The sequence below is a fragment of the Falco peregrinus genome, chromosome 8 (genome assembly GCF_023634155.1).
Source record: "Falco peregrinus isolate bFalPer1 chromosome 8, bFalPer1.pri, whole genome shotgun sequence".
NCBI classification, from domain to species: domain Eukaryota; kingdom Metazoa; phylum Chordata; class Aves; order Falconiformes; family Falconidae; genus Falco; species Falco peregrinus.
This window is the reverse complement of record NC_073728.1, coordinates 20,069,048-20,213,226: the sequence shown is the minus strand read 5'-3', so window position 1 is coordinate 20,213,226 and position 144,179 is coordinate 20,069,048. Positions and strand designations below refer to the sequence as shown.

General features: G+C 39.0%; 1 protein-coding gene across 2 annotated transcripts; it reads right to left on the bottom strand.

Moving 5' to 3' along the window:
* Positions 1 to 30,046: 30,046 nt before the first annotated feature.
* Positions 30,047 to 133,785, bottom strand: OLA1 (Obg like ATPase 1). Of its 2 annotated transcripts, XM_055812067.1 has the most exons (11): positions 133,648 to 133,785; positions 133,270 to 133,370; positions 131,327 to 131,470; positions 121,458 to 121,585; positions 84,344 to 84,519; positions 71,218 to 71,298; positions 70,853 to 70,950; positions 37,562 to 37,702; positions 36,788 to 36,884; positions 34,583 to 34,705; positions 30,047 to 30,584 (listed from the first exon to the last, which is right to left on the bottom strand). In XM_055812067.1, the coding sequence occupies exons 2-11, from the start codon at positions 133,368 to 133,370 to the stop codon at positions 30,483 to 30,485; spliced, it is 1,191 nt and encodes a 396-aa protein (XP_055668042.1). In that variant the 5' UTR covers positions 133,648 to 133,785; the 3' UTR covers positions 30,047 to 30,482. The 2 variants fall into 2 exon arrangements, with proteins under 2 accessions (XP_055668042.1, XP_055668043.1); XM_055812068.1 differs by lacking the exons at positions 121,458 to 121,585; positions 133,648 to 133,785.
* Positions 133,786 to 144,179: the final 10,394 nt, after the last annotated feature.

Sequence of the window (144,179 nt, the reverse complement as noted above, 5' to 3'; positions counted from 1 at the left end):
AGGACCAGAATTTGTTCTTAAAGACTCGGTGGGGTATTCTCACCAGTATCCACATGCAGCACACCAGACAAAGAGAAAACAGCATCTTCAGGTTCTCAGACCCTGGAAACTGGAGAAAAACTCCATGTCCTGGCAGCCTGGACTTTGGTCTTGTTTTAAGTTAGCAAGAGCCAATGCTGTTAAAAAAGCCTTTCATCCCACTTCCTAACCTGTCACATCACTGATGTCCAAGGATCTTACCATTCTCAAAAGTTTGGTGAGGGACACACATCTTGGGTCTGTTGACTTCACTGATTGTTCAGGAATACAGGTGTGGTATCCATGCAGAAGACACAGCTGGAGGAAGGAGTAAGTCAGCCTTCTTGGTGCTGTTGCCCCTTGCTGGTGCATTGCAGGGTCCTCAGCTCTGCTGGTCTGCTACAGACACATATGCCAGTGCCACGTGTCTTTGGCATCACACTTGGATGTTAAAGGAAAAGTGAAAGAGAGAGAGTCCAAACCAGGTGCTGCATAATGTACCAATAAACACACCATCTTCAAGACACTTACCCGCTGCAGTGCTTGTCTGGGTCACATTTCCCTCCTTTTTCATAGCTCGGGTGTGTTTGACAAGGATTGTTTGCTTCACCCCAGGGTTGCATGTTCATCACCTGTCTGCCACACATCCAGGAACAAACTCTGGTACTCCAACATTCACAGCCCCCCCAGGTGGCTGCCTGCCTTTTTATGTCCTAGTCACAGTAACTCATCTTTTATCTGTACCTCTCTTCTGCACTGTACACTTCAGACCCCCCTTTGCTAGGCACGTTCACATCTCTGAAAATATAATCCAGGAACTTTCTATTCATGTTGTGTAGCAAGGAAACTTGGCTGTCAAGCGCAGCAATCTTGCTCATAGGTGCCGAGGCAATCAATGGACCTAGGCTGCCTTGGATGCCTGTAGCCATATCTAGCCGTGCTCTGATTCACAGTCCTTCATACCCCACACAAAGGAACAAGAGATAATGAAAGAATTCAGCAGCCAAATCCTGCTATTCCCCTCTTCTTCCCAAAAAGGTTAACGGAAAAACGGAAATGCCCATTCTTGTCACAGTGTGACAAAAGGATGTGTGTGGCATTATTATTATTATTGCTGCTACATGTGAGGTTAGCCTGAGATATTTTTAATATTTTTTTTTTTTTAAATCTTTCATTGCTAAGAGAATAATAATGACCAGGCACAGTAATAAGAATCTTCCAAGTCTTGGAGCAATAAAATCAAGTTACAGTCTTCTAAACTAGCTACATTTTGCACTTTTATGGGAAAAGAAATACCCATTCTCTTCAGTACATTATCCCAGTGTTTCCTACACTCATCTAAAGTTAGAGAAGCAGCCTTCTTTTTGTGCTCTGTCATTCATTACTGAAGGATATAGAGAAGTTAGAATAGCATGGTTGTCAAATAAGTAAGTATGTAACAGTCTGACTTCCACTTTAACAGCCTAAGGGAACAGTATCATAAAACCTTAGAAATTTGTCGGTACCCTTACCTTTTTTTATGTGACACTCAAGTTAGTCATTGGAGCAATTTTATTTCCTGGATGAATGATAATTCCCATAGTAGGACAATTCAACATAAGCATCTGCAATAAAACAGGTCAATTAAATCAGCAAGTTAATTCTAGGCCAGAGGAAAAAAGCTGTGTTATTCTTATTTACTGTTCCCTAGCAGTCAAGGCCCCAGGGCAGTGGGACTCTGCATGAACTAGAAGTTAACACATATGGCTCAATTTCTGAGTTTCTGGGACCCAGGCCCTCACAGTTCTGTAATTCCTGATAATGCTCCTAGTTGGAAGTGTTGTACTCGGAAAACATTTCCTTATTCCCATGATTTTCAGGCATCAAAGGAGGCAGGCTGGGAAGCAGGTTTCTGAAGGCCACAGAAAAAAGGGCACCCCACCAAAACACTTTTAGGGGTTTCCAAACGATCTGTGAAACTGTAATCTGCCTTTGGGCTTTCCATAAGGAGAAGAAAGTTATTGGTCAAAATCGGCATCAAAAGCCTCAATTTGGCTTCTGTAAAAAGCGTAAGTTAGGTATTACTTTTGTGGAATAGAAATCAATAGGAACAAAAGGATGTTAATGGTTTCCTACGGGGCAGGGAGGCAGCCACTCATGCATCAGAAGTGAGAGGCAGCTGACAACAGGAGCTGATGCTCCTTTCTCCCATTTCCCCATCAGTCTGCTGTTTACCCACATCTGATATGCAGGGCGTCAGTATGATGATTAAAAGGAGAAGGGTGACTTCACAGACAGCATAACCTGCTGTATCCTGTGCAAAATAGCCTCGACCTGCCCAGTATCATGTATAATGCAACTCCCTCTTCCAGTCTGTACCAGACCATTTGGGATGTATTAACAGACTCTGGGAACCTCCAACTACTGACTACACAAAGTATTTTCATTGCTGCAGCTAATCTACAAAGACAAATATTTTCATGTTTACACTGTGAGAAACAAAACATCCTTGTCTCCCAATATAAAACATTTGCTCTTTGTTGGATACCAACACACTTCAACTCCAAAACTGTTTGAAATCCTGGCTTGTTGCTAATCTAATTCAGTGATGCCTGTTACAGAAGGAAATCAGACAACTCCCTCCAATACCACTCTACCTCCCTGTCAGAGGACTCGGTCTGTTGAGGATGTTCTCCTCATAAAATCTCTTGATCATGGAAGAGATTATCCCCATTTCACAGACATGAATGCAGGAGTATCGAGAGCCTTGCCAGAGGTCACACATGAAGTCTTATGGCAGAACCAAGAAATAAACTCCCATTTTTTTAATCCCAAACCATCCTCCCTTTCACCATCTTTCCACCTCAAAGAAGAATAATGGAGCAACATTCTTCCTTGTCCTCTGCTTTGAGTAAGAGCCTAATTATTTGACTACTACTCCATTCTGTTCTTTGGAAAACATTTTTCCTTCCTGTTGTAGGTTTCCCACATACACATGCCTTCACAATTTGCAAAGTGCTGGCACACAGCATCAGCAAACGTCCCTGGCAAGCAGCAGGGGTTCTGCCTGCTCCGTGCACCTGTAGTTATGCAGAAGGAAAACAAGTCATTAATGGTGGGAGCGGCTCTGAATCCAGCAGGAACTTGGTCCTCTTGGGTGCTTTAGTGTCCAGGCAGGGAATCCTGCAAAGCCACACAGATCCTGCCGCCACCTGGCCGAGGCTCTCTGCTTTGGACCATTTCACACATGCCTGTGCGTAGAAAGCGTATCATTACAGGCCCTGGGCATTATAGCCAGTTTGACCTTTTCAGCCTGGATGTTAATAGAAGCCATTCCCAACATTTTGCCCATTAGCACTATCGCCAAGATACTGGCTGGAGATTAGTTAGATCTGGTTTTCCACTTTTTTTTTTTTTTTTTAAAAAAAAAAAGGTTGTGCTGTGCTGTCCTTAAAAAAAACCAAAACAAACAAACAAACAAAAAGAACCCTATTTTTCCAAGTCCACTTGTGCAGTATTAGTAACTGTTTTGTTGAGGGACAGTGCTCCTCTCTCTGTCACCTCTGTATGGTTTTCAAGCCTTGCCACCTGCCCATCTAAGTTGTTAATTCTCTCTGACATTTCCCCGTATCTTTCTTCCAGAGAAGAAAGGGGCCATTGAAGAATATCGTGCAGAGTCTCAAGCAGTTCCCGAATTGATCCCTCAAGGCTCAGGCTGGTGAGAGGGCAGCCCGGCTCAGAGGCAGAGCCCGGCAGAATTTGTTGAGGAACCTTTGAGCCAGCAGCATGCTGCTTGAAAAGCCTTTCTCCTTCAGACACATTCGTGCCTCGAATCATTACCAAATATAGAATGTATTCTTTAAAAGATACTACTTTCCCCACATGAGGTATCTAAAACTGTTGGAAAAAGCAAAGCTGAAAAATACAATGATACCCCTTGCCATATATGAGATGTGATTAAATCAAAATACCCCAACAGCCTGACCTGGTGGCCATAGGAACCTTCACTTTACTCACCCAGGCAGGTGAACAAGATACAACCAAACTCCTCCAGGGCCAGGGGGTATTTATTCTCACACACACACACAGAGACACATGTACACCACCAGCTATGTGACAGACTACGCTGGCGCTGGCACACCTGCGGTCAAGCAGCCTGTTTGCATGTAGGAAGGGGCATGCCGTAGGACCATTGTTAAGAACAGGAAGATACTAAAAGTAACCAAAACAAAGACATTAACATTCCCTTCTTCAGATGCACTGTGGGTCTCACAGTTGCTGCTTCTCTCTGTCATCGTATCTGATTGTCACAGAAATGGTCTGTCCCAAAATAGCATTACCAGCTCCTCCCCTCCCAGCAGGGCTCCAGACCTAGGCACCCAGTGTCCCTGCAGCCCCTTGCCTTTCTGCCCAGTTGCTCTCTGGCTGCTCTTGCAACGCCGAGCATTGCAGGGCAGTGGGTGAGGCAGCGGTACGTGCCTTAGGCACACACACTTGCCCAAGAAGCCCAGAAGGAGCCCAGAGCAGCACGTTTGTTTTTACGTTTGAAGTGAAATTGTGATACAAAAAAACAATTTGCATGGTTTACATGATAGAGCCTTCCACTGGGAAAAGTAGTTCCCAGGAAAAGGTTAAAGATGTTCAGAAGGATAAAGTCCTTCCTCCTGCTGCTTTTTAGCCGCCTTCTTGCTGTATGTCTCCCTTTTTCCATTCCAGGAAGCAGGCTTGCATTTTAGTGGCAGTTCTTGATCTAAAAAACATTCCAGTCTCTTTCACACAAACAAGAAAAAAGTGTTTCTGATGCAGTGCTTACACTGGACAGTTGTTTCAGTCCCAAAAACTGTGTGCAGCAGGACTAAGCAGTGATTGTCCCCATGTACTCTGCACCAGTGAGGCCACACCTCGAATCCTGGGGTCAGTTTTGGGCCCCTCACTGCAAGAGGGACATAGAGGTGCTGGAGCATGTCTAGAGAAGGACAATGAAGCTGGTGAAGGGTCTGGAGCACAAGTCTTATGAGGAGCAGCTGAGGGAACTGCTGGGGTTGTTTAGCCTGGAGAGGAGACTCGGGGGAGACCTTACCGCTCAATGCAGCTACCTGAAGGGAGGGTGCGGGCAGGTGGGGATCGGTCTCTTCTCCCAAGTAACAAGTGATAGGACAAGAAGAAATGGCCTCAGGTTGCGCCAGGGAGGTTTAGATTTGATGTTAGGAAAAATTTCCCCACCAAAAGGCTTGTCAAGCATTGGAACAGGCTGCCCAGGGAGGTGGTGGAGTCACCATCCCTGGAGGTATTTAATAGATGTATAGATGTGACACTTAGGGACACCGTTCAGTGATGGACTTGGCAGTGCTAGATTAGTGGCTGGACTCAATCTGAGATCTTTTCCAACCTAAGTAGTTTTATGATACTAAAAAAAGAGGGATAGCTCTCCCTCCCTTTGTCTCTTTTCCAGTTCTACCCAGTTTCTGGTCTGCTTCCGCTGTGGCTGATCTCTCCATGTTTTTCTCACCTATCTCCATGTTTTTCTCACCTTACTCACTCCATCCACCACCTGTGCATTTGACACAAGTCTGTTTTCAGCAGGCGTTTGTTTCCATGCTGAAGCCCTGAGCAAGCTCTGTTATGCAGCACAAACCAGCTGTGTATCGGTAGCCCGAAGCTGCAGTCACCCACCTTGTGTGCCAGCCCTGCTTAGACTTCTGTCTTTTCAGATGTGTGTCCTTGACGTCCTTCCCTACTCTTCAAGTAGGGGTACAGCTTCTCCTTCTAGTTCTTCTTCCAATTCTGCACAGTCTCCTCCAGGAGAGGAGTCGGGTGTTTTGAGCTGATGGAGGCTTTGCTGTGGGGGTCCAAACCCTTCAGAGCTGGTGGTCCCAGCTGGGCTCCTTTGCTTCTTCCCAACAAAGCTGCCCAGAATCCTGTTAAGGCTCAACATTCCCAGGAAACAGCAACCCTAGAGCAAATACCCTTTGCTGTTGCAACACAAGGTGTGTAAAGCACTGTATTTTGATGCACATTTGCTTGAACATTCAGAGGTCCCAGCTCATCTCAACAGTTCTCTGACTTGCCAATAACATTGCCTTGGCGTTTCTTTCCCTCGTGTGTAAAGACTAACCGTATTTAAGCCACTATTCAGGCCAAAACTGAAGGCTGCACAAGTAAATGGACAGTTCATCTGTTGCGTAATGTTTAACCACAGTATGAACTGAGCCCTAAGAAAACAGCAGCCGTTCACTGGGAGTAGCCCACTTAGGAATAGATTAGGAGTGTCATAATAACGAGATGCAATGTATATACCAGAAAAGCCTGTGCTCTGGGTTGTGTGCATCTGTGGCAAAATAGCACTTAAGTTCTGCAGCTCTGGGTGGTTATGCTGCTTGGTTGAATGAAGGAAAAAAATAGAGGGGAGGAGGGAAAGCAAACACTTACCGCTTCTGGGGTCGGAGCGCTGACAGTCTGCCCATGCTGCTGCTCTGCCTGAGTACCTGAACATTATTACGCTCGCGGTTCTGAGACACGAATACAAATACATCCCTTAGACGCTGGCCAGCTGATCGCTTCTGCCTTGCAACGTTTAGCATATTCATTTTGGTAGGTATCCTTTTATTAAAGAGTTGATAAATACAATCCGGACATTGAGGAAACAGGAAGACCCAGAATTCTTCCACATTGATACTGGGTTTCTAGAAGGTAAATCTAGTTAAGGCAAGTCCGACCCCCCTGCAGGAACTGAAAAAAAAAAAAAACCCACAAACAACCAAAACCCACATACTCCTAGTTTCCATCTTTGATCCACCAGCTTTACACATGGAGCACAGCATGTGTTCCATGGAATTTTGCTGAGGGCTATTTTCCCCTTGTGCTGCCAGTGAGACCCCAGGAGATGCAGTGTGTCTGTTACAGCTGCAGGACAACAGCTGGGGGTCAAGAAAATCAGAGGCCAAAGGGGCATCAAAACTATTTTCTGACTCATCACAAAAAGCAACAGAGGGAGAAAAAAAATCTTTTAAATCCCCTCAAGATGTTTTAATATTAAACGTTAAAAGTTATACAGATGTGATACAAATTGCTCCCAAATAAAGAAGAACTTTGCAAGTAGCTATTAGAACACTACACAGTTTGTAGTAACACTACTAAACCCCCATATTTATAGTCTTCCCTTCTAACCCAGGGGTGTGCCAAAATGCAAAAAAAATAATTCTGGTAACAAGAACATTTACAGACAAAATGGTCTTGCAACATTTCCCAAGCTGTGAATAGTGGAAGCGCATTGGGATCCCACTTGTTCACACACACCATTCGAGCAGCAAACATCAGGTTTAAATATCGGGTCTCACCATAGGAGAGACACTATACAGCACCTGCTGGCCATCTGGCAGCTTGGTTCCAAAGAACTTAAAAGAAGTGAGTGAAGCAACGTATCACACTACTTAGCTTCTTATTAATGAACTGTTTCTAGCTGATGACTGTTCCTAGCTGCTCTGAGTTGGAGGTCGCTGAGCATGAGTTGATCCTAGTCTTCTCAACTACAGTGATGCAAAGAAAACCAGTATCTGCACAAAGGTCAGAGAGGGTTTACTGCTGAACACAGTGCTAACAGATGAGCAGAAGGTAAAATCAATCCATTTACTGTTACAGTCAGCCCAAGTTTGGGATTCTGGGGGCAGCCTACGCAGGTCTTTCCCTTTCAACACAAGGCAAGGATCATCCAAGTATCTGCTAAGAGAACTGTGTCTCCTGGTGTTGTTTTCTTAACGGCTGCACTGGCTTAGCCACTAGGGACTGCAAAAGAAGGTGTCCCATTGTGTTCAAGCCCAGTCGAGCAGCACTGGCAGGACTACCAGAGTCATACCCAACTGGCCCTGCAGGGAAGGGCAGCTCAACGCGGTTGTGCCTAAGCCAGACAAACCGTGGATCATCCCGTGATGCCGTATCGTTTCTCATACCCTACCTCTGAAGTTCTTGCTTCACTTTCATGACCTACAATATCTTCTTTCTGTTCCCTTCATTCCTAGCTATGCTTCGTATTTGTAGAAGTTTTATACTTCTCTTTTTTTCAGCTTTGTCTATCCTGTTCTCTTGTTCTCAGTATTTCCACCCAAAGCTACATATTTTGTTCTCTCCTTTCAACATGCACATTTGGAACAAGCAGCATAACTGTGTGAGCTCTGTACTTGTCCCAGCACAAGCAAGGAGAGGAGGGGCACCAAGTAGAAATGAGAAAAAGAAATAGAGAAAGAGGTTGATGTCCTTGCAGCCGCCATGCTGCCCCTGAGCAAGGCTAGTCCTCCCAAGTAGCCTAGAGCCACCAACCCGCTTCATACCATAAGCAATGGCTTTAGCAACCCAAATGTCACAAGGCTTTGCCTCCTTCTGCCTGACATTCAGATATAGCAGAGGACGTAGTGGAACTCACCCATTAAAATGAGACCTTCGGTGGATCTCTCATGGACCTGCTGGAACGCCAAGCAGCTGCTGTGTTTCCAGCAGTCCAGGGCAGAATATACACACTCCCTGGGAGAAGTCACCTTTGTTCCCAGCTCTTCTATTTCTGAAGTCCGATGAGTCCCGGTGGCCTCAGCATTGCACCCAGCCCAAAGCACAGCTCCAGTCAGCGCTCTCCTACTGTGCTGTTGCACTGGGACCTGCTAGGAAAGCTCCCGTGTAAGGTCCCAGCTCCTCCACCGTGCTGGTGTGGGGGAAGTGGGTTGCTGCCTTTGGCCGGTGGCCTCCGTGTGCTCCTCAAAAGCCCCAGGGAGATGAACAGGCCTTGTGAACTCTTGCATACACCTACCTTGATACGATTATGGGGTTGTAGACTTCAGGGGAAAAGCAGACCAATTCCTCCTTTCTACCCCTTCAGTCAAAGTAGTCTTAGAAATTCCTTTTAATAACAGCAAGCAATTTTTAAGTGGCTGTCATCTTTCAAATACTGAGTGATATCATGTATTCAGAGAGTCACAGCAAGGTTTTTGTCTTGAAAAAGCTTAATTTCCTGAAACATATATCAAAATCCCACCCTGTGAATCCCTTCTGTGCAACAGAGCTTTCCTTGTTAAAATCCTGCACAAGCATATTTCCTCCCCACTCCCTCAGGTACCATTCTCTCTATGTACATTACAATAACAACTGCGCCTTTACTAAGATTGAACACAATAACCAGGTCTTTGTAGAGGATAATTAACAGCCAGCAGTGAATCTTCGCGTTTATTCAATGGGGTATGAATGAGTTATGAAAATTCTTTTTTGCTGGAGAGGTAATGGGATATTGTTATGCTTGCATATGCTTTGCCTCTTGCATGATAGCATATTTACGGTGTTCATAGTTTAAAGTCAGAAATATGTACACACAATATTTTGCATTTGTATTCAGGCGGTTATGCCTCAACATGTTTGCCTCTTTCTGTCATTAACGAAATCCCCACTCCATCTGCATCTAATCCAAATTCCTCATGTCCGTTCTGAGCAGAATGAGTAGACCTGAGCCTCTCCAGCTGTTCCTAGAGATGCAAAGGTTCATTTCTGGAATTGAATTTCCAGTCTTATGTAAACTATCTAGATTCATGCTCTCTCACAGGATACTTCACAGAGTACTTGGAGGTAAATACAATGACATTACACAGTTCTGAAAATACATGGAGCCCCTAAATTTGTGTGTGCTTTTCATTTTGTGATAGAAAACTATGACGTTGTTCCTTACTATTGAACAGCTAAGTATGTATGAAAAACAGCAGCTCCCATTTGCAGTAGCGTATGTATATCTGTAGGGTATACTTGTGTATGTGTGTACATTAAATATAAAAAATACAGAAATATCTCTCAACTCTAAGACTAAAAACCAATTGCAGCATAATTTAAATGAGAACATGGGCTTTTTAAAGTAGAAACACTAATGACCACTGCTCAAAAAGCAAAAAGAAGATGAAACGTCCAGATTCGGGACTATTCCCAAAGCCCACATTCAGTTGTCATCCATGCTGCCAGGAAATGACTAAGAGAAAAGGGGGCTCGGGCTGAGGAAACACGCACTTTCACTGCTGACTCCCAAAACACCTTTTCCCCACTTTTTTGCAGCCCAAGAAACGTTGGTGTTCCAGAAGCTACTGCAGAAAGTGCTCAGCTCTCAGCTGGCGGTGCCTGCATCACCAGGGCACATCGAGATGTGACAGCTTAGGTGCAAAAGCCAGGTCGGGCTGTGGCAAGCTTTGTCGCTGCTGTTACTTGGGTTTGCATTGCTAAGCACACACGAAAACTTGGGAATGCTGCCAGAAAGGGAGCTTTTTGATCTGACCTTGGGCCTGTGAAATGGCTGGAAAAGCAATAACGTGATCGCTGGCATGCCAATGAGCGTGCCAGGCAGTCCGGGCTGGTGTAGGAATCCCAGCTGTAAATGGGCCACGACGGGGAGTTTCCCATTGCTGGCCAGGGTCTGCTGAAGCTGGCAACATGGCTGTACACGGGCACTTCACTGCAGCGCTCCTGACAACAGGCTTCACACCATTTCTGTAATTGTAACTGAATAGGTGGTTTTTTTCTTCTCCCCTGCAACCTAAAAATCCCCTTTCAGTCCAGCGAGTTGTTCACACTGAAGGCATGTTTCCAAAACAGCAATCTTAAGAGAGGATGGGGAATAAAAACATTGCAGCCCTCGGCAGCAGCGCAGCAGCCCTCAAAGGTGACCTCCAACAGCAGCCCGCAAGCCTCTGACCTCCCCTGCCCTTTTATCATATTTTAAAGGAGTCTTGAAAATGTTTTTCTTTGAAAACTAGCGGGGATACATGAGACGTTCTGCATGATGGTTTGTTTATTTGTTTGTTTTCATTTCGAAATGTGGGTCCTGTCTCTCCTGAAGGGAGTTCTGGCTAACCAAGCAACTAATGAAACAATAATATTGCCTGAGATGAGGGAATGAAAGTCTAGAGGGGGAAATGCATTTTTATTTTTTTTTCTAATCTGACCGCTTAGCATTCCTTCTTCCTAGTTAACATCTACTGGAGTTCAGTCACCAACTGACATTTTGGAGAAACAAGCTTTTCTGCAATATATCCAAGAGCTCCACTCCTCCTAACAAAGCCTCTGTAGTTACCACACAGCCACCCGCCCACAGAACACTGTTTCAGGCGAGACCAACTTTAGTACTGTGCACATAGTAGGAGTTAAACAAAGCAAAAAAAGAGGATTTGTCCACTATCTTTTTAACCACCATGCAATAAGAAAACACAACGAAAGAAAATAAGAATTGCTCTGTCAGTCACCTGTGGACAGCAGACGTGATGACCTGGAGATACTTATTTCATTTGCAGGGATTTCTTCTATGCATCATAAAACATGTGCTCTGCAGTCCTCCGCTGACGTATCCTGCACCGTGGTATAAAGAAACACATAACATTTGAACTGCTGGCCAGAAGGCCACTTGGCAGTACTGCACTTGAAGTTATTCATTGCAAAGACGAGTCAGAAATGAGACTGCTTCTGCACAGGTACAGAAAAGCCACTCTTTGTAGGGGAGGGGGTTTTGACATTAAATCGGGTTCAGCAGGTGATGATGGAGATGCACATAATGAATTTGTAACTATGGGGAAGCAAAGCATCACTTTTGCCCCAGATAAGACCTGCAGCACTTTGCCATGTGCCCTGGCTCGCAGGAGGAGCCCTGCCCAGCTGCCCTGCCACCAGCTGCACTGCTCCCTGACTGGGCTGACAGCGCTCCAGCACCTTCCCCAGCTCCGCAGCCGCGTCACAGCGACAAACACAAACACGGATTACTACACTAAACACGTCAGGCTAAGTCAATAGTTTAATAACCACTATTAAGGCTTTTCCAAATCCATTTAACAACTGTAAATTATTCCAAAATAAAATAGCCTCAGCCAATCAGCTGTGTAGTCACTGACCCACAACTATGTGCTTATTTCTCAATTAAGCAAATCTCTGCATCCTGGTTGGCTTTAGCTGCTTTTGTGGGTTTGTACGTCGCAAGATCCAGTATATAAACCCCTGTCCCCTCCCCGAGAGCTGCAGCTGGCTGATCCTAACAGCAGGTACTGCAGCTTGGCCCTTGGTGGTGGTGATGCCGGTGCTGGGATAAACCTCTCCACCCTTGTCCCCTGCCATCCCCCTCCCGTCACATCCCCCAGCTGAAGCCATGCTGCTCAGCTGCCCCTGCCAGGGCGTGGGACCACCCTGAAGACCCTGTTTGCCTGCACAAGGGGAAGGGTCACTCACTGGCCGGCACTGTCCCTGAGCTCCCCAGGACAGAGCCGGGGCAGCTGCCCTCACCTCCTGGAGCAGCATCTGAACCCGTCGGGCTCAAGGGCTCGCTGGGGGCGCTTTGCTGGCACCGGGGAGACAAAGAGGCAGTGGCCACCCATGGGGAGGTGACGGGGTGGGGGAGGGCAGCGAGGCAGCGCCCTTAACCAGCCCGGGGCACCGCTCCGGAGAGTCTATGGTAGCCAATCCACCCGTCGTGGGGGGAGCAGGGAGAGCCTGTCAGGCACAGCAGGAATAATTGGGGGAGCTCCTAATTAATTTGATGATAACCCTACCCTATACTAACACACTCCACATGCAAAAATGGGTTAAAAATGCCAATTAGTGGTGGAAGTGAAAGGAAATGCAGGGGGGGGGATTTAGGGAGCATCACACCACGCAGAGGCCTGGTGGCCCGCAGGTGTGCCAGGCCCCCAGCCGCACTGGCCTCCTTGGGCACCGGGGCGACCCGCTCACGGCTTTCATAGCCTTGTATCTGCTGTTGCCTGCGTCTCCCACGGGATGAGTTAGTTTTCTTCTCAGTACTCGCATCCCTCAACCAGCTGTAGGTGGGCTCATATACATGTCAGGGGTGCTCTAAATTGTTTTCCTGATCAGTTTTTCAAGACCCAAGATCCCCACCCTCCTCTGACACATGGGAGCCCGTGGGACCTGCGTGCCTGCAAGCCGTGGAGGGAAGCACGGCTGGTGGAGCAGAGCCTCAGTTGCTTTGAAAGCAGAGCTGTAGCTGCATGGCCAAGCTGGGCATCAACAGACGCCTTAATCCTTCCACAGCTGTGTCATCAGTTTTCTTATTTTTCTCGCCACTTGTCCAACCCATTGGGAGGTTTGGGGCGCAGAGGGCAGAGCAGCCCTCCCCCAGCTCCCTGGCCACCCCTGGGGCAGTGCCCGCGGAGTTGGCCCGAGGAGGGCACCTGCAAAGCCCACAGAGAGCCAGGACCCTGCAGGGAACCTGCAGCTGCCCCTTGCTGCCCACAGCACTCGTCACAAGCTGCTGCTAGTCCACGAATCAGAATTAGGAATTAATTTCTAAATACTGGTGTTGGCCTGCCACCAGCATTTAAGATAGCCTTTTTTATTTTTCTTCTATTAGTCTGCATGGAGCTGTTCTGTATTTTCCCTCCTAAATTTTCTCAAAACACTCAGCACTCTGTATTACATCTAATCTCAGGGCCAAAACTGGCAACTAATGCAATATATTTTTCAGAAAATAGGCAGCTCTGATCTAATTATATGTTGTTAAAGTTTTACCAGGTATCTTGTACTTACCAGTTTTAAAGCTCCCATAAAGCATGCAGCTGTAATGAGCTCCAGCTTGCATTCTGGGCAAATATGAAAGAGAGTTTTTTTATTAATATTTGTGAGCATGGACAAAAATCCATGCTTTGTGGGTGCTATTGTGATGGCTGGAACAGACAGGTGGAGTTTTACTTATTTTCTAATTTGTGCCTTGCAAAGCAGAGAGCACGTGCAGGAATCTGTGTGTTCTGGTAGCCAAGTGGTTCACAAAGCCAGGAGCTGCAGGGAGCAGAAAGGCAGCGGCTGCCGGCTCCTGGCAGGGCCAAGGCAGGGAACGGGGACGCGAGTCCAACAGCCTGCCTTACAGCAGATCCACGTTCCCAGGGCCACGGGTGACTTCCAGCCACTCGGTAACCAGCCCTTGCTTTCGGGCACAGGATAAAGACAGCTGGGATGCAATGGGTGCTCCAAACAAGGCAGTGCCCCCCACCCCAGAATTGCCAGCCCTTGAGGACATCAGCCAGGGGATACAGGGGTGGGAAGGCAATTGTGGGACACTCTCACCTGGGTGGGGATGCCTGTGCCTGGTGCGCTGGCAGGGGCGAGCTGCTCCTCGGGACCCTTGGCACACCCGTGCACCCTCAGCTGGGCTGAAATCAGGTTTAAGCAAGCCTCGGAGGAACCCCAGCCCCTGAGGAGCCCCCCAGCCCCCCCTGAGCTGAGGTTCAGCAAAGGGAGTCCGAGGGCGCTGTGGGGGCAGCGGTGGGAAACAGGGTTTGCAGCGAAGCCAGGCAAGATTTCCCTCCTCACGTGGCAATGCCTTCAACATAGGGGCCAAATCTCGGGTTTAAAACAGTCAAAAAGGAAAACCCTCCCCCAACATGCATAAACCTCTTTAAAAAGCTTCAATTTAAAATGACAGACAAGCCTGGCACCTTGCCACAGGACTGCAGGCTTTTAACTGACCCTTTTAGGGTCTGTTAACTGACCTTTCAGCTTTTAACTGATAGATGAAGTCAACCCAAGCAAGCTGTTAAATACTTTAATCCAGCCCCCCGCCCTGGCCCACTAAACGCACCTTCCTCCTGTGAGCTCCGGAGCCAAGTCCCTGCAACGGCAAGCTTTACATCGGGAAACACTAACTGCCCTCCCAGCTCGTTAGAGAACAGAAGGATTCACTGGCACACAGTGAACAGCAAACCAAATGCCCCAGCCAGGGACAATCAGAGCGCGTCCCTCGCAGCACCACTTTGAGCCCACTCAGCTTTGCTACGTGATGGCCCGTCCAGTAAAACTGGGCCCAGCTCAGGCTCCCCACAGGTGACCTGTTCTTTTCTCAGGTAAAGCACTCACCTTTGGAAAGTGTTGTGGACTGTCAGTGGTAGCAGTTGGTCACGGCAGAGTCTGCCTTTTAATTAGACGACAGCACGAAGAGGATCTCCTTCGTACCACGTGCGACAGCGGCGGCGTTTGTTGCAGAAAGCTTCCCTGCCGCCGCTGTCAGCGCCCATCCCAGCACATTGCACAGGGGGGGTCTGCTTCTCCTTCCCCAGGAATCTGTTAATTTTAGACTGCATTGCAGTAGGGCAGATTCACCTCCCAGTAAAAACAAGAAATAAAACACACACTTTGAGCAAAGAGACCAAAACTGAAGCATGGGACATACTTAAAAAAACCCAGCACACAGAACTTTGATGTATTTGATGCAGGAAATGACATGGTTTCTGCAGCTACATTGCTATGAAAGCTTAAGTGAAAGATTGCTTCCAGCAGAACACTGATTAAATCTGAACAGATTTAAGAAAAAAATAAAGATTTCAAAGCCCAATTAATTTTCTGATTAAGAAGTCAAGAATGGTAAGGAACTGGAAGCATCAGCGGAGATGCGAGTCTTTCTCATTGATTATGTTCCTGTTTATTAATGAAGTTTTAAAAACCAAGGCACAGGAGAGTAAAAGGCTGACCTTTGATGTATGTGATATGCCATAAACTAGAACCAGTCCTCCAGATTTCTGCTTGTCAGCTTTGCATTTATGAAACAGAAGTTGCCTTTAAAGATAATTTAACATGATTACAGGTCTCTCTCCGTGACTGAAGTTCTCTCCTAAAGTAGCCTATGTACATTGCCCCTTCTTCCTTTACAGTGGGTTTTGGTTTTTGGTGTTGTTTTTTTTTAAAAAAAAAAAAAAAAGCCTGAAAGGTTTGAGAGCCCATGTTTCCTGCTTGCCTCTTTCTTGGCATCCCAAAGGCATACAAAATCTTGCCCTTCCTTGTTGTGCTAAGAAATTTGTAGACGATCTGGGCTTTTCCATGAGGAGTGAGGGCTTCCTTGCTCCTGTGGAAAAGTAGGAGAAAGGCAGTTCTTCACAAGAAGAGCTTTTCTTATAAATGTATTAGTGATAATCATAAAAATGAAAGCAGTCTAAATAAGAAACATTCTGGGTGCTAAACAAGGATATCAGGCGCTTGGCAGAAGTGAGCCTGTATCAGCCATTCTCCAACCAGCCCCAGAGCCTCACAGAACAGATGTGCCATTTCAGTGTTTAAAAACATACAACTGAAAACCAAAGCCCTTTCCAAGATCATCTTCACACACTAAAAATCAAGCAGCACGTTATTTTCAAGGAATAGTGACTGGTATAATTTCTGCAGGACCATGTTCCTAACAAAATCTAAACCTCCAACTTAAAGATTTTACTAAAAAGAGGGAAAACAGCCAAACTTTCCCATGTTGAGGAATTTGAGAGATTTCACGGTGCCCAAATCATCCACATACAAATGCTAGAACAAGACCTTACCTAAAAATGTGGGGTGGGGTTGGGGAGATGGAAAACACCCAGGAGTAAAGTCGACTATACTGAGATTCCAATGTACTGCAGGCAGTGAAAATTACCTAACCCCCTGAAGTTTGCAATCCTCGTCTAAAGTACTGTATACTCTGTAAGTAAAACCTCCTGCCCCAGAAATCCAAGGGAGGGTGAAAGAACTCACTTGAAGGTTTGCCTCTTTGAAAAAGACCTGAGGAAAGGAAAAAAAGGTCCATTTCAGGGCTCACAGAATAAGTGTATTTAGATACTCCTCCTTAAGAAAGGACCCAGATGCAAGCAAGGTTTGTGCCATAGTTTAAATCCAGGTTCCCAGGAAAACTTGCTTACAGAAAGATCAGAAGATCTGAGGATCATTACTGCAGAGGATTCAGAGAAATTATCTCCTAATACGCAGTTGAAGACAGAACTAGTCTTGGTCTCTCTTTGGCTTGAACCTCTACTGAAATTTAATGCTGACAAATCAAAAAGGGATATATCCAGAATCTGTAACCCTGATAAAAATGGGAAATCTGTATCATCTTAATCAAAGGATATGCCACCCTGAGCTGGATCTGTGTCTTGTCCCTTGGCCTCATATGACTCCTGTGTGCTAGAGGTTAAGGGTTTGTTAAAGAATATCGGTTTTGATTAAGTGTCACATATGGTGTAAAACATCCTCTTTATCACTGGAAGTGAAGGTTGGGGGCCAGACAGTGCCTTTTAGTGAGCTTCTAATATAAATTAGGTGTCTTAGGTAATGGGTGGTTTTCAGACAGGATTGATCTTTCTATGGTCCAGTGAAAGTAGGTGTGTTTGGCGAGATGTCACAAAAGCGAGCTTCCTGGCACCTATACTAATGGGCTGGTTACCCCTTTTGGAGTAGGACTTGAAAAATGTAGCACAGGAATCCCCCCTCCCCCTTCCTAACTTTTTCATTTTCTTGATGTAATGGGCAAAGGTCTATATATCCTTTACTCCTTTGGTATTTCAGTCCTTGTATTTGCAGTATCACTCAGTGAATCTTAAGCCACTCATCCTTTTAGTCACTTACAGCTCCCTAAACTTGCATGAACTTAAAGATGAAGCGGGTTTGAGTAGACTAGGTTACTTACTATTTTTATCAGTGTACAACCTTCAAAGAAAAATGTATCAAGTACACCATCACCACCACAACCAAATGATTTCTATTCCCCATTAAGTCCTCCTCGGAAACTTTGATTGCACAGAGACCTAGGAAGAACTGTAGAGATGTTAAACCCTAAGTTCCCCTGCCTTAAAAATAAGAGCAAACATGCATTTCTATAGACATCAAAACGTGTCTGTATTTTCCTCTTTATGAGGCAGAAATTCTCTCAGCTTTGTGCAAAGAGTGGCATGATCAAAAGCACAAACTAAGCACATGAGAGCCAGAAGCTCTAATGCAGAGTCTAACCATGGACCTCAGGTAAAGAGGGTATATACAAACTAAACCTTTGCTTTTATAGTTCATTGACACGTTGTAGTTAAAACTTTTCTGAAAAGTTTCCATGGATTTATGAAGAAGTGAAAGCACAAATGCACAGTCGGTATTGCAGGCTTATAAACCCAGCCAACGAACAAAATCCATAAATCTTTAACTATGCAAGAACATGTCACAAACTTTCTAATATTTCACTGCATTTCCCACATACCCGCTCATCATTTGAGCACTGGTAAATGGCAAAGTTGTTAAAAATAGTTAGACAATTAAGATACGTAAGTCTGTTCTGATTCTGACCCAGAAAAGCTTCCTCGGTCCCCAATTTAACTAACCAGGATAACCAAGATTTAGAGCGTGAATACCCTTAATTTGCTTATAAACAATGTATTTGTCTTTAGGCAAAGAATTAGGCGCATCTATAACTCTAAGCCCAGAATAGCTTCACTGCATACAGTGGGATTATTATGATTAAAGTTGCATTTGCCTGCAAACCATAACAGAACCAGCCTGAGACATTGCCTGCCTTTTCAGTTCTTTCAGAGATGAAGCATAAAACCTCCTCTGTTAGCGTGGAAGACCTAGACAACATTCTCTCTCTCTCTCCCCTATCTCAGGACCTTTCATGCTTATTTTTGCTTATTTGCTCACTATTATAATGAGGTAACTTTGCCAAGGTGCGTTTAAATGTCTTTCTTATCAGAGACATTTGCAAAAACTGATTAACCAGTTGAGGTTTGGGGGTTTTCAGTGGCGTTAAATGAAGGGCACTCATTCTCACACCCCACATTCCCAAACTGATTCCTACATCCAAAGGGGACACGTGGAACCAGTAGTGTGACAGACAGGTATTTCTGCTCCGAAGACTGCGTATGGAAATGAGAAACAAGACCGGTGTGTTTCAGGCGTGAGTGCTCGGTGGGGACAGCCAAGGGAACCGCCAGGCTTGCCAGGCATGGGGATCCTCAGCCAGGACCCCAGCAAGGCTCAGGCACCAAATGCCCTTGGGCTCATGGGCTGGTCTTTGGGCCCCAAAAAGAAATCAGCTGCCTTATTTTGAAGGTGCCCACCCTGACTGTCAGGGATACGGTACATCTTCATTTCTAATGTGTTTAAAGGTACTTCCTCCCAAGTAAAGGCATCAGATGGAATACAAATAACATGTATTTTTACTGATTGCTAGAAATAGTACAAGAATACTTCTAAGATGAGATTTGCCATAGTATTAAAATACAGTAGTCATGCAAATAGACCTCTGTTGCCTTTGAAAAAAGAACTATTAATTTCAGAGTGAACATACCAATCTCAGAGCTGCCACAATGCCAGTGCCCTTCCAAACCACTCTAGAAGCTCACTTCAGAAATAAACATACATTTATATATATAAATATACATATACGTGTATAAAAAATAATATACACATCTATATAAATATATAAATTAATATACATATATATAAGACAACATGAGGTTGTCTTATATGACACCTCACATTATTCCTCACGGAAGAACCAAAGAACCAAAGAGTTTACCCAAATAAGTCATTCAACCATCAGAAACGACCCTGATCCTGCAGGAACAACGGCCCAGCAGCAGAGTGCACGCAAGGCTGAGGGTCGCTTAGCTGTGCTCATTTGTTGCCACTAGCACCATACCATCAGGAGCACACAGGACGTTCCTGACCAGGTTTGGAGCAGCTGATGCCGGGTGCAGGGGAGGGATGCAGCGCCAGCGCAGCGGGAGCACCCTGCAGCGCCCTGAGCCCCGGCCAGGGCTGCCTCTGAGGCTCTGCCTCTGCGGTTGCTTCCTCCAACTCCCACCACTGTCCTGACTTATTTTTAATTTTTTTTTTTTGATGGCTCAGACATAATTTCAAGGTGCCTCTGTCTCCTAAACCTAATGTTAAGTGTTAACACGGCCTGGTTTGTCACGGGTGTGCCCCCTCCTCACGGCAGAAGTACAAGGGGAGGTGGAAGGAGCGCAGTCGTGCCCTGCCCGCAGCTCCCTTCCCAGTCGTTGGGCTGGAGACCAGGGTGCAGCTACAAGAGGTTGCTGGTCAACACGCTTCCCCATCCTTTGCCAAATGCTCTTTCTCACAGTCTGGGAATTACTGAATAAGAGCGTTTCCACCAAGGACACTGGTCCATCCCCAGCTCACCCTGTGTGTCAGCAGGGCAGGAGTGAACAGCCTGTTTGCAGGACCAGGAGCAGCCTGGCAACTGCAGCAGCGTGGACCCGCCCGCAGCCCCATTTATCCCGCAGAGAGGGAAGTTTGCCTAGGGCTTACCTTTCAGAGCCGGGACAGCAGCAGCATCACAGCAGCACCTTCTGCCCTGCCCTGCCCTCCTCTGTTTCCCACGGACATGGTCAGTAGCCCAGACCTCCTGCGTGGGGTCACAAGGAGCACAAGACAGTTTTCAGCAACTGGCAGTTCATTTTCTCCATGCCACGGCAAAATTACTACAAAGACAGAAAACAGAGATATATCACCACTGCAAAGAAGCATTACAGAAATATTTGACTCTCCACCTAATTCCACATACAGAGATTCTGTGGACCCCCTGTATGTTCCAATTTGGCAGAGATAAGAAGGACTAGAAGGGTAACTTTGAACAGAAGTTGCCTGAAGGATCAGTTCTACTGTCTTTTCTTGTGCTGATAGGAATACAAATTAATAAAAGCTGTGACAAAAAGGTGACTGGATTTCTGGGATTTGCCCTTTTATCCTGTGGCCAGCAAATAGCGGGCAGATCACCCAGCGAGCTGACCACCCTCTCCTGAGGTGTGAGGAAGGGGAGGTCTGTTCTGTCCGGACAAGGCATGGACAGAGGGGAGGATTTAAGGCCCATTGCCACAGGGAGCTGATGGAGCCTTGCTGGTGGTCCTGATAAATGTACCACAGCCTGTGCTGCTTGAAAGGTGATGGCTGTGCGCAAACATTGCTGCAGGATACGTAGGAGGCAAACAAAGGCCTTTGGAAACGCAGGTCTACTATCAGAGCAATCTACTTAAAGGTGTTACATCGAAATCAAGAGAAAGTGGTTTCTGTTCTTCCTTACTCTTTAATGCCAACACAGCCCAGAAAAGAATGCATCTTAAACACAGTTTGGTACCCCATCCCTTCGGCGTACCCCTCCCCTTCGGCGTACCCCTCTGAAGGAGCTCTCCTGCAGACCTGACTGTGCAAAATTTCTCTGTACAGAAGTGACCCTTCAAGGTTTTGACAGCGTTCCACCTAAGGGTGGAGGAGAGGAAAAATAAGACCAAAACCCCTTGATCTTTGAAGAACATGCTCGTCAAATTCAAGGAAAAATTTTTATGAAATAGAGTATTAAATTGTTCGGTGCTTTCCCTAAGCACAAGGTCCCCAGTTACTATCCTGCACCTGCTTTGGTTTTATTAACTTCTATTAGTCTTCATTAGGTGGCAGAAGAGGGTGTTTCACGTGCTGCGGTAGGGACCCAGCGGTGCCACGGGCCAAAGGGAGGCCATCCCCGCGCCCAGGGAGCCCCGGCTGCCCAGCCTGCTCCCCAGCACCAAGTCCGGAGCGCTCTGCACACCCGGGGTCCTTCCGAGCTGCGTGTGCAGCATCTCCGCTCCCTTCAGGATGCGCGGTGCTTTGTGCCACCCCAGGCTGTGCTGGGCTGTGCCCGAGGCACCCCCAGCGGCTGGTGACAGATGAGCTTGACAGCCTGCGCTGCAAACAGGTGACTGCACATTAGCTCGCCTGTGAGTGCAGGCACTAAGTAAATCTCATTCCTAATCCAAATCGCTTTTGATAAGAACAAAAGCTGCGTGCAAATGAATATTTCCCTCTTATTTCAAATTCTAGGTTTCAACTGCAATATTAATGCTATTTTACAGTGTAATTTACTTGTAATAATATGTCATTATTGCCATTTTACAGTTTTCTCTTAAAGTAGTAAAGAAAATGTTTTAAAAGGCACAAATAGCTGCAGCACAAATCTTCATTCAGCCTAAGAATCTGTGCTCTCCCGTCAGAATGGCACGTAATTGAAAACAATAACATCCCCAATGGGCTAAACACTCCAGTCATTAACGCATTTTTATTTTGGAATAAAAGAGCACACTTACAGCTTTTTTCCTAAATAGTAAATATAAATCAAACATTTCTCTTCAGTTCCCAGAATGGCATCTGCCAGTGAAACCAGGGCTGACCTCAAACACTTGCCACAAGTGCATTTCAAACCAACACGCTGGGTTTAGACATGAACCTCCCCAAGGCAGAAGGTTTCCTGCAACACTGCACATAAACAGCAGCCTGCAACAGGAGAAGCGTCCTTACCTGGTGACAGGTTCTTGAGTGCCAGGTCACCGTACCACTGGGTTGGCAGAAATTGCAGAAAACTCGGGGAAGCCTTCAAATTCCAGGAGGCATGTGAAGGGATGAAGATATCACAAGAAGGCACTGCTTAATGGAGAAGATGTAAGTCATACATCATACGTGTAATTTACACCAGTTATGTTTCCATCTCTCCTATATATCTTTGGTTGAAAACTGATGCACCATTAGTCCTCCTGAGGAATGAGGGGACCAGCCTGTCCTGGGGAAGAGCTGACAGCTGAAGCCTTTGCTCTGTGAAAGAAACAAATATTAAGGGCAGGATCCCAGCGCTATTTATGAAAAATACATTAACAGTTGGACTTAAATAGCAGCCATCCCTTGTTAGGAACTTGAAAACCCTATTTATGCCTTGCACAGACTTCCAGCACCTTTCCACGTAACAAGCGCCCTCATGGCCCTGTCTCACCCCCCGCGTGTCCCAGTCTGCAGGAGGAGGGGCAGCAGCTGTGGTTGGCAGGAATGGAAATATGGACATTCCTCCTCCGGGGAAGAGTCCTTCCCAAGGTCTGCGCAGGACATCCCTGTGCAGTGACATGCTACTCGGGCACGAACCCACCCTCCAGGCAGCCCCGAACACACCGGCTCAGTAACCTGCCAGGGGACCACGAGCTGGACACGGCCACTCTGGAGATTTCACTGAAGCCTGATGAGCAAAGGAGACACCAGGGTTTGGCTGGCAGTCAGGAAGTAAAAACATCTTTGTTTAAACTTTTTCACCATAACATGATGAGTGAAGAAGGATTCAAAAATAATGCTTAATTTTGATTGTCTTTATCCTTGTTTACTTCATGGTGCACCTGTTTGCATGGCCAGACAATTGCAGCCATCTGGCTCGTCGGGGTGGATCCCAGAGCCGAGGGATGCGAGCTGGCTGTGTGGGAGTCTAAAGGCTGTCACAGACTCCCCATCCTTCTCTAGAAGGGTTCCCACCGCTCACGTGTGTGTGTCCCACTTCACTGACAGATGGGGTGAGGGCTAGTTGAGATCTGAGTGGTCAGGTGAGCTGTAGGTTGCACGTCAAAGTTGTCTCCTGAAGGCTGGGAGTTTATACCAGCAGCAACTGTTGCTGAGCAGCTGTGTGATTTACGCCACATTTCCGAAAAATATGATTTCTCAGTGTGATCCCTATCTGAATTTGGCAGAAAAATATTTAATGGCTGGCAAAACATTAGTAAATAAAAGCGGATCAAGATGATGTTGTTACAATAACAGATTACATTACTATTCCCTGTCCTTAGGAAAACCCTGATTAGACCAAGATCCTCACGGGGTCTTATGAATAAGTCAGGAAGGGGCTCTAATGACCTCGCACGAGAGCATACGAGCTGCAGCGCAGCCAGCGAGGTGCCAGGTGCCTCTTAGAAACAGGCACCAGCCTAGATGACTAACAGCAGTTAGCACAGGGCATTTGTTGATTTTCTGTAATAATTTGGGGTAGGTTTTCTGCTAGTATAAACTAGTACTGCTCTACTGGAGCCAAGAGAGTGCTGCTAATTTATATCAGCAAAAACTGACCCTTAATCTATTTTTAATGCCTTTATTCTTCATTATCTTATCGAAGAATTGTACCTCAGTCAGAACATCCCCTGCTACTTGTTCATCAATGTATGGGAAACTCCAGTAGCCGAAGTACCCTTCCACCTTTGCAAGCGCACCTAGCATTGATCGCTGATCTTAGATCTTGAATTGCATAATTACTGAACTAAGAGAAAATTACTTTTTGCTTGCGAGTGTCAGGACAGCTCTGAATCCATGAATGACTCACCCCCAGGCACTGGTGTTTAATTTATGAGCTATTTATCTCCTTGCACACACCCCAGCACAAACAATTATACTTAGTAATTTGTTGATCTTATCAAGGCTATTTGATGTTACTGTTGCTACCTCCAATAATGCTGTGCTTTGAAATTTAAACAGGATTTATAACGAAATTTGGATACTTTGCACAGGATTCAGATTTCAGGGAAGTTTAACTCTTTGGCAACTGAAAGGTTTTGCGTGTGATTTCCAACGGAGAGTGTATGTTGCATCTCTTGTGGACAAATTTGGCCAGGTGACCCTCAGTGGCATCGGAGCCCCCCTGGTGAGAGCTAGCTCTGTCCTTGCACGGTGCAGGTGAGCTTTCTTGGCAGAGGGCAAGAGAGGGGAGTGGGTCCCTGTGCTGGGCCAGGGCACCCGCACCACCTCCATCCCCTCCGCGCTCCGGGTGGGCAGCAGCGGCGGGCGCAGTTGAACCCTTGTGCTGCTCACTCGCCGGGGCCCCCTCAGAGCCTGTCCCGCTGCCCCGGCTCACTCCTGGCAGCCTTTTTATGTGGGCAACATCCTTCCTCATTTCTGAGCAAGGACGTTATTAACTTTTAAATTATTACGTGTTTGCCATAAATCAGACTTTACGAACCTCTTTGTGCAACCTAGCTCTCTTTGCTGTCAGGAGTTGGTACCAAACGTGGGGCCCCACGTGCTTACCGCCAGCTGTGCGCCGCTGCAGGCAGCTCCTCCGTGCGCCCGTGGCTGTGGGGTGGCGAAGGTCCTCACAAACGGGTTTCCCAAATCCCCCTCACAAAGTTTTCCTCCTCCTCACACACTGCTACAATCATTAGGCTCACCAAAATCCAGCAAGTCAACTCGGTGTGAGAAGTAGAAGCTGGGCTTTAACTCTGCACTTCCAAGTCCAGGCTTAACTCAACCGTAACTTCAGAGCCGGAGGCGCTGCTGCGGGCGAGTCGGGGGATGGCTGCGGTGGCAGTGGGGGTCCTGGGCAGCAGCCAGCACACCCACCCCCACTCCCACCACTCCCACCCGAGCCACAGGGTTTGCCTCACTGGGGGAAAAACCGTAAGTCACCACAGAGCAGTACTCCCTCCATCCCTACCCTCGCCGAAACAGCCCTTGGCATGTGGTTCACTGTGTGTGGACACACTCCCTGTACACGACCTCAGCCGTTCCAGTTCCCCCTGTTGTGCAGAGCCCCTGCCCGCGGGGCCCACCAGTGCTGAAGCCAGAGACCTTCCCCTCCCGTGACGGCAGGACCCCCCCGTGCTCCAGTTCAGCCAGCCCAGGTCTGCCAGCCCGCTTACTTTCCGAGACTTACTTTCCGAGGATTTTGCTAACTTACACATCACATGTGCTCTTGCGACAGCCACAGATTTTATTTTCTGTAGGGTATTTTTCTGTGCTGAGCACATACATTTTGCATGTAGAAAATAAAACGCTACAGGCACTCTGTAACCACGCAGAGCCGTAATGAGCTCCGATGAGCAGGCACCTACCAAATCATCAGTTTATGACAGCAAGCACACACGTGTAACTTATTTCACAATATGCAACACGCTACCATATGTGTCTGTTCCCATGGACTGCGAATGGGCACTACCTGTAGATAGAAGCCAAGAAATAACTGCTTCAAAGACAGCCTTAAAATGCAGAATTTACTTTGAAACTTTCAAAGCCCAGCCAGCACACCACTATTTAATCTGCTGGGATTCTGTGATGAATACCACTACTTTGATTATTACTTTTCTTTTTTTTTTTTCTCAAAGCCTCCGGTGGTTTTCCTGGTTTAATTGAAGTGAAATGGTGGATTAGCATAATCAAACATATGGAATTAGTATGGGGGGGAGTAAAAATTAAAACTAGAGATTATTAGTTTTAAACGATTACTAAGTTCTAATGATTTCCCCCCCCTTCACCCTCCGTGAGCTGAGTGTTAATGAGAGAAATGTTAAAATTTAGCTAAAATTTTTTTAAACTGAAAACCTTGCCACACACGTTGCTTCTTCAAAATGCAATTTCACGGCCCTACCCTGCACCTGGTAGAAGAAACACTCAGTGTTTAAACCACCCAACAGAACAGGGCACGTGGCATCACTGCCAACCGCCACGGTAAGGACTGACAGAGCTCAGTGAGGACACTTGGAACAAGCCTGGCAGCCACAGGAACATAAAAGGCTGCACTGAGAAAGCGTGTTCCTGATACACCATGAGGGTTATTCGCCAGCTCGCTGGCGCAGAGGCAGAGAGCCCTGTGCCGGGGGATGCTGCACTCGCTCAGCCCAGCTGCCCCTGCCCATGGCAGGCACCACTGGGGAAGCAGGAGCAGCCACTCCAGCTGGAAGCTTGTTCCGTGGGAGAGAAGAGAGTATGGCTTACGACGCAGCGTTTCCGAAGCAGGCACGCTGGCACACCGAGCCCGTGGCCAGCCAGGCCCCACGCCATCTGGGAAGACCCTCTGTGGTCAGGCTGACGTGGGTGAGGACAGGGAGAAGGCAGATGGAAACTTGCAGCAGGTAAGAAAGGATCCTTCAGGGAAGGTAAATAATTTACAACAATTACGATAATGCTACCACCTCTGCAGGGCCAAGCACAGTCAATGAAAGAGCAAATTAACATGAAATTAATTTATTTTTTTTTCTTTCAAATAAAGATTTTAATCAAAATGCAGAACTGGGAAAGCCATTAAAGAGATCAAGCTCTTTACTGGCATTTGGGGACAGGCTTTGAAGAAAAGCTGCTTGAGGAGGCAGGAAGGGTGGTACTGGGTCAGATGCACAGACTGGGCCAGCTGCCTTGGGTCACAGGCCCATCCAGGCTGGCATCCTGGATTCTGACAGCGGCCAACAGATGCCTGACAGAGACAAGGTATACATACCAGTTTTTCTCCCAGCCTCCAGCAATTTGTGACTTAAGGACACTCCAAGTGCAGAGGCGGCATCTTCATTTTTAACAGGGTTTCTTTTTCCCCAATCGGCCCCTTTTTCCTTCCCCCGGGGCTTTGGCCAAGCATTTCTGAACCTTTGCCAGCCTTCAGCACCCACATCATCCTGTGGCCAGAAGTGCGCAGCTGAAACAATGTAAAGTAAGTGTTTGTTGTAGTATTTGTTTTAGCCTACCACCTACACTAGCCTGAGCACTGGCTCTATGAAGATGTGAAAATCCTTCAGTTCCTCTGCGCAATGTGCTGACCCCAAGGATGCTCAAACGGCAGCCGAGATGGCCAGCTGCACCTTTGTGACTGCAATCCTACTAAAATGTTTACTTGGATTTTGAAATAGCTGGATGAACACGCCCGAGTTTCAGGCAGTTAGGCAGCCATTTCTAGTTCATCGCTGACCGCTGAGCATACCCACAACCCATTTTACTTTAAGTAATGTACTATGGAAACAATATGATGCTTTATCTGATACATTAATCCATACAGAAAGCCCAAGCCTGGTCCCCTTGTGCTGTTCTGGGAAACACCAATTAGGACAGAAAATATATCCTACATGGGAGGTATCTGCGGGTACAAATAGTCTTCAAAAGCTAAATTTCTGTGCTTCTCAATGGTCTGAAGTGCCAACCGCTTTGCTCTCCCGATCCACCCCTACAGAGCCACCCCAGTGCCAGTGCAGGCACCGCTGCTTTCACCGACACCTCCACACCACCTGCAGGCCCTCTCTTGTGGTCAGTTTGGAGGCAGGTAGCAGCAATCTTCCCATCCCACTAGCACTTTGTTTAATCCCAGAAACATGCCATCAACGCCATGGCTACTGGGCACTCAGGAATGCAAGTTAAGAGGAAGGGTCAGTAGTTCTCCTCCTTTGCAAAATTCCCTACTTCCTGTATTTTGAAAGAGCAGTGCCTACAGTGTTTTCTCACCCTTCTCCAGCTGGAGAAACAAAGTATGTCCTACTCACTGTCACCATCACTACCACCAGTGAGTACAGGTCACACAGTGAAAAGCATGCAGGCAGGCTTCACTTTTTTTTCTTAAAATAGCAAACATGAGTAGGATGGATGCGTTGCATTTGGAGTCACCTGCACAGGTGGAAATGCATAAATAACGTGTGCTTGGCTTAAGTTAAATCACAATTCTATTAAAAACAGGGTGCTTGAAACTTGCTACCTATCTACAAGTTTTTAGGAGTTTTAAATCTTAAATGCACAGACCCACTGAGAAGAAACACAGGCTGCACAGATTTAATGTGGCCATTGCCACCAGTCACCAGTGATAGGAGTAACAGAGCTTATCAGATTATTCTTTCTTTTAATAAAACTTGTTTTTATTCTGGAATAATTGATTAGCTTCAGTAGTTAAAAGAACATTAGTTAAAACAGCTGTAAAGATAAACTATTCAGGCAAGTTAATAAGATGAAACAAAACATTATAGAATATGTATTTTTAAAGATGTGGCAAATTTTAAGTTCATTTTCTATTTTCAGAATATTGTAACAACTGTAAAAACCCCTGTCTATTATGAACAAATTGGTTCAATTTTTAATTATTTTTCTTTTTAGAACAGGGGGTTATTGTGAAGCACACACATTCAAATCTAAAGAAATATGGTTTATTAAATCTAAACTAAGAGATGCAAAAACACAAAGCAATCCATTAATTGTGCTGTCCTTTCTAACAACTTCCTTGCTGACATGAAATGATTAGGGACCACAGGAATATTTTGGAAACCATAACGAATTTCAGACAGGACACGTTTCAGCAGGTATTAGTGCAGTAAAGAGGTTACTTCTCTTTCACCAACACATACACTCCACTTCTCACTCACCTTTCATTGCGTCTAAAACCCAGCATGAGCCCTTCTCTGTTACTAGCACCTTGCTGACTTCCAAGAGAAACAGGCAGGCTCCGTTTTCTTTCGGGTTTGACTTTTTAACACAAGATTTGGTGGTCCTAATCTTTTCTCAATTATGTAACATCAAAATAACGCCACGAACAAATACCAGCTGCACCGGGGAGACGATACAAAAGAGAATTTCAAGGGTTCCAAAACATCTGAAGCCCTAATTTCCCTGCTTTGCAATGTTGTCCCCCCTCCTGCCACCATGAAAAAAGGAGACACTCTTTAAAACAAAATCAACAACTACGTATTGAAGTCATCTGCCCTCCCTCTTTCTTCTCCGTGCAATTAAAGGCATGATGCCAACTTTTCAACAATGAGCCTCGTGGCTCTGGCTGACCCACGTCTTACTCTTTCAGAAATGAGCAACGAAGCTCAAAGACAGCATCTCAAGGGAAGCCTTGGAGCAGGACCTGACCAGCGCTCCCAATACCTTAAACACAGAGGGGAGGCTAGCCAGTGATGAGTTGCTTTTTCACAGTTTATAGCAAGCAAATATGTCACAGCGACACAAGAGGTCTGGCACACCAACAAGGCACAGGTAACAGCATTTCACCCAGCCCTGACCCCACTGAATCTGTAGCTGAAACCGCAGGCACACGGGCACTTCAGAAAAAGTCAGGCTGTTTGAAATACATTAAACATACTGCAAATAGGGGCAATTCTACAGCTTGCATTAAAAGTACAAACTTGGCAGCATTTTTGCCAACAATTTGTTTTTCTGTGTTACTCAAAGAGAATAGCCCTCCCTCATGGTCAAAGGGGTAAAAAAGTACTCAAAGCTGCGACCTTATTTCAGCAGAACAACTCACCTATCCAGCACAGCGCGATCTCTTCCTTCACAACACTATCTGCTGTCACACTCCGCTGGCCTGAAGACCAGACCTGAGAGGACAGCACACAACATCAGGCACGGCTGCTCAAGGCAAGAGTGAAATACTTTTTCAAAATTATTTGAGCAAAAAAGCTTCAGTCTCAAAGATAACATGATTTTTCTACATAATTTTGTTTTCTCTGGTAAAAATAATTTACACTGCATCGTTCTTATTATCCTTACTATCATCTTTCAGTGAATGTCCATCTACAAATTCATTAACTTTTTTGAGACAAATCATTGGCATCCTAATCTTCTGATTCCCATGAAAGACTCACTTCCGAGATACAATTGCAGCTGCCCCACACTGCCAGTTACTGTATCATACACGTCTTAAAATTCCGTAATCAGCATCCACCAGGTGCCGTATCGCATTCAGCACACCACAGTCAGTCAATACAGACATCCCCAAACACACCAAGGCTGGTTTTGTCAAATGTTTTATTGAGTGTAGACATCTGGAGTACTGTAAAACATGCATTATCTGTAGATTCAAAAAGGAGCAAGCCACATTGTCCTCACTGTCAAACGTGTCAGGCTTGGCATACATGATGGAGATTAATGAAGTATCATGAGAGTAATATGGTTCCTGAAAAGCTTCTACAATTTGGAGTAGGGTCTTAATCGTTTGAAATGCAAAGCTGTTCACATTTAGTGAACTTGCATGTTTGCTGGAGGTGCCATATTTTAATTCAAAACAAACAAGAATGATTTCACGGGGGGGGGGGGGGGGGGGGGGGGGAGGTTCCCTAGGTAGAAACTGTATGCTTTTTGTTTCCAGATATTCCATCCTAAATGAAAAATCATATGCTTTTTGAAGCAGCACAGTTTATTTCTGAGCAATGAACAACATCTGATATTCATTTCTTCTTGGGTTGTTGAGGTGTATTAAATTTAAAGAAGATAATATCTCCATCCTCCACTATGTAATTTCTGCCTTGTTGTCTGTATTTTCCAGCAGCCTGTAAATAGAACAGACAAAAGGAAAATGGGTTATTTCATTAGACATTTTGTAGTATTTTCAAATTGTAATTATTTAACTACATTCTGCTAAAGAAAGGTACTACTTCAGCTTCAGAGTTTGACAGCCGCAATACTAGTCAGTTTAACATAATTTGGTTCTAAACACATATAAAATAGAAACAAAAATAATTTAACCTCCTCTGAATTGGTGGTGCTTAAATGCCATCTGAATTGCACAGTGCTAAATCTGTAAACCCTAGCCAGTCTTAAGATAAAGGACACTAAAAGAATTCCCCCCCCCCAAGCTTTCTGGCTTTTTCTTCATCTAAAAAACCTGCAGATGGCAAACACTGGCAACAGGAATCCGAAACAGGATTGCTGGAAAGGGCAATCGGCAACAGTTTGCCTCGTGGCTGCTTGGCTATTAAAACAGCGTATGAACTACTTCTGAGCGGCTGGACAAATGTCTACTGTCAAAACTAGAGATGGGAACCCTATGCAAAAGTCACAACTGTACACGCCTCATGCTTCGAGGGGGGCTCTCTCGTCTGCTTGTGCCCAGATAAGGAGGACCGAAGAGCACAAAATACAGGCTTGGTTTTTCTGTCAGAAATTCCCTTTAAAAGGAATTTGCTTCAGACTGACAGAGAGAAGAGCAGATAGGCTGTGAACCCACGATACAGAAGAAGGCGTGTAGACCAAAGACATGAAAAGGAAATTTGTTATGAAAATGCTGTACTTGAGGAGAACAGAAAATAGGCAAGGAATCTATTAAATATCAGTACTCTCTGCATTAAAATTTATATTTTTCTGTCTTTATGTCATCATAATTAAACCTAGTATTACAGAGGCTACAGAGAAGCTGTGGCATTAGGACTGACAGACTGGGTGGGAGGTGGTCTGCAGAAGCATTTATCTTGAAAAGTGATCTAAAACATGGAAAAGTTGAGAGCTTCTGCTTTAGTTCAATAACCATTCCTGTTTTGAAGTTTCCTCTTGCAGGAGAAAGTGCTTCCATGCAAGACCTCACTGTGCCATTATTCTCAATGACACTATCACAGTGGTGGCATGCTAAGATCCCATTACAGGAAAGCTGTTAACTAATGACCTTAGTTGCAGTAGAACAGATCAGATTAATGGTACATAGTTAACTTGGACACCTTTCTTTCACAAAACCTGCTCTATAAAGCAACGTATTTCCCCATATTACTGTCTAGAAATTTAGAGGCTCAATAACCTTGTTGCTGTCATTCTTTATTTAAATATGGTCACCAGTGATGCTGGTGCCTGGAGTCTACAGAAAACTGCAGAGAAAATAGCCTCGACAATAAATATACAGTGCAAAAGTAACTGACCTTATCCCATATGACACTATCGATAAATAATAAATAGTACTTTGGAAATGTTTTTATATTCGTCCCCCCCATCCCTGGAAATCTGTTTAGACTATAAAAGGTTTACTTTCAAGTAGACTTAGTAGTTCTTGCCTTTGAAGATTCTAATAATGCCCAAAGTCAAGTGTAATCAGACTAATTGATGGCATAAACACTAATAAAACAGTGCTGTAAAAATCGTCAGCAAGCATAAGCTGCAGGCACAGGTACAGAGATATTTTACAGTCAAATACATTTATAACTCACAAATATTTGTTGAAAAAACTGACCTCCACAAAGTAACAATGCAGATATTTTTTTTTTTAGCACACTACTGCACGCTGTTGAAGTGGCATAGACTTCTTTAATTAAATACATTTTGACACACTAATGCAAGTTTATGTATTTTTGTTACCAGTTTATAGTTAATTAAAAGTGACAGTGTTCCTTTAAATTCTCTAGAGACCATTTAATCCATTTCCATCACTATCAGAAACACTGGTTGAAAAAATCAATACCCATTTGTGAATCTTGAGTATGTATTAAACAAGACACGTCTAACCAGTTCATTTGCACTTGAAAGCAGCCATCTGTAGAAGCCAGCTTTGCCTAAGCAGATATGATTGCTAATAATGTGATATCCCTGTAGACTACAAAGCCCACACAGAGCTATTCAGTGTATAGTTCACAGCACTGGCATCAAATTAGTTATGCTGTACTGGTGTTAAACACACACAAAATCAAACTTAAAAATCGATCAACTTGATAACATACAAAGCAAGCAACTCCCATTGCCACTGTTATTTCAGTTGACTCCTAAAAGCTCCCAAAATTAATTTTGAAATTTACCAGCAATATAAAAGTAATTAGTATTGTGTATGGCACGAAACACTGTATTAAATGCAAATTGGAAAAAAGCAATATAACACATTTTTCTAAGAGCAAGAGTTTTTTTGTAACCTTGATTAAAAAAATGAGTAACAAATGTAAATATGCTTGCTTTACAGATACTTCAAAACAGTAAAAATGTAATCATTAAATATAATTTGAACATGGAAGCTTGATGTCTAGAATCTCACACTGAAAAGCAAATAAAAATACACAAACAAAATATAGATTAATTTAGTAGGTACTAACTGATGCAGCTTCCCAGGGTAAACGCTCAGATTTGACCATCAAAAACTGTTGCTGGCAAAATTTGAATCTTGGTTACATAAAGTGGTTTCTGACTGCGCAATATTAGATTTATTTATAGCTGTGGTTTCGCTTTACAACTACAACTCTACTTCCCTTTTCATAAGGCAGTTCACATGCCGCAACGAACCAATTATACTGGGATTTTTTTCCCTCACTTCCTGGGGTTCAAACAAACCTATTAAAGTCCTGCTGCTCGGTATGATCTTCCTTAGTGATACCACTGAGGAAAAGCTGAATTTGAAATCAAGAGTTTTGCATACCTTTCAAGCTATCAAATAGCAAACAATAAAGCTGAACCTTTTAAATTCTTTAACACATTCTAGTGTGTAGGAACCTTCAAATACTGAGAGTAATTAAATCAAACCAATGTGCTTGTAATTGCAGTTTTATAATATACAAATCTTAATAAAACATTGAAAATGCCAAATGAGAAATCAATGTGTATGAAATAAAGGGAAGTTTCTCTGCTTAATGAAGGTGGAAATAATGCAGTAGCAATGCAAAGAACACTTTTTCTTAGGACATTTATTTGCCATGTACAAGTTCATTTCATATTTAATAACTTCAAATCAGATATAATTTGTCAGCTATAAGAAGGGCACAACTTTAGGCACCCAATCAGTCTCTGCCCTCTAGTGTCGAGAAAGCAGATAAAGCTCTTTTTAACAGAAGTATCACTACAAAGAAACGTGAGCTCAAGAAAAAAGTTTTTCATTAAATATCTTCACTGCCTATTCAGTAGACAGCAACTAGGAAACTTCACAATGTAATATATTTTCGTGGACTACTGACAACCATTACTGGCACCCTGAACAATCAAAGTAAGGCATGGCATTTTTGAGTAAGACATCAAAGGGCAATTGAATTAAATACTGATATGGTAAATTTTAAGGTTCTAATTATGCCTATCAGAGCCTAGGACTGGAATCCACTAATCCATGTGTGTGTAAAGTACATTTTCATAACATAATATTTTCTTAACCATTTGCATCTGACATTTGTAAGATCTTCACTGCAAACTCAAAAAAAGATGACATTATTAGAAGATTTTCTGTGTTTGTGTTTCCTTTAAGAGGTGATTAAAAAATCTGCTATCTCATCTTAAAAATCCAATTTTTCAAAACAAAGTTCATTTTAAAGCTTATTAAATTCTGAACACTAGCATGCAAAGAGAGAAAAAAAAATTAGCATAGCATTTGGTCTTGGTGTTGACATAAACTGTCATATCTTAGATACTGAAATAGTTGCATTCCTGTTCAGTAAGTTGGTGCATTTGAACTCTTTCTTAAATAAAAGATGAAAACAGATTTTGGTCTATTGCTAGAGGTGACTTAAGAATCACTTAGCATCAAGAACTTCTTCCCATGGAAAGAATGGAAAAATGGCACATAATGGAGGAAGGGAGGAGAAAAAGATGGGGAGCTCACCTTGACAGCAGCTTCTGAACCTCCTTCTTTAAAATCTTCATATTTCATTACTTCAGCCATAATGAATCCCTTCTCAAAATCTGTGTGAATCTTCCCTGCTGCCTGAGGAGCCTTCGTCCCTTTCTGTCAAAGGAAAGACCGGAAGAAAATTAATTGCATTTAAGAAGACTGATTGCAGGGAAGAGGTTTCTCCTTTTTGATATCCTTTCAGGATGTGCTAAAACTTTGTTTTGTAGCAGTTAAAATGTTACGCATCCAAAATTCAATTCTCAGTACTGGGACAGACAGGCGCCTTCGCCACAGATAAACCAATGGATATTAAAGGGCAGCTTTGTTTTTCCTGATAGGTATCAACAGCAGTATTGATTTTAGAAGCTATGATTGTGTTTTGTTGTGAGATTCACTTCGATCCCTAGCTCCTGACACAGACAGAAAGTGAGGAAAATAAAGATTTTTAAGTAACTTAAAAATCTGAATTATGACTTTTACTTACATCCAAATAATTTCAATTAAATGATAACATTCATTGGTGATCCATATTTATAATCAAAAATTATTTATGGAGCTCAAACCCTACATATTTGCTTATTTTTATTTCAGTCTAATATAGAACAAAATGAGTATTCTTACCAAAATGTCAACAGCTGAATCACTAAAAAATAAAAAAAATCACAGGCAACTATTATAAGATAATTTAAGTTTATGCAATAGGGGAGAATGCATTATAACTGCGTGCTTTAAATTACAAGGACATACATTCTGTGCACATACAACCATGGAGAGAAATTTGAGAAATAATGGTGACCTAAAGGCTGCTTAATAAAGCATGTTAAAGTGCTAAGGAGTCTGACACTGTAAAGCACAGTTTTTACAATAAAAGATGTATTGGGTTAATATGGCTACTCACTGATGCTTACCTGACTAAATATCTTTGCACATTAAATCACAGATAGTCACAATCAGTCTTAAGACAAACCAGCTTTCAAATTTTCTAATAAAGAGCAAGCATTTCTCCTACTGAAAACAGTGGAGTTCAGAATGTGCTTTTAAAAACTGTGGCAAGAATCAGAACAACTTCTGCCTTTGTATTATTTTGGTAGCTATTTCAGGGACTTCTGCTAGCAGTTACCATATAAAACGAAATGAGATAAAAAGGCTAAAAAAATAAACGTGCTTTTAGGAAAATGAGTTTAACATCCTAAACCATACACAAACATCTGTAGCAGTATTAATACAAATACGAGTTTACTAGAAATTATGTTGATTAATGAAAACAAATGAATTCCATTGAATGAAAGTAAATACAGCACTGAGATTCACTGCACAGCACTAAACACACTGATGCAAAAAATAAAAGCTCAGTGACAGATTTGCACCTCCAAAAGTTGACATTTCTGTAATTTTTAAGATAAGAGTTTATAACTACATGCATTTCAAATTGCAATTGCAATTCAAATTGCAAAAATTCAAAATATTTTTCAATGCTAATCTTTCTATTATAACATATTTACATTCAAAGGCAAACCACTACAGCTCAGCTCTTACTGTCCTCTGGGAATAAATTAGTAGATGTCTATGGCTATAATCATTCTGCATCAATATTTAAAATGCATAATATAATTTTAGGCATTACATAAGTTCCCAGATAAACATATAAAACTACCAAAATAAATGAGGTATAAATATTAAAGTCAGTAAAAGACCTGAATTACTGCACACTGATTTTAGGGTTTTGAGCCCAACTGTGTATCCATGAGGAATATAATGATGTTATATTGCTTTTATTGCTGAAAATGTAATCCGAGCAAAGCAAAGGAGGAATGAACCATCCGCAACCCAAACAAACTTAGTGAATACAAAATGAAAAGCAACATCAATTTCACTGCAGACAAACCCAGTCACACAGATTAAGCAAGCACAATACTGGTACGTCTTATCTCTGACCACAGGAGGAGGGTAGACAGATTCTACAGGATGAAGAAATTCAGACTATGTAATAGGCAGAATCAATTGTTACCTGCCTCAATCAATGCAGCTCCACTTTCACTGTTCAGCAGCTCACAAATAATTAAAGTTATCCTGGACAAAAACCTCATCTGTAATGACTAGCTAACCGCCACCATGACAAACTTCAAAGTCAGTGATATCAATCTGAATTCAATAGTGTGGAACTGGATATAGCTGATGAATAAGTATGAATCTTACCCTGATGGTCCATGCACGCACTTCATCTGGGCCTGCAGTGAAAAAGTATTCTAGTTGGAGTGCTGCATATCCAGCCTTAATGATCTTTGCTAAAGCACTGAAAAAAAAATGAATCCAATTCATTCAACATATACACATATAACAGCTAAATCCCCCAAGTAATCAATTTACACGAAAGACATCACGCATTTTGAAGACACCAGGTCTACTTTTAAACACAGCAATAATCACAGTAGCGTTTTTCTTTGAACTCTCTTCAGAAATACTTTTTTACTGCAGAATCATAAAGGCAGTATTTTGATTTGTTTATTTGGCAGGCTACAGAAATATGGGGTAAATTTAAATCACCCTATCAGGCAGCACTTTTGGTCTCATGTAATTTTCAGGACTCCAGGTCATGAAAGCATAACTGTTTGACTGAAATTTGATATTGAAACAATTTATTACAGTTCTTCAGAAAAATTATGGCAAAATTTTCTCCACCATCCCTATTCCCCATGGATGACGAAACAGTTTTGGTGATCATTCCTTCTCAAAAATATACATAACTAATACCTATGTTATAATTAAAACACTGTACAGAGATGACAGATGACAGTTAAAAACTTAATTTAAAATAAATCTTTTCACTCTGTCTCATGGTAAAGAAAGGAGAAGATTCTCTCTTTATAATGGTAATTACTCTGTCATTTATTATTCTATCAGCGCAAGCAATTAAATTACTGCAAGGAAATAGTTGATAATAAAGTGTAGGGAAAATGAATGCTAATTAACCTTTGTGTCATGTTCTCTTCCAGATACTTCTGTTTCTCCTCAGCACTCATATCTTGCAACTTGAGTTCCAAGGCCCCACTAAAAGGAATGACCAAAGCACCCGGGTCGTGCTTGTCCACCCACTCTTTAATTTTTATCAACCTGTAGACAACAAAGGGCACAACATTATCTTGTAGTGCATGCATGGCTGTACCACATTCATTATTATCAAGTAGCACATACATATTCATAAGAATTGTACGGATTTATGATGCCATCTTTTTGTGTATTGCTTTCCAAGGTCAAGGCATTAACAGGCAGCAATTGCTTCAGGTGTACTCCATTAACATTTCACTGTTTCTTGGTTTCTGTTTGGCATTTAATCTATCAGAAATAGGCATAATTTGAGACAATAACTAGGTTTTTGGTAGAGGTTAAATACTGGCAACCTAAAATACTAACTGAATAAAACTTTGTAGATCTGCGGATGTACATTTTCCTGAGACTTCCAAGAGTGGTATTTATCAAAAGCGGTAAAACGGAGGCTCTTCAGTTTTAACTGTGACTTTTTTTTTTTAAAAAGAAAAAAAACATTTCAGTGGCTACGGCAGCTATGAGCAGACAGTAAAGAACATTACACTCTACAAACTCCCAGACAGCAAGCAGCACCTTGTTTTTTCGAGCTACTGATCTTGGAGTGTGCCATAGCTAATGAATACAGGGCCGTGTTACTACTAGTTTCTCCCACCTTTCTACTATGTCCCCAGGACAAAGCTTCTAGATACTACACTACTATTATTTTAAAACAAATAATCAAATCTCCTATTCCTCTTAATCTTCAATAACTGGCAGTATCAATAACAGCTTGCTGTACTTCTAGTATTTTTTTTTTAGTTGAATGAAATACAAATTTAGAGTTACAGATTTATGGTGTTAGTTTTTGAATGTTCAATATCCTATTAAAATTAAGAAAATCTTTGCAGCAACAGCTGATGTTTAAACAATCTCTAAACACAGGCATCATATTCATGACTGCAAGTACTATTTATTTTAAATTTAAGGGAGACGTTCATACATTACTTGTAAGGAGCTGAATATTATTTATAGGGCACTCTTTCTGAACAGGTATGAATGGTAAGAACGACAACTCTGTACGCTCAGCAAGAAAACAAAAGAGGCATGGGAATACTTCCTGTATACTAAGAATCAAAGTACAAAATACAGTACGTTGGGTGCTGGATGTTTCAGACCTGAAGCACCCACCATACAGCACAGGGTTTTATGCTTGCTGAGTTCTTTTTCTTAGTCCTGCTAATCTCCAAGATTTAGACTAAGGTTTTAACTGCTATTATACTAAAGTGCTTTGAAACTGTGGCCTGCAAATCTTTAAATAATCAATGCAAATGTCACTTCAGAAAAAAATGAACTGAACCACAAGTTCATCAACACACATTTGTCAAAGAAAATAGCAGGGGATCAGAGCTATTATGAGATTAAGTGCATGGCCCACTGAGTAGGGTTTTAGATGGGACAAAGAATAAAAAGTTCACTCAACAGTTTTCACACGTTTGTTATATAAGGCTGGTCTTCTGTCATTTACTTATGTAAATACCCCATCAGTGGTTTTCAATCTTCATTATACTAATCTTTTTTTCCTTCAGCTATCCAATGAAAGTATAGTCTGGTATCCAGGACTGATATTGAAACAGTATTGCCTTCAGAAACATCTGAACTGAAAATCACAATTAAGGTGCATTTCTGAATATGACATGTGACATTTAACACCACTTCTAAAACTGACATTTGTAGTTAACTAATTTATTTTGGCTAACAAACTGGATATCGAAGTTCAGAGATTATAAATGCCAAACTTTTACAGAAAACATATCTAGAAATGGAATTGCTATTCGTAAGTGTACTTCCAACATCTGTGCATACATCTTTTTTATATTTTTTTAAAGAAAGTATCTAACACTGGTCTCTAGACTAATTAAATAACGTACCAGTGAAAGACAGAATGAAGCATGCAAACTTGAAAAAGTGAAACAAGCTAACGTCAAAAACTGGATTCAAATTCTGTTTGTAAATATGGTCATCATAACTAATAAACTAAGAACTATTGTGGAACAACAAGATAAGAAATAATTACTTTGGCTAAAACACCAATTCAGAATAATAATAGTCTTAGACTGTCATTTTAACAGCTTTTCTATTGAGTCCTTAGAGGGATTATTTGCATTCCTCAGGTATTCTATTGTACAATTCAGATGAATAAAGACTTACAAATCATTCCTCTACCGCCAGTGTGAGACTTTGATCCAGTGAATACACCATTGTACCTTAACTATAATTGGCAAAAAACCTGACAGTGTAGAGCATCACAAGCTTAATAACAAAGGAGAATATCTCAAAGTGTTGACAGATGATCTTCATAATGCAGGCGCAGAGCTGGTACATTTTAGCAATAAATGAGCACTGAGGTCTAAAGGTCTCTGAAGTGACTGACATCAGACCTGCTACAGCCTCACTAAAAGAATAAGGTACTGCATCCCACTCTGTACAGACAGTCGGGTTCTCTGCCCGAGTCTTTCACTTTTGCGACTTTCAATGTCACAGGAATTACTAAAAAGTACCAAGGAATTCCCCTAATGTTGATCAAAATAGGGAAAACAAACAAAAAAAAGTAAATACTCTAATATAAATACTGATATATTTCTAAATGAAATTTTCCCCAAAGGAAAAATGCTTGACTAATAATAAAGTAATAGTTCAAGTCTGCTTTCCTGTTAGGGGTAACCAAGCGTGCTAAACGGAACAAAATTCTCTTAACAAATGGCAACAATTAACACCAAAGTCTGGTTGATTTGAGCACATAATTTTTCCATGGAAATGTTGTACGTCTGTAAAAGGACAGCATTAGCACACTCATTTGGGCCTTTGTTAAGATAAGCAAATCCTGGAGTATGTCTCCATTATTTCATACTATACTTGGTGATGAATGATGAAGGGCATTGGGTGTTAGGCTGAGAGAAACAACTATTAATACTTAAGATGATCTCAATTAAAAAAACCCAACACACTAAAATGTAACAAAATTAAAAGTGAAAAAATCCCCAGTATTAGAACTGGAAGAACCAATGACCTTGATTAACAGCTGAAACTACTTTAAGAAACAAGAAAGTGCTCAAGATGAAAATCCTTCTTGACAACGTAAACTGGAAACTGTGTGAAAACAGTGTACACATTAAAAGCAATTCAAAATATCCTCCTTCCTAATCAGGTTTCTAAAAATGCCGTTATTAGTAGAATTAAAACTAAAAGCTGATTATAAAATGTAAAGCAGAAAGAAGACAGGTTTATTTTAGTACTGCTCAGTAATAACAGCGAGGGATGTCTCAGAGCACTTCTGGACATCCAACAGCCTTTTCCTATTGAGGTGGCTTGATTCTTCCCCCTGTGGAGAGGGGGGTGCCAACAGCAACTACAGAGGGTTCCTGAGCCGAAATTTGATTCTATTCGTCACAAATGGACAAAATATCCTTACTGGCAAAAAACGTAGACCCAAAGGACAGGAAGACAACTACTCATTCTGTGATGGCAAAAAGAAAATCTTAAGTAAAAACTGAATCAAAAACTCAATTAAAAAGTCAACTATGTAAAAACCTGACACAAGCCCAAACTCAAGACAAGAACAAAACCAGATCTGAACAATTTGTAAGTGAAGGCAGCACTCAAAAATCTGACCAGGGAAAACGGCCAAGAGGAATTAAGATGCTCACTTCCATCTAACACTTACTGTTGGCTTATAAGGAGATAATGAAGAACAACAGCATGTCAGCATATTTGCTACTAACTCCGAAAAAGCCAAGATGTTTCCTTGCCATTAGCAGATTCCAAAATTTGACAAAGGTGTCATTTAAGAGCATTACAGTCTTTAACTCTGCATCAGCCTGGCAAGGAAAAAGTAAATGAAAGAAGCCAATGACTTCAAGTGCAGAAAGATCAGGACAACTCCTGATACTAAATCAGGATGCAGAACAGATCTTGGAGAAAGGTTTAAAAATGATGGCACTCACTGAGAAGGCCAACAAGCAAAGCGCACCAGAAAGCGGAGCTGTGCAGAAGGTACTGCCTTCACTTTGAAATGCTGATGTTTCCTGAGGCAGAAGAAACCAAAGCCTGCAGACAATCCAATAAAGAAGTACAAAAGCTGCAAAATGTACATTAACTACAAATCAATATTTGACAGTGTTTTACATGACAGATCCAGCTGGGAACAGAGAGAGTTCAGATGGAAATCACAAGTAGTGATGGAAGAGAGAAGCTGCAGAGAGAACTTAGGCTCCGTGAACAACTGCAAGGCAAGATGATCTGAAAAACTGACCCCTGAGAAGGAAAGGTGATTAGTGAAAGTATGCTTTTGTACAAGCAATACAAAAAAAACCCCAAACCATCTAACTCACGGAAAGGCAACAATTGTTTTTCTGTTCTACACCTGAAATACGAGTAGAAATCAGCAGAAACAGAACAGGATGGCAAAGCAGAAGAAAACACCAGGCAGCACCGCAAGAAGTAACAAATGTAGATGATCAAGCTAAGTGATCAAAACATACAAAATTCTGAAAAAAAAATATCTACAGATAAGAGTGAGAACAAGAAGATCTAGCACTTCCAACAGGCTTTTCCTGTTGGCAGTTTTGAGCAATCCCAGGATTTTTAAAAACTTCCCTAAAACCAAACTTTGTTCCCAACTGTTGAAAAGTTTTTGGTATGTGTAGCCTAAGCCACTTTTATTTCAGTTTAAATGCATTAGTTTAACTGAGCCTATACGGACTGGGAATACACACTGCCTATTTGTTCACACTTAAAACCTGAGGTCTGTCTTTTTATTTTGAGTTTTCCTTGTAAGCCACATATTACTTCTAACTTTGAACCTTCTTCTGGACTATAACTGGTCTAAAAGTTCCTGGAAGCACACAGTACCTAATGCACTCCACGGAGCTTTCAATAATAATGTCTTATAAGCATTAAAAACAACTAGAGGATTAACTTACATATTTTTCAGATGATTCTCCTATTTATAAAACCCAGTATAGCATTTGTTTTTTGTGACAGCACTGCAACATTATCTCACGCTCAGTTTATAGCTTATTGTATGATCCTGCTTGACTAGCTATTCTTAATACTATATTTGCCTAGTGGATTATTTCTGCATAAAATCCTTCTCAGAAGTTGCACCCTAGCTCTTTTTTTCTTAATGATTTCTTCTATTTATTGAGATGCTCCTAAATTCTAATTTTGTTCTATATATACCTGGTCACTCCTAGTTTGGGGTCATCTAAAGATTTAACAAAAATGTTCATCATCCTGCTCATTAATGGAAATATTTAACAGTATTCAACCAGCAGCCGCTTCTGCAGATCTCATAATGAGATATTCTTCCAATCAGAAAGTGAACCACTGATAACTATGCTCTGTGTATTATCTTCCAACCAGTCTTGCACACTCAACTTCCAGTAGTTTCCATCTAGCTAATATTTCCTATCTCATTTATGAGAATGTTGAAAGGCATTGAAACCTTTAAAGGCTTAATAAAAGTCCCAATATGTAGTAAAGTATATTTTTCTACTATATGCAAGACCATTACATTTATCACAAAAAAAAATATTAATCTGACAACTTAGACAAGTAATAAATAGCTAACACGTATTTATGAAGACAACTGGGCTGCTTCTAGGTGATTAAAAACAATTGAATCTTTCCAACATTTTTCTTGAAATTAAAGGAAAATTCATTGACTTAAAAATTTTTTCTTCTTTATGGCTTTCTTTTGTCTTTTGAAGCATCACCCATTATCCACAAATTATCTAAAATGATGATGTTAGGCAACCTTTTTTTTTTTTTTTTTTTTTAATTTTTTTTGGGCCAGGTCCCAAAACATTCTAAGAGTACCACTAGGTTTAGTTGATTTGATGGGATGGGAGACGAAAATCTAATTTACCTAAGCACCAGCACTATGTGACACAGTTCACAGGTGACGTCCTTCCTTCCCTGCTGTTCTGTTAGCATGCACAGACTCCACAAAGATCAGGTACCACTGTTCTCAGTGTGGCACATATATATAGATGAATATGAATATGTAATCTTATATAAATAAGAAACATTCACAGCCTCAGTAAGCTATCATTCCAGATTTATACAATTGACAAAGAATGGAATGGTGAAAATGATGAAACCAATGTATATAATAATTTTCTACCAAAAACCACGTCTATGGAAGAAGTTAAGAATGGGAAGCAGAAAGCACAGGTACTCTGCTGTAACAGATTAACATGCTGTAACTCTTACTGCTACCTGCCTTTCTTAGGGTACCTCTTTCTTCTTGCGCTACATAAAGAGAAAGGAAGACTAAACAGGAAAACATTAAGGAATAAAGAGGTATTTTCTTCCCCACCATGACAGTTTGCATTTTATGAAGTCAGTAAATCTACAGAAGGTTTGGAACTACCTGTTACTGACCTAGTCAATCCAGTTTTAAATTGTCTGTGACATTTATGAATTGATTTCTTTATTCTCTGGTCCTGGATGGCCAGGAATAACACAGCGATCCTTAGATTTCAAAAAGCCCTCTCCCACCCCCTACCCCTCACCCCTCACCTGCAAGCACTTTCTAGTAACACTTCAGAACAAAAACACTCCCTCCACATGCTGGGCTGCTCCCTGGCCAGTAGCCTCCTCTCAGCCCCTCAGGAACTCAGAACTCCATTTATCCTGCGCATCCTGAATAAGTTCCTTGACAACCTTCCAATGTCCATATCCCCTCCAGTATTTAGTCACTGCATCCAGATGAAATCTTACAAGAGACCAACATGGAGAACCTATCTCACACATTAGATGTCACTCATCTCCCAACACAGATAGACTTGAGCCTTGAAACACACAGTGCAATAGTCCTTAACATTTTTTACCACAGTATTTTCAGGGGTTTGCAACATCTCAGGAATCTTATGACAAAATAAGTATATAAAGCATTTCACTCTACCAGATTTGGATTTCACACTTTTTAACTTCATTGTAAATTCAACTGATACTGTATCAAGAATAATAGAAGTTCCTGATCAACACTGTCATTTGCCATTTATTACAGATGAGTTTATAACTTTCCTCAACATTGTCCTTTGAAACGTAAGTAATCCCAGGCTCTCTGCCTTATGTGTGTCAAAACAAATTTTTGCAGGGCCTTGATCTTTACCACAGCCATCATCTTACATCCCCTATAATTCTGCAAAATCATCTACTAGATGGAGTGACCAGCATTGCACCTACTATTTTAGTTTACGTTGCCTCCCATATTCTAAAGGAACATTTTCATAATCTGGATGCGAGCTTCTCATCCCACTCCTCCATCTAGATGTTATGCTTGCTTTTCTGCTACCAGCTGCACATGGAGCAGGGACCCTTCCCACACCCCCCGCAGGCATTCTCAAGCTGTTCACCAACAAAAATAACCTGGCAAGAAAGCAGTTTTCAGAAGGAGGAAGTATTTTATTTCTTTCTTACCCTGCCTCCCCACCCCTTTTAAGCTGGACCAATTCACTTTTCTATGTATCCTTAAAACCACTTGTACCACTATAACTGAAGGGTGGTGCAGGAACAGTTAAGACTGGTCAAGCCAGGAGTGCCTTAAGTTAGCCTCCCACCCAAACAAGAGCAATGCCATGAAGCCAAGTTCAATCAAGAATTTTGGTGTTTATCATTGGAGAATACTTCTATATGGCATGACTCCTGAGTAAAGATTATCCCATATGAGATCAGTTAAAAATAGATTCTTCAAGGTAGAAAACAATATTAGTTGACGGGAGGGGAAAAGTCAAAGCAATATTCTGGAAATTCATAAGACTGCACTTATTATGCCCTCAAGACATAATTCTGTTAACAAATTGTCTAGCATAATATGGAAGTAGTATACAGTTCTCAGTTTATCTGGTCTAGAAAGCGAATGGCAGATATTTGTTGTTTAATGATATGTTAAAAATGTGTAAGGACATAACACTTCAATTACAACTTTATACTACTGACAATTTTTGAACATATTTCAAATAAAGGTTTGTCTTAACTGAAATGAAACTTGTTTAGCTGTTTTGGGTTTGCAAGATGTCAGAACTGTGAAAGAAATACTACTGGATAACATGATATTACCTGTAAATCAAGTACAGACAGTTAGTAGTTAATGGGCAAAATACTTCCATAACTAGGAGAAATAAAGCATGCAAATAGAAAAATCAAGATGATGACCTACAACCAAGTTTGAATTAAAGAATATCAAGATGGTAGAAAGACAGAGAGAAAGAGGTAAAATAATCCAGAATTACATTTTCTGCTAATGTATACAGAGCTCTTAGTAAGAAAAGACTTTTTCAGTACCTCATACAGCAAATTCCATCCAACAAAAGGTCAGTCAAGGTAACCCTATTTTAAACATTTCTAAGAAGCATCATTCATGAAGAATAAAGATCTTAAAAATTGATTTCTACAATATTCATTTCTGATATAATTTTCAAGACTTCAGTAATATCTCTACGCAAATCATGGTCCCCCCATTAAAGTGGTCAAAACCAATTATGACTTAAAACAATAATGAAAATGGTACTACACTGCTGCTTGTAGCACCTGCGGGTATGTGAAAGGCTTACAGTTTCTAGTTCTCCTTGGTCTGCCAATTCTAAAAATTAATTCTGTCTTAACTAACAAAAAAACAAAAAATCAACCCCCCAAAAAAAACAAACCAAAAAAGACATGGCTGTTGCTGTCAGCAGGGATCAAGCACAGTCAAGACCAAAATACTGATGAAACTGCATAACAATGCAGACTGCAACAAATCATGGACATTACATTTCACAGTTACAGGCATAACAGGCTCCACTGGCAGCACATATACTTTGGACAGAAAAGATGCCTTCAGAAAGTCGTATCTTTTTCGGTCTTTCTGCTATCATTTATAAAATGTGGAGTTTTGAAAGGTTATCTTGAAAACTGTAACAAAATAATTTAGCAAATACTGGCTCATAAATTATAGCAGGAGCAAATCTCAGTCACAAGACTTGGGTACAAAATGATGATGACTGAGAGACTACTACAGATCAGTGGAAAGAATTCCTATGCCATAGTCAGGTTTACATTACGGCATGATAGTTTTGACTTTTGTCTCTTGACAGGGCTTCTTATGCCACATTGAAAACTTAAGGGTTCTGTACCAAAAAAAAGTAGGACAATTCATATTAACACTATTTAGCAAAGTCTCACATATGTAATCCCATAAAAAAGTATAAACCATGCATAACAGAATATGTCATTAAAAAAACGTGATGCCTTAACAAGAGAAACTTTACATGAAGTGTGTGACAGGCAAAAACCATTTTAAATTTCTATTCTTTGATTCTTCCATGTACTGTGTGCACACAAGCAAACACAAGGCCATACTTACCCCCCAAAAATATGATCTACATAAAACTCCTGTGTAATGAAGTAAAACACATCCTAACAACACTTGAAATAAGACACTATAAAAAGTAATAGGGAATATACTCCACTAGTACTAATTAAAAATCCTGCAATGAGTAACAGAAATGCAGACTACAACATGTGTTAGTTTAGGCTTTTGCTAATGTCATACTACTGAATGAAACCTAAACAAACTGGGTCAGAATATTCCACACACCCCCCGTTCTCTTAATGAAATATCCTCTCCGACTCACACATGACAGAGGGAGATGCTTTCCTCGCTCCTCCAGAATTAGCCTGTGTGATCTTAATCGCAGAGCCTCTCTAGACCACAGAATTCACATGAATGCTCTCTTCCTCCCTACATCAGTTGTTAAAAACTACGTTAAGTATTAAAATTGCAAGAGTCAAATATTACTACAAGGGCACTAGATTTAAAATAATAAACCCTGTTTATTCTCCCCACTCCCTTGGACCATTACCAAGTGCGAAGTGTTATGTGATCACATGACACTACAAGCAACATTTTAAGAAACAATTTTAATGAGACTAGCAATAAGAATCGTAGAAGCTGGTGACACTGCACTATGTTGGTGGGGGGGAGGGCTGTTGATGAAGAAAAGATCAAACTTGTTATTAGGCTGGAATATGCTACTCAATAAATCAGAAATTAACTTTGATGTTCATCCAGAGAAAGAACATCATCTAAGCTCTCAGTATAACAATGGAAGAGTTATTTAGCTGAATGGTTAATATTCAGACTATAGCATCTCAAAGAACGCAAGGCTTAATTTCAGATACCTGATATAGATACCTAATCTCACTCTGCTCCCTATATAGTTAATAAAGGAAGAGGCTTTTCTGAAGGCAATTCAGAGCACTTAAATTAGGGCTTCTGTTCTCACTTTTTTCTTAAAGCACCGTACCATAGGCTGCTTTAGAAACTAACCCTGACCTTAAGTGCCTAAGATGCTTACGTAAAATTATGTGGTGTGCCTCAGTCTTACCTCCTGCTGATACATTTCCCCAAAATAGTGTCTAATAAATACAACAGCATACACTGTACTGTCATATGAATGTGTTCATGTCCAAGTAAAGCACTAAATGAGTCACAGATCTTCACAGTGTGCAGAGATGCCTTGTATGAAACACACTTCACTAATTTGAAAAGCTGTCACAAAAACGTTCAATTCTACAGACACAGTCTGTTTACCTGTCTAAACTATGGTGAAATGAAAAAAATTAATATCTGAATCACCTACTAAAGCATATTTCTCCTAGGGGAACACTAACTTTGATTTATATTTTTTTTTCAGAAGCAGGTATAAGTATCTGGATCAGTGTCTGAAATTACGCTCCATTTATCTGATGGACTGTGAAGGATCTGTTAGACATGAAGATTTTGATGGCTGAAAATGGAATGACAGAAGTAAATTTCTGTCAGAAATAAATACTCGCATTCTGTGGGTGGGTGTGTACAAAACAGTTTTATTTGCAAACAAAACTAAAATTTGATTTATTATAAAACTACTAGTTTACCTATCTTCATCTTCTTATGGATTATGGAATTAGGATGCACTCAATGCACCCAGCAATTTTAACAACAAAAAATTATTTGACTGAAAAGAAGTTCCACCTTGAAGTTACAGTGCTCTGTGCTTCATTTTACCCTTACAAACACTAGCACTAACAGCAATAGGATAAAAAAGCCAAACCTGAAATGCAAGCTACTGTAATTTCTATGACTTGGCCCAGAAACCATTTTTCAATTAAGTCGGAACATAAGCCCCAAAATATACTAATTCTTGTTCAGCCTCTTCTGAGTAAAGAAGAGGCTCCATGTGTGGTGGCATACCTGATAGTTGTCAACATAAATGAAAATGTTCATGAATAAAAAACAGGCTGTATAAAGAGCTAATTATAATATTACTATCAATTGCTAGCTTGCGCTTGCAAATCTTTCATATCATATAAATGCATTGTTTTTGACATTTCTCTGTAGCTAAACATCACATCATTTCACTTTTTTGAAGTAGTTCAAATATGCACAGGATATACTGTAAGGAATGTGGTCTGATCTACAGTTACGCTGAAAAAGGAAAAGCCTATGTCATAAACATGCATTGTCATTAAAAATTAATTTGAAACATTAATCAGCTCCCAAGTACAAAAAAACCCAAAACTAGACCTCTAACAGCCTCTATAAAATTATTTCTACTTTCTCTATATTCATCTGCACCATCCAAAGCCACAGTTGAACACGCTTCACCCAATCAAGCAAACGAAGACTAAAACAATACATATACCCAAAGCAAAGTGAAGTTGTGAATTACTCAACTTGCACCCAGATGCTTTCTCATCATTAGAAACACTGTTTATTTGCTTAACGCAATCACGCTCCTTTAGCACGAGTTGTAAGAGACGTTTCAGTAACAAATTAAAAGCACCATTCCTATTTTAATGCTCAAAGGGATTCTTCACCTGTTTTAGACATGCCATAGAATTTAAGTTTGGAAAAGGCTGGCTCAACAGGCAAGAGCTCTAGTAAGTAATATATGGTTAAAAGCAGGCCTAACCAAAGGAAAAATACGAAAAAAATCATGTTATTCTGGGACATGACAGTCTATCCATGATTCCACCGAAAAGTCTCTTAATCAACACTTACAATGCTACTTTAGACTTAAGTCCGGTTGAGCAATGGCACCGTCAAAGAAATGATCACAGAAAATATCCTTGATAAACACAAACAATTTTGTTTAAAGGAAAACAATAAAGCATGCCCTGATAAATTTATTCTTTCATTGATACGACATAGGATTTTCTATGCAGGAGAAATACATCTATAAAGTGTTTGATAGTGTGCCGTGAAGACTGCTTGTTCAGCTGGAGAAGAGGGGGAAGTGGATTCATACAGACCATGTACTAAGTAATGCACTAGATCTGTTAACATGAGAATAAATTGATTTTTAAGGATATTGTTAATCAATTTTCATAAGAATCAAACTTAGGACTGATCTTGTTTAAATACATTAATGACCTTGACATAAACATTGGTTGAACATAAAGTTTACATTCGATACAAGAGCAGGAGATGTTTTCCTCAAGGAAAGTAATCATCATCATCAATTGGATATGACACAGAAGGGGGGATGACGATTAGTCTTCTTGAAAGCAACCCTAAGCCACCAAGAAAATGCAACAAGGAAAAGGCAAATGTAGCCCACAGATGCTACTGGAAACGCTTTGCTTGTTTTAACAGGATGCACTACGTCTGCATATGTGGTGTTCATGAAAGCATGTGCAGTACTATGTGCAGCTCCGGTCAGCTAAATTCAGAACAGGTCTAAGATTACCAGAGGAATGGGAGCCTCATGTAAATGACCGAGACAGAGAGAAAATTGATAATGTCTGCTTTAAATAAGTACTAGAGGTAAACACCAATTAGATAAGATACTATATAATCTACAGGACAAAGCTGCAAGAAGCACCTGTGAAATAAATCAGACATGGAAAAATGTAGGCTGGGAAGTAGCAGAACATTTTCAACCCAAGGCAGCAGTGAGGTTCTGTGAACAGGCTCCCAATACCAAGCACAAAACAATCAGCTATGTTAAAAAATAAAACACAACAAAATTAGTTTATGAAAGTCATTATACTATGTAGCTACCAATAACTGGTTCTGTACTGAACGCAGAGGAGGGATTAGAGTAGTTTAGGGATTACCATATAGTTCACAAAATGTAGTGCTTCCTTGTTAATTCAGAAGTACATAAAGGCTATGCAGAAATGCAAAAGCAGGGCAAAAAGGTCTCAGTCTCATACAAATCAAGTCCCCACACATTTTGTAAAAACCCATGCCTCCACTGGGGAAAAGGCACAAAGTACTCAACCACCACATATTCGATTTGGCTGGAGCTAGCCAGCTGACCAGCAGAGGTAGGCTGGCAGGCTGATCACCATGCAAAAATTCCTCTTGTGCCACATAATATGATGCTGCCTGCTGTTCAGTGTACCATGTCACTGCTTTTTAAAGAATGAGCATAAATTAGGAATTGCTGTTGAAAGGAAACAAGAATCAAACTCTTGGAAAACTGACTTCATGAGTTCTGTTCTTCCAAAATGAAACGTAATAAAGTCAAAAGCAGCCCATAAATACCACACATGGTTAACAGCACCGTTCATGAAGACAGCACAGGCAAGGCAGAAGAGGTGGCTGCAGTACTTGCATCACAGCTTGGCAGCAAGTAATTTCAAAATTTGGGAAAGGTACACATTTTTAAAATAGCACTAATAAGAACCCTGGGCTTCATTATCCTAATGAAGATGTCAAATGAAGAAAATCAAGAACATGGTTATTCAAAAACATGTGAAGATTTTAATGGGATTTTCTTACTTGGCAACACAAACAGAAATCAAAGAGAGAAGTAAGATCCAGTCCTCCATCACCAAATCTCCAGGCATGTAAAATGCCTTTAAGATAAAGCCATCCCTTGACATCTTCCAGTTTGATATCAGTATCAAGTTTTGCTTCAGAGGATGGGAATCCCATCATCAGAAGTCTCCTGTCCTACCCAACCCAACCGCATCCTCAAGAGCAAGCTTGTCCTTTGCATGGAGCAAGACAAGCCTGACTGTAAAGGAAAGGGAGCCGTTTGGTGCAGCCATGAGCAGACCACCTTTTGGGGCAGGACACGGATTCTGAAATGCATTGGTAAGCTTCATTCCAACATTTTATGACTTCAAAGTGTTTCCCATTACAACATTAAGACACTTAACATAGCTGTACATGATTTCAATTTCTAAAAAGGCAACCAATAAACATTTTAAATTCTAAACTGAATGTACCTGTTACAAACCCATTACACAAACCAATCTTCGAGCTAATGGAGCTAGTGAGTATTTGCCCCTCAACAGACTAGAAGCTAGGAAGCAGTAAGGCGTTCTGCTGTGAGAGCTCACAGACACTTGCCAAGAGCAGAGAAACAAAACCACACAGTACCTCTGAATCTCATGCTGTGCTTTGTAAGGAGAAAAATCTAGCGAGTGCAGTCTCTACTGATCCTTCCTCCTAAAATATGGCCACTTTCCCCATCCCATCGGACAGTTCTTTGCATGCTGTTGCTCAGTCTGGTTTCTTTTCCCAGCGTCATCCTCCAGTCTTCAAAGCTTTCCATCCTGGTCCAAACAGCTCTTCAGTAAGAAGCTTCCAAATGCGACTCCCTCTTACCTTAAGAGAATTTATCACCTCTTCATTCAATCTGCACCACCCTTTCACCCTGGCTTTTGGTCACTCCCACACTCCTACTTCCTTTTATCTTATTTGTGGGTTTAACAGTTCTGGTCCTGGCCAGGGACCCACCTCCTACTTAGTCTTTGTTTTTCAACATACGGAGGTACATTTGGATCAGAGGCACTTCCAAACTCCTGTTAGGTCTGCTCAATTCTTCAGTTTAGTAAAACAGCTATTTCAAAGAAAGATCCTTAGCCGCTGTGTATCTCTCAGTATTTAGCATTAAGTATTTACCACTGTAATTTCTTACATTCTGTTTAAAAAATAAATCATACAAATACTGAAATTTTAAAATTTGTTCTGCATAAATCCAATGCCTTTTTAATGATTTTTCTCACCAGAGGACAAAGTAATGACATAATAGGCTGAAATAAACTAGACTCAGGAACAAAATACTAATTTAAAAAAGAAAGAAACAAACCAACCCTAATCCACTTTATAGTTACTTGAGTGCCAGATACGCAAAACCAATTCAATAAAGGTATCGTACCTTACCAGATACATACAGTAATATTTTTTTAAAAGAAATATTCAATAAAAGTTCTTCGGTAGAGTCTAGAAAAGCACAGAACATACAGTTGTACTTCTAGTGCCTCCGCTTATCAGATGAAATCTCTTTACCCAGCCAAAGGACAAAAAATGGGAACTTAAACAGAGCAGACTGAAACATGGCAAAGCTAACAAACATTGCGTCTTTCCTAGAAAGAGAACTTTCTCTTAGAAAAAGAGTTACTGTGTGTATGCTGTACTTTTGGTACTTATCTGTGGAGCACGTGGCAAGAAATGCCAAGAGCGCAGGGGACTTAATATTACTTAATATTCTAGTCATAGCTGCACATGTCCTCAATTTTGCTATTTACCACAAACAAACCACAACTATACATCACATATCAATCAGAAAAAGGATACCTTTTTTTAATGTTTTAATGAAAATAATCCAAAGTATGGAACTTGACAGTGATGAGATGCCTAAAACAGAAGTATTTCTCCAGCTCTGCAGCAGTTATAAAATACTATGTAATAGTCCTTTACAGAGAAAGCATTTACTGAATTTCTGCACAACTTATATGCTGCAATTTTCAGAAAAGCACCACACTACAAACGCATTCCATTCATTCAGAAGCAACCCAGACTCAGTACTATAGAAGCTGAAGGTACTGCTCAATGCAATGATTCATAGTTTCCCTAATAGAAAGATTCAGCAGTTTTCAGTCGAGACCTTTATTCCCTCTCTGAATAAATGATGCCTGAAATTTTTATTCTTGTTCTAATGGAATTTCAATGGCCTTCACTGCAAATCTACTGGAAATTTTCGCATATTAAGTGGAAAAAATTAAATGATGTTAACCACATTTTAATGTGATTAAGGCTGACAGGGTCATTATTTCTGCTAATCACTCAGTTTAAAAAGCTCAAACAAAACTTTGTAACAGCCAGCGTTTTTTCTGTTTTCCATACACCTACTGTAGTTGAGAATTAAAGCCACTACAGACTAGGAAGCACAGTATATATCATAAAAAGGGTATCTCAAGTGTTTTCGGCAATTTGTACATGGATTTAACTATAATTAATCTCAAGATTTAAAAAAGTGGGGGAAATCAATCTTAAATACATACCCCTTTACTTCTTTTGTCTTCCTCAATCAAAAGACAAAATAGAACAAGAGGACATGTATCTCTTTCTTTGTAGCTCCTCTTTGCTAGAGAAAAAGAGAAAATATTTCTGCATGTCTGTACCATGAACCAAAAGGTATGTGTAATCACTGAAAATAATTTCTTAGGAAGGACACGTTGGGCTCTGCAATACGGAGTTCTGCTTGTTACCATTTAGGTTGGCATAAGCTGGAAAACAGGCACAAAAAAGTGAAACAGAGGCAAGTAGCAATGATGAAGAGCAAACAGTACATCATCTTCAGTGCCTTGTGGTTTCCTCTCATGGAAGATCAATGATAAAACAGAAAATTACGGAGACTGCTGCTATGGTCACTGGCTCAGCTTGAGAGCACAGCCTTACAGCCAGCTCTGCCCGCTCTTGCTCAAAAGGTTTGCCACCACCAGCAGCACCGAAACCCAACGGAGCAACTCCCCAAGATCAGTAACAGAACACAGAAGCCTTGATGATCGAAGAGGGTGGAAGGACTGAAATTTTAAAAATAGACCTAAGTTTGTCTCATTTGCCCTACCAGAGGAAGGAAGATGTTGTTTCTGGGATTTATTTTTTTGTTTCTTTCTGGGTGGGAGGAGACTGCTCAGTTTTTATTTGGCTTCGATTTTAGGCTTTTTGCAGGATTAGCGTTTTCTGTAAAGACCACTACTGTAATGCTTATTGCCTGCTTAATAATTAATAACACTCTCTGTGGATCCTAATTTTTGGAGGAGCTGTACCTCTCACACAATCTTACCTCCCCCTCCTCACAAACCCAAATCTTATAGATGATTAAAAACAAGAAGGGGGGAGGGGAAGTATTTCAGCATCCAAATTCATTTTTCTATGCAAGTAACTGTGTTTATACTTAAGTTACTTTAGAAGAGAATGAAAGTGCAGACAGACTGATTCACATTGATCATTCCCATCTGGTTTAACAGATACATTTCAACCTTACTGAATCACTAAAAATAAAAACTGTATTATAGCAGCCTCTTGAATTACAAAAAACATTTTAAAAAATAGTAAACTAGATCATGAACTTCTTAACCTTACGGTACACGAAATTTATCCAAAAAATATTTTACTTCCTTCCCATTTCTTGGCAAAGTATCCGACCACATACACAGAGATTTTTATATCTGCTTCATGATTACAACAAAAAATGCTGAGAAAAAGATGGTAATTAATCATACACAAGTCTTTTCATATAAGACTTAACTTCGACCTTCATATCTAGTATGTACTGCTAACTCTGTACTTCTACGGCCAGCAGCCTTTTTCCTAAAGAACATTTACTTCCTGCCTGAATACTTTCCTTAACAAGAAAAAAAAAGTTCAATGATATTACATCATTTACTATCAAGGAACAAAGTATGTTAACATCAATATCATATTACAGCTGCAGTTTGTGATGTTCTCAAAAAGAAACATTATTGGTATTGTTGGACTTTCTAGTTTTAGTGTGAAGCCATGCACTAGTGCATCAACTAACAACCTCACTGAATTCTTGTGCTCATCTAAGAAGGGACCCTGCTGAATGTCCTAATGCATCTTATTGTGAATCTTCAGCAAATAAAACTTCATGTATGAGCTCATGATGTGCTTTGCTGCTGGAAAGTCACAGGCTCTGTGGGAAGCTTTTTATCTTCCCAGCAGTCAGTTCTCTGAGAACATCAGTGCAGCTACTGTAGTTACCTGTAGATTACTTGTATTTTCTCACATCTGTGTCCAGCAATCTAAACCATGATGATAAAGGGTCATTAGGTTTTGAGTGAGGAAGGGGATGGACTAGACAATTTGCTCTGATAAGCTCCTTGTTGTGAGCGCTGGTTTAGAATGTGAAATGCGAGGTTATGCACATTCTCAACCAAAAAACCAGTGCTCTCAGAGCACCAATTAAAAATCATACGCAGCCCATCTTAAACTACATGAACACGTCTTACCTGAAATTTTTACAATTAATAATATTGCAATAAAATAATTCTGTCATGGTAAGAAGGACATCAACTGTCTATTAGCTACAAAAGAATTCAGCTACAATTACTAAGATAACTGCTGTTTGGAGCACAGCAAAGCAATTTCCCACAGTGGGACTTACAGTTCAATTTACCAGTTGGGCAAATATTTTGTGCTCTGCAGTGGTCTACAGAGTTAACAGTTACCTGTAACATTTGAGCAGTGTTACACTTGGGAGAAAACTTTCTTCAACCTAAACAGGTGTTTCAGCTTTATGTATTCCCATGAATACACATTTTTTCCAACCCTGTTTGAAGAACTATTTTAGGGCTTTCCAATTAACATTAAATGCAAATTTATGAAAGAGCCAATGGCTCTATTTTCCCATTCCAAGCCATTCACAATGAGGTCTCATAAGTTATAGCCTACTTGGAAGAAGGATGAGAATAAGCACAATGTCACCTATAAAATCGTGTTAGTCCTTAAGTAACTTGATGAGGTGGTAACAGGCTATTTTTCCTTACAGGGTATTCTTAATCCAGTAAAATAATAAAAAAAGATCACATGAGTTAGACAATACTGACACAAATGGAGAGACATGTACCCACAATTGGAAGAAGGCTGCATTTTCATATGTAGCAAAACCAGATTATATCATGAATACAGTACAAACCAAGAATGTTCCACTGGCAAGGTCAGTGATAGAGCTGTAAAAATCCTTTAAAATATTTATAGTGAAATTTTGTATCAAACTCCAGAGAGTACCATGGTATTATGTTAGGCAATGGACAAATACATGGAAAGACAACGGAGCCACTGAATATTTCTTGGTCAACATACAAATTGTCACAAGAAATTTAGAGACTTAAAGAGTACAAGGAATGTAACTACTACACTTCCCTCTTCTCAAAATTAAAGATTAGAATAATTACATTCAAACACTAACTCATCAACTTAAGATAGTTGAAAATGGTTTTTCTCCATTGCCCTTGCAGAGATGATGATATCCTGCTATGTTGCTTTTGAGTCTTAATTTTAAGTCAGTGAAGAAAAACAGAAGACTGGTATTTTACACAAAAATTAGGTCTATTTCCAAAGTAGAAAAATAGTTACAACGCGTGCTCATTATGGCTTTTCCACCAAGATTTAAAGACAGCATTTGAAAAAGAGCTTTTTCATTTTGTCAGTTACTTTTATTTTATACATACCCATCTCCTGGTTCTGACCTCTGCAAGAGGACTAGCTATATACACCACACTTGTATATATATATATTTTTTTATTACTACATAGCCTTTAATGAAAATGCAACATTTTGAGAACTAACATTAACAGTCTGCATCATCAGAGAAAATGAATCCTTAATAATTATTCATACACCAAGTAACTGTAAACCTAAATCATTTCAGAAGACCTGAATGTGTCAAGAACTTTGACAATTATGACTGGAGCCAGGAAACTGTAGCACTGCAGAATTTCTTATGAATTTTTCTAGTTACTTTTTATAAATGCTGTCCCAGATGACAGCTTAATGTGTACCACATGCAATATTTATTCTTCTTCAGTGTCAGACTGTCTAGCCATCCAAGGGAATACAAAGAATGTCACTTATTAGGATAAAAGCACAAGGAAGGTAATCAAGGACATATGTAACATCAGCCAATCATGCCCTATTTCAACATCCTATTCCATTCATAACAGTTCAACAATTATTTGCTTACTGATCACTTGCTTTCAGGCTGTTTGTGTTCCCCGTAATGGTGGTTTGCATTTATTTTGCTCTTTAGAATTGGACACTTGCTGTGCCATGCATGTTTGTCAAAACTTTGTATCTTCTGTCAGAAACAGCTTTAGCGTATCTGTTTGTCAGAAATCACTAATAGAACAATCTAGTTACGTTCTATGTCAATACGATACTAATATAACTAGAAATCAGAAACAAAAGGCTATCACACAACCACACAATACTGCAAGACAGGCAACTAAAACCATGTTTCTGTTTAATATACTTCAAGCACGCTGCTGTATCTTTATGGAAAACCTCACACAGAAAACAGCCTTTGACCAGAATGGAAAAATATACTGTCTAAGCACAAAGTCATTAACCTTGTCTTTTAAGCTTGAATAACTGAATTCCTTACTAGTTCTCCATGTCTCTTCACCACATTTTTATTTATTTATTTACTTGCAGACATCTTATCTGCCGATTCCAACCTATCTGATGGACCAAGTTATAAAAAAGCATTAATTCATAAAGACAAGTAGAGACAGGCAGATAGAGGGAGCCAAAGACAAACATTTAGCCTCCATAAAGTTATTTTTAAATAATAATAATATTTTTTTAAATACTATGGGAAACTGAACATGCATGCACACATACGCACACTTCATTAATTTGAGTATCCCGGGACATAAAGATTTTATTAAATAAAAATAGGTATGGATTTAATGAGCCTCTGAAATAAAACAAGCTGGAAGAACCATCACATGTTTTAGATAGACCACATTGTGCAGGTTCTCGATGTATTAGGTGTAAGTTTTTTTTTTTTTTTAAATAAAAACCATTTGTTTAGATTTAAATATATTTTCACTTCAGAAGTGTAATACTGTGCCAGTGCATGAGAAAAAGAGTGAAACTGATATACAGTGAAACTGATAAACGCATTTTCATTGTTCAATTCCATGAAGTACAAAACTAGCACATGTAATTACTCACTTTCAAATATTTATCTTCTAAACATCTCTTCAGGCTTTAGAAACTATTGCCAGAGCACCGGAAATCCAAAACATTATTTTACTTAACTTCTCCCCAAATTAACAATAATTAAAGTCAAACATTGTAATAAAGGATAATAAGATACCCATACCAAATGTCTTGTTTGACAGTTCTTCCATGAAACATACATAACCTATGAACTTTCCTCTGCAATTTAAACATGAAGAAGCATCTATTCCTTCTTTCAAAACAAAGACACATAGTTCTATTAATTGTAAAACTACTGACTATCAGCATTTGAACATCTGGCATTAATATTAGTCATTAGAAGAAACTCAAGTTGAAAAATAAAACACTCTGCCAAAACTTGAGAAGGTGAGTAATCTTTCTTGGGAAAAACAAGCAGTTAAATGAAAATAGATTTCCATATACTCAATACTTAAAATTGAGCTGTAAATAACCATAACATTAAAATAAATAAAATGCAACAGATTTTCAATATAATTATCAATGAAAAATTTGTCTGTAAATTGTGAAACAAAGAATTTACCTCAAAGCAAAAGTAAACTTGAAAAATGCCTGCCAAAGTCACACAATATTTCCAATTGTATAAAGGAATCTTAATTCTTAAACATCATTTTCCTATTTATAATAAATTATTTTTCATTGGCTGATATTCCCATTTAGCCCCTATTTGTAGGAAACGGAACAGTCCATACAATATTCCCTCAGAGAACACATGCTGCAGGACTATTCATGAAGAACAATTTTAAGATGAGTATTGTTCCCAGACTCCATAAATATCCCAAATATCAACTGCAGTGAAATAAAGAATAGTAGGTGAAATAAAATTAACTTCAACTACGAGAACTTAGATTAACAGAACTCTGTAGCATGTGATAGCAAGAAATGATTCAAGACATGGTCCGGACAGAGAAATTCAGTAAGTAGAACTTTAGAGGTAAGTACATGTACTTGTTTGTGAATCAGATTCCTTTCATAATCTGCCAGTCAGTATTAGCGTAAGTTACTTATTAATTTGGACATTGTTTAAGAGATACTATTATAGTGATACTGATTTCAATGCTCCATCAAAATTTCCCCATACAGATGTTTTTGAAAAAGTAACACAAGTAATTGTCTTGTATTTTCAGAAAATGAAGACAGATTTTTAGAAGGTTTTTTGGCTTAAAAAAAATTCTAAAATGAAAGCTCACCTGCCAGTTATTACAACTGTTGATGTGTCTACCATCAGAACAAAAACCTGTTTTTCCTCTCAAAAACCACAGGTTACATGCAGCAAGGAGGTACTAGATCCTAACACAGAGAAGGAGCTACCTGCAGCTCCCACCACACTAAGTGAGATCACAGCCACCCATCTCTACTGCCATTCAACAGCCTTCCTCTCCATCTTCCAGATTCTCAATAGGACCCACATAGTAACAGCTGCTGATTTTTAAACACCATGTCAGATACAATAATAATGACCCAACACACACTAAAAGCCGGGGACTCTACCCACAGCATCTATTTTCCCCTCGTTTTGAAAGAGTAATTTATTTGCTTTATGAACTATGCACTACTTCTGTTTCTGTGTTGTCTAGTTGACAAAGATAGGCTAACAATGCTCATTCATTCTGAAAGTCACAGGGCTCAACACATTAATAATAATAATTAATAACAACTAAATTAATATACAATAATTAAGACTAAACAACAAGAATCAAGAATAATAACCTCTTGCATAATTCTCTATTAGCTGATTTTAAAGCAAATAAGGGCAAAACCCTTCTTTATTTAAAAAAATATAAATCCTGCTTTCTAGGATAAAACCTGCTTGTTAATGGGAAATATTCAAGTTATTCTTTGAGCTCATTAACTAAACCATGGCATATGTAGAGCACTCTCTACCTGTCTTTCCCTGTCAAAATTCTTGTGAAGTTCAAATAAGTAGAAAAAGTTAACTTGATTCAGCTACAGCATATTAGCAGATAGCATTTTAACTGCAACAAAAGAAGTGTAACTGGGCTTTTGTAACTTGCATCACAAAGGAGACATAAAATATTTTTATAAGTCAACAATAAACAGAAAAATGCAGCAGAACCAAGCTCATCTTCTCCAAGTAGGTTTGGACACTCACTTTCAATCAAAGAATAATCTTTACCCCTGAGAAATTTGAGTAGACTGTTTTACCTTCCTTCTCCTTCTCTCATCAATATTGCTACATGCAAAAATCACTGCAGCAAAGGTGGCTGTGCTTGTATGTGCATGACACAAAAGAATATGGAAACAAGAAGTGTTTTACTTCTACCTCAGTAATGATGTTTCTCATCAGGAACATGAAATGTGAAAGGGATTTTGACACAAACATCTACAGGCATATATGCACAGCCAAACTGCTTTACTCTAAAATTAGTAAGAGTGAAATCACTACCGAACTATTTACCATTGGAAGTCGGACTGCATCTGAGGTAACGATATTATTGAGAGATGACAGCACTGATAGAGTGGTTAGTACCCTGGTTGCCTCAAAAATCCTTGAAGACCTGTTGATGGGTTGCATTGAGGACGTGCAGACTAACAACCCTGGCCTGGAAGACACTGTAAATTACAGAATCTGGTCCTCAATATAAAAGCTGGGTTCTTAGGCTGCTTACCCTTCCCCTTTCTTCCATTCTGGTACAAAGGCAAGTGAGAAAAATACTGTTTCTCCTTTGCTTTTTCCATTTCAGCGTTTTAAGATTCCACTGGCTTGGAGTACTATGGAAGACAGATGTCTGTTCTCCTAAATAAAAGCTAGACTGAATCTAAAAACATTAGCCACAAAAAGCCAGATGAGACACTCTGAAGCTAAAAATCTCTCTTTAGAGTATCAAAAAAAGATATCAAGCTACTGAAAATTCCCAAACTCATTTAGCTGCCAGTAAAACTAATATTTTACACATTCTCAAAAGCTGTGCTCTAACCTACAATAAATAACAGGGAAGCGTTCTAAAGAAGAATTGATTCAAAAACCTAAAAATCTGCATTCAGGCAAGCAAGCAGTACATTGCTTACCCAGCTAAGTCTGTGACAGTAGCAGGCAGTGAAGGACCACAACTACATACAGTATACACATACATCACTCCAAGCACATTTGGAAAGCCTTTGAAAAAAAGGACTGACAGAACACATTATTTCTTTGCAGACATCATTCACGAGATAACCACTGATACAATTCCAGAAAAACATACAACTGCTAGACAGTATCAACATTTTTATTGGGTAACTTGATTTTAAAGTAGAGAATATTTCCCAAAAACATTTTGTCTATGATTTCACTAGCACCAACATTTTTAGGGAAGCGGTAAGGAAAACTGAAGCATAAAGCAAGCTTCCCAAACAGTGGAAACTAACTAGCAGAAAACTGGAGTAAGCTTTTACACACATACTGGAAACAAAGAGCAGTTAATTTATTAGTCTCTGCTCTTTCCATATCAACTCCACAGTAGCAAAATCTATTCTCAGACATATCACTGCATCTCAGGTTTGTTTCTGGGCAGTTTAAGCATTCTTCAGTTTTGAACAGACTGAAGTTGCATCCAGAGTCAGGAACATGTCACATTGCAATGATTTTGCAACAAAGTTTACATCACTGTCTTCGACAACATTTTTCTGTGCAAGTCCCTCTCTTCACTGCTTATGTTATTTATACACTGAATTAAGCAAAATAATAAATTTACTTGAAAACTAGTGCCCCATTATTTTCTCTCCGAGTCCTATCTTAAACAGCACGTGTTTATAAATGTAACAAAATCATTTTTTGAAAAGTCCCACTTCCAATGAAGATCAGGAAGAAACAGTTTCTAAAGTGTTCATACAGTATATCCTGAATAAAGAAACCCCTTCTTACCCTGCACAAGTTTGGATAACTTTCTAAGTTGTTAAGTTTTTGCTTGTTGAAAGCTAGCATCTATTGCTTCAGATTTTTGCCTATGAAAATCCAAGTGTTTGAATAAAATATCACACAAATTACTTGATTCTCCAAACTGTCACGGCAGATTTTTAAAAAAGTATTGTTAGCAGGTAGCAATTCCTAAGATTACACAACCCGACTACAAAATCAGTGAAGCATCCAAACTCAAAGCTGCGTTGTTCAACATTTAACTGCACCCACAAAACTGTGTACAAACAGCTCAGAAATTATGGTGATGATGGGGGAAAAACAACAACAAACAAACCAAAAAACCAACACTCAGAAGAGCATCTGGAGAGAGAAGAAAAGAATGAACAGAAGACGGGAAGCAAAGCTGAATTGTTCAAAAGGAGGTTTGGTATGACATGCAGCTGGTAAGACAGGGATCATACACACAGCAATGAAGTTGAAAAGTTACCTATAGCTGCTTTCACTTAGCACAGCCTTAGTGATATGAAGCCTTAAAACACATAGCTCCTTGGCATTACTCTGATAGTATAATCAGCTTGATGCACACGGATGCTTTCAGAAAATACAAGAGGCTCACTGGAGTACAGCTGTGTTGGGCTGGTGTTTGGGTGTTGTGTGCTGGGCCATCATCATGTATCACTTATAACACTGCAGAAATTGGTCTGCATTACCCTGGTTACCCTGTTCTCTAAGCCTGCAGCCTTTCAGGAGTTGCAAGAACAGCTTGAAGCTACCTTTATCTGCCCAGGACAGGTTTCCCAACAACCAAGAGGTTGCCCTCCATTACCACCTCCTCTTATTACCAGTTTCAAGGCTCAATATAGCCTAAGTAAATTACTGAGGCTTTATTTCCTGACTTGGCAACCTACACTTTAGCTATAAGTGCCATGTTGTAACCAGGTGGACTGAAATTTTTTAAAATAGCTTCACCATACAGCATTGCTGTTGTGGCTCAACCCCAGCCAGCAACCAAGTACCATGCAGCCGCTCACTTACTCCCCCAGGCTCCCCCCAAGGGATAGGGAAGAGATTCGGGAAAAAGGTAAAACTCATGGGTTGAGGTAAGAACTTAATAATTAAAATAAAATATAATCTTGTATGATAACAGTAATAACAACAACAACAATTGTAATGAGAAGAAGAGAGAGAGGAATAAAATCTAAAGGAAAAAAGAAAAAACACCAAGTGATGCACAATACAATTGTTCACCACCTGCTGACCGATGCCCAGCCAGTCCCTGAGCAGGGATCAGCCGGCCCTGGCTGAACCCCCCACCCCTGTTTCTATCCTCAGCATCTCATTCCATGGTATGGAATATCACTTTGGCCAGTTCAGGTCACCTGTCCTGGTTGTGTCCCCTCCCAATTTCTTGTGCCACTCCAGCCCTCTTGCTGGCAGGGCCTGACAAACTGAAAGGTGCTTGATTTAGTATAAACACTATTTAGCAACAACTGAAAACATCAGTGTGTTACCAACATTATTCTCATGCTAAATCCAAAACACAGCACTGCACCAGCTACTAAGAAGAAAATCAACTCTATCCCAGCCGAGACCAGGACAACTGCTCATTTTTAAATCATCCCAGAAACATTTTATTTGAAGTTTTACTGTCCTAACGCTTAGGAGCCAAGAGTTTACGTTTGGCACAGAGCAAACTCGGTATCAGAGATAAACCATCGCACTTGTACGAAAGTACGTCTAAATCAGAAATTCATGTCCTCTGTAGAAAAACTGCTCAAATTTAACACTGAAGAGTCTCCGTGATTTAATCTCCTTCTATAATCCACAGCACCTGCATGTAGGCAGAGCACTGGAATGAAGCTAGACTTTTCCTGGAAGGTGTTTGTGTGTCTGGGGTGAGGTTACACACTGGAGCTGAGAGCAGGGACCCATCTTCCCCATGCTTAAGAGACATGTCCCTAACACCTGCTGTTACCCAGCATTCACATTCAAACAGACTGGGGACTCCAGAGGGGGAGGTAAAGGAAAGCAAAGCAAAGCAGGAAGTCTGATGAAAGAAATCATCCAGGCCAAAGGACTGGACTGGAACTAAGCCAGCAAGAATGGGATGAAATCAGACAAGAGGGAGAGGCAACCTGGCAAAGCCCTATGGAGAATACATCAGCTAGGAAAAGGGTGAGTAAAAAAAGTTTGGGATAGAACAACTGAATGAAAAGTCACTGGAATTGGTAATCCAGAAGACTACAAGAAGTCAACTAGCAATGTCAGGCAAATGAGCTGGGAAGACAAGAGACTGCCATTAGGTTGATGGGTGATAAATTAATTTGTATTCATTAATTTGTATAAGACGTAATAAAGAATAACTGTTTATTAAGCAAACAGCACTATCCCTTAATACAGTATGTAAGTGTTCTATGGAAAACATGCCATCCTCTAGTTAAAACGACCTGAGCTGTGAGGTACTCTCTCTCTCAAACAGGCAGTAAAGGTGCAATAGGAAGCACAAATTCTGGATCTTGTTACCTGTGAGTATCAAAGTTGAGCTGTATTCACAACTTGTGTATGCAAATCTCCATTTACACACAGAACATACAAATACTCTGTAATACTTTTTAAAAGCATTTCAGTTGTAAGGCAGGGATAAGAAGTGCAACATATTTTAAAATGTAATTTTGCAAATCTGTCAGCATAGAAAACAGCCTTAAAAATCATTGAGCAGCTATGTCAAGAAAACATCTCAACACCATGATGGCATTACAACTTACAATTATGACTGAAAGAATTCTATATCAAATACATTCTCAAATATATTTACAAGAATAAAATTCATCTGCCTAAACATTCATGACTGTATGACCTATAATGTATTTAAATATTTGCTTAATGTAATTCAGAAAATAAATATCGTTCAGAAGCTGAAGATAGTGAAAACTGCATTCTGCTCTCACTCTGGTATCTTGCTATATGACTAATATCCTGGTATTTGCAAATAACTGTTTGCTTTAAGTGATGTAATTCTGTTTGCCTCTGCACTGCAGAGGTTCATTAACAGCAGCATCCCTCCTTTTGGAAGGCAAACGACTTTTAGGTATTTGGTCCAAATGGGGTAATTTTTTTTTGGTTTTCAGCAAAATTTGTGAAGTTCACCTATTTCAGACAGCACTTGAAAATGGTTGGAAACTTGGGACAGTGAAAAGAGATGGTGTTTCTGTGGGATGCTACAGTTCCATTGAGTCACCATATTTCTAGCTGTAAGAGATGGAGCTGGCCCACAGCTGTTCTTTCACTTAACTTTACATCCTGTGCATTTATTTACTAAGATTCTTATATATAACTTTACACTACTTGTTAAATCACATTTTGCTTCAAGGTGTGTTACATTAATATTACCATTTCCATTAATCTTTGCTTCTTTTGGTTTTTAAGATGTCATTTTGAAAAATCTCAAAACCAAAATGCACGTAAAATGCCAAGGACGATCTTTCACTCTTTTTTTTTTTTTTTTTTTAACATAGAGATCAAATATTTATTACTAACCAATTTAAGAAGAGCCTGTACAAAAACAGTATCTCCAGGACTTCCCTAAAATCAGACATTATTTTATGGGTGGCAGGGGAGGTTTGGGAGTATAGGGGTTTTTTTGCTGTTGAGTTTCTTTTAAGTTTTGCTTTCTTTTCTTGATTTTAACAGATGTACTGAAGCCATGAAAACCTTCTGGATAGCATTTCTTCTTCTGTCACCATCTTCTTGCTCTACCAGCACATGACACCACCTTGTTCTTTCGCTAAGAAAGTGAACACTTAACTTACTAGATCTATTCTGCCACTGGGCATGTACCCACAGAAATACAACCAAGAACATCAAGTCTCCTTTTCCAACCAGATAATAACTTTCTTTCCTAACTAGTATAAAGTGAAGACTGAGAGAATCAGATTAATTCATACTCAAGTCTATTGATTCTTCCTCGTACTTTACCCCAATATTTCTTTCTTCATGTCAGATTTCTCCACCCCGCTCCCTTTTTTTTAAAAAAAAAAAAATATTTGGAACATCTGAAACAATATGGAAAAGATGAATAGAAAAGGATTACTCACTCCCATACTACAAGACCTAAGGAGCATCAAATGAAATTACGACGTGGCAGATCCAAAACAAGCATAAGGAAGTATTTCTCCATATAGCACATAGTTAAACTGTGGAAGTCCCTGCTCCAGGATATTGGAATGCCAAAAGTATATATAGGTTCAAAAGGTCAATGGCTAAATTCACAGCATAAAAATCAGTCAAAAATTATTAACCACAAGTATATCATATCTGGCTTAGTCAGTTCTACAATAATAGATTGCAAGAAGCTGGACGCATACACTTTGTTCACTTAATGTGGTCCTGTAATCTTCCCTGGACATGTTAGTGGCCTGTCAGAAACATGATGCCAGAAAAGACAGACCTTTCATCTGACCTAATTATGCTTCTTCTAGCTTAAGAACATGAAAAATGCTAGAAAAACTAATGGGGAAAAGGTTATTTTTATGGCATATATGCCACCTTTCTAAATACACAGGAGTAAGATCAGTCAAGAGAGGTATCCTATCCAGGAACACCCAACTTATTTTTGTTAACAGAATATCTACCATAACATTTTGAGAGACAGCCCCTTGAAAATAACATTAACACACATTTGGACGCTCAACAAGTCTGGATTATATTAGAGAAAATGTTCAAATATCCTTATCAAGTCTCAGATGACTTAGTTATGATGCTATAGATAACAGAATTGTCAGCAGCGTAATCAACTCCTTAAATTAGTCTATGCACAGGATGAAAAATCACTTGGTTTAGACCTGAGAAGTCAAGTCAAAAGATCAGTCTACGCAACTTTGACACATGAGTATTCCTGGTGCTCACTGCAAAGAGTTAAGTCCAAAATACTGAACTGTACAATATGATAAACATGGTCCACTACATCTGCTCATTAATTAGCTCAATATATTTCATAATTGGAATCCATATTATGACCCGCTAAATGCATCCTCTTTAGCAAGACTAAAATGTAAACCTTTAATTAGGTGAAGGGCTGATAAATCTCGTGTCCTGGATTTATGTGACATCCTGGGACTCAGAAAGCAGTTTTAACAGAAAATTATTAGGCTTATTTAGAATACTTTCACGATAAAACTTGAATACATGTATACCATGTTAAGGTACTACAGCCATGTAAAAACCATTAGGAATTATTAAAAGAAGGGCTTAAGTATTCATTTAGAGAACAGCAATATGTAGAGTAGAGAATGGTTGCAGTGGATTCCCCCATACAGCATCATGATTACTGTCATCTGATCATAACACAAGTGCGACTAGCACAGCTGCCATGTCAGCTTCTCTTCAGGGGCTAGGTCTTAATCATAAATCAGCTGAATGACTAATTCAACATTGTTAAAACCAGCAAGTAACTGCTTGGAGCCATTCCAGTTTTTACATCTTTCAGAAGGTCAATACACCTACTCAAACACACAATAGTCCTATCTTTCACAGTGTTTTCTTCTTTTCTTGGATTGAAAAATAACATGTTAGCACTTAAATGTAAGTGTGTTTTAACTAACAATTAAAATGTTCATTAATTCTGAAAGAGTGACCCAGTAAAACAAAGACAATTTTAGTTTTCCTCTCTACCCACAATCAAAAAGCCTCTCCACTCCTTTGCTGTTTTAAACACTTTTATAGTTGCAAAAGTCTTATGAAAACATTTTACTGCTGAGCGTTTCCTGCATTAACCTTACTTTTGTTACAGTATTATTATGAATTAAGCTCAGAAATAAACTTTTTCAAGTTGAACGACTAGTCTAAATGTGGCTTGCATTTCAAATACAAACTTCTACCCCTCAAAATAATAACAAAAAAATTACAAAGTAAGTGGCATCTAACAGTAAAATATATTCTAATCATTTACATCTGTTTACACTACATAAATGACAAAAGCCTACCGTTAGCATCCTTCATAGAAAACATTTATTCTGCTCTTAAATATAAAAGCTATGTCGCATAAACAGAGGATTTAAAGCTGTGGCAGAGTGTCTGAATGAAAGAAAATGGCAATCTTTCTGGTTCTACTAGATGCCTTTCCCTATCACACAATGTTTCCCACTCATAAATACATGACAAATACTTCCTCAATCATTTTTTACGAGCAGGGATGCACAGGGGGTAGTCAATGGCTAGCTTGAGGGAAAATAGGAACAGCAGGAGGCAGAAACTGTACTGAAAATGGCTATGTGGTAAATTCTCTTCTGGAACATCACTCAGCTACCCAGGCTTTGATCTTTCAGCTACAATTACACTCACATCCATGAGATCTGGATATAGTTTTTAAAAACTAAATCATTAATAGTAATAGAAACAGTTAAACCATTTCATTATATGACTCCTCAACTCAAACATCTGATTTTTTACAAATTAAAAATTGCAATTTATACAAAGATTTGCTTTCAATTGGGTTTAACTATGTCATCATCACAACTAGTCTCACAAAAAACATGGGGTGACTGGCGACAGCTAAATCACAGACTGGCGTCTCCTAAATAGTCTGCCTACCATTAGGGTCTGGGAAATGGTATTTACTGTACAATTAGAGCCAGTGAGCTCTACCTGTAATCATACAGGTGCGAGGATCCTTTTTTGGACAGGGCAACCAACTCATCCATTTTCACAAACTTCTATGCCTATACTATAAGGTTATAGCAAACCTCAGGAAACCCAAACATTTGTACTTAAAAGAAATAATCACCTGACAATAGCATAGCAAATACTACTATCCTGATTTTAAAGACTTCCTTGGGTAGAATCACTTTTAATATTTAAATTGTCATACCCAAAAAAACATTCAAAGAAGGAACAAATTAATTCACAGTCATAAAATCTGGCAAACATGAAAAGCTTACATTATTACACCGGTTATCAAGTTTATTCCAAAGTCTGTGTTTTTGGCCAAGAGGGTTTGCTATTAAACAGGTTAAATTTTATTCTTTAACATTAACACAAAATGTCTTGGACTATCAAAAGGACAGTTTTAGCTGCTGTAATTTCACAGAATTTATTCTAATGATTTATTGGAGTTAACCATCTGACATTAATTATTGTTTTGGCTTCCAGTCTATGAATGTTTATTTTTCAGTTTAAAGCCTTCTCACTCTTTGATATCATATGGAAATGAGAATTTTTAATGGAAAATTGAAACCATGTGCATCTAAGTACTTAATGAAGTACAGGGAGAAACAGAGGGTGTACTTTAGGAGAATTCAGATATTCCGCTTTAGATACTTTTGATTTGTTTGGTTGAGTTACATGTGTGTATTTGTTCACAAACATACATTTATAAATTTTCAAAGTATCTCACAAGTACAGTGTTTAAAGATCTGAATACTGAGAAAAGGTTTGTTGTTTGGTGGTTTGTGTTTTTTTTAAACTAAATATACTGCTATAAACTTTTCTTCATCATACACTACTTAATCTGTTGCCTCCTCCTCAAACCAAATATTTACCCCATCTAGAGCTTCCAATGACATGCTAAAAGCTGTACTTCTCAACAGCGGATTCCCGCCATATGAGCTTCCAATGACATGCTAAAAGCTGTACTTCTCAACAGCGGATTCCCGCCATATGTCTGCTATGTTAGGACTGGATCTTAATCCAGTTCATTGAATGCCTGATAGATTGATTTCGTAACCATCATGCACTTAAGTCGTAATATTGATGTCAGGAATACTTGACTAAAACCTGTGCTGTTCATGGCATTAAAACCCATCAAAACAGGCCTGTAAACCATAAGCATAGGGCAAGCAGCAGCGAGGAAGCCAGGCACCCAACTGCAAACAGAAAAGTAGTGTTAAAATGTGCAATTCTGCCACAGTTTGAAAGATTTCCGTGCAACTCGCATAGGTTTAGCCCTCTGGCATTCAATTCATTCCTTTGGAATGAAAAAGATCTTGTTCAATCAGCATTATGTAACATGATAAAATATATGTTTATTTAAATCAGTGCTTCTAAATCAAATCTATTTTGTTCACAGTTAATGGATTCATGTAAAAATGTAAGGAAGGAAAGCACAGTCTTTTCTGTTCTGCAGTTTCATTCAGGCTTTCGCCATATGTATTGCACTCAAGCAGCGTATCAATGTGGGCATAACAAGTAACAAAGTGCAACATTAGTTTTTGTTTCTACTTTAACTAATATCCTTGGTGATCTTAATGCACAAGGAATTATTCACCACTGAAAAATGTGAAATAGAAACATAAATCTAGATATTTAACCTGAAAACACTTACCACTTGTTTTTCTTTCTAATGTAGTCTTTTTCAGAGAGGTTAACCAAGTAGATCATCGGTTTCGAAGTAAAAAACAAATGTTTGTTCAAAACATCAATCTAGAAATGAAAATACAGGAGGAGAATTTTAAAAACAAGTTATACCAACTTGAGTTAATTCTATGACCATTCTCCTGATGGCATGTCTGAGAAGGCAACAGAATTAAAGTGTAATATATAGATCACTGATAAACACAGAATTAGCTGATAAATTTAACATTCAATACACTATGAATATGAAATCTTACAAAAAAACACCTTTAAAAAAAGACAGTAACAGGTAGCAAAATTAGGAGTCAATTCATGTGATAATAATTTATAGCCTACCTCTTTATCATTCCAATCATGATAGAAGCGGACAGCTTTCTTTTCATCTATTACCCATGTCTTGATTTTGCACATTACGTCCTACACAAGATCAGGAAAAAACAAAGTCAAAAACTCAGCTGGATATCAGATCATTCTCTTCCATAAACAAGGCATGTATATATTAAGATTCAAAACATACAAACAAAAATTATATAATACCTTTTTTAAAAAAATTTTTACTCTCCCAGAAAAAGAAATTGCTTCCTTAAAAGTCACTAAGGAGCAATACTGATTATCAAAACAAAGCAAATCCCGTAATTAGGAAGTTAAATACACAATACTCAAGTATCATCTCTTGCCACCATGAAAATTAGCAGAGCTCATAAAATATATCTTAAGATCAGCACATTTTAGATTGCTTTTCAAACTCAGTAAGACACGACATTTCAGCATCCAGCAGGAGAGACCACGTACAATATAAACATGCCATTAAGAAAAGGGAATGGGTGGGAAAAAACACAGCAAATATCTTTTTTTTTTTTAAATTGTGAGCAAAAGAAATTGAGCCTATTATTGATGATCCACCCTTCAAGAAATTAATTCAAATGGCCAAAGCCCTTTTTATTCCACATTAATTTTTCGCCAACACCTTCTCCCTCCCCCCCAAAATGAAACCTGCCAAAGCCTCCATTACACAATGGCAAGAGCCTTGCACTGGTGACCTCCAACCAGCTGCATTCACTTTCAGAACATCTCTCTCGGCAGGAAATCTAAAGGCCTTTTAGTTAGCAAGCTAGTGTGCATTCAGAAGGAGTAACTGCAGGAAGAGCCCAATGTGCTTTGTTTCTCTGGCCTTTCTTCACAGAAAGATTAATCATCTGTGAAATGGAAACGGCAAACAGCAAGTGACACAAACTGAACCCTTCAAGCCTTTCCTCATCAGTTTTGTGGTCGTGAATCCGAAAGCTGCGTGTGGCACGGTTCTCCTTACAGGCAGGTGTTAATAAAAGGCTCTTGGGTCTGAAAGGTCAAACTCTGCTCTTCTAGGAGTAGTACATTTTAGAGTCGCCTATTTTTTGTTGTAGATAATTTATCATCATGCTTTAAATAATGCATTTTTAGGCTATAATTGACACCACTGAGAATTAAGATCTTTAAAATACAAGGAAACATTCTGTAAACCGTCAAGCACACAACATTTTTTGCTCTTAATGCTATGCAGTTGAAGTACATTTATAAACAACCATAAATAACATCAGTATTTACTACAGCCTTTTCTAGTCTTGCAGTTGCTTTAGTGAAGAAAAAAAAAAAAAAAAAAAAGAAAAAGCTCTTCTAAATCTTCAGATCCTGATTTGAAACCCTCCAGGAACAGGACTCCCCACAGATTTTAACAAGGAAGGGGCAAGCTAAAACTTTTAATGAAATCTAACATGTTCTGCCTAAGAATAATCACTTTTACTCTCCTCTAACTGAATTTCACTCATAAATGTTTAAAAGTGGCTAATATAACACCATTTCCTACAAGGAGAAGATCAAAGTGCTATATTACAAATGCATTATGATTAAAAAAGCACTGTGCAGCTTTGCTATTAACTGTTCTTTAAACCCTAAAAGGCTTCCCATAGATCTCACTTGGCACTGCATATACAACCTTTGACAAGTAATGTAGACCATTTTTATTCATTGCCTAAAATTGTAGGCAATTATGTGCGTCACACTGGCCACCTGCAAATTCTGAATGCCTGCTCCAGTTGTCAGAGCAAAAAACTAATGTCGGAGGGGATTAATCTAGGGGGAGAGAGTCCTCTTTAATGGCTCCAGCAGGTGAAATGGCCCAGCTGGTTACTATGATGAGTGGCCAGAACAGCTTATGTAGAGACATGCAACAAGATTACACATAAAGAAGAAAACAGTGGTACCATCTTATCTTTAACCCCATGTGCTTTTTATTTTTTAATTAAACAGTATAAACAAGATAAGGGAAGCAATTCTACCAATAGGTACTTTTCATTTAAGATCTTTATCCTCAGCTTTTGTTTAAATAGATATTTAAAAATCAACACAAACTCCCAAGATTCCTGTTCAGCAGTGAAGGAATTCCGATTACACACTATTTGGGGGTTTAAAATAATTCCATAGGCACCTCCCACATGGCTTTTGACATGACAGTTCCCCCTAACAGCAATGTGTTATTGCATATAAATTGGAGTCGATAAAAACCTGACAGAGAAAACATTATAGCACAAGTTATCAAAGCCAATCTTTTAGGCTTAAGCAGCAATGAAATGTTTTTTAATCACACTGTAAGGGTAGCTACATAATGCAGAACCTCCAGAAAATTTCAAGTATCAACACAGCAAATAAACTCTGTTCTTTCTAAAGCCCATCTAAGCACATAGTTGCCAATCAGAACTTCTCTTCCACATTCATCTGCTACCTACAGTGACACACCTAAACTCGTTTCGGCACAGACCTAATTTTTCAGAGTTCTCATTTAGGCACCTGATGATGCTGTTTGCAACTGTTGTTCTAAAAGAGTAATTACGTGGCTAACTTCCGCAGGGAAGGCTGACCAACAACTGAACATGCTGGCGAGAACTGACAGCTGTATACTTGCAATTTTATTTTGGTTTTACAGAGAAGCTGGCAAAGTATTGGAAAACTTTCTTTAGAAAGAAGGATGGAAACTTACAAGCAAATACAGCAATTATACCTGAAGCTGGTGAGGCAGTAAGACAAAGAATTTCTCTGAAGGACTATCTGGGCAGACACAGCACACAGAATGTAAGGCAGACAGTCCAGAAACAAAAACAAACAAAAAGATAGATGAACTCCTACTCCCCTGCATCAAGATGTTGTCCCATTTAAATGAGATTTAATATGACCCCCTCAAAAGAAATTATACTAATGACAATATGAAGAAAAGCAACTATTTCTGCATATTTCTTTTACACTCAGCTGCCCCAATACTCTAAGTACACACACAAAAAGCACGTTTTTATGTTATCTCTCATGTAGCACTGGTTTTAGTTTTATTAATCACTTCTGTTTAGGCCTGGTGAAAGAGTATGAACTGACCTTTTTATCTTCACTATCACTGTAACAGTCATTTAAACACATTTAATCACTCTTCGAGTTAACTGAGAGATGCTTAATAACAAAATACAGAGCAATGATCCACTTTACTTCATTAGATCTGGCCTCCCCAGTTGCACACTTCCAGGTCAATCTGTCACCTGCAGAATGATCCACTTCTCCTTGTTTGATGAAAGGGGTATTCCTGTTCTGTTTTTAAGCTAGCAACATTACAGCAAGCACCATTTAAAAAGCCACCAAAACCCCCTCCAAAATCCAATTTACTTACAGTTGTCAAGGCATATGAAATACAGCAAACTTCATGAATATCAAATACTGCTGTTTTAAACATCAGTTAATTTCTGACTATAACCTTGGCAACGTATTTAGTGCATGTGAATACTTAGTATATTTAGCCATATGCAATACCTTTATTTTAATTTATGTCCTGCTCTCGTTTTCCAAAGGTGGCAAGTAGTCAACCCACAAATGCTAAGCAGGACTTTTAACGGTAAGTCCCAACAGTATAAAACACTATAAAGGAATACATTTAAATCGCATTTAGGAGATTTATCATGACATGCTCATGAGACACTACTGTGTAGAAAAATGTGCATACATTAATAAACTCTCTGGATGGATGATAGTAATAATGTGTGCCAATGCCAAATTCTTCTTACAGCATGAGGGACTAAACTAAAGCTTGGAAAACTCACTTGCCTACTTGGCATCAGAGAATTGTGATTTTTTTGTTGTAAATTAGCAGGGCACGTAATTAACTTCCGCAAATTTAATAAAGAAGTAAGCAGTTGTAAGGATTATCACTTCACACTTCAAAGTGCAAGTGAATTCTCCGTGATCCTGCAGGCAGTGCAAAAGTCTTTGCTACTACAGGGAGTAACTGTGGTAGAGTAGGCTGGCTCCCCCCCACCCCAAGGGAGAAGTTTCTGGCAAGTATAGAGTGTTTCTCTGCACCTCAATCATTCCCTTCAAAACTTGCAAGATGTAATAATTGACAAGCCCCCATAAACACTTCAAAAGCAGCTAAATACTTTTTATTAAAATGTTCCAATTGTCCAGAATTCTATCATTTTCACTGCTCTGCTTCTCAGAAAAGCTCTAAGAGGTATCTAAAACATTACCCGCAGCTCTTAGTTAGCTCCTCTCATTTTCACAGAAGTCCAACAGCATAGCACATCAATAACAAAGGCAGTATTGGATAATTAATATAGTCAGAGCTCCCTAAGGAATCTGGTTCAGTGGCACAAGGTATTTAATTCAACAAACACTGCACACGCTAAATGGAGTCAACACCACCTAACCAGTAGGTCTCAGAATGTAACTGCAAATAGACAATCCAATGGCTGTGTTTCCAGTGGCACTCCAAACAAATTGCTTGCATTTCACTAGTTATCATCTTTCATCAACAGCCTAAAAAAAGAGCACATTAATGACACGGATTCTGAGAATAGTAAATTACTAACAACATAAATCATGTGTGTAGTGACCAGAACTGCTAGACAGATTTAGTGAAAGCAAACAATGTTTTTCAAAACAATAAATTCAAATTCATACACTTGCTGGGTGGGGGATAATGGAGGGGGGATACAGTATTTACCATGTAGGGGACTTCCCCTCCTTGCAAGAATGACAGAAGACTTTGAGGGTCACAAGCAAATGAACTGTACTGTAACTAAAAGACTAACATAATCTTTGTATATATAAATAGACTAATGGCCAATGTGAGTAATGCTACATTTATCTCTGTCGAAATAATGAAAATCTGGAGCAAAATATGGTTTTTAAAGTGCTTAAATCTTACTCTTTTATTCTCATTGCATTTCACATATATGTATCTAATAAAAAAACCTCACATGGTACAGGGTTTTTCACAATAGCATACAGAATCAAATGGCTGAAAGTTGATGCTTGACAAATACAGACTAAAGCTGCATCTTACTGCTAAACAGTAAAGATAATTAATCCCTGGCGCAGCTTATGCAAGTTACAGTAATTTCTCTCTAGCTAGAAAATATTTAAACATTAGGGTTTTTCCTCTGGGAGATACATTCCGCTTTAACCACAATTTTGAGGATTAAACTGGAATATGCAAGAGATCAAATTAGGGAATAATTAGTATTCCACCTAGCCTTCAATATAGCTCTGATGGTTTTTCAGATACTGATAGAGAACTATGCTATTTGAGGTAAAGAGTGCTCATAACTAGTTAAGCTGTGCTGCACCAAAAACAATTCACTGTGTGCGCACTTATTTCCCTGTTAATGCAAGGTGTACGGTGTGCACCATGCCCACAGTCCTTCCGTTCACAGCTTTCCTTGGAAATCTTTTCCAGTTCTATTTAGCATAGCCTCAGCACTCTGCTTTTCCTGGAAGTTTTCTGGCAATTCAAAAGAGCGAGGCTGAAGTGACAAAGTAAGACTTTATTGTGAAAACAATGGTTAGAAACCATGGTATTTTTAAAGGACATTTAAGACAAATCTTGCCATTTTGAGGAAAAAAAAGTTATATCATGTTTTTCAATTCTGTTAAAGTGCTTAAATAAGCTGTAGCAGCTGGGTGCAAGAAAGAGAACAAGTCAGGTACTGCATCAACTGGAGTCACAATGAACTCCTCTGTGGTACAAAACAATGTCTAATCTCTTACAATTCCCTTGCTCACTGACTTTAATAAAAATACAATGGAAGAAGTAATGGATTTAGGACAAGTGTATTATCTTTTCTTCTACTCAATACCTGCTAACAGAGCCAGTACAAGCTGCACATGATACAAGATTTACTCAGAGCTAGATGCCAATAATGTTTATGAGCCACAGCAAGTACTTTCACCCAAAACATCCTACAAGCATCAATAATCCCCAAATTCTCCTGTGTCGGTCATCTTTGTGGGTTCTAAGGCATTACACACAATTATATAGCCACTTGTAGCTTCTCAAAGAAAAAAGCAGGCAAGAATACAAAAAGCAGTCTATCTACAAATGATTTCTGGCAGTTCAAAAACTCAGAACAGGGAAATTGCACTGAAAAGTAAAATGAAACATCTTCTGCAGAGTTCCTCTAAACTTTTCTTACTGCATTAGTCTACCCACACATTTCCAAATATACCCAAGTGTGAATGCATTTGTTTTAGATGTGAATAAAAGCCAACTGAAGAAGTTGTCTTTTTCAGACTAGAACTATTCATATATGGAGTTATTGTGGTGTATGTATGTAGTATTTTAAAATTACACCATGGCTTGGATCTAGACATACCCAGAGATGTTATTTACAAAAGTAATCACTTTAAGCCACTGTTCAAATCTACATAGGAAAGATCAGCCTTGACAGAAAGTATGTAAGCATTGACTTCTCTTTGTCTACTGACAATACCAAAAGAAATCCAAATGTATATTTACACATTATGTACTTTTAAGTCAGGCTTTACTACTGATTAATTCACAAACATCTGCCATGAATATTTTCCTGTTACATTCAAAATGTTCTCCAGAATGAACTTTAATTTCCTCTAAATACCACATTAAACATAGTAAATGGTCCACTAAAGATTTTAGGCATAATTATATGCATTAAGAATATAAATATTTTCTCCATTCCCTATGATTTAACATTTAAGTTACTAATTATAACAGCCAAGGGCAGAAAGTATGTCAACAGCATACATGTACACTGCTGCTTTTCTCCAATCGCCAGTGGAACAAACTGGCTTCTCAAACTCTCCTCACGAAAGGAGACCAAAGAAACCGGGGGGAAGGGGGAGGACACAGACCCAAACAATTCATTGCTATATTTATCTTCAACTTGGAACAAAAGAAAGGTGAAAATTCCCAACTGACATCATCAGTTAGAGGAAATAAGAGTTCATCCATCCGTGAGAACTCTGGCAAGCACTTGCAGCACGAGGTCAGTGCATTCTGCTCAGCACCATCCCATTCATCAGAATATTGCAGGAAGAAAAGATTTTCACTGTTTTCACCTAGTATATATTGGTAATGAGAAGAACCTGAATCCACCAGCTTTCTGCTGTTTGCCAAGTATTTCCTACACCATTATCAGTAATTTTAAATGAACAAAAAGAATCTTTCAAACAGTTACTGTATCATTAGGACAGCAGCAAAATGTTAAATGGAAGGGAGGAAGAAGGAAGGGATTAAAGTTATTTAAAACATCATTAGGAAGATTTTGGTTTTTTCTTCAGAGTACATAAATGCCAACAGATACTTAAGACTCTATACCTATGGTCACTGTATCCATTTTTAGTACATCGCCCATGGCAGGAACAAAACAAAGCTTGATGCCTTTCATGTAAGTTATAAATGCACTAGATGGTTCTGGTACCATTACATTAAAAAGGAGCCTTTAAACTTTCTTTTCATAATTGCAATTACTTTTGCTCTTACAAAATTTTGAGCTGAAAAACTAGTCTTACTGTAAATTTGATGGATTTTAACAATGGAATTTAGATCTCTCACAGGACTTGTAAAAGCACCCCTTTCAGCTGAAAACTATAAGTTCAAATGCAGTGAACATTGATCCTGATCTACTGCAAATGATGACCTTCCAGTCTTCAATTGAAGCTCAAACACTGCGGACATTGAAGCTGACCCAAAGATTTTGTCTTTATATCACTAACATCAATAATCTGCGCGAACTCAACTATAAATAATATTCTTGTGTTCAGATATATAAATCACAATACCATTATCACTAAGATTTATTCTGTGCTGGAATTCAAGATTCAGTGCACTAACAAAGGGCTTAAGGAATAGCTATTTGCTGCAGAGGGTCAACCTCTAAGGACTAGAACTGAATCACACGGGAAGGATACTAGAAAAGAATTCTGCAATAATGTTCACTTAACTATATTATATTATATTAATTTGAAGACTTCTGTCTCCAGGACTGAAAAACACATAGATTAAGAAATATGTATCTTTAAAACAAATTTTAAAATATGTACATTCTCATCTAAAAATTTATGCATATTTTACTTCTACTTTGAAATCTATTGCTAGCCAAAATGACAGATGAATAATAAGCTAATAATAAAGTTTAACTCAGCATCTTTCTCATGTCTCTGCAGATACCAGCACCAGGCAGATTTAAAATATAAAATCAAAATTACTCTGATTACTTTCTGAAATTATATTTGCACTGGTTTAATACATGCAAATAGCAGGGGTATTTTTATTCTATAATATCTCTTTAGAAGGTTATAGCCAAAATAATATTTAAAGGTATACTGAGTCTGAAAGAATAATACCCTTAGGTAAAAGCAGACAGTCATTTCTAGGAAGGCAGTGAGAACACTTGCAAAACAGACAAAAATCACACATGTAAAGGAAGCTCTTCCAAGCCTATGTCAACATTACATGTTGCTCATCTTGGATTGAACCATATTGTGTCATTGATTTTTAAGTAGAACTTGAAAATTATTTCATTGATGGATCCTTAAGAGCAGTTGGCTATTCTATTTCTGCTGACAGGGGACTGGGAAATCAATTCTCTGAGAGACAGGACAAACAGTTAACACCGTATTCAACTGCAAAGCCAGGTCACTACACAAAGGTGAACTTACCAATTGAATGCAATGTGGGCTTACAGGAAGGAAAAATTGCAATTAACATGTTAGAACACAGGTGTGAGAAGGTGGGCAATCAAATACAAATCTCAGATTTAAGAACTGTTGACTGACGCAGACCAATCATTTTCTTCTCTTCTCCTAAACCTTTTGGAGATTTCAGGCTATCAAGTTACAGTTGTGGAGGCTTAGTGATATAGAGAATCCTCTAAAGATGACAATTCATATTTATAAATAAAAATGACTTCTACTTTCAATTATGTTCCATGAAATACACAGTGAAATCCCCTTTGATGGCAACAGTAAGTTTACACAGGTCACATGGTGATTACAACCCCTCTGAAATCAGTAACTTTTCCTTAGCTTTCATATTAAGGCTATTCATTATATTCAGCCAACTACCAAAGGAAAAACATACTTGACTAAGATCAATATTATTTCTTTTCTTTCCTCACCTTCTTCTTTCCCTAACCTTATATAGTGCTCTTCCTCAACGGATCTCAAAGTGCTCTCAAAAAAAGTACGAAGAAACGAAAAAATGCAATTCAAGTGCTAGATGTTTTTGTTCAGCAGGGGAAAGCAAGCCAGTGAAAGGTCTGAAAGCAATACAGGTAAGAAAGCTTGCAATATCTTCATCTGAATGAATGACAGAATTTTCATAATTCTCAACCAGTTAAAACTCCTAAGAAAGTCTCAAATGTCTTTACCTTAAATGACTCCCAAAAGGATGAGAAAGGGAAAACAATGAAAAAGAGAAACACTAAGATTTTAACATTGTGTCTTAAAAACGAAACAAAAACAAAACCCAAAATCCCTACAAATACCACATTTTTTTCCCTTGTAACCTCCTAGTTTTCCCCAAAGGGAAAATGACTGGGAACACTCAGAGCACAGACAAGAGATGTTTGTTGCACACCTCTGCTATGGCAAAGAACAGAATATTAGCATTATGATGACCCCCAGAGGTCCCTTCCAACCCTGACCATTCTGCGATTATGTATCCCACTGGTAAAGAGGCAAATTCTGGGTTCTCTCCCAGCCCCTCCCTCCTCTTGCCCTCCCCCTTTTTTTTTTTTCCAAGACAACCTGTTTGGAAAAAAAGTATAAATTCCAGTCTATACTGTCTCTAACTGCAAAATGCAACAGATTCAGGAAGTACAGCCTGTCCTGGTTTCAGCTGGGACAGAGTTAATTTTCTTCTTAGTAGCCGGTGCAGCACTGTGCTTTGAATTTGGTGTGAGAACAATGCCAGTAGCACGGTGATGGTTTTGGTTGTTGCTGGGTATACTCAGCCAAGGACACTTCAGCTTCTTGGGCCCTGCCAGCAAGAAAGCTATTGGGGCATAGGAAATTGGGAGGGGACACTGCCAGGACAGCTGACTCCAACTCACCAAAGGGACATTCCATACCATGGGATGTCATGCTCAGTATATAAGCTGGGGGAAGAAGGAGGAAGTGGGGGCCATCCAGTGTTACTGTTACGCATGATGGAGCCCAGCTTTCCTGGGGATGGCTGAACGCCTGCCTGCCCATGGGAAGCAGAGAACAAATTCCTTGTTGTGCTTTACTTGCATGTGTGGCTTTTGCTTTACTTATGGAATCGCTCTTATCTCAACCCTCAAGTTTTATATTCCTTTCCGATTCTCCTTCACGTCCCTCTGGGTGAGCAGGGAGTGAGCAAGCGGCTGTGTAGTACTTAGTTACCAGCCAGGGTTAAACCACAACACAGCCAAAATACACTCCTAACATTTGGTTACTGCTTTAGAGAGGCATAATCTTTAACTGTTTTTTTTTCACCAGTGCCATACGGTTTCTCTTCCAGACCAATAAATTGTTTACCACACAGCTAATCACAGAGTATATTACATAAACACAACCACAGGCCTTTTCTGCAACACAAAACGTTAAAGGAAAACTGGCAAAGCAAACCATACAGCAGTGCCTCACAACCTTCCAGCTGAACATCTAAATAAACCCATCTAGCGGCTAGAAAAGCCCAAGAATTCATTACAATATTACAACTACACAAATTGCTTGTAGAAACTGTGCAACTAGACATAAGGATTGATTTACCAGGAAAAGTAATCAGGCAAAGCTTCCTCAGGCTTTTACCATTTAAAAAGTCCATTTACTAAAGGTCTACTGTCTATGTTACAATTCAAGCATACAAGTCACAAAGGAAGACAAGCAAGAAGGTCCAATATCAGCTGGACTCACAGACGTGCCCCACAGCACTTCCCTGAAGAGATTCCCTAGTGACTGTAGTTCCTTCGTGCAGCCTTTGTCTCAAGGGGAACATTAATTTGTGCCTCTCCACTCTGTTCAGCCATCCCTTTCCGTGAGACAAAGGAATTTAATGCCTTTGAAACCTCTATTGTTGCTGACAAACTCAGCTGAGACTGGTCAAGTGTAACAGCTGTTACTGAGAACAGAACTGGCAGAGCAACACAACTTCAAGAATCTGGTGTTTTCTGTACCTTCCTTCAAAAAGAAAGGATAAAAAAACCCCAAGGAATCACAGCAAGTTACAAACACACTATGACAAAGTCATTTTGACAGGTGAACTACAGATGAAGTAACAGTTAAGAAACTGAAGGAAGAGACAAAGAGAAGGATGAGAAACTGAAGCTGGGTCACGACATTAAATAATACAGATTTTAAAGTTTTCTTTAATTAATTTAAATTGCTTTTCTAGATTTGAGGTTTTTATTTACTGTCTCCCTTGATTTAAGAATAAACTGACATTTTCTGTTTTCAAACACATACCAACTTCCTGTAGTTAAAAAATAAGAGCAGCTCTGTCATACAACAGTAACTGTACCTACCACCCATTAAGTTACATGATGACTATTCTGACTTTTATTTAAAACACACTTCAGTTATGTCTCATTGCAATCACAAAAGCGTTGACCTCTTCCTTAGCTCAGGAAGAACAGAGTATGATATGAAACCCTCAAAGGTTTCATACTTTGTATGAAGGCATACTCAAAAACTGGACAAGAATTTCTCCATCTAGAGTAGCCAAGCAAAGCTGTTTCCAAAGAGAGCTGCACAAGAAAGTAAGCAAGAGCAGCCAAGACTGGGGCATAACAGCATCGCAACACTCTTCATTTTCATCACCTCATACCAAAGTTCAGCCTGAGGCTAAATTTTACTTCGGATTCACTACAGACAGGATTTTTCCTTGCCTCTTTAAGATGAATTAAAAGGTGAAAGATTGTGTGGATGTTATTTGAAACTGTAGGCATAAGCTGCACTGTTCCTCTAAGCGGGTGCAACCTTTTGTAAAAGATAAAAATCACTGCCCACATGTACCCAGGGCTGAGCTGACCCATGTCAGGTAAGACCTTAAATGAAGTATAGCTCCTTCTCTCTCTCTCTCTCTGGGCTTACATGAAAGCCTTCAAATCATCCAGCAATAGCTATTTTTTCTGGCTTAGACCAATCACAGAATAAAATACTTTTCAAGCCAGACAAAGACTAATTCTTCACCAACAAGTGCTTTTTAACACTGCATCACGAACATTTTGGAGAGGGATGTCCACTTTCAGTTCCTATTTACTTCCAAGCGCTAGGTAGGGCCAACAAAATTAATTGCACTTCAGTGCTGATAAACTAAAACACCAGCACTGATATAACAATGTTTTTCTTACTACTTGCCATCCAAAAAGCCATGGGAGAAAAGAGTATTTTTTAGTACTTAATCGTTAAGCATAAATAGTCTACTTCCACACCGATACACTGCTGTAATAGAGAATGTACTTTGTATACCACCTGAAATATTTATAGAAGATTAATGAAAGAAAGAAAAATTAATAACTAGACTACTGGCAAAGTGTAGCAGACTCAAAAGTCAAGTGGCAGTAAAAAGATCATTTACAAAAATACACTTTGAAGTTTGTAATTATGGCACATTTCTAATTTACAAAGGAAGACCACTACTACCCTGGGATAACTGAGCTCATTTAAGCAGTTTTCCACAATATTCTAAAACTATTTCAACTAGCAGCCTTTACTTAACATGTGCTATAAGACACAAACTCCAATCATACCAAGAAAATATATTCACTTGGTGGCTACAGAAATACTAGTAGCAACAGACTAGAACTTAACAGCAAGAATAATTCCGAAATGACTGCTGGACTTGGAACTACAACTAAACACTGATGTAAGTTTGATGAAGCACTGGCAATTATATAAAGCTGTGTCAACAAGAAAATAACAAGTTAAATTAAAAAATTACAGTTAGCTTTATCAATGAAATCTTGCACTGTCAACACATCAAATAATTCATGCTAACAATTTTTCAACCCATAATAACAATTACTTTAAAAAATACATTAAAATAGTAGTAATGTTTCATATTATAGCTGTGGGAGATCAGTAACAAAACCCAACAATACAAGAACTTCAATTCAATACAGAGAGTAATTAATGACCAAACTTTTATAGATCATATACTTATACTTACATATTCAGGTTTCAATTTCTTGTCCCCTCCTCTTACAGCTACTTTTTCAAGCTTGTCTATACTCTGCAGGATCAGCTCCTCATCTTTAAGTCTAAGTTCCTCGTGTATTATTTCAATGTCACGAACAGGATCTACACTTCCTTCAACGTGAGTGATATCGTCGTCTTCAAATGCTCCTAAAACAGAAGAACATTTACATTACACATCAAGATAAAAGGACAAGAAATATATATTTACAAATACCATTAAGCATCACAAGAGTTTGAAATGAAAAAGTAAAGTCTGTCATACTACCCATTTACCAGTGTCAGCTGCAATATTTTATATCATACTGGTTTAGTCTGTTAATTTACCTATCAGTTCCAAATTCTAAAGCTTTACACAGATAAGTACAGAGCACAGCACCTTGCCATTTCAGGAGCACACTTCACACATCATTAAGAGTTTCTTCTAAATAGGAACAGGCTAGAGCACTTCCCTGAATATAGTTACCACTGTATCTAATCTAGCAGAAGCAAACATAGCTAAATTGAACTTCGCAGAATATTTTAATACATACAGTAATGACTAGAAGACTAATGGAAAGAAAACCTTACAAATCACCCTGGCAGCCCTCACTGGCTGACCAATTTTATGCATTAAGAAAAGAACAAGTACTAGACAAAGAATTGTGAAGTTCTGAACGACTCTTAGTGTTTCCAAGGGAAACAGGGCTTAGAAAAAAAGGCCTGAAATCATCTGGCAGACCTCGTCCCTGTTTCAATCTACTTTATCACTGTGGTTCTGACGGTGATTAGATAATGAACCACTCAGACACACAATTTACACAGCAGCTAATTTCATCGGCCTGATTTGAGGGTATGGTTTTTAGGGGGCCATCAAAGAAGCAGATGAAGGTGCATTTGTCATATATGAGTGACAACCATTCACACTATCTGAACAAAATGGTGCTGGCCCTTATTAGAAACACATGCTATTATCACATATTTAAAGTGCAGTTGAAGCCATAATTTCAAATTGCCAACTGGAAACATAAGGGTAAAACAACCAGATATTACTGAAGCATGTGTGCTGACTTCATGCCCTTCTGAAGACAATCTGGCAACATAATTCAGCTAGGATTTAAATTATCAGATAAGCAGCATCAGGGAAAGAAAAAAAAAAAAAAACCACAAAAAAGCCACCAAAAAAACCCCATCCACACACCCTCCCCAAATCAATAAATATTTTAAAAATTAAAATATTAACAATTAAAAAGTTTATTACTTATTCCTGGATCAATTTTTAGAGTATTTGCATGCTTACCCTGTAACATTAAAGATTTGCCTGAGAAATCAAGCATGAAAATAATTTTATTTTAGTATCATCAAAATAAAAATCAACTGATTTTTTACACAGAAGAAGAAAAAACCCAAGGTATTTCTTGTACTAAATATAAAATAGGAAACAAGGTAAACTACAAACAGTTCCTTAACAGACATACAGAATATCGGGAGTTTTTTGTTGTCATGAACGTCTTAAACTTCATCTTTTCTTTTAACTTACTGAAAACTGTGATTTTAGCAATAAAGATTTTGCATCAAAACACACGGTACACAGGTTTAAAATGTTGTTGACAGTTAAGTGTCAAAATAATTTTCATAAAAACCTATTTAATCTTTAAATTTTCTTCAAGTCTTTGAAACAGTGGTTACCAAACATTCCCCCCTCTCCCATCAGCTGTCTCTCTCCAAAGATCACCCATGAGCTCCCTTGGTACAAGGAAAATCACCCCAGCAACAGCCCCAACTCTGACGCCGGCTGTGCCGGGAGAATGGGCAGCTCTGTCAAATGGAAACTGACTACACTAAGCCACACCAATGCCAGGAAATTAAGGAAGAGATACCATAGCCTTTGCCTTCCATAAATCCGTGTCTGTGCACCTAAGCCAATCGGACATGGGCTGTTCAGACGAACAAATACTAGAAATAATGTAACAGTTCTGTTCTGATTCACATGGAAAATACTAAATTAAAAGGAGGAAAACAAAGTAGGAAGATGTCACCAGACAGACCAAATAAGTCTATCCACCCAGCATTCCCAATACATGATCAGTATTTATGCAACCAAAAAAGTTTATCTTTCCTTCTTGTCTGAAGAAAAAAAATGTCCATTACCATCCAAATAATACATCTGAAGTTGGTTTACATCTGCCTCCTGCATTTGGCGTCCATGAATTAAAAAACAACAAAACCCACACACACACTGTTCAAGACATGGAGAAGTCATGGAGAAAAGCTCCATGGCTACAAATATCTCACATTTACAATATACAAATAAAAAGTTGTAAGACCTTGTTTTGGTCTTTGGTAAGAATGAAGTTTTTCTGAAAAAGCAAGTGTAAGGTGAATTAATCAGTAATAACTAAACACAGCTCATATATATTTTGCCATTTGCTTGAACAACAGTAATACTTCTCCAGCAATTATCTTCACTTCTTCACATCTTCCCAATCCTTTTCACAAAAAAAAAAAAAAAGTTCTTTATTCATCCAAAAATCAATTAACTCAGTGTAATTTTCCACCCCTATAAAACCGAACCTCTGTTCTCTTCTCAGTCCACTAAACACTTCAACCCACAGACATGACACTTCAACATTCTGCCAGAGTCATCTTCAAGCCTCCTCCTCCCACCAGCTACCCTCATGCTGGCGTCAGCAGCCATCCTGCAGCTCATTTAGGTGACACTGAGGACGAGAGACCCATGTCTGGTAACAGCTGATGGTCAACTGGCCTGGTCAAGTAAGGAGTCCCTCTATTGAGCTGAAGACTCCTCATTTGAGGCAACCCCCTTCTCACTGGATTGCTTGACTCTTCCCATGGAAGAAATGAGCACTAGTTGTGTATTCCATTAAAACATTTGATTTTGAGCTTAAATTTTCAGTTCTACATTTAGAGGAAAAGTACGTTTTCCTAACTTGGAAAGGAGAAAACCTATCAACGGGTGTGCTGACATAGGTCATACAGTTCCCTCCTAAATAGACAGGAACTCCATTAAATCATGGCAAATTTTTTTTCCCCCTTATCAGGCACACTTAGAGGAGATAAATTTAATTCTCTTCCCATTGAGACAGCCACAGTTCATAAGGAAGCAGTAGGTATAAGATTTTGTATATGCAAAAGGCCAAACTGGCATTAATGTCTAGATTTTGGCATAAACTGAGAGACTCTTCTTGACAAGTAACAGGCATTGATTCAGCTTTATTTGTGAATCTCTTGCTCAGGGTTTGTCAATGCCAACTTCAGACATCAACCTAAAACAGATCAGCCTCTGACTGACAGCCTAGCCAGCAGTGAGACAAGGGGATACTCACAGAAGAAGAAAAGGAAAAGGGAGAGAGACTCCTTCTACGAGGAAAGAGCCTTAGTTATAACTTCATCTCAGTATCTGTGTGGGATGTATCTTGGGCAATCTGCTACACCAGCCTCAAGCCTACTTTGTAATGATGCTCTAGCACAAAATGCATTGTAGGGAATTCAGTTCTGGTCTGCAGAGCTGAATGCAGACTTAGCAAGCAAGAACTCTGTGCAAGAGATGAAATCTCTTGGAAAAAGTACAACTGTGAGAAATTAACAAAGTTAAACTATCAGAATAACATTTTGCCCAGTCCCTGGTTTAAACACCAGCTTACATAAAAATGTCAAGGAGTAATAAAAAAATAGAGTTGTAAAACTGATTCAAGAAATAGGACATACTAGCAATTGCATATATTATTTGCAGCTTACAAAGATTAAAACAATAACTATAATACTAATCTACAACTCTTACCTGATACAGATCGTTAACAGTATATTGCTATTTATTAATATGTCTCTCTGCCTTTGCTTTACTAGCAAGAGAAATTCCTGTCAAGCAAGGCCTTTAATTCTCTTTTCTTAGGAAGATATAACTCCTTCTGTCCAGCATACACAGCAACAAAATAGAAAGCTTAAAGGCTCTATCTTAAAATACAATGAATAGGTGACTAAGAATGATATCACTGTCCAAGTAAAGACAGTGTAACACCTGTATGACGAACAAGATGGACAAGGTGGACACAGGCCATGAACCCTGAATAACCAGTAGTGTAAGTAGTTGGTATCGAGCACTATGTAGAAACACAGGCTGCTGAAAATAAGGAACACTCACCAAAATATGCTGAATTTGAAGCAGCAGCATAAGACTTCAAGAAACTCCCCAAAGAAGCTGCTTCTTGTCAATAAACTAAGCTAAGCATACAGCAATACAGGAAAGTCAACTGGGAACCCCTAATCGGTAATTTCATTGTTTTTTAAAAAATTAATAATTCTCTGGTGTCTCACACATCCCACCAGTGGTAAAGTATATTTTTATCAGAAGTTAGTCAAAAGAAAGTTGGATTGAATCCATTCAACAACGTAAGTTTATATTTTAAGCATTCTAGCTACAAGCCTTTTTTCAAATAATCTCACAGAAAATGCCAATGCATTTGCACTCTAGCTTGAATGATACACCACTGCCACTCTCTTTAGTGTAAAAGAACAAAGAACTACAGAGTTAGAAATATCAAGCTTGCTGTAAGTAGCAAATCTGCTGTGGTAAATTCCCATAATGTTTCAGTGGCATGCAGGTACTGTTATTAAAACGACAGGAAAATAGTAAAGTCTAACACAGCATCAGAATTCATTTTTCCATCTAACAGCACCTAAAGTAATGACTTAATCTGAAGGTACTAGAAATGAGGAGTTTCAAAATGATCACTGTCACATCCAGCTCCTCCTTCTGCTGCCAGCAGGGCCAAACCTAAAGGATTCCTCAGTTTCTGGGAAGAACTTGTCTTCAGCTGAGCACTTTATCTGGGCTGATTGGGTCCAAGTGTGGTGAGCCCAAAAATATTTTAGAAGTAGCATTAAAGTAGTAACATGATGATAGATGGTTCCACACTTTGCTTTCAAGTGGTACTAGATAAAAAAGATCCAGAAAGCTGAATGACTTGGCTGGGAAGATGTGAAACCTGACTGTTTTTTCCCCAGAGGAAAAGCAGGGACCAACTGTCCATCTGTCAGGTCTTAATGGCAATCGGGACACATGGACTGCATCTTTTCTTCACAAGCAAAAGTAATAGCAGCTAAATATGTATACAGCACAGCAGTAACAAATGCCACATTTTAAATGGTATCATCTAATGGCATGCACATTTCTTGCCATTTCTTTCAAGAATCAGCTTCAAAATTCTCTGACAAAATTTACCTCTCAGCCTCCAGAGATTTTTGCATTGCTTATGTTATACCTGTCAAGATCTGATGACTGTATGTTATGTATTCATCTGAACAGAACCACTACACTTAGTTACAGGCTATCATCAACCAATTCATTCTCTTGCTAAAATCAAGTCATCCAATTACTCCTTGACTAATCAAGGCTGTTTTGGCTTTTTCTTTTTTCAAAAGGTACTCAACAGCATAAACAGTTCACTTACAAGAAATGGAAAGGGGCTAATCAGCAGAATTATTGTTTTGCTGCCACAATTTGCAGTATTTAAATGTAGTTGCTGATTGGGCTGAAAGTTTTATGATATAGCATATAAAACTAGTTTGACACAAAACCGAAGCTGCCTATAGCCTAAACTTTATTGTTTCTCGGTGGTCCAAGCTCCCACCAAGATGATAAAAACCGAATCAAAATACTACTACTAGATTTATTTTATTCTGCTCATAATTGCAATTATGGAAATTAATTAGCACCTTCAATATTAATTTATATTTGATATATCAGTCACTTCATTTCTTTAATAATCTTTATCCTTAAAGCAAAACGGAACAAAATACTTGGCTAACATTAAGCTCCACATAACAGCATTCCAGCATCTTGTATTCATTTACAAAAGCTAAGCAACTGCATTGGTATATGTTATGCTGTAATTAAGAGGGATATTTAAAATTTGATCAGAATCTGAACCGCAACACAAGCTGAAACTCCCATTGGTATTTAGGGTAATGACCAGCCTTTTTTTGTCAATAAGCTATAAGAGAATGTTTAATAACACCACCAAAAACCAGACCTAGAGAATAATTGATGCTTGCACTTCCTCTCCAGCATACATTCAATGACTATTATCAAAAAGAGCTGCTCGTCACAGATTGATATGGCACATCGCAATACACATACGTACCCTGTTATAAGCCCTGATATAAATGAGCAATAATATCTATCTGTCCACTTACTGGGGTGGGAATGGGGGGGAGAACAAAAAGAAATAAAATAGGGTAACTTGGGTAGGGGGGCTAGAAGCAGGGTATTTTTCTGAACTATCAAATGAAACAAGACCACAAGTGTCAAAAAACATTAAACCGTAAATAATATCTGTACTTAGACTGGCTTGACATGCTATCATCAGTATTATAAAGGTTTAAATGGTAAAAGATAACGCAATTTCTGACTGAAGTACAAGTACATTTAGCATTATATAGAATGTATTAAACTTTGATGATGGCACATTTTACTATGCATACTCATGATTAGAAGGGCAAAAATACTGTCAGAGTCAACATTTTACAGCTTCTTGAATGTAGCACGTGTTAACAAAGAACCAACAAATAAAGTAGGTTTAGCATGTTTTCCCTTGCAAGCTAATTTCAAGTGAAATTAATCACCTGTAACACAAACCTAATATTCTTTAAGCAGAGTAATTTTCAGTTGAAGAAGATGCACCTGCCTACATCTTCAACATAAGCAAAATCAAGTACAAAAAACATTAAATAAAATGCTGTAGTAAACCTTGACTTCAGAAGAAAGAATTTTTTCAGACATCTTTTGTGGCTTTGTTTTGTGCTACAGCCCTTTAAGTTTTGTCTTCATAAAGCCCTAACTAGTTGTAATCACTTGCAGTCTAATTGTGGACATTTATCTGCTTTTCTTATGCATAGAACATAGCTATTAAAGCTGAATGGTGATGGTGTGAAGTATAGGTTAAATTGGGTGAAATTAAAGCAAATTACTCTGGGATGTGGAACTCTGAAAATAGAAACCGCCAATGATTTGCAACCCTCTTGATGATCAGCTTCACAGAACCCTAAATGACAAGAAAACTTACATATTTTAAAGTTAACTAGATTTTTTTCTCAATAATATGTACAAATTTATTTAGAATGCAAGCAGTCACTGTGGCAATAATTATTTTTGTACCTGCATCGTAGAAATATAAGAAAAGGTTTTAATTCCCATTAAACGCACTTGTTTTTATTCTCAAGTTTTGCTGATTTTTAGCAACAGAAAAACAGTTCAGAATATTAGTTGCAGCATTAATTACCTTGAACACAACGTTACAGTTTATGCGTACCATATGGCTGTACAGACGCAGGACGGTAATAGCAGCTGCTTCGGGCTCTCTTGACTGGTGCAGTATTAGGACTCACATTCATTACTTACCTATATAAAAGATAAGCAGCTACATTTACCCACTGAGCCCTAATACTGCACCAGTCAAGAGAGCACAAATCAAGCACCCCTCCCCAAAAGTCTGAACCAGCAGCTGAATGGCAGTCCTTTCAGTATCAAATCTATTGGGAGTATTTGACAAAAAAGGGCAAGTCTATTTCTGCACCAGCACACACAATGAGAGCATGGAGCAGCAATACAGGATTCTAAATGACTGTAGCATCAACTTCTTGAGCATACAAAGAATTTATATTTGCATAAAAGTACTCGTCAAGCAAGTACCGCACAAGGTCAGAGATGAGAATTATAACCTCCCCACGAAACACAGAGGCAAAGCAATTCACTTTAAGACAGTAAGTCAGCAGAAGAAACCGCGATTCTCTTCCTGGTGGAAGCAGGTTTAACAGAGAAAAGTTGTTACCAAGACAGTCACTCCAATGAGCTCATCTGTAAAATCCTGTTCCAGAGCCCTTACCCTTGAGTCTGTCTGGCAAATATTAGTGATTTCTTTCAGATGTAAAATGTGTTTACTTGCTATTGCTCTTTCATCCTAGCACCACTGGGATGTAGTCAACACTCCGCAGGCAAAACCTTCTACCTGCTGAGATTTGCTATCAAGTTGGTCACACTGGGTAAAGGACATTATTTGACAGCTGAAAGAATAAATCTTTGAGCCCTTCATGCCTCCATTTGCAGAGGGTTCACTCTGACTGCCCTTGATCATACATTTGAAATACTATCACAGCCCTGCCCACCAAATAGTGCTTGGGACAAACTCCTTGGTTACTCTTCTCGCAACACACCACCCAGGATCACAGCACATGGTAATTTGCACGGACTCGCTATTAGAAGACACTAGGAAGGGCAGCACTTTATGTAGTACTTTTTGAGATGGCTGACACACCACAGAAATTGTTTAAAATACAAATTCCCTAAGAAAAACTAGCCTCTCTGTTCAGAATTTTCCTAAATACAGCTGTGGTAATTGGAAGAAGGGGCATTTGGAACCTAGCCAGAACCACTGCAAAACATCCAAAAGCCAAAAACACTGAAGAATGCGAACATTTGCCCTCATCAACCTGAGCTCAGCCACACTCTGCTTTATGTCACTTTCTGTTCTAATGACTGAAAACCTTCCCTTGTGAGTTTCAGTCGTGAAAAGTGAAGCAAACAGGAACAAGGGAAAGTCTCCACAGTATCATCCTCCCTGGTGAGCAGCCCCAAGGCAGCACTGCCTGCATAAAGGATATGCACTCAGGAAGGTCTCGCCACAAAGATCAGCAGATAACTTCTAACAGGCACGTACCACATACCCAGACTGTTCACCAAAGACAATGTTCCTACTCAAACTCAGACTGGAACGCATGCATTTGCAATCTGATGGCATCTACACTGTACAGAAACATGGTTCCTAAGCAGAATTCATTTGGGAAGTAGAAATATACCTGTATGTACAACTGTGTATTCATATTACTTCCAACATCACCATGATGCATTTCACCCTTTCTTTCTGAATGTCAGTCATCAAGGTCTTGTCTTCAGGAATACTCAGTGCCAAGCTCTATGGTGTCAGTCTTAACTGAACTCTCCAAAATTCACCATAACAAAATGTAATAACTAACAATAACTGTGTTTTTAAGACAATACATTTACACAGATCACTAACAGCAACTAGCAGCCATCAGCAGAAACCCAAAGGGCAATTCTACCTGGCCTTGACTGACCAGATATACAGGAAACATTTTAATTATTCACAAACCATTTATCTGGGTCACAGACTGACTACACCAAAGATGCAGAAATACACAAAAACTCCAACATTTGAACCCTGAAGTTTTTGTCACATCTGGCTTAGCACTGCATAGCAGTTACCACAAATGTACTCCTACCGAACCACTTTGGATACCTAATGCTGCAACAAAGTTCAAGCCATTAAACTTCCTGAGCCCAACTTGGCTCCTGTGCAGAGCCAGCTCAACTCTCTGTTCTGCATTCTTCAACACTTTGGAGGGTTACTAGTCTTTGTAAAATAATGTACAAAGAATGAACAGTTCAGTTCAGCATAGAATGCAAAACCACAGCCCTCCTAGAACCCACAGTGAAGGGTGTAAAATTGTTTCAGTAAGGCAACTTCTCTTCAAAAACATTTAAAGCAATGTCTTAAGCTATATAAATACCTAGACAAAACTCAGTAATAACAAGTTTTCAGCTACAAGAAATCAGTAGGTATCTAAGCAGCTCCCAAATATTCTGAAACTCAAAATTACATTGTTGTTCCAATAAAACAAGAGTGCTACAAGACTGTCAAACTTCTTGCAGTGCCTGACAAAAGTGTTATAAAAAAGGATCATAGAACTTTGCGGGGGGGAAGGGGGGGGGGGGGGGGGGGGAGGGGAAGTTATGTTTACAGATCAGTCACTGCTTACAAAAAGAGTAACCAAGTTTTTAGAAGAAGGTTATGTATAAGGACTTGTAAACTCGGCTCATCACATGTTAAGAACTTTATTCTCCATACCTGAATGTTTCTCCTTTGAGGACCTCTTTTACTGCACAATGGAGGTGAGGAGGAGTAAACATACTTGTAATGTTACTCAAGTAATATACTTCAGGAAAGACCAGTCAACATGTAACAAAAATGAGAGTTGATAAAGACTTTAATAAGAAAAAATTGTTTGATCTGTGCCCTTATGTATGCATATGCTCTACATAAGTTTGTAATGAATTGCTCTGTTGCTAAGTGAATAAAATATCCTTGAAAACAAAGGCAAAAAGCCTCTCAGTAAATACACCTTATAAAAAATATGCCTCATATACAACCTTCCTTTTGGACATTCTGGCCCACATTTATGACATAATACATGAAGTTAATGCAAAAGTAGCAATACAGTTCATCCAGATACATCATTTGCAAATCAATTCAAGATTTTTAAGTGCTGCCTATTGGTTACTATTAATAGAAATCCTGTTAATAATAATAATTAGCTGGTTAAGACACAGTTTGCTCTTCATACATGATTTTTCACATGCAAAGATTACTTTTCACCAAATTAAAGGTGATGTCACAGTTCTTCAGACTTCACATAATGGTACAGGCTTGGAATCACAGGAAGTATCAAATGACCTTTTTAGAACAGCACCTTAAATACTGAAAACAAAAGGTAATACATAATTTGCATCTTATTTGAGATGCTAGACATGATTATAAAAGTTTGCAATATTTCCTGTGCAAACCTTAATGTATCAATTAATCAGATAAAACTCAATACTAACATTTCACTTTGCATATCAGTCCCTTCCTCTTCCTTATAAATCTCAGAAAAGCATCACAGCATCCCAAAAGAAAACTAAGTATATTACTTGCTATAGATTGGCTGATCTTCACATGGGAAGTAAAGAACTCATTACTTCAGTAAAGTAACCCCTAACACTCAGGGATTTGCTTCCTTTCTACAAACGTTTTACTTCAATGGCAACTACATCATGGAACATGTCAGTTGTGTTCTGTAACTATCTGGCACCATCTAGTAGCCACTGCTGTCTTCTTTACTAAATCCCATTAACAGATTATGATGAGGGATTGTGACAAAGGTGATATACAAGATATGCAAGAAATAATAAAAAAAAACTTCTTTATCTGAATCTCATATGGTCAAGAAAATGTTTTATGTGGAATTAGGCACAAACTATAGACAGTAACTGCTTGCACGCTTAGCAAGTGCCTTCTGCCTTCCTTGAAAAAGTAAATAATCATATAAATTTTAATTAAATACTTGTATCTATGTTGAAGTTTCCAAGTAATTTAAGAATCTGCTGGCAAAATTTAGCAATAGTTGACAAAATACATTGCTTTATGCATGTATGCAAACATTTCCCATTTATTCCCTTTCCCCATCCTGAAAACATGCAAGTAAGTTAGAAACTAAGAAAGAAAACATCTGCTTTGATTAATTTGAATACTGAATATACAGAGTGGGGTTTTTCCATCACTGTCAAAGCAGTGTCTGGTAGGCCCTAAAACTGGGGAAGGGGGGCAGGGGCAGCAATATGAACATATTGAGGCTACTTCATTAAGTTCCCGAGGTGTGACTAGGTAGAAATCTTCATTTCCAAAAGTATTGTTCCTTTAGCCTGTGAGCAAATACAAATACACAGCCCCGCCATCCTGTTCCTTGCAAAATAAATATATAAATGTGATACTTTTGCAACATCTAACCACAGCTTTTTAAGCTGAAACAGTTCTTCTCCTTTTACTTTAGATGTCAAATCCATCACAGAAAAGAATTTTGTTTTTAAAAGACTTCCTCAATGAAGCAGTTCATTTCTCTGCCATTTAGCTCACTGTATTTTTACAAGCGCCAGGCTGAGCAAACTATGATTGAGAGAAGCCATCTTATGCACATTGCTGTTGTCCCACATCATTCAGAACAAACCTTTTTAGATCGTTAACTACCACAGGAGTGCTGATTACACAGGCACCAGCAATTTCCTAACCAATGACCACCTGAACAATGATGTGTTCAGCTTCTCAGACCCTGAAGCCTTTCAGAGGTGAATCATTTCACAGTTTGGAACTAGATCTCCATAGCAACTTCCCTTTGAGGGTTTTAGAATCACCATCCCGTAATTCTATGATCATCAAGCTCAACCATTCCCAATGGTTCTTTTCACAGCAGATGGAAAAGGAAGCCTTGAAATTTTACAGTCTATTTCAAGCAATTCATCTGGCAGCCTATTAGAATTCAAAATATTTCAACCTTCAATCACAAAGCATGTTATCTGAAGCTGTGGTGATCTCAAGTCAAGACAAGCAGACGTTTTAGTCTAATCATCCATGATGAGAAGAGACTGACAAAAACTCTTAATTCAACCACCATCAAAATGCTTATTTTAACTGCATGAAAGTCTTTCAACAGGCAATGAAAACACACCACGTACCATTTTATCACAACCTTCCATTCAAGGGAAATATGAATTCTGAATATTGGCATGGATCTTTGCACTCCCCGACTGCTTTTGAACAAATATCTGCTTCCTAAAAGTCAGTATAAATCCAATTCTACCACATTATTTTCAACAGCTGTCAAGAAAAATTATGTAAGCAAACTGCAATTAAACTTCTTGCGACTCAGTACAATAATGCTGTAAATGAGTTACTTATTGATGGATCCAGTTTGTTATAGGCATCTTCTAAGAAATCCAAATCAGTAATGTCTGAGAAAATAAACACTAATTAAACTACAAAAACATATCATTGGTTAAAATCTTGAAGCAAAACTCAGTTTCATGACAATCATAATCAGAGGGGGCTTAAACGTTTTTTTTCCCCTCTGTTGCCAATTCCCAACTCAACCTCCTCTGTTTAAAGAAACATTTTTCTTCTCTTAAATGTTTCAGTCAATCACTGAAATAATCCCGTCAGGGGCACAAAAAGCTTTAAATTTGAAAATCTTTTCACCTAAAGCACAGGTTGATTCATTAATATTTATCAACCTTAAATACAAGTTAAATTCAAATGTTTTTAAATTCTCAGTTATACACTGCCTACGCCTACGATACTAATAACTAATAGTGGTTCACCAAATTCCCACCCCTCAAAAAAAACCCAAAAACCAAAAAACCTCTTCCCCACCCCAAACAACTCTGTACAGTTAACTCTACAAATACTTTATTCTTGTTACTACATTTTCATCAAAGTACAAAGCATCAAAATGCAGTGATTAATCACAAACTACAAAAACACAAGTTACGTGGTGACTAAAGTATCCAGAAGACTTGTAGCTTTTGATATAAAATGCCACCAATTTTATTTAACAGAATCAGCAGCAAGTTCAGTAAAAAAAATAAATTACCATTTAGTGATACAACAGTAAGACTTTGCTACTTCAAACAACAAATGCTGTACAATGTATCAAGCTTAAAAGAAACAACAGAAGGACCCACCTGTATCAAAGACCAAGTATCTGCTAAGAATATGAAACAAGGGAAAATAACCAGTATGTTACATTTTATAATATTTGTAGAGGCAGGAACACTTAATTGTTTTATTTTCTTTGAATGAAAAAATGCATCTTCGGTGTCCCTAAGCAGTTATTTAACTGCAGGAGCAGCTACAATTGAGACCCTCTCTAAGCACTTAAAATGCCAGATTTTATTAGGCCACAGGAAAAAAACAGCCAGCCAACCCCCTCAGCTGACCTTATCTTTCTAGCTGTCAACAGTGTTGAGCCGTACTTTTACTCTACTTCAAAGAAAAACTCTTTAAAAAGAGAAACTTATTTTAAAAAAAATATAAAATATCATGAGTATACTGATTTATTGACTGGTGGCTTATTAAGAGTTAATATTTTTGGCAAAGTCATTTTGAGAACATTTCTGCAAAAGAAATTACAATGGAAATCTTGGGGTACAGGATTTATCTTTATATATTTTGCACCATTTGCAAAGTTAGGTCATGATCAGAGCTATACAGCTGCCTTACATTGAATTTCTCAAGGTTTTGAGGGGAAGTATGCGAACATAACCACAAAACTTAACTAGAGATGAAGGTAGAATTTAAGACATAGTAAAGCAAATGAAAAAGTTATGCATCAACTGAAAATGTAAACTGTTTATTTCTATGTACAATCGACCGAAACAAATACGGACTTTATACTAGCAATCTGAGAAAGAAACACCATGGAAAAAACCTCTTGAGTATTTAAAGCACCATCTCCTGCAAAGACCAGAGATTAAAGCAATTATATACGAACAATATTAAAATTCTTAGTGGTTTCCAGTGTTAGATCAGTTACATCAATAGCCAATAGAAAAACTACTGCAAATATCTTCCTAAAGGAGACAAAGAAGTTGCAGGATACATTTTAAAACACTTAATTTTGCTCAAAATTTTTTTCAACTTTTTTATTAGAATATGGAAGGTCATGAAATTATTTGTTATCAGAAGTTTTAAGTCATCTGTAAAGCTTAGCTTTTTTTTGTCTGTTGACCAAATATAACCATTAAGTACAATCTTTTATTTAGCACTGTTCTGTCTGAAACTGAATATGAAAGTGCCCATAAGCACCAAGTTATTTAAACATCTTGCTAATTAAAAAATACAATTGTCACTGCAGCAATACTTACCTACATGTGCAGACAGCACTATATATATGTAATTTATCTACTAGTAATGTAGCTATTACTAAATGTAATTTAACAGGAACATTTTTTTAATAAATTCTTAAGTGATAGTAAATAAGTATCTAAGTATCTTACATTGTACAATTAGACTGTCAGCAAAAGATGCCTGTTAGTAACACATACACAAATCAAAAGTTACACCTTTACAATCTGTTTTATGATTATGCAGAGTTATGATTCAAAGTATTTTCATGGTATTTTACCAGATATTACTCATAAATAATAATTTTAAAATCTAGGAGGTCATTCTTAAATTTGTCTTCACATACTAAGAATGACACTGCGTTTTTAGCTTCTCCTAATATTCCCACCATTGCATCTGAAAAACCTCATCTTAAGCACAGTAGTTATATATTAGCTCACCATTTAACAATCTAAAATAACCTTAAGTTTATTTCATAACATATAATCAAGCAACATACAGTAATTAAAGCACACTGAAAACAGCAGTTACTAGCTAATTAACATTACAGAAACACTGTTCTTAATGATAGAAAAAGACAAAGATGTTATAAAGTACCATACCATGAGGAACAGTTTGTTATAAACCTTTTTGTTTAAAACATAAAGAACCTCAACTTCTGAATTTGAAATTACAGTACTTCATGAATTAAAAACCTCAATGCAAGTTATGCACACTAAGGTAAGCTGTTTAGGGACTACCCCTTCACCATGTAGTTCATGTAGGGCAAGCACCATTAATACAAATTGTTGCACCCCTCAGGATGGCTCAGCATTTGCAAACACACCCAAACTCTGTATTATCCTCATTCGTGCAGACTTAAAGAACTAATACAGTTTCACTATTTTCATGGCAGTAAGATGCCTTGTGGCATGACCACAAGCACCTGAACTGCAGCTATGGACAAGAAGCAAAGAATGACTTGAGTTGTGACAATGGCACCCTGGGCTGGAGTTAGGGGACAGCTGCCAAGACAGCCGCTGTGTTCTTTTAAATGCACTGGTTTGCAAGATCAGTTCAGCAAAGTACTTTGTTAGATAATCGCTTTATGTTTTGCAATTAAACTACCACTTTAAAACAGTGGCAATATTTTACCTTGACATGCTATTTTTAAACTCATCTTCTACTTACTACATCATATTTTGTATTTCACATTTGTCTGTATTAACAGTAACACCTAAAAATGCTTGCTAGGTAAAACTGTGTGCACACACACAGTCCTAGCAAACAGTCTCTTTGGAGACCAACACTTTCATATGGAAGTATTCTGATATTTTTCCCCTACTATTTGTATCCCATCATTATTCACCAGCTTCTATATATGTTTATGTCTTATTACATTTTTCATTATCCAACATAATTTTTCAACATCAGGAATTATTTTGTGTCACACATCTTCCAAACACAGTTCATGTGAAGGTGAATTAGCTTTCCTCACAGTTTCTTGATTACTACATGGGCAAACCCAAGGATTACAGCTGCAAATTAGTTGTTCATTACTAATAAACAAGATCTGGCTTTTTGCAGTTTGGCACACAACCACAGTTAATTTTGTGCTCATATATAGCACAGGACAGTGCAGAAGTAAAAAACATGCAGCCAACACCACATGAATGGCAGACTGACCATCTCAGTGGTACTGCCTTAGTTTCCTAGTGACTTTAAACTGGCAATAATACGTATGCCTTTGCAGGGTTTTTTTAACTTCAAGATCCAGAAGAAGCGCTCACATAAAGGTATGCTCAAATTCTCAGAGTAAATATCCATACTTCTCTACACATTGAGTTGGTATGAACATTTGTGTCATGCAGCAAAAAAGTCAAGCAGGCCACCAGAAACTGCCTTCTTGCACAAGGAAACATGTATCTTAAAACATTCCCTCTCTGATTAAAAAAAAAAAAAAAGTCTTTGAAATCCAAACATTTCAGAATGAAAAATAATCGAAACTAATGTTATCATATTTCACTTGACCACTACCATTTTAAATATCACTGCTACAACTTTTTTAATAAGTTGTGATATAAACTATCAAACTCACGAGTAGTCAGAAAGAACTCTGAAAAAAGACAAGGTCATTTGCTAATTCCAGCATGCAGTATCTTATGTTCAAGGTCTCATTTGACATCAGTCTTATCTTCCTGATAAAATAAGATTAAAATAAAAAAATTAAAACTCATTCTTAGACAGAATGAAGATCCTCTCAATCTCAAAACACTCTGCTTTCAAGGAAACTCTCCAGAAAAAAAGGACCACATTGGACATCATGCTTCTGGCAATTTTTGACATCCCTGAAGAAAGTCCTTGTTCATCAGCACTTAAGTCTACTAAAAAAAAAAAAAAAAAAAAAAAAAAAAATCATCTTCATCCAATTACTGTAGAAAGGTTCCTTGCAATTTTTTCCCCAAAAGCTATCATGTAGCATTTGTCCTGGACCTTGTCTATTCTGAAGAGGCTATCAGTTTTACAAAAATATATGGAATTATATCAGGGTTTCTAAAACCAGTAGATTCTCGGTAGATGCTGAACCACAATACTTTTTCACATTATATGAGAGATAGACGACAAAAAAAAAAAAAACAAAAAAACAAAATTTCAAAAGACATGAAAAAGGTATATACAATATTTAAGCATTTACATAGACACCTCTAACACTACTGCTATAGATGGCTCTCCAGAACAGCAAGCCAAGCACCACCATCACTTCATGAAGTTTCACTTAATTGCACCCTGTTCGCCATTTGCCCACAGGAAAGAGGGCTGAAGGAAGCAAGCCAGAGGCCAGAACTGTCCTAGCAGACTTCACACCATCTACTAGTTAAAAGACGAGAATCTGACAGAAACGATCTCTTAAGAGTTACATCCTATTTTTCAGTAACCTTATGATTTCAAACCGGTTCAACTTTGTTAGGAAGACACAGTTCACTGCTCAACTTTTCCCTTTTTGTAACAACTCTGAAAAAGAGTACCTTTTTACATAATGAAATATGCTAACTTAAATTGGATCAGGGATAAAAAAATTCTGCTATCACATGCCACAGAAAGAAAATGTTACCTATCAAAGATTCTTTCCCTTTCATATGTCAGGAAAACCTTGATGTTCAGAGCTTATGAAAACATCATGCAGAAACTTCAAAAAGGTTAGAAACACACCACAAATCAACAAAAGACTCTTCTGCCACAAAAAAAATTTTGAAGAAAGCATAGCTGCTGCAATAGTATGAAAACAGGCCACATTTCATTATCAGCAAGCCAGTGTTTACACAAGGCTGATTTTTCAAACAATTTGCTTCTATTAAATAATTTTCTGAAGTTTTCTGAGATGTTATTGCAGAAGAAAGGAACTTCCAAAAAGCTATAAAGCTGTTAAGTTTCTGTTCTGTCATTTATTTAACGGTACATAAGACACATAAAATCTTTTTCTTTAAGTAAATGGGTAAGCAGTATAGCTAAGAAAAAACATGTTAAGTGAACAGAAGATGGATTACCTTTGACTAGGCTCTCGATTTCGGTGAAAAATCAGACCACTGATCACAAGATAATTTTCTTTGAGGTTTGCTGATTACTAACCTTAAAAATGTTCTCCAAGTCATTAACATCATCTGTTTTTTTACAATGTGCTTTCAGTTACTGGTTTTCAATTTTCGACACAACGTTGCTGATAATATTACAATACCCCCTCCTACTAAAAGAGGCCTTTGGAGCCTGTTTGCATTCCACTGGAAGACGCTGCTTTGCTCTCAGATGTGGCTCCATCTGCCTCCCTCTCACATGCGGCCATGCACAAGCCCAGCTTACCCACCTCGTACCTCCATCAAGATATTAAAACTGGTGGCATACCATACATATGAGACTGATTTATGCAAACTGCATCATACATGTAATCTTTTCCCTTACCAAAGATTTCCAAAAGGCTCTTTCTTTATAAACATGCTGAATATTTCATTCTAGTTATGTGGAAATATTTCTACGCAGTGCTTGTATAATACAAAGATAATGCACTTCTGCATAAGTATGCTTGTTCTGAAACAAAGAACAACTATTTGCTCACCAAGGCAAAATCTAAAACATAGGGTGGGGTTGGGGTGGGGGGTGGCAGGGGAGAAGTAACTTCACAGTAGTTTTATGGGTGAAACTTGAAATTTCTTTCTATTAACCTGGGGCTTAACCTACCAAATTCCACCAAATTAAACATTTAAATTTAAAATGATTTTTCTATAGCTGCAGCGGTCCCAAAGACATCTTTCTAGTAAAGAAGCTTTTAGCTCTCTGAGACTGCAAACAAATTATTGTTTCTCATATTTTCCCTGCTCTAGTACTATAAATTAACAACGTTCTAGTAAATAGCACTACTGACGTACAAAATCCTGTTAACCAATCTCACCCTGCTGTTACATAGCAAGAAAACAAAAAGCAGGAAAGCTAAAAAACCCCAAACCAGCAACTACCACGTGCAGAGTAATTCTGAAAAAAAAAAAAAAAAAATATTCCATAAACAGAAAGAGATGACAGAAAAGCACAACTTGAGGTTTTTAGCTGACAAAGGCAGGGTTTCTCTCCAGCAGGGAGGGAATTTGGATGTTGCTTATGAGAACCAGATGAAGGGACATGAAGAAGTACGGAATCCTTGTGTGACTACAACACACAAGCTGAAAACTATGGTGGTCTGCAACAACCTGTTGGTATGCAGGTGGCTCGGGTAGTCTGAAAGCACTTTCCAGGCAGGTAGCACCTGCCACCCCTGTGGGCTCCTGACATCCGCCTTCCTGGGAATCCCACACTCCCTCTCCCCCGAATACAGCCTGGCACGCTCCTGACACGCAACAACGAAGCAGAAATCAAGTAAGCCATCCAGCCTGCAGTAGCAAGGACCAAGCGCAAGGCGGACAAGAACAGGCTTGTACCCCACAATCTAATCACCCTTACTAAAGGGGAAACGGACACATCTGCACAGCACAAGTATGAGAGCCACAATTTACATATCCAGACCCCACTAGTATACATACACTGTGCTCCTGGACTTAATTGGTTCCCTTAGTTTATTTAACAACAAGATTAGGAAAAGCTTGAAATATTTGTATGAAACAGCAGCTGATTAGGAAGATCAGAAGTATGAATGTATGTACCTTTTGAAGTGTCTAGTCCACCCTATTATTCAACAACATCCAAATGAGGTAGTCAAAGTATCTTAATATGACAACATTACACTGACAGCACCAGAGGAAAATGAAAACATACTAACACCTAAAATAAAAAGTATAGGGTTTCATTAAAAATAAATTATTAAATAATTCTGACTGTTTCTTTCCTCCGTTAATAACTGAAACCTTGCTGAGGTTTAGTGAGCAAGACATCTGAAAAGTTGAGTAGCCGATTCAGCTGGCAGGTACCTTTGCTCTGCTAGGCACACTCACGCTGCACTCTCCAGTTCTAACAATGGCTCAGGCAAGTCCTGCAGTGACACTGTAACGCTTCTGCATAAAGAAAAATACATGCATGTAACAAAACTCCCTGATTATTTACTCAATGAGTACAACTGTATCCATTAATACTCAAAACCATTCACAGTGAAAGCACACAGAGAAGGGGGGAAAATGAATTTAAACATGTATGGGACAAATCAGCTACAAGGAAACGGTCTCTCTCTTTCCACACAAGAAGAATGTTTATTCGTAAATGATCAATTAACTCATACACTAAATCATTCGTTCTATGTGGCACAGACACATTAAATGTCAGTCTGCAAATGTAATCAATACAGACAGGGGAGGGTGTTAATTTTTGGTTTTTATAAATATATACTGATTAGTGTAGGTTCAGACCAAGCCATCTTTATTCACACTGAGTGGAACTTGACTGCAATTCATGGAATTTAAATCACAAACACAGTATGACTAAATAAAAGAACTGCGCCCTTGGAAAGGATATAGAAGTACTTTTAAAGGTCACTTTTGTTCTCTCTTCCTACTTGCTTACATACACATTCCAAGAAAAACAACAGAAATACATGTGAAAAGATGAAAGCAACAATCAGTTAATTTGCCAGTTAGCAGCTTAGAATGGTGTTAGAATAATAAAATCAAAAAATATCATGTTTGTAAAGTGATTGTTGTTAATAGTTTATCGGTTTAAACATTACTCTGAAATGCGAGCATTAAGATAAATCACGTTCTTAGCAAAGAAACTGCATGATAAACTAAACTATATGGATACGGCTGCATTTTTTAATACTGTTCTGCATGGTCTTTAGCTTGCTTTTATATACTTTTCATATCCCATCACTACAGGATTATTGTTGGAACACTGCTGTAATCATTATTTGATTGTAAGCCACTTTTAACTTTATTTCAAGCAACATCGTGATACCTGGTTTTAAGAAATTCAGTATCAAGTTTCAGTAATTTCTGTCCCAGTTGTAACCAGTACGATAACCATTGTAACAGTACCAGTAACCAGGGCCATACAAAGTGGCTGGAACACATGAGCAAAGCGAGTGGATTTTGCTTCACAATCAGCAGAAGGGAGAGGAAGTTTGAGGGGAAAAAAAAGATAATATCATGCTGCTAGGGCAAGCGGTCCCTAATTTGCAGTATTCCTCAGAAGGATAAGTTACTAGATCAACTTCATGTGAAAGAATACGAAAGTTGAGTTTATATGCTCCTGTCTCCGTTCTTCTGGCCCCGGCAGGAGGGGTGACCACTAAAGGCAGTCTTTAATGTTCCAGGACTAATACGTAGACACAAAGGTTTCATCACAGATTTTATTGCAGATTCAGCAGAGCCAGTAACTCCTGCATGCAAATTCCTATAGAATTACACAGTTGTCATGTATTCCCTACAAAAATAAAGCAATTTAGTATAAAAATTAGTTGTGATGTAGCTTTCTTACAGCCTAATTTCTTCAAATGAGAACTACGCCTCAGATAATTTTAGGTATATGGAAATTTTGAAGAGATGTTATTCCTTTCCTAAGGTTATGGGGAACAAGACAAGCTTACTGCATACTTAACACAACCAAGATACAAAAAAACTACACTAATTTTACCTAGTTTGTTGAAGTTTCCACAAATATCACCCCTTACTCAAGACTACAGAATTTGAGGAAGACACAGCAGTCTTTTCCATGAGTTTCTGTAGCACCGAGTATGTTTTAACAAAAGGAAAACAACTTAATACTAAGAAATCATAATCCAGACACATGTCAATTCTTCTCTTTCACTTTGAAGTGGAAAGACATGTAAATAAAAGAAAAATATAGCAATAACAAAGGAACAGAACATCACAGATTAGGTATTTCCAACAGAGAAAGCCATTCAGTACGTATCTGTACAGTCACTACTAGTTCAGTAGGGTCGTAATCAGAAAACCTGTGTGTGTTATCAAAACCAGGGTTTGCCTTTGGATTTTATTTTAAACCGTCCAAACTAAAACTATTCTGTTCATGTCAAAGTGTTCACATGGAACAAAACATCTCCTGCAGTCCAGCTCCCTTTACTGCAACGCCTTTTTCTCTGTTGCGATATCATCATGTGCCGTTAATTTGCTAGTTGAAAAAAAAATACTGAAGTCTTAACATGTATTTATATCTACTTGTTAAAAAAAGTACGAGAAAAGCCTTCCATAAAGGAGAAGGGAGGAGAAATGGAGGGGGTGGGAGACGAGAACAGGACACAAAAAAACACCTTTTCCAAAGACTGTTCAAGGCAAAAGGGACATGTCATGTTAAACAGTAGTCAATAGATGTATACAACCAGTAAACAAATTCAGCTCTATGAAAAAAGAACATCACCATTTAGTGGTTGCAATTTAGATTATTCTAGCGTGTAATACTTTAATTGTATAAAACAAAGCTGATGTCACAAACACAAAAGAACTTCTTGCAAAGCAAGCACCACAAGTAATTTTTATGCTGCCACTGATGTCTGACAAGTGATGAGCACTTTGTTCAAATTTATATACTTACGCATCTAAGGCAACAGGTGGCTTATAAAAAGAAAACACTGAGAGCTTTTTAACTCTTCGTTATCAAAATTTTTATAATATGTTTTCTCATAATGACTAAACAATCTCTACAAATAAAAGCTCAATACAGTAACTACAAAGATGAACTATGGCTCAGGGAAAATTACCTATTATTTTGATAAAAGCAGAAACTGAGGTACGGTTCTGGATCCCATTGACTTGAGCTCTGTCTACATTTACAATGTTTTGTAATCACACAAAGCACTCAATATTTTAACAATACCTTCTGATATATAAATTAAATCAACTGAAGACAAATTATATTTTCTTGCTGTCTTTTCTATATGCATATTAAACAACAGCTGAATATTGTACCACAGTTGGAAGGAAATTTTTACTTCCAGGTCTTTAAACCAACTGAGAGCGATGTGTTTCAGTTGTTGCTTGATGTAGTTTTGGGCCAAGAGTGGCATTATGAAAATGCATTGGATTTTTTTTAAATACTGCAGAGTCCAATGAACAGTTTCATACTCTTTAAGCATATGCAGTTATAAAAAAAAAAACAACAACTAAAACATCTACACTACACAGAATACAGGATAATACTTCATACTTGCATTTAAGTGCAAAAGACTTCCAGGCAAAATAAAAGACACCATAAACACACAGATAATTCAGATCAAAATTTTTTTAAAAAGGAATTTAGAGTGGTATTGACTGATACAGTTACATTTAAAAAAAAAAACTGGAAAAGTAGTTAAGAAGGCAAAAATGCAATAAGCATACCAAAACAATCTTTATATTCTGCCTTGTAATTAAACTATGAAATAACCATCTGCTTATGATTAAAACATGATTTTAGTGTTTGCTGTTATGGATAGATTAAACACACATACCAGTATTAGACGTTTTTCCTCTGCATGGCAATTTTACAATACCACCTCTAACAATTAAAAAACATGACACATCAATATTTTTGTCCTGTATGCTACACATATATATATACACACATGCACACAATTTTTATGGTGATGTTCACTGCATTAATCTTTCTGCTTTATGACACATCAGAGCAGTGCAGAGCAGCTCAGCCCTGAGTCTTGGGCTCCCTATCTTTCCGATTCCCTCTGCTTCTTTCCATATTTTCTCTAAAAGCAAGCAATCCCTCTCAGGTAGCCTACATTCTCGTAGCTATACATTTCCTCCCTTTTGCAACTCTTTCACACACTTGACTTCCCATTCCTACTGCTATTTAGTTTTGAGACATCAATTTTCACATCAAATTACCAAAGCTTGGTGCATAAAAATATTCAATAAGCCTCAAGAAACTGTTATCTCAGTAACAGCTATCTCAGTAAGTACTGAAATGCAAACCTATGCTCAGACATATTTTAAAAGTTTAACTAGTAAAGTGAGCTCAAGGTATGGAAGCTTATCTGCCATCATCATTATTGGGAGAAAAACCTGTATGACAGGGTGGAGGAGGGGGACAGAAGGAAGAAGGTAGAAAGGAGGAAGGAAGGAAGGTGTGTTGTTTGATTTTATAAAGAAAGCCTTTTAAACTAACTTTAACAGAAAAAAATAATCATGCAATACTTGAATACTCAGAAAATTAATTCGGTATCTAAGTATAAACACTGAGGTTCTGAAGAATCTTCTTGCTGTTGTATCCAACAACAGATGAAGCCACACTTTAACAGCAACACTCAAAACAAAAACTGAAAGTAGCATTTCTGAGGTATTCCACAAGAACAAATGGTTAGGTTGGAAATTAATGCATTTTGTTAATTTCCTCCAGGCATCGAGCCTTCAAGATGTCACTTGAGGCTAGAGACCTCTTGGCATCAATATTAAAACAACAGCTTTCAAAGCATCTCTAGTAACTACTGCTGACATAAACATCCAGCACTTAAATCCAGCCCAATGCTAATTCTTCCACACAAGATTTCGGGATGAAAATACATCCTGAAATACACTAAAAAATAGCTGGGAGAAACCTGAGAGTAGCAAATGCAAGACCGACAACCTCCAAACATTTAAAAAAACTCAAGACCATCAGAATTTCTGCTGAGAAGCTGTTGATAACCTGTAAATAAAAGCAGAAAAGTAAAACTTCATCCTTTAACCAGTGTGAAGCTGGGCTTGATCAGGATCGGAGAGAAGTTTTGGAAAGTATACTGGAAAAATACCGTCTGTCTTTGTTGAAGGCTCACCAAAAGAAATCAACAGATTTCCACATCAATTCCTTATCATTACAACAGCAGCATGACACATCTGCAACCAAACCCTGGCTCTCACTTACATGTCCAGCATATGTAACAGCCACCAAAAAGTCAGTTTTCCTCAGACTCCAGTGGACAACATGCAAAATTTAAAAGAAAACATCTCTTAAGCCTTGCAAACTTGGAAGACAAAAAGCAAATTAAAACACAGGATGCAATCTGCATTACGTATTTCCTATGGCTGCCTTTTTACCATTTTTTTTTTTAAAACATTTTTCAGCTTACCCTATCAGCTTAACACTCCCTCAGCTACAACAGCACAACTGTTTGCTGGATTATATCTTAAATCTGATTAAATAAATGACCTATTTTTAAAATAACCCAGCAAGAAGAATATGGTTATTTTAAAAAACCAAAAGCCCTTTTACTACATGGTTCCACAATCAGTTCCAACAGCACAGGAGAAAGTGGCAGCATACAGATGACAAAAGGTGTTGGAGTACAAGGCTGCTTCAGCTACCAAAAGACATACTTATCCAGCGTACAAGTTAGGCACCAAGTATGACTTGGGAAGGGACAGGCACCTATAGTTCTAGAAGTGGCGGTTTTGTCATTGTGGAAACCAGGACCGCTCCAATAAATAGCAATTCTGAAAGAAAACTGAATCAAAGATTTTTCTGTCAGTTTACTAAATAGTCTAGATTGAAAAAGGTTGCATCTGAACTGGATTACTGAACAGAGCTTTTGCTTGGGTGTGACTCCTAAAGCAGTTCCTTTGCTACAGGTAGATACACTCTTAGCTTTTTAACATGCAGTAACTGCTGCCAGCAACTTCTAAGCACCTGTGGGACTATGGGCAAAAAAAAGGAAGCACTCTGACACTCCAAGGATCTCAGACAGATTTCCCTGACAAACAAAATATAATCCCGTGTTTTGTAAGTCTTACAATTACATACCTCACGTAAGCTAGGAGCCTTGTTTAGTTTGTCCAGGATAAGTAAGTTATAGTCAAAATAAGAAACACAAAGCCAGCTTCCTCCTGGTCTTCATTTGCATTATTTACTCCCCTGTTCAGTACATAGCTGTATCATATACGTACATCATGGGAATATCAATACAAGAAATCCAGATGAATAGGGTGAATTTAATTCATACATTTTGAGGGCCAGAAGACCTAGCAGAGCCTAAGGTATATTCAAAATAACTTGCAAGCATAAAGTTTATAGTAAACGTAAATGTAATGAACATAGACCAAATGATGTGCACCCATTGTATGAACTGAACACAAGCCCATGACATGACAAAGTTATTTTTAATAAAATAAAGCCAGCACAAAAGGGCGCTCACAGTGCTCACCACTGCTCCTTTTCATGAGTGCTTCAAACATATTTTATCCTTTCTTCAACTAGATTACTGTCATTCCAGGTTTTTTATTTAAATCTTAGACTTTAGTTCCCGTTTAAAGAGAGGAAGAGAAATAGCCTCAGTGCAACTTGGTCTCTTGCCTCAAGGCACTTGTACTACTTGTACCTCTAGCAGAAACCAAAGTGTTGGTTCCCCTCATCTGGTGACCACCACTCCCACAGATGACACATCACAATCATTTTTGCAACTGCTCCTTGTCTATTTTAATATGAAGTCACTTTATTTCACATCAACCTCAGATATAATTACATCTGCTCATGTGATATTGACACACTTGCATGCTCGCCTGCCATACTCGACTCTGGAGCAATGAGGGACAGCAATCAAGAGCCCCTGAGACACAACAGTTAACTCCTACTGCTGTTTCCAAACCCAACACAAGTCTATGCCCTCAGCTGTTTTAGGTAGTATAGCCATTTATTGGCTATTAGGAAACACAGAAGTGCTTCTATGAGCCTATTTCAAAGTTTTAATGAAAACTCTGCATTAAAAAAAAAAAAACACCCACATCCAAAAAACCTAGCTCCCTCTTTTGAGGAAGCAACTTTCTAAAAGGGAAGCTATAATAGTCTCAGTTTACAGACCACTCACCTTTCTGATGCAAATACTACAGCTAATTAAAGTGATGCCAACAAAGTCAGCCACTTTCTTCTGTTCCCAAATTGTTGATTTTACCTTTTCTGCTGCAGCCTTCCTCCAACCAAAGTGAAACATGCTTTCACATTTCATGTTACCACCAGGACAAAAAAACCACAAAAACAAGCAACCCGAACTGCAGTATATTTCCCTTCAAGCTTTCAAGAAAGTCCATGGCACATAAAGAAGAAATTACTTACAAGGCATTAAACTACCCCTGTCTTAAAGCCAGGATACTCTACACCATGAGTAAAGACACCCACTCAAACAGGTAAACAAGTTTAAAAAACAGTCACCTGAACACCCTCTAACACTATCACATACTGAAAATTTCTTTAAAGTATCACAGAGAAAAACTTTAAGTCTCATCTGTATTGCCTAAATAGCAATTATACACTGCCATATGACACACAGAACTATAATAAAAGTAGTTGTAGGTCAAATAATAGCAACGACTCAGTAAAGATAACCTGCCTGGTCTTTATTCTCAGGGGAAGGGGGTTTACTGGTCAAGTACTTTATGACTCACAGTACAGTATATTAGAAATTTTCTATGTATTCTTTAGAATTGAGAGATTGCCCTTGTAGCTCAGTAGGTAGCTCTCCTGTTTCTGGCCTACGAGGTCATAGCTTTAAGTCCCTGCTGAGGAAACTTAACAAGTTCCATCTATAAATAGAATGGCATTAGATGCTGCTACTCTAGCAAGGGCGGTGGCCTTTAGACAAGAAATTTTTATGTTTTCATCTCTTCTGATAAGAAAAAGAAATTGAACATGGAGAGGCACAGGATATTAGGCTAAAGACGAATGACAAAGTGGGCTCCAAAATCCATTGTAACTTCAATTAGCATAAGACAATTCTAGCATTATCAAACTACAATAAAGGCTACAGTAGAATGCAAGAACAATAATCTTCCTTCTCAATGAGCCTAAGTAACTAACTAAATAAAATTACAGGATTTACATTTGAGACTGAAAAGAAACCTCCTAGCTAACTGTACAGTCAAAATTTGACTTGTGACATCAAGAGGCAACCTCAATGTAAAAAATACTTCGGAGTTTCTGATTAGTAACAAAAACTTTTGAACATCACAGCTCTCATCTACTCTTTCTGAAGAAGTATATCCTTGAGACACATCTATTTAATTATCAGGGATTAAAACAATACCATTCCACAACACATGAATTTTTGCTCCTCATACCCATATATTTGGGAAGATTTATTCAGCTCTCAGAATAACAATTACTTGAGACAAGCTGAAGAATAAAGCCTATTTAAACCCTTATCTGAGTTTATTTGTGCTTTAAACTGTAGTTACCTGGCCTTAGAGTAATATGGATTAAAGCTCAGGTATCACTTTCACTCAGCCTGGCGATGTAATTTACTGTTCAATAAAGACACAGGCTAACTCACTAGAGTGCTGACAATTTTGCAGCACCTTTGCACAATCTGCACCCACATACCCAGGAAAACAAATTTGCTCCTCTGTGGGAGGGAGACAAAGCTGCAAGCAGCTTACTGCAAACAGTTTTGAGGTACAAACCCGTGTGTTTTGTTCATATATGCACATCAAAAGGAAAGAAACACCGGCAATAAAACAGGAGATGAGGGTGACTACAACGTGACTTCCTGATCTCAGAGACACTAATATTATGCTCAAGTAAGAACAGTAACAGGTCTTGCAAAATTCTTCTGCAATAGTTTAGGAGGTCATTGTCCTTCCTGTATTCATCTTATCTGCCTAAGTGAAAAATCTGAGTAGTTAAGTTTTCCACAGCTGGCCAAATTAAGCTAACTGATCCTGCACTGGGGCTGACCTATTGAACAGGACATCTGTGTACAAAACGTCTCCCTTACAGGTTTAGGTTTAGTGGTAGCACTAGTTGAAGCTGCATGTCAGAAGATCACAAGAATCTCACCCTGGTCTTTTATGTTCACTGCCAACATTTTGGTCAATAATGTACTACTATCCAAAACACACACAAGGTTCTTTTCTGCTCAAGATACTTCTACAAAGTAGACTACATCAACAGACAACTGCTTTACAGCATCAGCCTTCATCCTAGAGCCTCTTGCTGTATCATGGTATTGAACAGTACACACATGAGTAAGGTAACAGCCATTGTACCAGACAACGGGATGCTGGTCTCACCCCTAGTTTACTCCCGATTTCACTTACATCCACTGTCTCCATTGCTGGATGTTGCACAAACACCTATACCAATCCTACATGGTTATTTCTCAGGAAAGTCTTCTCTGAGCAGATGTCTGTATGAAAAGTTTCTTCTCTTTACCATCACTCTTTCTGAGCAAAAAGACTGCTGTGCTTCCATGCTTGGATCCACAGAGAAAAATCCAGCAGCACTAGCTCTCCAAAATGGCTCAAGGCCAGTATATGACACTGACAACTGCATGTGTTTCCCTGCAACAAATCTTTTGTCAAGGCAGTACTTGTTGAAAAACCAGTCTTCCACGAGTCATTGCTTCTTCCAGTCTTTTTTATTGGGCACTTTGTGTTATTCTGGATTTATGGTTGTTTCTTGGTTTTGGTTGGGTTTTTGTTGTTTTGGGGGGGTTGGGTTTGGTTTTGGATGGGTTTTTTTGAGGGGGGGGGCAGCAGGGGAGGCATTCAGTGGTTTTTGTCTCAAACTGACTTCTGTGACAAAAAAAAGCTTTATTCAAACATGCTTTTTGGCTGTTTCACATTATTTAAAAGGGGAAGGAAGACATGTACATACAGAATTCCTCTGTACCATCATCTCATCATCTACACAAATAAAAGGTTTGAAGTAAAATAAAGCTAAACAGCCTCTGAAAAATCCTCTCCTGAAACAAAAACATTTTATTTTTATATGATGAAAAAGTAATGATACGCAAATCTGTATGCAGCTTCAGGAATATCTTTGTTAGTCTCCCTTCCCTTTCAAGGTGGTAGGCTTAGTATCTGAATGATGAGAGGAACAATTCAAAGACAGATAACATGTGGCCTAAGATTAATTACCACTGGGTTTGGGGTTTTTTGAGACCCGATATTCTGAAATTGCAATATACAATGCAAAAATAGTCTTGCTAAAAAATTATTTCAGTTTTGGTGACAATTGTGCTAAAAGGGATAGAGGAATACTATTTGCACAACTTTGCAATCAAAAAAAACCCCAATCTCCTATGCAAGGTCTTTTCCCAAAATCAAAACACTTTGCAGTATTTTACCAAAAAAAAAAAAACAACCCACACCCACACAAACAAAAAAAACCCCAAAAACAACCACTAAAAAGTCAAAAAGACCCAAGCATTAGGTTAATACAATTAAATGTGTCACACAGACGCAACTGCCACAGTTTGAAAGTTTTCACAATTTCTGGTTTTAACACAGAAAAGTCACTGAAAACTAACTTAAAGTTTAGCTTCACTGTGAACTATTCCCAGTATTTTATTAAATATCAATTTAATTACTCTAACAACAAATAAGGAAGATAAAACCTCAACAAGAACTATTATCTACTCAACAGCATACAGAAATACATCTTCATTGTGTAACACTAGCAAGTTTAATATATGCAAATACTTTTAAACTTTGGTAGCTTAGCAGTGGAAGGTTTGTATTTATAAACAAGGAATCCTAACTTTAACAGGTAGCACTTACGTTTACTAGCATAAAACAAAACCAAAGCATCTTCAAAAGACTGAACCAAAATATGTTGAAGACAATTTTGTAAGACAGCTACATTTTCATCATTTCAAGATGAATTTTGACACATTATAAAGATGAAAAATCAGCTTCAGATATTAGAAGTGACACAGCCAAGCTACAATTGCATAAACAGAGCCACTATGATGCCCAATACACAGCATAAAAACACTGAAGGAATCAGATGTGACCCATACTTTGTCCACCGAAATGTTAGTGGAGTGTGGCTAAGTGATATCATCATATGCCTCCTCCCTGTAGCATCAACTTCCAACAGCAGCAATCAGCAGGTATGATTTCTTAAAGAACACAGCGCGGGGGCGGGGGGAATGCATCATGTCTCAAGTATATAAAAGGTACAGAATGATTTGCATCTTTATACAGAAGATACACACATTTTCATAGAAAGTCAAAAAATGAAGTCAGAACAGAGGATACATCTTATTCAATTAAATAACTCTGTTATCACCACTTCGATTTTTACAAGCAAATCAAAACACTGGCAGTATTACTGTGAGTTCCCAATAAAACCTCATGATGATAAAAAATAAAGCTGAGTAAACTTGGTTGTAAATGCTGAGCACAAAAATCGGTACAAATATTGTCAAACTCAGTTTTGACTACTGCTTATCTCAAAAATACTTACACTCAGGTCACGTGATTCACCTCTAACCAATTTTTAAATGATGGCAAATTGGTTTAGAAGTTACCTAAAACCAGGCAGAACCAGTGGGTGTACTAAACTTCTCCAGTTGTACCAAGACATAAAAGTGGATTAAAAGCAATCAAAGCTTTTTAGGAACCAATTCACATTGGTCACACCAGTCACTTCTATAGGACCGCAGGGGATGTTTACCTAGCTTCATGGTTCTTTCACTCCTGTCACAAAGAATGATATTACACAGATTATCAGTTACCAAACTCCCCATCCTGCCCCTGAAAGGCAGCTAAAGCTCCTGTGCTGTGGAGTCAGAGCACTTCCAGGCAGAGGACCAAAGCAGGAGCACCCCACCCTACCTGCTGTACTACCCTAGCACCATGTCACCGCAGGTGGCTCACCCATTCCTCTGCAGGACTGGAAGACCAGGTGATGGCATGCAGGTGAGCCCTCAAGGTCTTCCACAAAAGCCAATGTTGCCTGCCCTATTTCAAACATTGGGCATCGAACCCTAAGTTTTTTCAATTAAAAAGGCGCATCTGATAGCAAAGTACTTTTACAGACAAATTTCCTTTCAATTTCTGTAACTCTGAAAAGAAAGACTAGATTTCATTAAAGAAACTAAAAATAATAGAAAAATGTGCAACATATTCTCTGGAAAACTAGGACTGCAGGATATCAGTGGGAAAAACTCAAAAACATGAAGAGCTCTGGCTGTTTTAACATCCAGTACATTCAAGAACACAACAGAGCTGTAGCAGGGACTAAACACTGACATCTAGCATTTTCTTCACCCAAGCATTATTTAGGAGTAATCTGTAAGTTTACACTTGGAACAAGGTTGCCATTTTTAGTCCACCATACAAAGAAAGTAATTTTCAACAAGTGCTTGTGACTGAAAAGTTGAAAGGTAGTTAAAGCCCTGCAACATGAGAAGAAACACTATTGCAATCTTCAAACAGCCTGCCTTCTGCCACCAGGAAAACTTTGCTGCCTTAGTTAAAACCCTAATACACCTGAAACATGGAAAATAGAAAGGTCAGAAATGTTTCAAATTGAACAGTGAAACTCAGAAGATGAACAAGCATGTGTCAGGTTACTATGGTACTAATGGCGTAGATGCCACTATCCAGGGTAGAAAATAGTTTTAAAATTAAATTCCCCACTCACTCTGCCAAATTTTTTTTTAAAGTGTATTAACATCAAATGGTTTATTATAGGTATCAGTAATTCATTTTCAGTTTGTGCACTTTAACAGAAAAAAATCTATAGGCAGTATCAAAACCCAAGAATGTATTGCTCTATTCTGTACAGGAAAACTTATTCACCTTGTTTGCTGAGCCAAGAGAATCTACTTCATACTGTTACTAAACATGTACAAAAATACAGTGGTGCTCAACACAACCTTACATCTCTTTTTATTTGTCCTATTACCCTACCATGTGCTGTTACCACATATTTCTGTTTCTTTACATATATTCAAATACACCTTGGACATAAAAACAGTTTTTTCATTGGTTTAATGAACATTGCGTCTCCCAAGGAAAGTAACAGTTTATCTAGGATATGGAAACTTGAAAGCTGAAAATCCATAAGCATTTCAAGGTGGGGGTGGGAACTTCCCTTTTTTAAATAAAGTAAGGTAAGTAGAGAATTAGCCAGGCAGAAATATATCTCATTCCTCTTCAGCTTTATGCCATGCAAGAAACAGTGTAAGTAAACACCACACAGAGCTTCCACAGTCCCAACAGAAATGTAATTACTTCGAGTGTACTACAGCTGCAGCTCATCGATGTGCCCTATGGTGGTGTACTGGGTCTACGAGCCCTATAGCAGCCCTCACAGTGCTGTGCTTTCTACTGGTAGCTAGAAAGATGGTGATAACACACCAGTGTTTTGGCTCCTGCTGAGCAGTGCTCCAACAGCATCAAAGCTGTCTCTCCAACCTTCCCCCATATCACCATCACCAGTAGGCTGGAGGTGGGCAGGATCCTGGGAGGGGACATAGCCAGGACAGCTGACCCAAACTGACCAAAGGGCTATTCCATACCGTATGACATTTGCTGAGATATAAAAGCTAAGGAAGAGGAAGGAGGGACATTTGTTATTATGACATTTGTCTTCTGGAGCAACTGCTACAAGTACTGAAGCCCTGCTTCCCAGGAAATGGCCAAACATCACTTACTGATGGCAAGTAGAGAATAACATCTTTTGTTTTCCTTCACTGCTCTGTGTACAACTTTTGCCATTGCTTCATTAAACTGTCTTTATCTTGACCCATAAGGTTTTTTAAAATCTTCTTTTCTCCCCCCATTCTGCTGAGGGATAATGGAGCAGCTTGCTGGACACCTGGCATCCAGCCAAATTCAACCAACAACAGGTGGATAAACCAACAGGCAACAACCTTCTTCAAAAAGCACTTCATAACACAAAGAGGTAACAACAGTGAGTTCTGTTATGGCAGCTAAAAAAAACCACACACAAATAAACCTTTTGTCCTAATGAAGACACAGTTCAACACTTTCTCAATGAATAAAGAAAACAGGATCAAAACCTTTAGCCTAGGACTATAAAATACCTTCAGTGAGATTCCCAAAGTTTGGCTCACAGTCCTCAACAAAAGCTCCCCATTCCTAGCTAGCCACTTCCTTGCCTATCCTTACCTTAACACAACTCGAGCGAGTTATGTCGAACTACTTTTTGCAAAAATACCAACAGAACCAAGCTAAGCCAAAGCCTAACAAGCCTTTCTTCAGTATACTCAGGCACGCAGACCTTGAAGTCTACAGCACAAACCGCACAGTGACCTTCTGCCTGGCATCAAGGAATAAGAAAAGACCAATTCTCTGAAGGGCTCCGCTTCACATGATTGCCATTAACATGGGCAGCAGTAGTGCATTACTACAACAGGATAAAGACAGGGAGCAACAGTTTCAGTGCTCAAAGGTGAACATTTGTTCCAGAGCAACTCAAAATCTTAGTCAAAACAAACACTGAATTTTTCATGCTTTGAAAAAGCGTGGTCCCTGGATCACTTCCTAGTGCATCTCTTCTTAAGAAGATTTTATCATTCTCATCTTCTCTTCATCTTCAGCAACACCTCCTTTCCAGCTCGCTGGCATACAAAGCCTCACCTTCCAGCCCACTGCCTATTCCCCTTTAATAGCAGCAACCTGTCTGGGTTCCTTTTATGTCAGCTTCTACACAGCTGCAGAGATTCAGTGCCTACCCGCCAGGCTGAAAACCAACAGACTGTCTCGGGGCACTGGCTCCTAAAGACACACAGTCTATTAAGAACTTGGACTAAATCCTGATAAAGGGCAACAAAGAAGCTTCATACTCCCAGGATCTGGAAAGTTTAAGGATTTACAAAAACAGTTTCAGTAGTTTATATAATATGATAGAAATAGTGCAAACTCCAGGTATGCCACAGACTCTGAAAAAGGGATTTTTAGATTGGAAATAATTTTGACAGGTGGGTAGTTGTAAAGACATTACAGCATATCAGACATCACAGCATATCAAAAAGGTTTATACATTTTAATAATGTAAGTTGGAATGTTATTTTGAAAACTTCAGTGAGTTATAGTTTCTGCTGTATATATATATATTATAGTAACCAACAGATTTTTTTTTGTTTGTTTTTTTAAATTTACTAGAGGGCTATTACTAGCTTTTAGTGCCAGATCTTCATTTTTATAGTACCGTGGGGAAAGTAGAACTAATATGCACTTCATGGGGAGGGGTGGGGAAGAGTACTTTTACATCTCTCAACCACAAAATTTTTCATTAGCTTTTTATTATTATCCCTAAGTAATATTTTTAAAGATCTTTGTGTTTATTGGGCAATCAACACACAGAATTTCTACCTCAGTTCATCACTAGTTTGCGTTCTAGATAAAACATCTAGCAAAAGCAGCATAAGAGGCAGGCTTAATAACTTTTTTCTTTTTAAAACCTATTTTTAAGTGATTCCATTATAATTTTGCTCCCAGAGAAAAACAGCAACAACCATTTCACAATCATTACATTTCAGAAGCCTCGAAAGAAACCGAAACATATAACAAGTAAATGCAAGACCAGAACAGAAGAAATAGATGTTAATACAAAGTAAGTATCCAAATAGTTTACACACCCACAATAATAGCCTCATTTCTCTATCAGTCCCCAAAGAAAAATACACATGGTGTTAACATGGTTAACAGCCACCTCAAACAAATGCTTAGGATTATTAAACATACAGATTAAAAAGCATCTTCTTAACTGACTATTATATCAATCTGTTCCTTCACAAGCATTTATGATACAAGTATCAAAACAGACCAATAAAAAGTTTATCATATGCTCTCAATTCACTCCAGGCAATACAGTTATTATAATCACAGGATACCAATGGATTTGGGAAAACTGATCCCCGCTTTTTTCTAGGGATACTGTAGCAATGGTTCTTGGGTAGCTACAAATATTTAAAATATACTAGTATATTAGTATATATATATTAGTACTGCCTTCACATATTGAACTAGTTCCTAAGACGATGCACAACTTTAAAAGACTTGCTTCACTATACCCAGGAAGGATCTGGCCTCACCTTTTCAAAATGTCTTAGTTTTAAATACTACTAACAACAGCCCACAGTTTTCTATTCTACTGAAAGTATGCATCAAGTGACTTTAACAGAAAATAGTGGATAGAATACTAGATACAAAACACAAATAAGGCCAGAGAAGCAGCAAAGCTCAACACATGCACAGTTATAGATGGCTTCCTGGTACTAGAAAACATTTAAAAAAGGCCAATGCTCCCAAAAGCATGTCCTGTTTTTCAACACATAAGCCTAAGAACATAATACCTTTCCCCACAAAGTCTCTCTCTCTCGATTGAAAACATAATACCAGCACTCTGCACCATATCAGCATCTAGGCATTCTTGATGCATAATAAGTTGCATTTGACTGAGGTAACAAACTTGCTAAGCATGCAGACTGTAGAGGCACATCAGTTCACTGCTCTGTATAAGTATACTTCAAAAAACAAGCTAATGGCAACAAGGGTTCTAAGCATCTAAATCAGTACTGTAAGATAGTACTACTCCATGCCTTTGGGTTTTGTTTTAGAAACACCTTATCCACAAAAAGGATTTTGCTGATCCAATGATGACCACATAAAATACATTTCTTTTATTTTGTTCTATTGTTTCATCACTCACTGTATAATAATGACCAACCAAAAGACACCAACAAAGGCATCCAGTTCCCTTAAATCTGCATAAACACTATTAAGCTCAACCTTTTCAGACCAGAAGCCTTTTTCAACACTCAAAATGTACTGCAAGCCAACACACACTTTCAACAAGCTTCTAAGTGTTTGTAAGTGTTGTTAATAGGACTCTGAAGGCCAGTTCTGTATTGCAGTAATAGGTGATGAAACAGTAGAATCAAAGCCCTCTGTTTAACTGAGACATGTTCAGAATTCACAGGGATGCAGGGTGGGGGGATATGTTCAAGGCTCAATACAAGTGACAACAAAAATCAGGAAAAGGAAAGAAGTGAGGCTTGTCCTGTGAGGAACAGAATCCCAGAGTCTACTACTAACTCCACATTTTCATCTTCTACTTTCATTTCAGCCTTTTATTATCACATTCCATTCCTCCTCCTTTACAAAACTAAAGAAATCAACTGCCATGCACTGCTGGCAAAAGAAAACAACAAACCATTACTGCAAACTTCCAAAAACCCAGCTCCTTTTTAAGTCTTCAGCGCAACACCAATGAATACGTACTCATTATAAACCAGAGGACAGGGATTTTCTTAGCTGCAAAACCCCAAAACCTGATGACTTTGAACTGAACAGTAGAAGTTTAAAATTGTAATAGATATTTGTTCCACAGCTCTTAAGAGTACAGAATGCTGTCCTTAAGCTATAGAGAGAACAGATAAATAAATTTACATACGCATCAGATGAAAGATCCCATCACAGGCGTTAATATGAGACAAGAAGGAATTTCCTAAGCCTTGGCCAGTGTGGGCTCCTTTCACAAGGCCAGCAATATCCACCACATTCAGAAAAGCTGGAATTTTGCTGAAATATAAAAGTTAAAAGTTTAATTACTGAAGCCTATTAACCAAACCTTTTGTCACAGAAATAAGTTCAGAACATGAAAATCCAACATTTCCTTTTTCTAGAAAAAAGTCACACATGACAGTAGCTTTCTTACTTACTTAACAAGCAACGTGTAAGAGACAAGATTCTCCCCTCCCATGCAAAAGAACAAGAATTCTTTAATTTCTCTGTCATTATTCACATAAAATGGAGTAAACTATTTTTTTATGTGTGGAATCATACTGACAACTATATGAAAAATCAATTGGGCCTGGAACACTGAGGCATGAAGTCAGTCACCTGTAATGAGCAGTCTTCATAGTACCAAAAGGATAAGACACATAAATGGCCATTATACTCTGCTATCTCCCACCTCCAAGGTTACCATTTAGTTCAGTAAGTTAAGCAACTTTCTTAGAAGGGCATTTTTTTAATACAGCAGTCATTAAAACTAGCAGCGATCAGGGTTATGCAAACAATTTCAAAGCAATAAGAAAACAAGTGAAGATGAGGCTGGCATTATAATATAAACAGCTGTGGTATTTTCCACCACAGTTAACAGCAACAGGTTAGCAGACATGTCCACAGAACATTTTATGTAGCAACAACAGAACAGTCATGAAGTTCAAATTAGCTTACAAAGAATGGAAAAAAGGCTTTTAGAGCTACAGGAAATGCATAAGGCAATTTATACACTGCAAGCCTTTTATCCTCTGCAGATTCTCAAATTGTTTTAAAATAAGCAAATAACTTAATGGGCATTAATATTTTCAGGTATATTCTAAACCAAATTACTTCTCAAAATTCAGCTGAGTCAGGGAAAAAATCAACCCCAAAACTAAAACTTTGTGGTAAGGTGTTGACTAAAAGCACTTTCACATGGTCTATGCAAATGACACCACCATCATAAACAGTGGCAGACAGAACCAGGATAAAATGCTGCAAATTCCTCACTTGCAGACCAGAAGCCACACACCATACCCATGAAGATCTCCAGTTTGATGGTTTCAACATAAATAAGTGGAACACTACTTGATTTCCATTAAACACTTCAAATTATCACCATTATAATTCATTAGCATTACACCAAGATTAACACAACAGTTCACTGTTCTACTGACAGTGAGTATAATAGAAAACAACCAAATCTATAGCTTTAATAACAATGATGAGAAGTGTATGACTTATGCTATGAAATCTGCATGAGCATACAGTGCAAATTTGTAAAGCAGTGCAAAGCTTTCTTTTATGGTGAGTGCTCTTCAACATGAGATTCAAATCTAAAAGATACAAATTCTGTGGTCTACCGTAAGATGTCTTTTCCAAAGACCTACCACTGCAGTGCTGCTCACAGATGGAGGCACCCACATAGGTGTGAATGAGTGCTAGGGATGACCTAGCCAGTGACCTCCTAGCCAACTCTATACAGAAACCTTCTCTGCACAGCATTACACTTCTGAAGTCTTTATTGTTCACAGCCCAAACTAAGCTGCTTTTTTTTTTTATTAGGTGTGACATGTTGCTGATAAATAAAATTGTTTTTTCAAATATTGAAATATTTGACAGCATGACTGCCATCAAATCTGTAACACGAGAAAACTCCACTACCATCAGGAAACCACCCTTCTGTCCTTACCCTGATGCCTGGCATGGCAGCTATGGCCCAGACAAAAAAATCTGTAGTTACGGAAATCTATGGATCACTGTCTCTTCTCAGAGCAATAGGCTCAAGTACAGCAAAACAAGTTTACAACTTTTGGGGGGTTTTTGTGCTATCCCGTTTCCATTTGACTGTAATACAACACAGTTTAGTATTAGCTGATGCACTGCCTCCCTTGAAATGAGCTCTCTAATTTGGGAAGAGATGAGCCATTAAAGTCTGTCTTAGCATGCAACATCAGTATTTCTGGAAGTGTGATGACCTAAAAGCAAACAATCTTATCCTGGTTTTCTTTTCAACTTTCTTCTAACACTTCCCAAGAAAAATTATTTATTTCACGAAAACTAACTTCACAATACAAGACCTAGACAAAATCTTTTTCTTCACCAAGGTGAAGTCCAAAGTATCACTAAACCTGTCAGGTGTAATAAATTAAAATTTTGATATGTTTCATGTCATTAATACCTTAGTAATGCACTTAGAAACAAGCATGAATAGAACCGAATACCCAAAAGGGTAAATTTAAAAAAAAAAAAAAAAAAACGTAAGAAAATATTTACTACATAGCATGAGTTACTTAAATTCAGGTACGTATTACATTGACTTTTAGCTTTAAACTTCACTAGGCCCATGAGAAGAACGGCCCATCCTTGGGAAGACAGATGTGTACTGCAAGTCAATGCTGTTGAATGCAGTAGAAAGAACAAGAATGTAAGTACACTCTGAAGCAAGCAAACCTTGAAATTGTCACATTTTTGTCCCACTAGTTTTCTTTGCAAACTTTCTTTTTTTACCTACCAGTACACAAACTCAAAGGGAAATAGGAAGTCCTCAAGTTTAACACACTTCCAGGAGTAACGCACACCTGAAGACAGACACCACTAAGTCTATTAACACATTAACCCAGTAACTCCTTTTGTCTGACAGAATTGCAGAGCTATTAGGTACCTCAGAAGAAACAGCAGCAATCTCCCATCAGAATTGTTCTAATTCCTTGCTTTTTGACACATAACCAAGTCAACAGAAAGGTAGAAAAATGCCACTTGTTAAAGCACTTCTCTATTATCATTTTAAACGTGTTTTAAGAAAAACAAAGGTGGTGTTAGAAATGTTCTCCTCCTATGCTCCCCTCTCACCACTCTGGTAGGATTAACTTCCTGGCCAGCCATCAGAAGAATTCACACTTTCACTATAAAGATGCTACATTAAACCAAGACAGGTGCCTTCATATGCAGATGGACCACTCTATCAACTGAATCAATCTCATTTGCTAGACAATGGAAAGAAAACCCCAGCACATTTCTTTCACAATTGACTAATGCAGCAAGAGACCTTTGAAGATGAGTATCTGGGTTTCCAGGATGTTTTCTCTCCTTCACCGTGGGTACCACAAAGCTAACGTTCCAAGCAAAATAATACCATCCCCGTTCTTGGCAACCCCTTTCCTAAGCATAAATCTGTACCTCATCATAGCAAGCTGAATACAGAGAAAAGCAGAAGGCACAAACTAGTCACACATGCCTATGCTCTGAAGGACAGAGTAAACGTTATGAAACTAAATAAGCAGAAAACACTGCAAAGACTGGGGGAAAAGTACCATATATCTCGAGTGTGTTTTAGTTCTTTGAAATGTAGAAGACTTAAGTGGATTGTTGTTTTTTTTTCTCCTACTCTAAACAGATTAATTTCCATTTCTTAAGATTCGTTAGTCGGCATTAGCATAATGTCACTGAGCCTCAAATGATCATCAGGAACAGGTGGCATCAACTGATCATTTGTACAAATCAGTGCAACACCAACATACCATACAGCATGCCACAGGAATTTATAATATGAAACAGATTACCAAATCCAGAAGTATTTCTATATTTTACACACAGGTATAATCCTTGAGCAAGGATTTTTTTTATTTCACTTAGAAATACAGCAACAGCAGTTTTGTGTTAGCATACTGCCTTCGCTGTATGAGCTGCTGTGCAACAAAGAGCACAAGACTTACTGGGCCAAAGAAAGTACAGTTTTGTGGTTAGGGCATTTACTCAGGGAATGAGAGATTTATATATCCATCAGGTTATGCATTTTGCAGGGGAGGAGGCCTACTTCTCACCAACTTTGTTTCAAACTTCTGTCCAAAACAGTTATTTAAACAGGCAAAAGGAGTTTCTTTACCTGACCTGTTTGTTCAGGACAGCAGTACTGAACAGTACAATGCAACCAGTTACCATTTTTTCTTTTAAAATGCCCATATACGTGGTATCTGCAATTTGATGTGCATATTTTTTTCCCAAAAAAATTTGAGGGGAAGAGATATACATTCATTTCTCAAGTTTCCACAAGTATTTGTTTAGTTGAGAAAACTTGCAGGTAGTATACACCTGAAGCTTTGACTTATGATTGAGACCAAATAATCATAACCAGAATGCTGTTTCTCTCCCTGAGATTTTATTGTTCCAGGTTTCCACAACCTCTCCTCTCCAAAGAAAATACCCCAATAACTTCTCTGCAGCATTTACTACAGTTTACTGAAATCTCACAACCACGAGGAGACCCTGGAAAATCATGACAGCTTCAACTAAATTCAAAAACGCAGCAATTTTCCAGTAAGCCTGGCTGATAATTTTCATAACATGCTTGCTTTTTATTCATTTCCTGAATAATTCAAGAAATTTCTCCCAACTTAAATTCTACCTGGATCCTAGGTCCCACATACCAAAAAGGCCAGATTCTTCAGTATTATGGTAAAATGTCCAGTTCTCCTTTTCTCTCTGGTAAAGCCAAAAGTGCTACTCATCTGGTTCCAGCACAGGCTCTTCTGTCTTTAAAAGCTGTTATTTGAAATCTGTTAGAAATGGGAAACTCTTCTTCCTTCCTGAAAATTCACAGGACTTAAACAGGACTCATCTGTTAAAGAGTTCACAAATGAGCTGAAGTAGAAGCAGCAATAGCAGAACGTGTATATTTTTACAACCTCTTAGAAAGCCGTTCCACTCAGTCTGTCCTCACAGCTATTTTTGGCTCATTACCAAACAGAACAGTTCACAGACCTTCCCTCTTCCAGGAGATTGACTGCAAAAGCTGTAATAGGGAGTACAATCTTGCAAGCAGTTTTGACCAGTGTAAGCAAAATACGTCAAAAGGTAATTAAAGGAATCTCTTTCTGAAGAACTAAGTACTGCAGATGAACCCTGGCCATTTCTAGGCAAGACCAATTTCACTAACAGCATTTTATCCATGGTGCTGACGAACAAGACTTGAACCTAACAGCACATGGAACCATAACTGAAAAATCTGCTAACAACGTGAATTAGAAAAAGGTCAAATATTCAGTGTGGACTGAAACATACTTGGTGCCTCACATCAAATGCCTGCATTCTCAAACTATTCAGCTACCTCAAACTATTCAGTTACTACACCAACAAAATACAACTAATTAAATTTTGCCTTCTCCCACCTGGCAGAAAAGATGGCTCAAGTCACCACTACTTAAGCTCTTTCATTCACTGCTGGGAAATCACTCATGTGCAATGCTAGAACAAGCATCACAGCCAATCTGATTTACACAGGCTCAGAACTAACTGCAGAGCCAGCAAACTCAGTAACACCAAAGACAGAGCACACTAACAACAGGACATACCAATTGAGTTGTTTTCTGTAAAAAAAATGGACTCTCTTACAGATGCTGGTATGCCAGAGTTACATCCAGCTAAATTATTTGTGTTTCACTGTGGAATTATACAGTGAATACAGGTGGTTTTCATTTACCTAAATGCTCTTTTTAAACCTAGAGTAAGTCCCACGTGATGTCATTCAAAAAGTCTCAGTGCTGACCTGTTTTCTAAATAGTACTTTCCACCAAATGATTACCTAATTTTCATTGCATAACTTTATAAAGTATCTGAGTATGCCATCCTACAGTAAGTTCAAGATAATTTTTGTTTCATATTGGACAGTGCTAGAGCTGAAGACTGTTACGTTACTTGACATATCCTCCTGTGGAATAACTGGACTGCTTTAAAATTTAAGTCTGAAAAGGCCACCCAAGATAGATAAAACGGTGTAAGTTAAATAGAAATATTTGTGGTTGCAATAACCATTGTGTTTTGTGAACATGTGTGCAAGGCAACACAATCACTTACAGGTGCAAACAAACAAGGAATTAAATGAATACTGATAACTTGAGAAAGGATCAACTAAACTACTTACATTTTACTCAATCCTGCCTGTAATCTCATTTGATTTTAGCCAGAGGAGGAAACAGAAACATAAGACTTCAAAATCACTTTTTTAATTAATGTTTTCACACAAGTTGATTACTATCAGCCAATACAGTCCTTCAGTTTTAACTATTTACAGTTAAAACACAGCTTAGGCTTACATTGCTTCTGCCTGAATTTTTTTTTTACTTTCGTTTAAAGTAAAGAAGAAAGAATGCAAACAATGGCAGTGAGGAGATTATCTGGGGCACAAAAGAGAAAATAGCAGTTTCCTCCACCCCCTCACTCAAAATCATTTTGAGGCTTGAATCAAATACCACCACTGAGACACATCTCCTGGTCAGGCACAGTACACTACACCTGTGGTAGTAGGTAGGACCATACAAGCTAAGTCTGGTAGGTATATATACTCAGATGCTTTCCAGATATTTGTGAGTTATGCCCCAAATCACTTGTCCAAATGACATCAGTAACATACACTAAAAAATATTTCTAGGCTTAAGGTGATTAAGCAGCATCTTAATGAAATTTAGAACAAAAAATGCATGAGAAGACCTTTACTAAAGCTTTTATTAAGCTACTAACATTTATTCAGATGTGCTGCACACACAATTCTTGTGTAAGAAACCCATCACTTCCAAACACAAAATGTTCCATTAAAATATTAACTGCAGTGAACAGATCAACTGTTTCTGGCTTGCAAGTTCCAACTTTCAAGGCAGGAGCTACCTGCTGAGATGAAGAACATCTCTTTTTCATTTTAGAATAAGCAGATCTCATCTTCTGCTACCTTCTTAAGATTCATAGATCAGGGAAGACAAAAAAAAAATAAGTATCTTTCTGCTCTAGTTCCTGCTGAAGTGAATCAGTCCAAAGAAAATACTCTTTCCAATTACTAAACTGGAACTAACTAAATCACTAGTCTGCCAAACCTTGCCTGAAAGTACTGGTGTTGGGGGAACAGGGGTAGGAAGACAACAAAATAAAAAGACAACAGGCTTTCCTTTCTGAAAAAGCTACATATGTTGGTACAATGTAACAAATACGAGCTTTCACTGAACATTATATATGATTTAAAATAAGTAGTTTAAACACATAAGTTAGTAACAGAACATAAATTAATACCTTAAAAATAAATCTGAATGCTTGTTATTTTAAGGTATTAAGGTCTCTTTTTAATATCCATCATTTCATTCACACCAGAAAGAGAGCAATAGGTAACATTAAAGCTCAAGGAAATTTGTTCATCTAATTCATTTGGCAGCAACATAGCAGTTTTTACTGGAAGTTCCTGGAGCCCACCTTCTGATCACTGAATTTATTGTAAACAGTCATATACATCTGCAGAAAGAAAAAAGCACAGTTTTTATGTTACGGCAGCGTACCTTAATCTATTAAGTACAGATTTGCCTTTATGTAATAAGTCTCTAAATTGTTGTCTATGTGATTGCATTTACAAACGTTTACATTTCCAATTAACTAACACCAGTCAGCTTTCAGCATAGGCTAGCAAGTCCCATTCAAGCTGGTGCTTTCTTCTTTTGGAGACAGGAATGGGTCTTCAAGCAACAAATGGTACCTTAACAGCCTAACTCTTCCTCCAACGGCAGAATGGCCGCAAACTCACACTAGCAATATTCTTCAGCAATAAAGTCCACCTCTCCATAGCAGCAGCAACTATCTCAGCCAAGTGTGACAGATAGCAACTGCCAGCCCAGCAGCCCCACTCTTTTCCCACCCACAGCAGGCATCAAGGCAAGATCACTTTGGCCTGCCACAGACTATTTTAGTTAAGACAAAGTCCCCTTTTCCCCTGCCCCCCCCCCTCCCAATAATGACTGCAGATATGTGATGACCAAGTGTAATATATGGGAAATAAAAACCTGAATGCTTTAGATTGAAGATTTTGAGATCTTGAGGCTAGACAAAAGTCTAATTTAAAGAGAACTCACTGTTTATAAAACATGCTGCATGCATAGATTGACTACATCTACCAATCCAAACAAGTAGAAAAATAACACACAGAACATATTACATAAAGATGAAGAACAAAATCAAGACTATACAAGAGAAATCAAGGAATTGAAATTACAATTCAGTTGTAGATCTTCATGAGCATAGCCTTCCTTTCCTGAGTTAGTCTCAGGCCGACAAGCGCAAATGGCCCAAGAAGAGTTACCTCAGTCGACTGTGCTACTGATTTACCACTGCTTTATTACTGTTATACTGAAATATTAAAATCATATAAGCAGCATATGTGAACTCAGGAGCTATAACTACATACTAATTCCCACAGGCATTGATTTTAAGTAACAAATACTCTTAAAAATTCAAGAGGCTATTCATATGAAAGCTGATTATCTTATTATCCTATTCAGTATATTTACTGAATCTGTATTCAGTAAATATACTATTTTCATTAATATTTAAGGGTCATTTTTTATTTTCCCAGAGACAGACAGAGTTTGCAAGTCAGAGAACACACATCCAGGCATTTACAATCTTAGCACTCTTTGTGAGGGTAGATGGCCAAAGGCAGGATGAGGGGAGAGGTAATAATCTCTTTGTCACTACTAATTATTAATTTAGAAGTAGCAAGTCATAGCTAAGTGAGAAGAAAAAGAGATTATTGAAGTGGCAAAAGCAGCAATAACACTACAATTTAGAACAAATTTGTCAACAAAACTTAAAAGCCACACCATTCCCTAATCCCTGCACAGCCAACGGCCAGAAAGTTCTATCTCAAATTCAGCAGAGTTTTGTTTTATGATCCATACAGTAACAAGTATGCTTAATACTCACTTGAGCAGGAAAAACAAGATAACGTTATAACCATCCACTTAAACAAACAACTCCATATTAACGCATTTTTCAGTATTTAAAAAGTGCACAGGAATTACAGGCAGAAGCAATGTGTTTGGACCTGAAAATTAAGTTAGCAAATGGATTTTTTGATCAACGACTAATAAATCTTTAATTGTGAGTGTGATCTGGCTCTAAAACTGAGACCCAAGCACTGAACAAAAGCACAGGCATGCACGGTGATTTGCCCTATGATTTATGTACACTCACTTCATTAAAGATACCTCTGCAAGTAACTGCAAACTGAGTTTCACAAGTTACAAGTGTCTCTTTTCTGAAAGCCCCTTTAGTTTTCCTGTTCAAGCAAAAAACTATTTCCCACACTGAACATAGAGCAGATTATGGAAATGGTCAACTGCAACAGCCATTGACATGATTAAATTAGTACACTCCTAGAGTAAGGGAACAAGTAGAAGAGACATATTGTAGGAATATCCCTGAATATACCAGGTAACAAGTAGCAGAGCCCATAAAAAGGAGGGAAAGAGTCAGGAGAAAAAAGGCGGCATGCCCATAAAGCTTACTGTCAGAAGACTGAGGATACAACTATGTTGACAGATATTTGTTTGGCCACCTACAGCATATACAATATTCTGGACGATACAAAACACAGGGTGGAAATTTTACAAATGAGCGGCCTCATGACACATTAGGTATGTCCACTACTGTTTTCGAAATCTCTTCAGAAGATCCTCCAAGTCACCTGGGAGCCACTACCTTCAAAAGACAGGAACACCAAGCATCAGACAGTGCTGAGCAATGACTAGCAAGCAGCTCCCAGATTTCTCATTCTCGTAGCACAAAGGTCATACTGGGGGCAGGGAGAAAGGTATAATCCAGGTACATATATAATTTCACATGCTGAAACAGATGTCAGTAAAAATTTAAAGACATAGTGGCACATTGAACTTCTATGAAAACATTGGGTTCAGTCATACTATTTCAGCTGCTTAACTGAAGAAAAATATTAAGAATTTGAGTTACCTTGGAGGTTTGTGATACTGGCATAGGAAGTCAAATCTGTCATCTGGTACAGGTACTCGACTCTCATTTGGATCAATGGTACAGAAAGGAAAATTTTCTGCTGCTGCTTGACTCTTTGTTAGTACATTGAAAAACGTTGATTTCCTATAAACAAAATACACACTTTCTTAAAGAAGTTCAAATTAGAAGCATTTAAAAGGGCTGGATAGAAACACATCTTATTCCAACCCAAAAGCAAAACTGAACTTAACCTTTACTTCAGTAACAGTGACCATTGCCCTGATTCTTCTAGTACAAGACACTTTTCAAATACACATACAGAGTGTCCCATTGAAACCCAATGTTCACCTCTCTTCCCTGTCCTTTAAAATTCCTTAAGTGACTATATTGCACATGTCAGCTAGCAAAGAAATTTTAAGCCAAAAGCAAAGCACAGCTCTACTGGCCACCACTTTCCAAAGTGAGGAACCAATAAGGATGCTCGAAACTTATTCTGAGTGAACTAATTTTGCCAAGACTCACCAGCTCTTTCCACAACTGTATTGTTTCCTCAGCTCTATTTCTGCATTAACAAAATTTCAGTGTCTAAGCAATAAAAGTCAACAATCAAAAGAGAAAGAGGGGCACAGAAAGCAAACCACATTGATTAATCAATTACAAGTAATCTTTTGTCATATAAAGATACAGTTCTACCCTACCAAAGATTTTTCATCCTTGTTAAATAGCAATAGAAAAAAACCTGCAAGTGGTATCAGGGCGGGGGGGGGGGGGGGGGGGGGGGGGGGTAGGGTGGGAAAGAACATTTTCACTTGCCAAGTAGCAGATCATTTTGTTAGTTGGCATTTATTAAACCAAAAAAGAGCAATTCATGAGTTATTGCTGAGAGAAAGTTCTTAACCCTTGAACCTTCTGCCATAAATATTCTGGAGGTTTTGGTGTTTGGGGTTTTTTTTCCGTTTGTTTTGGGTAACTTCTCAGCCACTAGAAAAAAAAAATCTGAAAGTTGCCCTGCATACAGCCAACATGCTCAAAAGTCAGCCAGTTTTCCTTGAAAGTTACATCATAAGGAAACTGCCATTTTCCCCACTGACACATTATACAATGTTACTGCTAATAATTTCCTTTCTGCTGTGCAATTTACCTACACACTGAAAAATAAATTTTAATAAAAAGTACTTATGGCTCTGAGACATGCTCAAACTTTTCCTCTCATTTGTTAAGTATTTAAAGTTTGAGAATGCTGAGAACTTCTTTTAGCAAATGCGATACACAAATTAACACCAATAGTTTCACACGGTTATTCTCCAGGTAATTCACTGTCCTTTTTAAGTGCTTTAAGTATAGCTCCTTTGAGAAGCTATAACTACTACCGATGAGAAGCGTAACAGAGAGCAATTCATCTTCCATTAACTCCCCAAACTGTAACTCACATAACTTTTTTCATTACAAACCCTGAAGTTTCAAGAACGGAACTCCTAATGCTACTAATGACACGGTACCATTAACTGCTTCCTGTGCATATCATCCTCCCCCAAAAAATAAAATATAAAAGGAATCTGTATGCACATATGTATTTGTATAAAAACATGTATTACACACACACAACAGTGGAAGTAAGGAAATGCAAATTACAAACCTCGGCAATCGCTAAGACTTTTGTTTAATTCTTTACTATTACCTTGTCCAGACTTGTACACACCAGCCTCACGCTACCCGAGTGTTTTAGATCGTTCCACCTATCGGTAGTTCAAGCTAAAGATTTGCCACTGAGCAAAACGATTCTAATCGTGTCTCTCTGCCCGTATACAGATAGGTGTAGGCACCTATCTTCACCCAGAAACCGTGTCAGCTCACTCTACCCACAGCAAAGGCAAACCGGGGAGCCCCCGGCCTGCCCCTCGCCCCACCGCCGCCCCCAGCCCCGCGCTCCCCTGACCACCTACCCAACGTTTGGCAGCCCGACGATCCCGATCTTCAGGGACGTCCCAAACCTTCCGATGATCGGGTGCGCTTTAACCCCGTCGCCTCCCTTTTTCGGGGGCATCTGAAAGCACAGAGCAGCGCACACTCAAGGCCCCGCGACAGCCGCGGCTCCGCCGCGCACCCCCAACCCCGTCCCCTCCCGGCGAGGCACGCTCCGGCCGAGCCGCCGCCTCCGCCTCAGGAAGGCCGAGGAGAAACCCCCGCCCCCGCCCCGCGCGGCGGCTCCCAGGCCCCGGCGGCTCCTCCACCGCACTCCCCCCAGCCCGGCCCGGCCCGGCGGTACGACGCGAGGCCTGCGGCGAGGAGAGGGCGGGCGGGCTCGGCGCGGCCCGGCTCACCTCAGCTCAGCTGCCGGAGCCGGGCTGCGCGGCCCCCCGCCTGAGAGGAAGAGGCGCGAGCGGCCCCTCGCACGCGGCCACGCCGGCGGAACAGGCGGGGACGAGGCCGCCCATTGGCGGGGAGCGGCGCGAGGGGAAAGGTCGCTGCGGAGGGCGGGGCTCCACGCGCCGCCGCGTCCCGCCAGCGCCGCCCGCGCGCCCCCGCCCCGGCACCCGCAGGCTGCGCGCGGCGTCCGGCGCCGTCGGAGACCGTCATCAGAAGAAGTGGACAAACGTGATTCAGATGAGTTACGCTCCGGCGCCTTTGCGTTTACTTCATAAATGGCAACGCGCGTAGGAGAGCAGCCCGCCTGCTACAGAAGCAACCTGCGGAAGTGCGGATACCAGTAAAACCTGTAAAACTGGGTAATAGCGTGCATGGATAGACAACAGACTGCTGCACGCTAGAAGATCTACACGTATCCTACTATTTAATTTCAACATTAATGTTCCCTTCATCAATAATAGATTACTGGTTTACCTTTCTGGCAAACATCCAAAAGCCCAGCTACAAAGGCCGGAGCAGGGTGGCGGGGGCTGACGCTGGTGGCTGCGGCTGTGACCGGAGACCCGAAGCCTTGGCCCTGCCGGCTCCTGCCCTGGCTCCCCGCCAGTGGCCGTGTGGTGCTGGGCTCGGGGCAAGACGAGCTCTGGCGACAGTGGGGCTGCTATCCCCTGCAGCCGCTGGGATGGCTGGTGGCTGCGGGCTGGTGGCTGCAACAGTGCACCCTCGGAGAGCACTGGCCACCCAGGGCGCCGTTTGCCTCAGAGAACAAGTGCAACTCCTCCGGGAAAGGCAATGGGGCAAAACCCCACCAAACTGGGGCTGCATGAAGGCAACACCAGTGTGAGTAGCCCAGGTGGAGAGGAGGCGCCCGCCCGGGGCCCCAGGCCCTCCCCTGCCCTAGCAGCATGACCAGGCCTTCCCTGGCCACCTCAGCTCCAGACTAGGGTAGCAAAACTCACCCAGGGCTGCTGCTGCGCGTAACCCTTTCTCCAGGGGAGGGATCCCTGCCATTCCCCGGCAGGCACACAGCTTGGGAGTAAGCCACAAACAGGACAGGCAGAACTCTGCAGCCCTGAGCGTGGGGCACAGTGAGCTGTCGGGGGGGGGTGGGGGGTGTTCCATAACTTGTACGGTATTTCTATTACAGCTTTCCCATAACCTTGTCAGATGTCCCTAGTTACCTGCTGTCAGGACTCCCAGCTGCTTCACAAAAGTGAATACTTGCATGCTTTGTATACAGAGAATTGGAATGCGAGATAAAGTCATTTAATTTCTCAGGCCCGGTTACTCAGAGCCAGAGTCGAGAGCAGAGCCCCAGGGACAGCTGCAGCAGATGGGGGCTCCAACCTCTTCCCCCAGACGAGGAGCGCTGAACCCTGCCGTGATTCCTCTGCCCAGCAGAACCCACCAAAACGGGCAGGAGGAAGTAAAAGGAGTCTGCAAGGGTTTACAATTATACTAGAAAAATTATCTCCACACAGGGGTTCCATTTAAACCTGTAAATAGGAATCTACCGTAATGAGCGATCATTATTATAATAGCCTGCATTTTTGCTGTTGCAGGAATGGCTCTACAAAATCAGTTTTGTTGTCCCTAAGAACAACACCACAGGAATGCAAAGCCCATTTATTCAGTCTTCAGATGCAAGGCTGGATTTGACCCTTGGGTCAGTTCTGGGAAGAACCGACCAGTTTCAGAAGTCAGTATTTCTAGGAGGTATTAGGTAACACAGCATGTAAATTTAGGGCTGCACTGAAAGTTCTCAGAATAAGGCTTTTTCTTCCATTTGCTGTTTCAAACAAACAAGTATATAATTTTAATCCATAAACAGAATGAAGAGAGTTAACCAGCTGTAAGGGTCATTAAGATCAACAATTCCTCTGCATAGCATTGTTTGGGTTATATAATTTGTACAGGAAAAAAAATTAATGAGTAATTATTACAACTTGTCTGCATTCTGTGTCTAGATCAATTTTTTTGTTCTGCCGTAAATCTGTGCTAATGTTATCTTCAGAAATTACCAGGAATATAAACACTTACCTTAGTTGTATGTGCAGTTTCCTTTTGTGAGTCTTTTAAAATATTTTGACCAGAAAAAGAATTCCTTTTTCATCTAACTTCATCTAAGTTCTGTTAAAAGAATTTACCAAAAGTAAATAAGTCTTCAGCAATAAAAACAACAGTTCTCTCAACCTAAATTGGCCCTGTCAATATATGTGATACTATTATTTAGGATGTCTTTCTCTGTAGGCTTTTTTGGTGAATGTGAACTCCAAAAGCTTTCTGAGATGATTATGGCTTGCAAGGAAACTGTGAACAAGAACCTGGACCCTTGTGGAAATAATAACATAAATAAAAGGGAAGCATCAAGACACAAAGGGTAACTGTTCACTGCAAGTAGAGATGTGGGCTCAGACTTCCTGGTTTTCTGTTTCCTGACCCAACAAATCCTACACCAGGGCAGGAAGCACTGGAAAGGTGAAATACCCAGCACCCAGAGACGTACCCTGAGCATCTGTATGCTTTTTGCATTCAAAGGATCGCTGGTGGTGGTTGGGCACATCACTAGATTTTTGTTCATGCATATCTAGCCATTTATAAAGATACCGTATGGTCAAGGGGAGCCCGTTGTAAACACATTGGGGCTTACTTATAACAATCCACATGGCAATTTAATAAATAATACAGTAATAATCCTCTTGAGAGGATGATCTGGGAATAATAGATTTCAAGAAGGAAAGATGAAATCTCTATGAATCTATGAAAAATGAATTGTGGAATGTTATAGAAGCCAGACCAGAACTCTTCAAAAAATTAAGGAAATTTTCTTTAACCTAGGCTCTGCTTCTCTGAACCATTAAAGACAGACACCATCAGTGTTTGCCTGCTAAGAAAATTGAAGGAGAGAAGGCAGTAAAAACTGTTCTTATAGCATGCCCTATTTTAAGTCCATAAGACAAAATTCTTAAAACTTGAAAAACACCAGAGTGAAGGAGTCAAGGTGAGAGTATCATCAGATTATATATCATCTCTGTCACAATAAAAGGAATATAATCTTGAACATTTTTAAAAAATATTTTTTTCCTTTTTTTTCTAAGAAAGGATACTTTAACTAAGCCTAATTTGGAATTACACATAAAAAATGGCTGTTTCAACTTTTTTTTCCAGTGATGAGATTTTTGCAACAATATATATATACATAGTTGACAAAAAGAATGCCTTATCCAGAGATTTTCTACTAGTATAGTGACAATCAATGATAGTCAGTTCATGCTGGTAATATGCTTACATGGTCTTTCTGCTGTCTGAAAATCTAACACTATACATTCAAAAGGGAAAAAAAAAATCAACCAACTAATTCAGATTAAAGTATAGTTAGCTGTTGAATGACGCTAATGGATTACTACACCAAACATCCAGAAATACTGACATTAACCAAAAATATTTAAAGCAGAGCAGCCCCTGCATCTTTCACATACCTAAACTACAAACTTCAGTAACCAAAATTGGTTTCCTTTTCAGCAATAGCATATACACTCCTTAGTTTTGCACCCTTCTAAAGCTCAAGACAGCCCACTTCTATCCATACTTGCCCTAAAAGTAGGGTTACGCAATTGGAAGGGATGGATTTGCCTAGCTCAATTAGTAAGACCACAAACTTTCTGAAAGGCTACTTCTGGAGAGCTCTTCCTTTTATTAAACATTCTCACCATCCTAAGATTTTGTCAGACATTTTTGTTGTCCTTGCAGGCGTAATAGCTCTCAGAAGATAAACTTGTTGACTGTCTCCATAAACCAGAGATATTTAACTCTGCTGAATATTTGTCTGTGACCAGAAAGTTGGTATTTGGCTAGCAGCCAGTTAAGTCTAACTTTTTTTTTTCCTCGCCAGTTCATAAGCACAATGCAGGCATAAGCAGTTTGCTACATGAAATAAAGGAGAGAGCATATATGTGTGTGTGTATATATATATATGCACACACATATATAAAATAATAGGGCCTACAATAGGTATAATTCTGATTGTAGCTATCTGGGAAAACAGCTGAACTCCATAAGAGGAAAATAAATTGTTAAGATCCTGACTACGTTTGTTGCTGTACTTCAGTTGGTCTACATATGGTTCAAAAGTTAGTGCTGTGTGCAAAAATTTGCAAGTTTGAAAATAATTTTTTGATTTATGCTTTTCATACAACTATCTCTATACAACTTTTCATACATGCTATAATTGCCCCCTCCCCCCATTAACCCCTATATCTAATTTACTGTACACATGGCCACTTCACTAAATACAGACACGGGACTTTAAAGCATTTGATTCTTTCAGCTAGAAATCATCTCTTGGCAATGTAACACTTCATCTTACATGCTTTTGATTTCAAGTTGCTTTTAAGAGTCATGGTTTGCCTTATTTGCTTGAACGTTTCTACCCAAATCTGTCACAACAGTGAAAAACTCATTTTAAACTGGCATACATAGTTTAAACCATAATAATCTTAACCGCATTACATTCAAAATGTGTTTTATAAGTTTAATGGGGGAAAAACCTCTAGAGAGCAGTCATTTCAATGTCAACTCTCAACACAGAAGTACTGCACAAATACAGCGTATTGTACAGCTGGAACACGTGCAGAAGTCAAACAGCCCTGGAGCAACTCTACCTGATTAAAAACAATGTTTAACAGAGAGTAATAAAACAAACACTTTGTGGTTAGTGCCACCAACATACTCTGCTTTTTGCTGCCCAGAACATATATTTACTGCAAAGTCACCATTAACTGCAAAAATAAGTGGGTTTGTAGCACTGAAAGAATAGACAGAGCCCCTGATCCTTGCTGTGACCAGGCAATGTTCAGTGCAACCCAGGGGGTGAGAAGAACACAGCTGCTTTTGCACAGCAACACTCACGAATTGCCTGGGTCCGTGCTACTTGGAGGGAACTGGATGGCTCCCAGTAATAAATACTCTCGGCACTGAAAGGAAACACTGCTCAAAGGCACAGGCTAAACTAAATGGCGTTCACTGAGTTCTGTGAAGTTTAAAGGTAGTCATCACCCAGCTGAATTGTGCTTTAATACAATATTTTTAAACATCATGTTTGGTAGGGTTCAATGGGGTTTGTTCTTTTAACTGTGGGTCCAGCCAGTTTCACAAAGAATCTAACCTTGTACCATTCTTTATACACTTAAATTCATACTATACTTTGAGGTTTATACTTACTTGTTTAGATGCTTTTGTATTGTGCTAACTATCCTTGTCTGAAGAACGGTAACAGGTTGTTAATGATGTTAGTGCTGCTCCAGAGTCAGTCAGGATTGCTGTGGTGGCGTAAAGCATCTCTCACCCCTTTCTGCAATATCCCAGACTTTGGGAGTCTAGAAGCACATAATGCAGAACAGTCCAGTCTGCCACATATTAATATTTCTGGATCACAAGGCTGGAAACTTCAGCTGAATTTCATAACTTTAACACAGATAGTGTCACTAGCAGGCATAATGACTACGGAGATGCTCATAGCAAGAATAGTGAAAGACAGGGTCTCTCACAGAGAGAGAGAGAAAGCCAAGCAGAGAGAGGTACTATAGTAGGAGAAATTACCTGAAAATTAATTACATTTTAGTTAAAAAATGACAGGTCTACTTTGAACTTTTCAGTAGCCTAGCAAAATGACAGCATAAAAGCAAGTACCAATCTAAAATACAAATACCTCCATGATTTCTACTAACAAAAAGAGAGAAAAAAAATCTTAATTTGGGATTGATCCTGGAGTGAGCAATACTAGGCTTTTTCTGGGCTTCAAAGATGTTAGGACCATTCCAGCATGACCAGAATATTTTTCTTTTCTACAAATGAAAAAGACATAAAAGGACTGTTAGAAGAAAAGAAATGGTACTGGTCTAAGAAAAAAGTTCCAATTTCATTTTAGTTAGTGCTGGGGAAGGTAGCATTGAAGACTGGATTAATCAAGACCCTTGATAGTTGAACAACCAAGTATAAGAAATGAACGCAAGTTAAATACTTCTTACGCCTTGAAGGCTAGTATTGAACAATGGAACAAGATGCTCTAACCTACAAGTAAGGAGACTTCTGTCTCTGAATTTGGGCTGTACCTGTATACTTATTAAAATCAAACACCAAAAAACTGCAAGAATACCGACTAGGAATAAGCCCACAGAAGGACTTATTCTGGAATCCGTTTTCTACAAATCTTTGGGCATATTCAGCAGACTGGGAGATGCCTGCAAGGAAGAAACTTTAGGGAAAATTATACTTTTTTTCTATAACTTGTCTCTAACCCTTAGATTTTGTGGGAGCACAAGTTTGAAGTTACAGCATAGAAAGCTAAAATAATATAATATTTTACATTCAGTCTAGGTTTTCTAACTGTGTGCAGTTAAATGGCCATGCAAGAATAGTAGACTTGCCAGCTTTCAAAGACATTTCATGTTTCTCTTCTAGGGCACAAAAATATTTGTGATGTAGTGTTTTTATGATAGATTCAATGACTTAATTTTGTTTCATATACTGAACATAGTACAAAAATGTAGTGAGAGATCTGTATAATTGAACTCAAAAAAGTGTTCTCAGAGAAAAAGCCACAAACCTCATTCTGGGCTGGCTTAATGTACATTAAGCTAGTTACTTTCTAGCCTGGTGAGATACAGTCTATTTTGAGGGAAGAACAAGATGAGTTATCTAATAAGCTACATAAGTAAAATGAAAACTATACTATAATTTTTATACACTATATATAGTTTGCAAAATGACTGTAAAATGAGAACTAAACAAAATTTTGAAGTACATCATGCAGAAATTCTTGTTTAAAATTTTAGTTATTTTATTTTACAACCTGAAGAGTTCAGATAAAACCAATTAATGCTATGATTCATCTACATTTCTAGAGGCTGGAAAAAACAGTTACCCATGTACTTCATGAGGAAAAACTGTGTTTTGCCTCATGAAGGTACACTGTTAGGATGATCAGATGGGTGTATACCTCAGTCCAATTCAGAAATACTGTGGTAGCACTGCACCCCCTTGAGAAGGTGGGATGACACTTTGTGTTCTACATTAGGATTACAGTGACCTCTGTAAAAACAGTGGAGATCTGTCATGTAGAATGCTTCAGCTTACATGTAAATACTATCAGCAAACTGCTGGCATTGTATTCTTGTGGTTACGATAAGAATTCTGTTACTACTTCCTACTAATTCAGCTCCTGTATTATTAAAAAAAACAATTTTAAAAGCAATTTAAACCTTCCATCATACAGGTATTATTTTTCTTTAGATTCATGGTAGTGTTCTTATTTATAAGAAAAAGTCAAATACAATTATGCCTCATTTAAGCGTTCAGGAGAGGACCTCTTTCATAATTCTTTACTTGGAAAAGCTTAACAGCACAGCAACACTTCACTCAGCACCAATGTTTTTCCCATCATTTACTTACAAAGTCGTTTTCCTAACTTTGTTCCAAACTGTGAAGTACTCTGATCTGTAAATGTAGGATTTGTTGTGTTGTAGCTTAGGAAACAGCTTGTATATGTGCACTGTTGGTGCTGCCAGCATAAACCGAGAGTCCACAGCAACTGCAGAGGTCCCAACAGTCCTCATCATCACGGACCAGTAACAGTCACAGCTCCTTGCAGGCGCCATCATCTGTAACGACTGTTAAGGTGCCAGCGCAGCTGAACACAAACCTGTGTTTAGCAGTCACCTTCCCATTGCACCCCAAGCCCTGTTTCCGCAAAATGAGAATTAGATGCACATCAGTAGTAGGAAGATATCACAGTCCTGCCTGGCTAGCTGCTGGGATGGAGGATGCACACAGCAGGACAGAACAGGCCACACCAGAAAGGCTCACCGATCAACCTGAGAACACCTCTGCAGAGGAGCTCTGGAAAGACAATGAAGTCCTGTCACCAAACACCGAGAAATTATTTATCAAGTGGTAAAGTTTAATATCACCGTGTTAAGAAATAAAGCATGATCACAGAAATCCTGTTGCCTCACAATCCTAATATTTTTGTGGATACAACCATAGCATGACGTAAGACCAGGGAAGCTTAGATACAGATTTTGCTGATAGGGATTTCAGAACCCAAAGAAGTTCTGCACAGGGATTTTCAGCCAGAGTTGAACTATGGGCTGCCACTATGTAATTCCTGCTTCCCTGAAGAAACATGAGACCATGGCCCATCAAAAATAACTGTTCTTCTGGCAAATCTAATCTACATCTTTATATATATTTATGCCAATATTTTATATCCCCGTGTCCCTTTTAAGCCAAAACTTTGCCTTATGAAGTATTTTTATTCCTCTCAACAGCTTTACTTAGATCATTATGTCTTGACTACCACGTACAAGAAAGGTGAGCATGTTTACAGCCAGCGCAATGAGAGCCCTGAAGTGGAGAAGGCTGGTGAGCTGCGGGGAGGCACTGAAATAACGTCAGTGACCTGCCATGAGAAGGAAAAACGTGCACTCTTGTGTCAGATGCAAAACCTTTAATAGTTTAATTTGTTACGTAAGAGGAACAGATCGACTGATTGTATCTCTGCAACACTGAAATTTTGCCTGTCATGAGAAATTTTCATAGGGAAGAATGATCTTTGTCGGGAAAGGTACTCACTCTGCTTCCTCGCTACGGGAGGTCTTACGACGTTTGACACGCCGGTTACAATTTACAGGACTCCTGACAACATCATCTGAGAAATTACACATTTGTGTTGGTCTTTTTTAGAAATCAGGTTCTTAAAGAGTGACCCCTTGTCTCTAACCATAGGCTATCTGACGAGAAGTGAATGCAGTTGTCAGCTGGTGGGGCAGAAATTTTTAATGTCAAGAATTCGAGAATGTCTGAAAGCTCCACAGCCTGTAGTCATGGCTGTCTGACATGAGTGGGCAGCTTAAGTAATTTGAGAAGAAAAGTTTATCTCCCGCCTGCACAGAGCTCTGACTGCCAACCTATAGATAAGACATATTTACTCTTTCTTCATCTCAAGGTGGGCAATAATATTTGCTTGCATGTTATATGAACTTAAAGTGGAATATATTACTAAAGATTTGAGGTGCCTAGCTGCCTGGGGGAAAAAAGTATATATCAAAGACTGGTATCTGAAGACATACAAGATCCCTTTAGGACATTTATAGATCACTGGATATCAGAAAATATTCTTCTCTTACTTTCCTGAATATCTCATCTATAAACCATTGTTTTAAAGTAAATGTTATGTGCTGGTAATTAATTTTTCTATAGTTCTTTTTTAAGATTTAGGTTGTGATTGTTTATCACATTTCCCACAATAACATCTGTTGTAAATTCTGTTCATTTTTGTGAAGGTCTCATGATCCAATCTCCAACCTATTTAAAAGAAAATGCTTTGTGTGCCATTTTGTACTCGTGGCCATTTGGAGTTCTATTTCAGCTTCATTAATATTGATGCAACTTGTCTCTCCACTCATTCTCAGCAGATTCTTTGAAATTAATCTTCAGCATTTGCTGTGATTTGTTTCTGTTTTGTGCTTCATCCCCGAGTCCAGCTCTTCTCTAGTTAATTTTGTTTTCTTTATTTTTATCCACTTGCTATGACTGTTCTACTACTTGTGCCGCTGTGGTGTGTCAGTCCTTTATGGGATCCCTGTTTCGTCTCTGCCTTTCACTGTGATTTTCCGTCATTATGGGCCTCTTGAATAAAAATGTAGCCCTTGTTTCTGACAAAGTCCATGTTCCTTTTCTTTTCTTTCTGTGTGATTTTCCATCATTACAGTTCTTAAATTTCTTGAATAATGATATATACTATGAACAAATGGATGGAGCAGTAATGGCTTCATCAGTGTTTTCTAAAATATATCTGCAGCTTTTAGAGCATACAGTGCTACAGCAGAGTCTGTGCCATGTTTGTAAAAGCATGATTTTAAAAGTGTATTTTGTAGCCTATTGACTATGCCACTCTGCATTAATAATTCGCCTTCTTTCTAACATTATCTACTTCTCAGGATAGTGGTTCCAAAATGATATTGAAGTTGAGGAATAAGTATTAGCACCATGCATCTTTGAATGAAATGGTGAAAACATAATCACTTTGTGATGTTTACAGCAATACTACTATGTTGTGGGAATAACAGGATTCTTGTTAGGCCTTTTACATGTAGGATGTATTAATAGATTTCAGGATCCTTATTAAAAGAAGTCAGGGTTCTAATCTGAAGCAGCGTATCCTAATAAACGAGTAATTAGAATAAATGTCTAAAAATCTATCTGTAAAAATGTGATAAACGAAAAGTTGTACTTCAGTACTAATTAGTTACATTTCAGTTATATCAAATACATGATGGAAACCAAAAGTGTGAAAACATTTAGATTTAAAATCTCAATGAATAATGTCAGTTCACTGATTTGAACAGTGGAAATCTTTAACATGCCATAATGTAAATTGGGGTAAAAATAGGAATCAAAATATGATAAAATATTTTCTGCCTTATTT

Bases quoted from the DNA above. Each gene is read 5' to 3' on its own strand.
- OLA1 (XM_055812067.1), bottom strand. From the start codon at position 133,370: ATGCCCCCGAAAAAGGGAGGCGACGGGGTTAAAGCGCACCCGATCATC. The intron at 36,885-37,561 runs GTTAATTAGCAT...TTTTTTTTTCAG, and splicing joins GAAGAGAACATGACACAAAG to TGCTTTAGCAAAGATCATTA. The intron at 30,585-34,582 runs GTGAGCTCCCCA...TTCTATTTACAG, and splicing joins GTTCAGAAGCTGCTGTCAAG to GCTGCTGGAAAATACAGACA.